At 38.7% G+C, this 106778-nt stretch overlaps 7 protein-coding genes across 7 annotated transcripts in view; 4 read left to right on the forward strand and 3 right to left on the reverse strand.

The window, feature by feature from the left end:
- Positions 1–2965, reverse strand: part of LOC147236613 (VPS10 domain-containing receptor SorCS1-like) — a 45932-nt gene extending 42967 nt beyond the window's left edge. Inside the window, exon 1 of the mRNA XM_086171549.1 lies at positions 2211–2965. Coding sequence (XP_086027675.1) covers positions 2211–2888 — 678 coding nt within the window. The 5' untranslated portion in view covers positions 2889–2965. The remainder of the gene's footprint in view (positions 1–2210) is intronic.
- A 36132-nt stretch (positions 2966–39097) lies between these two features.
- On the forward strand, positions 39098–55932 carry add3b (adducin 3 (gamma) b). Its single transcript, XM_086171561.1, has 15 exons — positions 39098–39237; positions 40047–40281; positions 41152–41296; positions 43095–43246; positions 43788–43868; positions 45240–45389; positions 45684–45827; positions 46826–46924; positions 48315–48488; positions 50230–50490; positions 50673–50789; positions 51196–51285; positions 51393–51516; positions 53846–53941; positions 54095–55932. Exons 2-15 carry the CDS (start codon positions 40090–40092, stop codon positions 54337–54339), a joined length of 2070 nt encoding a protein of 689 aa, XP_086027687.1. The 5' UTR covers positions 39098–39237; positions 40047–40089; the 3' UTR covers positions 54340–55932.
- A 2160-nt stretch (positions 55933–58092) lies between these two features.
- LOC147236615 (max-interacting protein 1-like) lies at positions 58093–69973 on the forward strand. Its single transcript, XM_086171572.1, has 6 exons — positions 58093–58514; positions 59652–59754; positions 59950–59979; positions 61549–61663; positions 67185–67356; positions 67916–69973. The coding sequence occupies exons 1-6, from the start codon at positions 58286–58288 to the stop codon at positions 68077–68079; spliced, it is 813 nt and encodes a 270-aa protein (XP_086027698.1). The 5' UTR covers positions 58093–58285; the 3' UTR covers positions 68080–69973.
- A 3876-nt stretch (positions 69974–73849) lies between these two features.
- smndc1 (survival motor neuron domain containing 1) lies at positions 73850–78285 on the reverse strand. Its single transcript, XM_086171582.1, has 6 exons — positions 78175–78285; positions 77679–77798; positions 76797–76939; positions 75017–75175; positions 74551–74704; positions 73850–74451 (listed from the first exon to the last, which is right to left on the reverse strand). The coding sequence occupies exons 2-6, from the start codon at positions 77796–77798 to the stop codon at positions 74314–74316; spliced, it is 714 nt and encodes a 237-aa protein (XP_086027708.1). The 5' UTR covers positions 78175–78285; the 3' UTR covers positions 73850–74313.
- A 4422-nt stretch (positions 78286–82707) lies between these two features.
- LOC147236617 (alpha-2A adrenergic receptor-like) lies at positions 82708–83953 on the forward strand. The gene has a single exon (XM_086162101.1). It carries the CDS (start codon positions 82757–82759, stop codon positions 83951–83953), a length of 1197 nt encoding a protein of 398 aa, XP_086018227.1. The 5' UTR covers positions 82708–82756.
- Positions 83954–90860: 6907 nt separating this feature from the next.
- On the forward strand, positions 90861–93956 carry bnip4 (BCL2 interacting protein 4). Its single transcript, XM_086171605.1, has 6 exons — positions 90861–91010; positions 91416–91587; positions 91726–91786; positions 92442–92548; positions 92837–92986; positions 93249–93956. The coding sequence occupies exons 1-6, from the start codon at positions 90968–90970 to the stop codon at positions 93289–93291; spliced, it is 576 nt and encodes a 191-aa protein (XP_086027731.1). The 5' UTR covers positions 90861–90967; the 3' UTR covers positions 93292–93956.
- Positions 93957–94110: 154 nt separating this feature from the next.
- On the reverse strand, positions 94111–99993 carry LOC147236619 (serine/threonine-protein phosphatase 2A 55 kDa regulatory subunit B delta isoform). The gene is made up of 10 exons (XM_086171591.1): positions 99849–99993; positions 99577–99651; positions 98985–99082; positions 98405–98570; positions 98197–98309; positions 97916–98093; positions 97632–97796; positions 97280–97449; positions 95802–95893; positions 94111–95692 (listed from the first exon to the last, which is right to left on the reverse strand). The coding sequence occupies exons 1-10, from the start codon at positions 99853–99855 to the stop codon at positions 95413–95415; spliced, it is 1344 nt and encodes a 447-aa protein (XP_086027717.1). The 5' UTR covers positions 99856–99993; the 3' UTR covers positions 94111–95412.
- Positions 99994–106778: the final 6785 nt, after the last annotated feature.

Consider the following 106778-nt stretch of genomic DNA (forward strand, 5'->3'; position numbering starts at 1 on the left):
GGACAAAAAAGGGGGGATTTTGCATGGTTCAAAGGTAGCAAATCCCACAATACACGTCCCACTTTATCGACGCAGCCCATCAACTGAAAATGGAGAAGACTACACATGGCAGAATTTATTCATTCATTGAACTGAATAAGCTGATCTGCTTCACTGCCACAAGATCTAGCTGTGGAACTATGGAAAACCAGTATTAGATGTGGATAAATATCTTAACACATATTTGTAACATCAGAAAAAACAAATGTATATATCCATGTTATTTTTTTAAATCATACTCCTCTATGCATTCTCACTGAACTTCAGTGCATCTGGCCTTGTCAGTCAGTGCAATATAGTCATTTTAATGATTTAGACGTGATAATTGGCATGATCTAGTGTTTTTTTCTACTTAACGTTTAAAGGGATACCTCAACATTTTTGTTGGATAATAATCTTCCTGGGTAGTTTAGGATAATGTATAATAACTGTATAATAATGCAATGATGTCATATACGTGTAGTGCAAATTTGCTTTTTTCCTGCAAATAGAAAACCAACCTACCATCACTTCGTATAAATGAAAACAAAAACTACAAAGCTGTTTTTGGTTAACTACAGAGATTGGATTTCTATATTTTCTTTCTGAATTATTTTTCCTTGGTGTGTGATCATTGTATATGAGGTCATGTTTTTTTTAGAAATGTATGTAGTTTTCTTTTTTAAACCTGGAATGGTAAAATGTAACACAACACACTCCCTATATTTATAATCGCGAAAGCATGCTGTTTTTCACCGCATGCAGCAGTTCTTATCATTGACCAATGAATTTCAAAGATGGCGTTTAAGTGACATTATTATTTAGAAGCTAATCACCATGGTAACTGCTAAACTCAGTGTAATCCTATCAACCGGCTGAGATCAGCTAATTAGACTGCTTGTCCTGTGTCACGGTGTTCCACTAATGTGCATTTATGTTAAACAAAATTCATAAGCACAACTGTATTTAATAGAAATATGAGTCATTTGAAAATAATCTTTGGCTTCAATTCCAAAAGGTGTATCTGACCAAACTGTAAGATACATGGGAAAATCTGAGATGTTTTTCACTCTTACCTTTGTTCAGTATGTTGGCAGCGTGTCAACTCACATGTCACTTATCAAACTAAATCACCAGCCATTTACAGAGTTGAACCCCTATGTCGCAGTATTATTTTTACACAACACTCCGATTCTATCTTTAGGCCCATGCTTGTCATTCATGAATATGGGGATGAAGCAGTATTTCCTAAGCCTACAAGATGTCCAAAATAAATTCATACATATTTAACAGACTGGATTATCCCACTGCCCTTTTTTTTACTGGTCTTGTTTTTAAAGTCTGTAAAAGGGGTTACTAGGCCTACTGCTACGCTCCTTTTCAAAGTAAAAAGACGAGAGGATATTAGTGAACCTGAACATGTGTTCCTGTTTCTTTCACCAATCCATTTCAAAGCCCCTTTTCTTGTATCAAAAAGCTCTGACGGCTTATTACAGCAGAATTCCCGCTGCTTGGTGCGCCTTATTGTTCACTTGGATGCTGCACAGTAGGAATATAGATGATCAAAACCTTGAGATATTGTTGACACCGCTGTAACTTCTGTATTGAACATTTCTTGCTTAATGCATTTGAATCCAACAACACTCATATACAGTTATTCAACCTCTCTATAGTTAATGACTTTTGGGGGGGGAGGGGGGTGCGGGGGTGACAATTTCTTTCAGCGTCAAACATCTGAGTGCAGGGTGTGTTCTTCCCCTGAGCACAGCCGGGGAAACAATGTGTTGTAATGGCCATAATTCCCAATCTCTGCAGGATCACCTTGATAAACACCTGAACGTCACCTGAACCCCGATGGTATCGTTCTGAAGAATCCCTATCCTGTAAACTACAAGGGGAATTCTAATTTGGATTCTTTTTTGGCTTATTTTTTCAAACTTGAGCCATCTATCTGCTAAGTCAGCTAATCAATATAACCTGTGCGTGTGTCAGAGAGGGGGGGGGACTCTGCAGCTTTCAGTTTAAGTCCAGTGTGTCTGGTCATTCTAAGTGGGTGGGGGGGGCTGACTCGAATGAGTGGCTCCATCCATGATTACGCGCACCGGGCGCACTGCGTCAAAAGACCCCACGCAGGGTTTTTTTGTTATTGTTGTTCTTGCGTGCAGTTTGACGCGTAGTTGGAGGCTACTCACGCTGCTGTTCTGTCCGGACCAGTGTACCATGGCCTGGTTGTGGGCCGTGTCTCCGATGAGGGCGAATGTCGAACTCGTCAACTCAAACTCCACCTGGTCTGTGAACGCCGCTTCCCTTGCGCCCTCGGTTCCGAAGTCCGGGAAAGTCTGCGCGCTGCGCGCACTTCTTCGCCAACCGACCACATGTTCGCGGTCTTCTTTGACGGTCACCTCTTCCCTCAGGCGGTTCCCCCCGGTTCGTCCGCGATCGGTGGTGCTTTTGGTGGAGTTAGTGCCGTCAGAAAGCGGATGGCAAAGTTTTGACGCGCCGTCGACGAGACAACTTGTACCGTTCCTTGAATGTTGTCGCGTTGTGGAGGAACTTTCTTCGCTCGTGTTAAATTCCGCAACGTCATTACCGGTTCCCGGTTTGGCCCCGGGTGACCCTTCGGTATATCCAGATGATGGTTCTCCAAACTTGGCCAAATCCTGCGCCGGGAGGTCCCCTTGAGAAGGTCCGGTATAAGACAGACGGCAGGAGGGTACACACATCACCTCCGCCTCCGATCCGCCCGGGATGGAAGTTAACGCGAAGAGACAAATCCACTCCGAGAAACCCAAGACGAGATGCCGGGCGAGACGCGTTTCCAGCACGATGCGAATTGCCGGTCGCCACGCGTGCTTCACAAAACGCGGCATCTCATCCGGAGCGGCTGTTCGTGTCAGTCAGAAATCCGTGGACGCGCTGCGGGGAGGAAACGCGTCGCGCGGTCAAGTGTTCCCCCAAGTACTGATGCAAAGTAAGGACGCATCAGAGGAGGAGCTGGAGGCTGAATCCTGCACAAGGAGGGAGAGCTGCTCATATACACCCCCCCACACACACTCCACCACCCCACCCCCTCCTCTGCATCCTCATATCAACCTGGGTTTGCCAAAGCACCTCATTGCATGTGCACTGAATACAGGTAAAGTTATGTGTGTGAGTGTGTGTGCAGACATGTGATCTCTTATGGGACTGGAGCTGATCAGACACTATGCAGTCTGTTCCGGTATTAAGTAATTTCTCATTAAGAAAAAAAGGATCCAGAAAAGCCTTCCCCGGGGAAAATCCTGCAAAATATTAGCCGCCTGCTGGCGGTCTTTTGGTTTTGAAAATGTTTGGTGACAGGTGATGTATGCGGGATGCGATTGAGCTCTGCCTTTCCATTAGCGCCGGTCTTTGTAATCAATTAGCAGGATTGTCTGTGTTCACTGTCAATTATCATGCAGGTAATGACTCTGCCTGGCGAACACCTTGGAAATTGTTGCACCGGTTTGCACTCATGCGCCATCCGTTTCACCAGCCAAAAAAATATAATACCCCCCCCAGACCACCACCACCACAACCCAAAACAAAGAAAAAATAAGCTTGCTTTTGTGTACCTTACACCAAGAATTGCTTTTGTCTGGGGAAAAAAAAATGAGAAAGATTGTTGTAATATTTTGTTTATTTACAACAACCTTTACTGGTCTATGCTTGTGTGTGTGTGTGTGTGTGTGTGTGTGTGTGTGTGTGTGTGTGTGTGTGTGTGAGTGTTTATGTTTGTCACACTGCCATAGAAATAATTGAGAATCCATTATTACCATGCAGTGTGGCTACACCGGAATATATTGTTATATTTCTTTGTACTTTGGGCTTTGTTCCAGGCAGGTAATGGTAAACCATTAGGAGAACTAGAGCCTTTCCAAACGCTGTGATTAGATTCTATTCCTGGACAACATTTAGTCAATAAGATGAGGATGCCGTTGACTAGTGACTGATGCCGGAGAGACTCCTGCATTGAGCTGTGTTGCCCCCCATCACTCTGAGCTGCGACGTGATCCTGTTCCACATACGGGTCAACTACACAGAGATGCCTTTCATTGGCAGCCATTAGTGATGCAGTGAGCAAGAGCTGTCTCAATCTGTTTCAGTTAGCCCCCACCAGACAAGGGAAACCAGTCTATAATGCAGATTGATGGCTAACTTAGAATTTCAATCATTGAGAACATTGGCTAAAAACCTCAAGTCTTGACTGTAATGCAAACCTAAACCCCCATTCAATTATTAGAATGCAGATGAATGTGCACAGAAAGTAATGTGGCAACAAAAACATTTTTTTTTTCATATTCTCTACTTGCTCTGGCTTTGTCAAGGAAACATCTGCAATGATACCGAAGAGTGGTCATAATGGATTTTTCTATGACTTGTCTGTTTTATTTAGACACGGATGGTTGAACACATGCCGCAGTTTGAGAATGATTTGTTTGGACTTGACTTTGCTTTTAATGTTTTAGAGATTAGAAAGATTACATTCTGTCATAAGTTAGTTATCATCATTATCATCGTGTCTACAGATCACTTTCTTGATTGGCCTGTGACTGATATTTCTGAGCATAGAGAATAGAATAAATGACGGCATCGTCAAATTACTTTTAGAAATTCAAAACAGAATATATTAGATAGGAGCGGTGAACAAACCCTATAAGAAGCTGAACATAGAAATTCCAATTGGTTTTTTATGATCGTAATTAAAATAGAGCCGATAGATAATGTATGAATGAATTAGTATAAACTAACTGATTCATTCATTATGTATGCCACCTATCCTGTAGTAAGGGGCACTGGGACCTGTCCCATTGAGCGAGAAGCGTGTTCACCTTAGACCGGTCGCCAGTCAATGGCAGCGCCTCATCTAGACACATACAACTGCTCACTCTCTCATTCACGTGTCCGGGCAATTTTATATGCTTTAGGCCTGTCGGAGGAAACCGGAGAACCGCGAGGAAACTCACGCAGAACCTGCAGACTCCCCACAGAATGAGTGCTGTTGGAATCTAACCTTCTTGCTGTTAGGCGATAGGGTGAACAATCCCACCATTTTTCCACTGTAGAAAATCCAATTGTTTTTATTCTGTCATAATTTTTGGATTAAAGTAAATGCAATTAAGTTTATATTTTTTTAAATTTGTATTTAACCCATCACATGATCAGCCGCTTCACTCCATTTCTGTGTTCACTTCTCTCAGAGGCTTCAGTCGGGGAGTGAAATTCACTAAATTATGTAAAATACAAGAGCAGATTACAATTTCCATCCAACATCTGTTTCGGATTTTAATAAATGTTTTTATGAGGATCAAGAATTTTGTTAGGTGCTTTGAAGCACCGGCTACATCTTCCCTAGATCCCTTTGTTAAAGTGTTCAATAGATAGTTTTGTTTGTTTGTTTTGCAGATTGCTGCAGCACTTTCAAATGCTAGAGTAGCATTTTAACCCCCAATCATGGCATTTTCCCCAAAACTGACCATCAGTCTTGGAGTCTAAACCTAAGCCATCTAAATTTGTGTGAAATCCAAGTAGCAGGGCTGTGAGCTGGAAACTGCAGTGTCAGACTCTGCGACAAGCTAAGTTTGGGGGCTGACACCGTCTTATGGTACTTGTACTTTTAGTTGTTTTGCTTTTTTTTTCTCCATAGAGTGTCTGGAATAAGTAACATACTATATATAACTTGTATAGAACTTGTTAAGTCCCCAACAATAGATGAGATGTCCTTATAAATACATGCTGACACACTGTTGTTTGATTGTTTGATTATAGCTCTTGGCAGCTCTGGTCGTTACCATGACTCAGCCCAAGGGCGGCACCTCTTTAAGGTAATGACCCAACTTAAACTGAAAATATATTCCCATTTTATTCATGTAGTTTTTCAATCATACGTTCTGATGACTCCGATTTAACAGATTAAATTTATGTATTCATCAGCCCTAGCTTCAAGTTATATTTGTTTTGTGTGGGAGTTTTTATTTTAATTTCATTTCCAAGGTCACAATTGACGTTGCCATTATCACTCAATCATTATCACTCAATAATAGCAACCTAGCTTTCTAAACTGGATGGCATAACAGATTAACACTGTGGCTATACAGTCAAATCTTGGTTTTAGGGTGCAGTGTTGTGACTTTGACTTGACTCAAAGAATTTATCATGTACTATAGCCTTTGTTAGGTCTGAAACTGATGCTTTCATATCCAACTTCTCATATCCTTACACAGAATATTGTCCCTCCAACAGGTTTTGGGAAGTGCAATATGCTTTTCTAATTAGCGATTTGAATTTAAATATGTTTTTAAGATGCATGCATCAATATCATGTGTGTTCAAATCAAATTTATTCTATGGTCATTTATCATATGGAACAAACCGCTCTAAAAGATTTTCACAGTGACTAATTTACTAGATATTTTACATATATTATTAGGAAAATACTGATATCCAATTGTGGGTTTTTATTTTATTTTTTTTGTCTCTCAAATTTCAGTATTGGAGTCACTCCCAAAAATCTGTATCAGCTTGGCACTATTTCAAACCTATCTAAACATCGCATTACCATAAAGAATATGAGCCCATCCAGAAAAAGGAGGAGGAATAAGTTGGTGTCGGGATGTGCAGAGTGTGCATTTAAGATCAAGTATGCAATGTGGATATTTTTACTTGTTCTAAATTTCCATTGGTAAAGTGATTTCAGGACTGATGTAGAAGGCCCGAGGCACATTTGTGTGCACAACATGGCCGCTGAGTGGAATCATTGTCTTTCGGCAGACAAGATTGCTGCTTCGCCGCTTGTCACACGGATTGAATACAAACGGTGTGGTGCTGCCTTCGCTCACTTTTGTGCAAGAGGCAGATAGTGTGAAAAATGCAAGGGTAACCAAAACACAGCTTTTTAGTGCTGTTCAGTTGTTTTGTTCAATTTTTAATGAAAAAGTATTCAAAGGAAGAAGAATATAATTTTCTTTATTTTTCAAAATTAGACCTTTTCAACTCTCAGGTCTGATTCACTTTCAAATTTGCTCTGATTATTGTGAGTCCTGTAACTATAAAGAAAGACCATTCGCTCTCAGGACATTAGTCATACACGGTACATTGTGCTCTTCGTGAAAAGTAATGTCTGCATTGTGGCTCAGCACGGCCTAATGTCTACCACAGACACCACACTTTGATGCTGTAATGCTTTTCAGAATTAATCTTTGCTTCTCTTAAAAAAGGAGACTTAATGAGCATAAACATTCTGCACACAACGTGTGACATTTCATGCAGATGTGCTAATGAACCATATGTGTAAAGTTAGGCTTTGAGATACCATAGCTCATTTTAATTATGGACACCTTTGACATCCAGTTCAATTAATTATGAACATACTTCTGGGATAGAAGCACCATTTCTCCTCACAATTTCATGTATATTATGAAGAGATTATTTCAAATACAATATTGCCCTCAGACCCCAGTGAGATCGCCCTAGCAGCATCCACTTGATACTGGAATCCCCAGGTTGCAACTCTGAATATGTGTGTCACGGTTTTAGTCATATTAAACCACTGAAAAACATCCAAGGCCATTACTGGCAGGTTTTGCCTGTAAAATAGATATTAATATCAGCGTATTGGTTTGACGAATCCCTCTCTGAGAGCAAAACAACTATTAAAATCATGCATTTTGTAATCTTCTCTTGTCGGTAAGTGGTCAGAGACAGCATATACGGCTTATATTTATTCTTTTTAAAGGTTATAACTAGGCTTTTCAGTGAAATGTGTAAGTCAAGTAATGAATTTAATCAGGTTGGAAGCTTCAAACGTTGTATTGTAATAGGTTTACGGTTCATATATGTTTCCAAATAGTTTAACACAGTGTTAATTCTTCTACTAGTTTCTAAAAAAATCACCTTACAATGCAACCCAAGCATGTCATCCGCGATGCAACCCAGAATCATCCAGTGTTAAAAGGTCTGGCTGGAATTTGACCTGCGTCCAAGTGTCAGCCCTCAACTGCCAATTCTTGGCTCTGTCCAGTGGCGACCTATCTGACTTCAGCATTGTTGTTACTTTTCTCCAGCATTGGCAGAAGTGATTGAGGTCTTTTACAAGCTGTTGCTGCTCATTGACTTTAGATCCTTGCTTTGATGACTAGCACCTTTTATTGGACCTGTGCATGGCGCCTCATGCTCCCTGTCATTCTGTCCTGGTGGATCCTTTGTAGGACTTTCTACACTATAAACTGTTTTTGGATGTGTTCTGCTCGGTAAGAAAAATACAAAACTGTCTATCCAGCATGAATGACTATCTTTTCAAATAAATATTTGTATTGCAAGCTGTAACAAAAGTTAGTAGTCATTGTTCCTTCTTCGCAATATTTATTATTCACAGCATAACCGCTGCCAATATGAAATATTATATTCATGTCGGTCAACACTGCCACCAAATTCTGTGACGTCACTCCAATTTTTATTAACTATGCTATATTCCAAACACACACTTGGAGAGTTTTATATATCTTTGCTTACTTTTTCTTTTCCTTTCGGCTATTCCCTGCAGGGGTTGCCACAGCGAATCAACCTCCTCCAACTAACCCTATTCTCTGTATCCCCTACTCTCACACCAAATAACTTAATGTTCTGTCACTACATCCAGAAATCTTCTCTTTAGTCTTCCTCAAGGCCTCTGCCTGGCAGTTCCATCCTCAGCATCCTTCTACCAAAGTATTCAGTACCCCTCATATATACATGACCAAACCCTCTCAGTCTGGTCTCTCTGATTTTATCTCCAAAGCACCTAATATGTGCTGTCCCTCTGATGGACGCATTTCTGTTCCTATCCAGCCACATCTCTCCCAAATATATTCATATATATGTGTGTGTGTGTGTGTGTGTGTGTGTGTGTGTGTGTGTGTGTGTGTGTGTGTGTGTGTGTGTGTGTGTGTGTGTGTGTGTGTGTGTGTGTATAGATATATAGATATATAGATATATAGATATATAGATATGACTCATGGTTTGTGTAAAAGTGTAGACATTATAGAGTGAAAGAATCCGCACTTGAGCTGACCATCTTCTCAAACGCTATTGCATCAGTCTGTGATTGGAGGTACCAGGAGGAAAACGGTTGGAGTGATCATTATCCAGTATGGTGTAAGATAAATATTTCATCATCACTGACCGCTGAGAATACGGGGTGGGAAATGAGCTTTTGAGAAAGCAAATCAGGAGACATTCCTGGGGGGAAGTGACGGGCTACTTAGTCAGTTGAACGGGCTGATGGATGTCGCATCACTTGACAGAAGAATAAAGAAAGACAGCAACAGCTGCATTAAAATCACTTCCAAAAATTATGACCAAGGCAAAGGAAAAAATGGAGGCCCTGGTGGAATGATAAGTGTATAGAGGCAGTGAAAGATAGAAATAATACTTTTAAATTCCTCAAAAAGACTTGGAATTTTTAACGTGATCCAATATAAGCAAGATCATGTGGCAGCACAGCAGACAATGCACACAGAAGGCAGAGTAAAGAGAAAGGAAGCAGAAAGTGCTGTGACTGAATTAGATGCACATCATCACACAAGTCTGTGAGGTTTAGGAAATGACAAAGGGTGGATTGGGATGGGAGTAGATTGAGCAATCTTGTGGTTCTCAATGGAGGAGAAAACATTAATGAATAAGGAAAAGACTTAGTAAATTGGAGAAAAGTTTTTAAGAAACACAGCTCCAACATTTTAACTGAGGAAGGAAAGGGAGCAAAAGAGTAATAAGGCTGAAAACGGGGAGATATGGAGGGGAAATGGCCGTAGCAACTGTGTTAATAATGACGAAATGACAGATAATAAATAATAAATACAATGAATTATGCAATAGCGTGATCAAACATCTAAGTGAAGGAAGCCAGGAGAGGCTGCTACTGCTTTCTTGTGAAAAAGTCCGGGAAGTGGCACGAATGTAAGGGTTCTGAAAGTAGGCAAAAATCATTCAAAGAAGGAGGCTGGAAGAAGACAACAGGAGGCCTGAAAATTATGGGCCAACTGCCTTGGGCTAAAACATTTGTAAATCAATTGTGAATAAGAGATTAAAACACTCTTTGGAATAAAAAAGAGATATAGAAAGATCCAGTATTGGAACCAGCAATTTAGATCCAGATACAGTATGTGTCGGGTGGATAAAATCTGCGAAGTCCAAGTAAACGGAGTCCATAGTTTTGGTGTTCTTTGATGGGAAGGAAGTTTATGACATTAAATGGAAGGGGGAGATTCAAGTGAATTCAAAAGAATTATGTCAAGTTGGCTTGTGACTTTTATGGATGGACTACTGTGGTTATGATCATCAGGACCACATAAAAAATAATACTACTCATGGGGAAGAGTCAGTCCTATGCTATTTCCATTGGAATATATAAATATACACATAAGTGTAAGAGTAGGATGAAAGTGTGAAATAAGTGGGTTATAGCCGTCGCCTCTCGGAGGCAAGAAGAAGCCACTCAGATGAGAGGTAAAACATCTTCAAGGGGAGAAACTCCAGTTGCAACAAGAGTTGATGACAGTTGTTGGATATGGGGTAACACAATGCAGGATGCATCTAAACGAGTGGAGAAGGTGGGAACAAAGGTAGGATTCAACTATTTGGTTTAAAGTCAAGACCGTCTACAGTACAACTGTATACTGTAGACCATCGTATTTTAAATTTGTAACTGATGAATGAAGAATGTGGTGAGAATTTGAAACCCCTGGAAGATAGGAGAAGAGAGCTTGTATTGTCTTTGAGGTAGTCAATAATTAAATCAAAAATAGACTATGTGAGTGTAGTGTATGCATCTGTAGCAAAATCTGCAGGGAAGATCTGAAGTCAGCCCTTAAGGTAACTGTCCCTGTAAACATTGGCCTCATTTTTTAAGTGGTTTCACACAACAAGACCTGTTATCTGAAGGACAGGTACAGTTATAATCTATTTTCATTTAAAGCCCAATGCTGTAGTGCTAAAACATTATGCATACACTTGTAATAATCAATTATAGATGTCCTCATGAAAAATGCCAGTTGAAACCACTCAGTACACCATCTGTCTATGAAGGCATCCCGGTTTTTGTCCAAAATAGAATGTGTCAACTTGGCAGTTAGTCAAGTCAATACACCAAATACAAATTCTAATGGACAAAAACAAAAACCACGGAAAATACTTTCAAAAGTAAGTTTAGAAATGGTTCAGCACTGATTTAAGTGTAATTCATTAGGTAAATTGAAAGGGCAATGTTACCCAAGATTAAGCAGAGCCCCAAGACTTCCCCCCAATTAAAAATATGGATTATCGGAGATTAAAACCACATCAAACAATGACGCGCACAATTGAATTATCAATACAACTCCAGTGCTGCCTTAAAGTCCTAAGATTTGCTGAGATAGATGTCTTTGTCTTTGTCATTGTCTTTGTCTTCGGTGGCATATCCCCCCAGAAGCCCCCAGTTCCACTCTTTGTCGCAGCCACTACTTTGACGTTCCTTTTCTGCTGGCAGATGAAGAAAGACAATGACTACCATCATAGATACCCTTGGTTAGTCCATTTGCCACCATTTACCCCCATTGCCCATCGTCGAGAGCCTAATTGTGTTATTTTTGTTGGTGTCAAAACAACAGACCGAGGCTTAATTGTCTCACCAAAAAGGTACAAACCACAGTACTGTTGCTAAGAGTTTGGTATGCACCTCCAAGCTCACTGTGTCCTCCTGGCTCCACTTTATGCTTTGTCCTTCAAGCTACCTGCATTTTACATTTGTTGCTCAGTTCTCTGATTGCAGCCTAAGTGCATTTGTCTTTTCAGGGCAAGCTTGGGAACACATATGCAAGTAATCAAACAAAAAATCAACTACCTGTGTGATATATATATTTATATAACACTAGTTACTACAACACACTGTAATGACATAGTCATTTAAATCAATAAAACAGCGAAACAACATTAGATCCTATGCAAGATAACATCAACATTGCACCTGTCATTTATACTTGCTTTAGATATTAAATATATTCTTTTCTGCAAGTATGTTTTCTCTGATTTTTTTGTATTTTCAGATGCCTCTCAGGGTCTGGGAACGATGAAAAAACTTAATTTTTGCAATATTGTTTTACAGATGTGTGCACTCTGATCGTGGTTCACATGCTATTCCAACAGAGGCTGACAACCAAAGTGCTTTGTGTTCCACCATTAAAGCAAAGGGACCAATATTAATGCATTCTGGGAATTATCTACACCTAAAGTGAACATCAGTGCCAACTTTAAAAGAGATACTTTAAAAGTTACACTAGAACTTGTCGAATTTCTCTCAAAAGTCAACAAAATATCAGGGTTTCTTGTGCTTTATGAGAACCTGATAAGCTGACCTGCGACATCCTTGACATTAAAAACAATAATAAAGATTGCTACAGTCAGTCTGTCAGTTCTCCCTGCCAGACATCATCTTGTACTCCTGTCTCTTGTTGCGTTATTATATTTTAATTTTTATTTTTACCTGTGTCTACTTTTTATGTCATTTTTCGGATCATTTCTGCCATTTTTTGGTCTGACCATTTAGCATTGCATTCAGGTCCATTTGCATTGATACATGTGACAGCCTACTTGATTTTTGTGGCAATACAGCAAGTGAGAAATCACAGGATTTTACATTTTAATTAGAGAGCACTAGGAATCCTGTTTGCTGGATTTTATTACCTTTGGGTCGAGCCAGCCCAGCTGTTTCATCCTGCTTCCTATCTTTATGCTGCGCTAAGCAATATGGCTGCGGGTAGCAGTTTGTGACCTCAAATTTTTGATTATTACTTTAAAATGCCCCATTGATAGCATGTGAGCCTTGGCATCAATATACTTTTTCATGCTTCTCATCTCATTTAAGTTCCTTCATGTAATTAGTCAGTTACAGACACTTGTGAGAAAAAGATGGCAATTTACGTGATTGAACAGCCACAGAGGTCCTTTAGAACACAGATTGCGAGATTCAACTACTAGACAGCTACCACTAATGAGGTCAGCATAGTCGCCCCTTGCTAGTCCAAAGGCCATGGCAAAGTTAAAAACACTGAACATTCCAAAATAACGAGAGTGCCAGGAGGGGGTCGGAACTCCCACACAGTGCATCAGTGATTCACAAAGTGAAATATTTCATCCTGCAGAAGACCCCTCTTATTTTCAGGAATGTCATTTTTGAGTCGTATGAAGGAGTTGGAGAGAGACATCCTTTCAGCCATCAATTATTAACCAAAGCTTATATCATAACCTCGTAGATCAAAACAGAAGCTTGTATCATACTAGAGGGCATCTCATATATTTAGTGCTGCCAGAGAAACACAAACGTAAGATGGAAAGTTTAGGCATTTGAAATCTGACGTGAGCTCTCAAGCCTCTGTAATTTCACTGACAGGTACACGATATGGCAGTCGAACACTGTAGGGTATGTGAGTCTATCTTTGTACTTTTCCGTCAGAGGCAGAGGATTTTGCACCACTACAGAATAGGGTTCCTGTGAAAATGAATATTTTATGACATTGCTACCAGGCTATGATTGGTAGCATAAGAGCAGATTTGCATTCCAAACTGCCTGTTGTGCAGAAAATTTATCGTTACCAAACTTGTGATGTTTAATATGCCTGGCAGTCCAAAAAGATTTAATGTGGTATCTACAGTTATCCTAAAAGAGGTTAAAAACCACATGGTGGGGTTAAAATATTTACCCAGGGTTAATAGTGCAGACTCATTAGAAATACATTTGGAAGTCCAGATTTCAGCAAATGCCCTGTTTCTTTCTACTGCTTTACATTAATAATGAGGGTTTTCATGTCCTCGTGAGTGAATTTACAATGATGAGCCACACTTGCAGTTGTATTTTTATCATACACCCCCCTAGCTGACGAAAAAAAAAAAACTGCTTTTGGATTCAGTCAATTTTATCAGGTGGTTCGGCAGCACCCTGAGGTAGAGTGGCATCTCATGAGTTAAGAGGGAGGTCTTCTTCTGCTTTAAGCACCGTTGCACATGAAGGCATTAGAGGTGTAATAAATAATGTAGAGTGAATCATCTTTCAGTAAGATGTTCGGACATTTGCCTCAAGGAGGTCTGCGGTTCAACAGGGTTGCCACAGAGGGCAGTTATGTAATATTTGTTAGTGTTTTAACTTCACTGAAAACATCTTAACTGTTGAAGAATGTGCAGTATGAGTTTGATGATGATGATGATCTTACTCCAGCACAACTGTAATTAATGGAAACTGCATTAACTTTGGCAAATCTGAACATGAAATACTTAATCAATACTTAATTTCAGTTAGGTGAGGTTTAAGGGAATCTAACATCCTTGTAGTTGCATTCATACTACTTTTCAGTGTTGCATCCATACTACTTTTCAGTCATTTCAAGAATCAGGGCATTAGCTTCTCTTCTTCACTTGTTACTAATAATCCATTATCTCGCCTTTTTTTAGCAAAACAAACCACAAGTGAGCAACTTGTCTAAATTTACAAGAAATCTCCGATATCCATTTGTATATCCATATCCATATTCCCCGAAAGAAGCTTTGCAAAATTATGTGTTAAACAACAACCAGTTGACACACATGCTTAAGTTGTAGCCAATGACTTGTGTCCGTCTGTCAAGTCTTGGAGCAAAATATTTTTTGGTCATTAATATTTATACAGCCATTTGCAGAATTGCCTATGCATGAACAATCTTGGTAACCATGTGAATCTCATTCCATTCTAAGATTTCTTATGACACATTCACAGATCTGATTTCACAAATTCTGCTCTTACATAGAAGTTAGACATTTGAAAACCAAGCAACAGATTAAAGACACTTCTGTTGCTGGAGGTAATGGGGTTCACCAACAAGTCTAGTACATAAAGGACCCTGGTTTGGTGCTGGTTGTTGCATTTGAGGTCTCCTTGAAAGAGTTTAGGGCTAACTTCTCTTGCCTTTCTTTCTTTCAGAAACCAAAAAAGCAGCACACTTTATTAAAAATATTGAACTAAACAGTGAATAATCTGCTGGTGCCCATCTGAACACGCCTAAAGCCATGATAATCCCTCAGTAGGTGGCTGCTCTTGCGTTCCATTTCTGTGTACCAACTCTGAATCTTTTAGTGGTAGAGAGTACCAAATCGACCTACTTTCACCCCTGGGGGAAACCATGATGATGACAATAAGATGGTGAGGTTCATGGGGGGAGCAGACCTTTTCATTTGAAAAAACTTTCAACACGTGTAATATTGTGCACTGTTAGGTACCCAACATATTTTTGTATGTATTCATAAAATATAATGAGTGCGCTGGCCAGAGACCAGGAAAAAATCTATGTTTTTGTGAGTCAAAAAAAGCAACTTTGCTGTCTCTGCATTCCATAGCCTACACCATCCAAAACCAAAGAAACTGTCACTCTTCACATAGTGACACAAACTGGAAGCACCTCAGTGCTCGATGCTGATTTGCATTTTGTATCAAGTTCCTTGGTCCAGTGCCAGCGCAAGCATAAAAAGCCGCTCTGTCCAGATATGGAGGGCCTGATTGATACAGTAGGCAGAGTGGAGGGTCTCTCTGTGTGCTGTCTTTATAGAGGGCTCATTAATTGGAGAGACCTGTGTGCATTGTTCCAAGTCTGCAGAGTCAGCGAGGGAGCCACTCATCACTCTGCACAATCCAGACCCTTGCACATCTGGTCTGGCAGCTTCAGGGTGACCTGCACAAAGACATACACATACACATGCAAATTTTAGCATTGAAGAAAACATAAAACATTCACCAGAGCACAGAGTACCCTGATACCAGGATGCACATAATCTCCTGGCTGATTATGCATGCAGCGTGTCAACTGAGCTCTCAAGATGAGCATCATTGAAATGTAAAAGATTGTACACATATTGTATTGCATACACACATCCACACCAGTGTGCATCGCCCGTGATTTACTGGCCATTTCAATGCAAGCTGAGGCGGCTACCTCCTGCACTGACCCCCGCTCTGTAGTTCAGGGACATAAGGTGCAGCTTTTGGCAACACTTCCCCAGGAATGTCCAAGCACAGACTACAAGTAAGCTGTCAATCTTCCCTTATGAAGGCTTTCCTTCGAAGTCTGAGGTTCCGAAATTCACACTTCTTGTCAAAGACAGCAGACCCTTCTTACAACTCCAGCAACTCAATTACATATACCCCTCTACCACACTGACAAAATTCAGTGGCGAACATGTGCTTATATTTAAAATGCTTTGGTAACAACATCTTGCAGGGGGGGACATCAGCTTTGTGCAGGTGACTGTCATGAATGACATATAAAGAAAGAGGAAATGAAACAAATCTATTCCACTGCGTGGCAGAGGGCAATCCTCTATTGGAAACTTGTCAGTGTGAATTCCACTGACAGCCCTGCTTTATCTGGCTGTGTCATTGCCAAGCATACCAAGCCGTAGAAGGAGTTTACGGAAAGCTATGAACAAGTGGTCCTCGTATTGATCAGCGTGGAAGACATGCTACGGCCACAGTTGCCATTTCAAAAGAAAGAACAAGCTCCATAGTTATTTCTCAAATAAAGCAGCCATTTCGGCTCATGGCCAGATAAATGCATTTCTTGTTTTCCTTCCTAGTTTTGTTTGTTGAGTGGCCTTGGATGAATGTAGAGATGAGCAGAATTTTTCAATTGCTTTTCCCTTATATATAAACACTGGCATTGAAAAAGAGACTTGAAAATGTAAAAACAATATTTTTGTGATGGATTACAACACTATTCGTGTGACCCATGAAATCTCCTATCTTTTCACACACTGAGTTTTCATTGACTCCTGATAAATCACAATAAGTTGCTATACATAGGTTTTGCTTTTCTGTCGTCACCAGTCCAAGATTTTAATCCTTCTCCCTGGTAAGTAGGACAGGGTCTCACACCAGCTTACAATTGGCAGGTGTGATTGGTGACTGGTCTACTTCATCTGGCAACATACAGCGATTTCAGAAAAGATGTGTGAGCAGCTTGGACAGACGTATGGTAAGGATTAGCTCACCCATGGTCCAGAAAATAACAATCATTATTGTCCTATATTGTTTTTTGGAATATTACCAAGCTTCATATTGTCTTTGTTAGACACTGACAATGACTTCAGATAAGCCTCAACAACTGTAAATTCTATTCCCTGACTGTCATAACACCTCTACAGAAATGTGCTAATTGGGAAGACGCAGCCAATTCTCACTAGCCGAGGAGAGAAAGAAAGAAAGGAAAGATGAAGAGAAGAGTGTGAGACTTTAGCATCCCAGACTTGACTGTCATAGCAAAATTTACTGCTGCTCCTCTGAGATTTGCCTCTGAGAAAAGCACAGACAAAGGCTTGCAGACTCCTCAGTTTGGTTTTATCGGAGGTGTGAGAAAAGAGACAGTTGTCAAGGCCACCAGAAATACATTCACAAACCTTATTTAGGTTCAAATTAATCAGTGTGAGCAGTCACGCGGTGACGTCAATACACTATTTATGGATGCATCAGTATTCTGTGTTTGGTTGATGACATTGATACTTGATTTAACTGCATGATCTCATCGTCGTACAGCTTCTCTGCTGTACTTTGTTGTGAAAAACTGAAATAAAAAATGATCAGAAATGAGGTGCTAGCATCTCACAGGGGACACTATCAGTGGCTGCTCAGAACATTTTTGATGTGACAGCATTGGATATATCACTGGCATCAAAGTAACAAATTTGGGTCCAAAGTGTTCATAATGAAGATTTTCAGGGTTATTATGCGGTACATTTCATGGATCATTCGCTTGTTGGCGATAAAGGGTAGACAGATTTTAAGCTTTTTGTCGGTCAATTTCACAGAGATACATCGATTTCCATTTGTGCCTCAATTCAAAGAGCTTTAATTCCAGCTGAAACACAAGAAAGGATCTTTAGAGACCTGTTCGCAGTTTTACAAAAGATGGAAGCACCAAAGACAGCATGTGACTTTGATACACTTAAAATGCAATGAGAGAAAATTCCAATTTCAGGACATTAAGTGAACATTGTCCAACTTTTAATGTGAAATGAAATAATTAAAGACAAATGTCGGAACTCTACATTCTGGAAGAAGGTGAAACTTTTATGAGCACCATCCGCATTTTTTTTTTAAGCCTGATGTAGGAAGCTGAGCCTTCTCTCTGACACACTTTTCAGACATTATAAATAAAATATGATGTTCACATGGGCGTGCTTAAGCAACAAAAAGAAAGGCTGTCTGGGTTGTTCTACAATGATTTCAAACGGTGCTTTGGTGAAGAAAAAAAAAGAAAGACAACAACACCAAAAGTCACTGTCTATTTTATAGTAACGCAGCTCTCGGATGATAAGAGCATCTCTGAGAGGAGTGCCCTGTTGTAAATAAATCAATCACAAACGTTTCTGAAGTCCTTATCACTTTTTAATATGATGTTTCAATTGGATTGTCTTGCAATCAAAGATATCCATTTGTATTCCAGACCTGGTATAGTTTTGATTAATTCATTTAAATCCTGGTAAAGCATTAATTCTGCTCATAAAAAGGATCAGTAGCAGCTGCTGTGTCTCATTGTATGTCATTAGAGATAATAGCAATGTTTATACGAAGCATATTCAATACCCATTAATGATCAATTTAGTAAGACATGTAATAACATTTATTTTAAATGTTTGGATACACAGCTCTGATCTGTGATCAGCACATGTTTTGTTACAGTGACTTCATCATTATCAGTAAGATTACTTTAGATTCATGTGTGACAGTGAGTGGCTTTCCTAATTGAAATATGACCATCTGCTTGTGCAAGATTAGGGGCGCACATGGGCTCTGTTTAGGCAAACAACAAGGCTAATACAGAAATGTACACATAAAAGAAAACAATGAAACACTTCTGCTAATTTGCAATCGTAAATATGATTTGAGAAGAAGTTAGGTAATGTGTTCTCTCGGGATGGTGTAGAACTCTGCAACAGGAGGAGAAAATGCATATTACAAAATTCAGAAGCATGTTTCTAATGGGTTTAAACGCTATAAAATTACCAAGGTATAAAAAAACTGTCTCTAATAAACATCCTCTGATGAGTTTACATCCACTTTAGTTTAAATGCTTCTGAAATGTTTCTGAATGCAGTAATAAAACAAATGGGACCCAGCTCATTGATCTGAACTTCGAAATATATATTACCTATAATTGGAAAAAAATATTCATCTGGCCATGTCCCTATGCTGTTAATTCATTTCTTGTTACTTTTTGTTTTTCCTTCGTTTTTCAGGATTTCGGGAATTATAAATCACTAATTTATTATTAAGATGATTATAAATGGTAGTAGTGGTAGCAGTAGTTGTTGGTGTTGTTGTCTAGTTGTACTTTTATTGTAAATAAGCAAAGAATTTTGACAATGATCTGTCTCTAGATGTGGCTTTTTATAATAATGATGATTACATTACATTACATTACATTACATTACATTACATCACAGTCATTTGGCAGACGCATTTAACTAAGGCGACTTACAAGAAGTGCAGTTCAGGCACCAAAGATCCAAAGTACCAGTCGTCAGAAGTTAGAAGTGCCCACTCAACCAAATAGCCATGATGATGACAACAACAACAACAACAACAGCAACAATAATAATGATAATAATAATAATAATAATAATAATAATAATAATAATAATAATAATAATAATAATAATAATAATAATAATAACTTTTGGTCCACTGAAAAACACTTTAAACAGAATAAAAGAATCAAAATTTCACACTTAAATTTTAAGTATGAAAAATATCATCTCACCCTGGGATATTTCCAGTCAAAAGCAATATTTGATCTGATGGAAGGAAGTATTCATGGTCAGCTCCCCTTTTAGGATTTATTAGATTCATTGTGGTGACAAACAGACAATATCTGCTCTTGAATTTAAATAAGAGAACAGTGGACAAAAGCTGACCTGGACAGTGGAGGACGATTATCTGAAAATGTGATCAAACACATATTCTTTTCCCAATTCCAATGGTTTGTTAGTTGCTGAAGTCACACAAATGCTCTACATCCAACACTGACTTACACAAATTAATTACCCTAGAATATTGTTCATATATACGTTCATTCATTCATTATCTATACCGCTTACTCTGCACTCAGGGTCGCAGGGGGGTTTATAGCCTATCCCAGCTGTCATTGAGTAAGAGTCGGGGTTCACCCTGGTCTGATCGCCAGTCGATTATGGGGCTTCATATAGAGATATACAATCATTTACATGTCAGGGGCAATTTGGAGTCTTCAGCTGACTTACTGCATGTGCTTAAACTAGGGGGAAACTGGAGAACCCAGAGGAAATCCACGCAGACATTTCAAACTCCACAAAGAAAGATCCTGTCGGCGCTCAACCAGTAACCTTCTTCTGGAGGCAGAAGTGGTAACCGCAGTGCCCGGAATATGTTTCTTCTGAAAATAATTTATGATAGATTGTAATGGTCAACATTTGTTTTGTCCTTATTGCCATGAGAAAAGAGCATTGTTTTAGGGATTTTTTTTCTTTTGTCTTCTTTTAATAGGCTCCCTTTATTCCTTACTTATCTGTGTTATGTTCAAACACCTCTAGGCTTTATAAGATATGTGTGACTCTTTTTGTTTTCTTTATTGTTTGTTTGAAGAAAGGTATCACCCTCATTAAAAGGGAACATATCAGTGAAGGGGGAAAAAATCAATAGTTACAACAATGGAATATATTTAGTTTGGACCATGAAGTGACATCAGGGACATCTCTGTCAGCTGAGCTATGATGTGCTCATTAAAGTGATTGAGGCTGGTCCTCAAAAATCCACAGTTCAAATCCCCTGACAGCGGAATAATATGAATCAACACCAAAATACTAAAGTTCTCGCCTTAATTCTTTCATTTAACTGTATTCCTCTCTGATAATGACATGATAACCAAGAGCTCTAGGTACAGCTCCCGACCCTGGGCTATATTAATTCAAGAGCCCAAAGGCCATCGATTAAATTCATTATTGTGAATTATGGAGAATATTCCCAATAGATTTTTTTCAGTTTGTCTGTATCATCCATGCTTTTCCCAGTCAGTGTAAACCCAAAAAGAAATGCAATAGAGGATCATCCAGCAAATGTACTAATATGTCAGTACATCTGTGCATCAGTGCTCATTTTAGAAGTAATTTTTAAATTGCATTTTGTCTGCCATAGGAATATAAAACAGTGATTTTCTGCTCATACATATCTATTAACAGCAGAACAAAGCAAGTTTTATACAAGAGAAAGACAAAGAAATAGACTTATTATATTCAGATATATGTATGAAAGCTGCAAGGGAAAGCATACATTTGCTGTAAGAATACCCTTTCACATTATTTGTAAAGAGAAGAAAACTAAATGAAAGTCTTGAAACTCAGATTGAAAGTTTGAGGCACTGAGCCCGATTTATGAAAAGATCATTTTATTTTCAGAGACCCAGGATATCAAAATCTGTTTTTTTGGCCAGCATGAAAAGTTTTGTTTTGTTTTGTTTTGTTTTGGTTTTTTTCTGCTTGAAAAGTATTTACTCCATCAGTCAGAAACCTTTCACTGACTCACCACCATCAAGGTCTTTAAACACTAGAAGTGTTTGCAGGATTGCTTTTCTGTAACTGTACCCCAAGCGCACAGTGTTGTACAATATATTCTAAAGACAGATATCTTCAACAGATCTCTACAGGCTCAAAACCTGTGTGAGGATATTTATTTAAGCATACATCATGACGAATTGCCTTGGAACTCTACCGATAAGACTTGCCATTATATGTTCATTTTCAGTTTCAACTGAGCAAGACATATTACTTAAAGCAGACACTAACGTTATCATTTCGCAACTTTAAGTCACGAAGGTATAGTTATTAATTATGTTTAGTTTAACAGATCATGACAAATATCCTAGCGGTCTTATATGTATTTCCACATTGTCTTTGATGAGAGTACAACACTGCATGTGGTAAAGAGCAGAAGGTCATTTAAATACAAAACATGCTTCACTAGAATATTGCCAGTCTTGTACATTTGCATACGTTCAGCAGCTTTCATATTTCATAATTATAAACTTTGCCCATCTAATGATCTAATTTTCTTCCCGTAAATACTTTCTCATGACTAAATGTAGATCTATTTTTAGACAAAAAAAACAAACATTTAACAAGATCCAGTACATTACTTGTAGGTTAAATTACAGTATACATATACATATATATATATATATATATGTGTGTGTGTGTGTGTGTGTGTGTGTGTGTGTGTGTGTGTATACATATATATATATGTATATATATATGTATATATATGTACACACACACACACACACACACACACACACACCAGATTCGGCTTTTCCCTTCAGGGGTCGCCACAGCGAATCAACTTTCTCCATCTAACTCTATTCTCTGTATCCTCCTCTCTCACGCCAACTACCTTCATATCCTCTCTCACTACATCCATAAATCTTCTCTTCGGTCTTCCTCGAGACCTCTTGCCTGGCAGCTCCAATTCCAGCATCCGTCTACCAATATATTCTCTATCCCTCCTTTGAACATGACTGAACCATCTCAGTCTGGCCTCGCTGACCTTCTCTCCAAAACATCTAACATGTGCTGCTCCTCTGATAGACTTATTCCTGATCCTATCCATCCTGGTCACTCCAAAGAGAACCTCAACATCTTCATCTCTGCAACCTCTAGTTCTGCCTCCTGTCTTTTCGTCATTGTAACTATTTCTAGGCCACACAGTATCGCTGGTCTCACCACTGTCTTGTACACCTTTCCTTTCATTATGGCCGATAGTCTTCTATCACATAGTACCCCCAACACCCAGTACCCCCTAACTTTCATTCCTCTTCTTTCCAGAGCATACCTCCACCTCTCTAGATTTTCCTCTACCTGTTTTCTGCTCTCACTACAGATCACAATGTCATCTGCAAACATCATAGTCCATGGAGATTCCTGTCTAACCTCATTAGTCAGCCTGTCCATCACCATTGCGAACCAGAAGGGGCTCAGAGCTGATCCCTGATGGAGTCCCACCTCCACCTTGAACTTCTCTGTTACTCCTACAGCACACCGTACCACTATCTCACAGATAGCATACATGTCCTGCACCAGTTTAACATACTTCTCTGCCACTCCAGACTTCCTCATACAATACCAGAGCTCCTCTCTTGGCACCCTGTCATATGCTTTTTCTAGGTCTACAAAAACACAATGCTTCTTTGTACTTCTCTATTAGCATTCTCAACGCAAATACTGCATCTGTAGTACTCTTTCTAGGCATGAAGCCATACTGCTGTTCACAAATGCTGACTTCTGCTCTCAGTCTAGTTTCCACTACTCTGTCCCATAACTTCATTGTATGGCTCATCAACTATATCCCTCTATAGTTGCCGCAATTCTTCGCATCCCCTTTATTCTTAAAAATGGGAACCATAACACTTCGTCTCCATTCTTCAGGGATCTTCTCACTCTCTACGATCCTGTTGAATAATCGAGTCAGAAAATCTACGGCTGCCTCTCCTAGACACTTCGACACCTCCACCGGTATATCATCAGGACCAACTGCTTTTCCACTCTTCATCCTCCTCAATGCCTTCCTCACTTCACTTTTACCAATTTGTGCTACTTTTTGGTCTACAATAGTCACCTCTTCTACCCTTGCTACTCTTTCATTTTCCCCATTCATCAGCTCTTCAAAGTAGTCTTTCCATCCTCCCATCACTCTTCTAGCATCTGTCAATACGTTTCCCTCTATCCTTCACCACCCGGGCCTGTTGTACATCCTTTCCATCATTATCACTGTATGGATCATTCTCACCCTCCTTTCTGTCCAACCGAGCGTACAAGTCATCATACGCCCTTTGTTTTGCCTTAGCTACCTCTATCTTTACCTTGCGCTGTATCACCCTGTACTCCTGTCTGTTCTCTTCAGTCCTCTCAGTATCCCACTTCTTCTTTGCTAACCGATTTCTCTGTATATACTCCTGCACTTCCTTATTCCACCACCAAGTCTCCTTATCTACTTTCCTTTCAGATGACACACCAAGTACTCTTCTACCTGTCTCCCTGATAACACGAGCTGTTGTTATCCAATCATCTGGAAGCTCACCCTGACCACCCAGACCCTTTCAGAACTCCTCCCTGAAAACCATACGACACTCCTCCCTTTTCAGCTTCCACCACTTTGTCCTCTGCTCTGTCTTTGTCCTCTTGATCTTCCTTGTCACCAGAGTCATCCTACAAACCACCATCCTATGCTGTTTGGCTACACTCTCACCTACAACTACTTTGCAGTCACTGATCTCTTTCATTTTACCTCATCTATACAAGATGTAGTCTACCTATGTGCTCCTACCTCCACTCTTATAAGTTACCCTATGTTCCTGGTTTTTTTTTTGGAAGAAGGTGTTCACTGCAGCCATTTCCATCCTTTTTTCAAAATCTACCACCATCTGTGCCACTGCACTCCTATCCTGTATACCAAATCTGCCCATCACTTCTTCTTTGTACCCGTCACTGTATTGCCTTCACCAACATGTCCATTGAAGTCTGCACCAACGACCACTCTCATTTCTGGGAATATTCTGCATCACTTTCCATTTACCTTTCCATCTTGTCTCCTGTACACACAGTATATATTCCTTCTCTGCATCATGTCGACCAACTCTACCTTTTCCAGTCATAGTCCCAATATTCTAAGTCCCTACTCTCAGTCCCAGGCTCTTTCCTTTCCTCCTCTCTCTCTGCTTCCGAACACGCCCTCCTCCTCCTCCTCCTCATCTTTTTCTTGTTTTTCGACCCACATTAGCCCAATTTCTACTGGTACCCTGTAGGTCATCAATACCAATGGCAGTCGTTGTTAACCGGTCCTTGAGTGATATGGTATGATATGGTTATGGTTGGCAAAAGTTTTACGCTGAATGCCCTTCCTGACGCAACCCTCTGCATTTAGCCAGGCTTGGGACCAGGTCAGGGAGACACTGCTCCGTGCCCCCCCCCAGGGCAGGCTTGGGGAGACACGGGCCAGTGCCGCCCTGAGGCTGCATTAGATATACACACACACACACACACACACACACACACACACACACACACACACACAGTCTGTCAAAAAAGTCATATTTATTTAAGGAAAAAAAACAAATACTACCTTGTCCGACCCTGTAACAAACTTCAGACGGCGCAAACCAAGAGATACACTGCACTACATGCTATTACATGCTATAGCGCAAATGATTGCAACCTATTAGGGTTGCAGTTTGGAGCTGTGCAAATAGTCAATTTTACAAAGTAGATGACTGGTTTAAAATAAACAAGTTCCATCTACTTTGATTATTATTTAGTAGACATAAATATAACGGAGGCAACATTTCTTAAAACACATTGGGAACCAAGACATGTAAAGAAAGGTGAAAGAGAGAGATTTGAATTCTATCTGCCTCTACTCAGCTGTTCAATGGAACCAACTATATTTCCCATCATTTACCAAAATATCTAACGCATCTAAAAAGACAAATCAACTCAGTGTGATGCCAAAACCCTCCTATTAGTAATAAAATCACATACATTTTCATTTACCTGTATTAAATCTATGTGTGAAATTTTGCTTTCAGTTTTTCAAGGGGAAAAGTCTATTTCCGCTATTTTATCTATCCATTTGTATATTGATTACTCTTGTTCATAAACTTGTTTCATAATGTTAAAGTTATGTGTACCTTATTAAATAGCAAGTGAATGTAATGTCTAATCGCACTCCTGATTTTAATTTAGTTGCTTTCCCTTTATGAACAAAGCTATTTGATAAAAAATCTGCAGTTGCCAAAACAAAATATTCATATTAGATGGCTTCTCACTTATTTTAACAATCCTCCTAACATAGCACAGAATTATTCAGTCTGCTCTTTGACTTCAGTGTGTTGACAGATATGAATTGTTATCTGTGTGTGTAACCTGTCAGCTGTGGCCAAACTTTAGTGAAGTTCGCATCCAGCAGACTGTGGTGAGCCTTCTAAATTCTGCTCTGATGGGCCTATCCGCTACCCTGTGTGACTCCCTCCCTGCTTTCATCTTTAAAGTTGTAGTGGCAACAGCCGTACACAAGTCAGACCGAATTTAATTATAAAGCCTGACTGTTCCTCTCTACCAGTGGAGCTCGTGGACCCAGCAGGAGAGCACATCAACTTGTTTCATATTTGTAGTATAACAACCTAAATCAGATCAGGCTGCAGTTTGATGACTGCACTGGAATGCTCTTGTGGATTGAGACTAGACCATTTCAAGAATTCACATAATTGTATGGATATCCATCATCTGTAGTATTTTCAGTACAGAGGATCACAAATAAACTCCCAACAATTATTTTCATTCTGAATAGCTTTTCATCAACAGTCATCATAGAGTAGACCTGTGCATCTTCTATAACAATTTAAAATACCAAAAAAGTAAGACAGAAAAGAGGATTTTTTTATTAAATTGATGAGTCAAATTTGTAGCTCCTGGAACATTTACATACTGTGACCTTAAAATTGTAATTTGTTTAAGATTTTCAGAAAACACAAATTTACTGAGCTACATGTCAACAAATTGATTTATTGATTTAACAAATTGATGTCAAAAAATTACTTAGGCAATTATTTTACGAAGGTGAAGATACTGTATCTAGTTTGGGGGGAGTAAAGGGGATGGAAGGTTCCTGTCGTCTTTTAACACTGTCTAAGAATTGGAACTGAAAAAAATATACATATAGTGAAATATTGAGAAGTAAGTTAAACATGAGATTTGGACACATGATGATGAAAATTAAATGTGAAAATGTAAGTGCAGTCCCCAAGGGTCACAGAAAACGAATAACCATTTTGTAGTAATTGTCACTTTTCAAGGAAATTATTGTTTATTTATTTATTTACAGCCAAGGTTGACATTATAACCTTGCTTGAAGCAATTCCTTCATAACACCCTTCTCTAAAACAATATAGCTGAGGATGTTATTTCTAAATCAACACGACCAGCTATGTTTTATAAATTGGAGACACATCTCAGTTCACTGCTCCTCTTGTTGTTTCTAAAATACCCTAATTATAAAACAAATATGTTTGTTTGTTGGGAACAAAAAACATGAAAAACAAATGAGAGAGTACTTGCAGCAGACAGCCCTGACAGTCTATTATCGCCCAATGTTCTTTTACATGAGAAAGTTTTGTATCACCCTTGCACCCAATTTATACACCATATCTGTGTTCCATTTCTCAGAGAGGGGATCGTTCACATTATCATCCCAGTCATTAAAAGTCAGCAAAAGCAACTTTTAATGACATCTTCCCATCTTGCACTACCCATAAAAGATAGAAGAACTATTTTAAAGCCCGATCTTCAAAAAACATTTCCTGACCCAAATAGAGGCTCTTGATATGTGATAAATACAATAGCAAGTTTTGAGTTTGCATTTTCATTATGTCCATCAGTCAAGCCAATATCTGATAATACCTCATTGGATTTTCATGTTTTTAACCTGACAAACCCTGAACCCAGAAACTGCTGTTGAAGATTTTCTTCATTAGACATTTCTTTGAAATTGTCAGTTACCATGATATTTAAGAACTCTTGAATTCAAATACCAGATGTATGTTTCTAGTTCAGAAAAGTCAGTTGAAATTTCTGAACAACAAAATATGATTTATGTCTTTTGAAAGTAATGGTTGGCAGACAGGGTTGATGAAGCTTTGCAGTCTTCAGACTAAGACTGATGCCTCATATTAAGCTGGACTTTGGCCACATTCACAGAGAGAGATCTGCTTTTAATTATTTTGATTTCTTGATCCCGATTTTTGCAAAAGATTGTGATTCAGTGGGATGTTTGTGGACAGGCTATCTCGGGATTTCCATCATTGTTTTTTTTCTCAGGTAATTAAGATTTGGGACACCTCTGAAGAAATTGTGGCTCCCATACTAGTTCCTCAATGTGCAGTGCCATGTGGAGGGTAATATATGTATGAGAGCGTGTGCGTGTGTGTTTGTGTGTTAGCATTCATTGCGAATGTCTCCTATTTAATGAGGGGAGTTTGAGGGTCATCCCTGAACTTAAGTGATGAAATAAAGCGCCTCAAAGTTCAACGTCAGCCGATACCAAAGTACTGGAGTGAGGAGAAGTGAGGAGTGAGGAGAAGTGTCCTGCAGAGTCAACATGTTTTACTACATTTGTATTGTTAGTTGTAACGAAACCATGATATTGGAGAAAAAAGATAAAGAAAAAGAGGCTATTTTTGTCTTTATTATAGAGCTACAGCAAGAAAAATTACACTTTATCGGCAACAGCCATTAGGTAACCAAACATCATCAACAATGATGCCTCTATACTGAAATTTGAATGGCATTGTACGGTCTGCTGAGAAGCATATTATCAGACCATACAGGGTAGTAATTTCTAATATATAAACTAATGGATTTTCTCATTTTAAGTATTGTTGCAAAAAATACAAATTGAGTAATTATAAACAAAAATAAGTTCTAATAAGACAGCAATTTCTCTTAGGTAATTATCCTGTGCTACAGATGGAGTAAGTCAAAGCATAGAGTCAAACCAAATTCCTCTGTCAAAACAGCCTTTTCAATATTGTGAGTGAGGCCAGCCGATCTGTAGTTGAGCTGAGAGTAATCCAGTCAGTCAAAGAGGAGATTCAAATTAACATTTTTTCCAATCTGTATGTTTCAGTCGGCACCTTCTGAGAACTAGTTGGTGTAAATGACCAAAACAAATGTCTTGGCAAGTGCTTGAGTGAAAAGAACACAAGGCAAGAATGGCATGCTGCAGAGACTCCTGAATACAAAGGCGATAGCCATGTAGCCCTGAGGGAGAAGCTTTGATTTATTTACAAACTGTTGGGCTCTGTGCGAAGAAACAGCAGCAGAGTCAAACAGTGGTGCTGTGTACTTGTGTTGCCGCCAAATGAAAGCTGCTCAGGGAAGGAACAGAACTCTCATCTTTAGGATTTCTTCCTGACAAGAGGCAGCTCATTTGTCCTATACCATTTCTGTCACTGCCATCATGTATTAGATGAACATCCTTCCGCTATAACATTAAGGCAGTGTTGTACATGTATCAAGTATATCGGGCTATGAAAAGTATACATGTGTAGCTTGTTACAAATTATGAAGGGTTGCTCAGATTTTGACACCAGTGCTTCTGACAAGCCTTTGTCACTTTTATTTTCTTCTTTAATATTCCATCATAAAAAGTGGTTCAAACCTGCGGGATTTTGTGATGTTTCTTTAGTTTGATAGTATGTTACACTGGCTCACTGCATATTGTCAGTTATTCACACCTCATTAAAGCACTTCTTACTCTTTTCAAAATGGCTAATGCTGATTTATGCATATTGCATGGAGGAAGAGGAATAAGCTGTACTGTATGTCTTGACTGGAAAGGGAATAACAAACGTAAATGATTCTTTCATCTCATCACAACTCATTTCAAGGTCATTCATGTGGCGTATATTTAAGTTCCACTTTATATCAGATAAAACCACAACAGAACTGTCTTGTCACTCTTATCATATCTCCTACATCTTCATACCAAGTATGATCCTTTATATGCAACAAAATGCTTTCCTGTAGTTATTTTGTTATCATGTCCCCACTTTTCTCTATGACTTGGAGAAGATCCTATCTATCTTTAACCCATGCTTTTATTTACATTAATGAATCCAATCTCTAAAGGTTGGAAGGGTAGAAATAAAATCTTTTTCTAACATTTTTCTGGTATTAAATAATGTTTAAAAAAAATAACATCTTTGGAAAGAGATGACTGCTGTTTCTGAAAAATAGTTCTGGCATGTATTGTGTCTTATTTGTACTATTTATCCTAGCAATCTGAAAGGATTAAAATAACAATTTAAAGTTTCATCCTGCCCTGGAAGATATCATTTGGAGAAAAAAAAACAGCAGATAATTACCATTCTCAATTTTTGAGAAAATACTATTAATTCATGAAAAAGAAATAAAGATTATCAATTTAAAAAATATTTCATAACTAAGTATTAAAATAAAAAATGAATACCACAAGTAATCACACTTTCAGCATAGTGACAGAACAAAGAGCCCAACTCAATGAAAAAACAAACCTCAATAAAACACAAATTTGTTTTGCGCAAATCAGAAACACAACATCTCAGGACTAGAACTACCAGTTCTGGAGGGGCATGCCCTTCCTCCACCACCCCCCACCCCCCAAGTTTCCTATTTATTTGATTTTCAAGACAGCCGCATCAGCCTGTCAAAAAAATGAAACTGAGAAAATGGGTGCATATGACAGAAGCTCAAACTGAGAGAAGAGGCAACATATAAGACTGTCATTATGTTTGAAGTCTTCACTAGATGGCAGTGTAGTGTAGGAATAATGTTTTAGCAGTCATAGCACAAAATGTGAGGCATCTGCCTGCTTAAGGACATGCACACATATGCATAAATGTGCATGCTTACATATGAATCCAATCTGTGCAAATCATCAAAGTTAGGATAAACGGTAATGTGTATTTTGATATCTTAATGGCATTCATTCGTGACCTTTGACCAGTTTGGGTGAGCTCCTTTACTAAAGACTTCCTGTGGGTGTGGTTTTTTGACTGCTGAAACTCAGGAAATTAATGTTTTATAACCCTGTGAAAGACAACAATAACAACAACAGCAGCATAGCAGAGGGGAAATGAGATATGTCTAAAATTAACTCATCAGTTGCTGCCAAATCAAATAAAAATGTCATTGACTTTCATTTTGGTGTTTCTCTCAAAATATAATTTTCATTAAAATCACAGTACTTTTATATAGTATGTATATATTATAACAACCACAAATACATCACACAAAACTGTTATCTCTAAGATGAGTCACTTCATTTAAACTTAACATTGCCCACTCGTTGCAGCTCCTCAGTTAGATTTAAGTGCAGGTCTACTTGTGTGTAAAAACTACATTTGATGACCACACGTGGCTTCATACCATATGTCAAAAATATACTGTTTCATCATTCATCACCATTGTGCATTTGGCTGCACACAATCATCATTTGTATTTTCTTGAAAGCCAGAAGCATTCCAGTAACACAGTAAAGAGAAAGCTGCATATCCTATTCATAAGAGAGAATGTGGGAGGAGGTGATAGCAGGCAAGCTCACTGTGTGTAATGTCCTCCTCGACAGCAAAATTTAGAACATAAGACATGATCAATATTCAGGGGAAAAATATGCCTGACAGAGCTGCTGGCAAGACACTTTTACTCCATTTATAGATACACAGTCCTAGATAGTCATTTGTGCTTAATAAAATATGAAGAACCTAAAACGGGGATACAATGATAGATAGATAGATAGATAGATAGATAGATAGATAGATAGATAGATAGATAGATAGATAGATAGATAGATAGATAGATAGATAGATAGATAGATAGATAGATAGATAGATAGATAGATAGATAGATAGATAGATAGATGGATAGATGGATGGATGGATGGATGGATGGATGGATGGATGGATGGATGGATGGATGGATGGATGGATGGATGGATGCATGGATGCATGGATGCATGGATGCATGGATGGATGCATGGATGGATGCATGGATGCATGGATGCATGGATCAGATGGGTTGGTATTTAGACCGGTAGGTACGTAGGTAGGTAGGTAGGCTGGTTAATTGAATGCTTAGTCCCTCCTGTGCTTGGCCCCATTCTTGGGGCCAAAGCCTGGTCTTCAGAACATTCACCACCTTGCTCTGAAAATATGCAGCCGCTGTCACAGAAGAGACAAGGGAGTCCAGAAAAGAGGCAAGGCAGCAATTGACTGACTCTTTGGGGAGACCAGATGACCCTCTTCAAAGTGATAATGTAAACACAGCTATCTAGTGACTGGTGGAACTGTGGGAGTTTGAAGTAAAACATGAAGAATTATCTAGATAAGTGTAAAACCCAACCAACACAGTAAGTTGTCTTGCTCTTTAATCCATTCAAGCAGCCATTCTGATAAAATCTAATACATGCTGGATATCCTGCTATTTTGTAATAAAAGGGCTTATTTTTTGGCAGTTAAGAGGTTATTTTGAGTTCAATAATATCAAATAAATGATGCTTTATGATATGCATGACAGAATTTCTGATTTTTAAATCATATATATATATATATATATATATATACGTAGGCCTAGGAAACTTTCAGTTGCAGTATGAGTTAAATGTAATCCATGTAAAAATTTGTCATGTATGGTTTTTAATATCAAAACTTGTGAAATGTTTTTAACAAAAAAGCTGTACCCAGACATTAAAAATCATTGCCAAATGCCATGGGTAAGTTAGCAATTAGACTTTAAAAAAAGATTATTTTGAATAGTAAAAAAATTGCGATAATCATCCCAAAAAAAATCACAAAGCAGTTTTTGTTGAAAAAAAGGTTTTTATTGCTGTGTTATTTATATGACATGAGTCTTATTATTCATATACTTTGATAGATACATTGTTTATGCTGAGTGTCTGATATAATTTTTGTACAAGATCACTCAGAGCCAATTCCAGTAAGACTTAATGTGCCGCCCCAGTGTTTTCTACATATAATGTTGCAGTAGGTCTTCATTGCTTAACTGGCCTCTTTGCAGCTGCACATCCACACCAGCTGCTGAAGCTTCAAACAGCTGGTTTCTATTAATGTCAGCCTCTAGAAACATAACTCTGAACAAGCATTTGTTGACTTTAGATGTGGGGTGGAGGCTGCAAAGATTTCATAATATGTGTGTTTGGTGACGTGAGTTGTAGAACACTGTTAAATAGAAAAGCCAGGTCATGACCTCAACATCTTCACCCATTTGAGAGATTCTTCCCAGTCTAGTTTCTACAGTTTTCAAGTCATACATTTTCTGTTAGATTAGATTTTATTGTCAACCAAGCATCATATCCTTGCCAGGTTATTTATGTAATAAATGGTATTAATTTAATGGTTTGGAGTTGAGGCTAAACAGCTGAATTTGGAGTCATCTGTTCGTGTTCAAAAGGTGCAATGTTTTATAGGAATTTCATTTTTACAAAATTAACCACCTCTTCATTTCCCATAGTCTATATTTTAAAGTGACAACATACCAGAGGTTTGTTAGCCAGTCATTTACCACAGTGTAATTAGAGTGAACCACACGCTAACCGCTACATCTCCAAAATGGAGGCCATCCAAACACATCCACAGCAGTCTGCAGCCAACTCCCCTGCTTAAGTAAATAAAGTCTGTCTCTTTCCACACCACTCCAGCGTGTGTGTGTGTGTGTGTGTGTGTGTGTGTGTGTGTGTGTGAGTGCAGTTCTACACACTCACTCTGAAGGCACAGATCCAACTGTAACAATGTAAATTGTTTCAGGTTCAAAGTGATCTGTGTTGTTGCCACCCACCCTGCTGTGGGAGTGAAGCAGAACCCATTTATAGCACGTTGTGGAGTGACTGAAACATTCCGTGTGAAGTTGTCAAAACAATGGTATTGTTTTGTTGTAAAAATAAAAAAAAAGTTTTGGGTAAAACTTTTTTAGTTATGCACCTTTCCCCAGTAGGTTATTGGGAATGCTTCGAGTGCATTTTTGGCTGAAAGTGAAGGTGTGTTTTACCTGTATTCTTGGAAAACTATTACAATCAAATTTTTTTAACCCTTTTTAACCCAAAGTGACCATTCCAAAGAGTTTCAAAAAATTAATACATTTAACACTTCTGCCAACTTAGACCTCACCAGGTCAAGAACATTTACATGCTGTGAAAGTTAAGCATTGAAAGTATGTGAACTATGGTCTAAAACTTTATGGTCCACGATCACATCCAGATTTTTTTCTGCAGCTGTTGATAGGTTTACTTAAAATAGTTAAATATTTTGACAGCTCGAACATATTACACAAAATTAAATGAAGGTCTCCTTGCTGATTTGGGTTGATCTCATGCCATTTCGCTTGCACTCAGGGTTAAGAGTCACAGAGTTGATTAAAAAGGTGCCCCTCAGTGGGCAGAGTATAATTACCAGGGATGGATGCTAGGAGGAGCTGGCAAAGTTCTGGAGGTAATTATGGGCAGTATTTCCACAAAGTCCTTACCAGGGGGACAACACTAACTTACATCTACTGCGAAACCAACATAGTAGCTTTGGATAATTAGGATATATGATGCCCTTTAACCTTGTGCTGAAAGAACACTCAATCATTACTTAATACTAAATTCACTCAGGTGTAGAGACACTATTTGCTGCAAAAGTGGATATTATCTGGCACCCTTTCTTAAGAATTATTTGTATATAAGAGACAGTATTAGCTGTCAGATGGTTTCCTTGGCAACTTCACTTAAGGGAAACAAAGCTGTTGTGTCTACCTACAAATTAATCATAACAAAAGGTAAAGCTTCAAGTCTGAAGGATTATGCCTGGTCTCAATATATCTTTTCTAACACTGTTTAGCAAACTTCACAGCAAACCATTTCTACATGTCCTTTAACATCATTTTTAGAGGGCAAAGGATCCCAGCACTTTTTTCTGTCGTGCTGAAAATAAAACAAATAGCAGAAAACATTTTTTGATGATGCTGAACCAAAACACAAAACCAGCATATTCCTCTGCATAACCGGCATAACACTGAAAATATGCTGAATTTTAACTAATTTATGAGCACTGAATCATAACACTTTTGAGAAACTGGTTATCCTATAATAAACAGTCTCCTTGCAGGAATCTGTGATGTTTCCTAGTTTACTCATATGGCAATACCAATGAACTCCAGAGTAAACCGTAGCAATATTTTGTATAATTCATTTATCCATGAAAGTAATGTCTAGCTATTGGACATGGAATGGAAAATATCTTCATGTCGATATTCTGAATAGTTGAAAAAAGAAAAAGATACAGGCGTCAATACTTTAGTAGGCTGTATTTATTTTTTTTCACAGATAAATTGTGTAAGGGAAATGTAAAAATCAGCAAAATGCAAATATGCTACACAATGACACACATCTATTTTTTCTAGATTCTCAGCCCTGCACTGAATTCCCTGATCATTTCTGACATTCCTGTTAATGACCTGATAATAAAACGGTTCACAACCTTCACAGAGTGGTTTGAGAAATGAGGCATGAAAAACAATGAAATGCTATGTGGGTTTTATATAGCGCCTCCCCATACAATCATGGAGCAGTATTTAAAGATCTAGTCAGTATTACTGACTACAGTTTGTTTCCATACATTTTCTGTACCACATACTTTCATATAGAATAATAACAATAGACCGATGGGTAATAATAGGGGAAAAAATATATTTTGCTGTTTAAAAAAGCTTCACTGTTAATTCATAGCGGTCAGATTACAAAATTGTTCCCTGTTGCAGTGCCAGAGGGCTTTGTTAACCTTCAACAAAGTGACCAAGGCATGGCAGTGGTCTGTTGAAGTCTTACTCAGACTCTCACCATGGACGAACCACTGGAATACCAGCATGCGGGCTGCCAACCCAGGGGCCTCCCTGACTTCTTACTTCAAAACTCTGCTGTCTATAAATGAAGCAGAATCCTTATAAACTAAGGATGTCCCTCTTATGCCTCGTTATTTTTGACAATATTTGGATTTTTGTCATTGTTATTTTCTTGTTTTCTCTGGTTTCTCTGGTTTGTTCATCGCTTTTTAAAGTAGTAAACCCAAATGGTTGATTTCAAAATTGTTAACGCTATGAAATAACACGTTTTTTCGAACTTGAAATAAGCAAATTGTTACATTAAAAGAATAAAAAATAAACTAAAAAATAATGTTTATTTTTCAGCTGACATCCCCAAACAAGAAAAATAGTGGGCAAATAAATAGAACTGATCCCACCATCTATGTAAAACCACAAACATGCATCACAAGAACTTTATAGCTAATGACATCACAGCATCTTGAATCATGTGCAGGACATGGAATTCATCATAAAACTGCCATCATGTGATCTGCTGCAGATTGAAAATCGAAAACAATTACTCCTTTTAGCAATCTAATTGCATCACATTTTGATAATTAATAAAGTCGCATGAACTGAAATGATCAAGACCATAAGTGTCTCAAAATAACATTTTCCAAAGCAAGACACAAAAGCATTCTGTTGCTAATGCTTTGATTTCTGAAGTGTTTGTTGCTCAGTTTCCACCACACAGTTGGTGGTTATCCAAATAGATTTACCAGCTTAAAGAGAATGTGCATAGTACTGATGTACCAGCAGGGAATATTTGAGCAGTAAACTCAACATGTTTCAACAAAGGGGAGATCTTACCCCTTCCATATCAATGAATGAAAGCTGATATGAACGTGATCGTGCAACATGATCATCATTTTCACGAGAATTAACAGAATTTCTTCACTCTAGGAGTCTGATGAGGAACATTACAGGTTTTGCCTGATCTCAAAATCTCTAGATCCATTCTATAATGGTTGAGGGGAGATATTTTTCCCAAACATACTTCTATTGTGAATACTTTTTTCACTGATTTATCCAGACAGCATTTGCATAGCTGCAGTTGAGAGGTTATTTGCTGTGGAGGAGCTGGTTTGTGACAAGACAAAGGTGTGATTTTATCTGCGGACATCAATATCCTCAGCATTAATCTATTTGAATGAGATGTCGACTAATAACAGTTGACATTTGGTCAATGCTTCTAAGATAGACGGCCTTCTGTGGAAACTTCAAATAGTCAGCAAGAATGCAGGGGCGGCAGGCTGGGAGGATGTTATACATCTGTGTGTGTGTGTGTGTGTGTGTGTGTGTGTGTGTGTGTGTGTGTGTGTGTGTGTGTGTGTGTGTGTGTGTGTGACATTCAAGCTCGTAGTTTCTGTGGGAAATCTGCCAAAAAGGGGGAGGCAAAGTATCTGGGTTTGAGGGGTCACACAGCCCTGGAGAGAGAAAGTTCTGCTTTTCATTACATCAACCCATATGTCCATGTTTCTGCTTCGCCTATCAGACTCCAGTCCGTTTCCTGAAATTGTTATGTCAGTCAGTGATCCAATTCTTCTCTCTCTTTCTCCTACAGTCTCCCCTCAAAATATGGATATATGTAAGCATGTCTGATTGTGTGTGATTAAAAGGGTAATAATTCAGCGGGGTGGCGGGGCCAGTGCCAATGAGAAAATTATATATTTCAGAGGAGCATTCACTAAATGTCCATTTGAATATTTCTCCATGAAGCATTGACTAGCAAAGCAGAAAAAAACTGAAAGGCTGCAGGAAGAGTGCAGGGCCAGCAAGATAAATCTTCTGAGCTTTGTGTTCACTTAAATTTGGTCTAATGTCTGATTTACACTTGGAGAGCCTATTGAATTAACTTGCAGAAAAGCAGCTTCCCACTGATTTCTCAAACTTACCAGTATGAGATTCAATCTGCTCTTTTTAGTATTACTGTATAATCCTTTGGCTGGACTTCTGAAATATGTTATTCTAAAGACTCCCTTAACACTTGCATTATGAAAATCAAATCTAACAAGCACTTAGATACTTATTTGACATTGTTTTAGTATAAAGAAAATAGATTACTACATTAGTGTAGGTTATACTACCTTTGTACTTAAGAACCAAGAGTAAATCCATATAGAAATATCCTTCTTTACTGTAAGGTCAATTCTTAGGGTGTGTGAAAAAGAGGCTGAAGGTTTCCACCCCATACATATTTATTCTGATTACTCTACCAGAAATAGTTTCCCAAAACGTCATGTCTCGCAAATGGTGGCTACTGTGCCACTCAAAATCACATTTTGCTTATAGAAAATAATCACTTTTGTCTAAGTATTTGCCTGCTTCCTAGTGTTAAACTCTATGTATTCTTCACCTGAGTGAAGTTTAAACATGCAGCTGTAACAGGGACTCCCTACCCCCAGGAGGGGGGGAAAAAAAGGGTGTAGAGGGCCAGCTCCACCCACGATACCCTGCTAATATAAGGTCACATCCTGATATTTTCAGATTTTATTTCATAGTGACTGTTGTTCTGCAAATGCATTTTTGTGTTGTTTTAGAAATACGCTTGCTTGCTCTCAAGACATTTCAAGAAGACTTTGCTGGTGTTATTTTCTCAGGACAAATTTGCTGATTCAGCGTGGTGGTGATTCAATAAGCATTCATTATTTATCTAAAAAGCAAATTAAAATGTCACGAGATGTTTGCTAAACAGCAGGGGGATGCATACCATTCCTGCTGTGGAAAAAAATCTACCTTTAGTCGTGAATACGACCAACGGATGGCCAAATGCTTGTTATTTTAAAGAGTTTTTTTTTAATTTCTGAGCCTTATGATGCAGCCTTGCAACAAAGTCTTATCGAGGGGTGCCTGCCTTTAGGAACTCCTACCCCACAGAAACATAACTGGGGAGGCCTTTGTTATACAAAGGGAATACCATTGCAGCGCGTTTGCCTTGAGAACAAAGAATCTGAAATACTTCGGTGCCTCGTCTAAGAGAGAACATCTGTGTCGCTCTGTTTTGTTTTTGGCTTTTTTTCTGGGGGCAAAACTTTTCTAGTGGGTCCACTCACAATTTAATGGAAGCACTTGTTAGGGCTTTCAAGTGTTCTGGCTGGTATGTCTGGGCTGCCTGGCTTTGATGGAGAGACTTCTGAGAGGCTGCGAAGACACAGCATTCTCGTTTTCTTCGTGAAATGAAGAGGCGGTGGTAAATGAAAATTAATACACATATAGAGAGAGGAGGGGGAGGGACAGAGAAAAAAATAATATAACCACCCAACAGAACTAGCATGATAACAAGTTCCGTCGACGGTCTTTAGCATGACACAACGCTTAGCTAACCTGCGGAGGAATTCGAGCGAGATGAGCGCCGACACTGGACCCCGGCGTACTCTTTTGTCCCGCCGAGTGCCGCTAACTCAAGGCCCAGTGGGTGGATAAGTGAAGTCACATGGTCACTTTTCCTTTTTCCCACACAAACACACCCACATCCTCCTCAACTCTCCAAACACACACACACTCACACGCCGCAGCGGGCAGTCGGCTCCGTCTTCACGCTGCTGCTGCACAAGTTGCTCCCTACTGGACTTTTTTACGGTTTCCCCCACAATGTATGCGAAGCGGGAATAATATCCGTCTGGTCTGCGTTTATCTTCACTTCTGGGGGCTTTACCCGGAGGAGGTGTTCGACTTCAGATCGTCTAAAAGGAATTGAATTCACCAAGTGAGTTCCTTTTAAGTAACCGTTTTGCTTTATTTTTATGAAGCACCGTTGTGAGCTTTAATCGTGTATCTTGACTCCTCGCTAAGTATCGAAATCCTCCTCCCGCGCAAAACGCGGGGTCATTGGGGTTATAAAAGTTTTAGTTTGCCGTGCTCTGCGTTTGAGACGGCTGGTCAAAACCAGCAAAGAACGCCGTGTTATGATTTGCTGTGTCGAAACCGTTTCATTTCTAGGGGCCTTTAATGTAATGTGGCACTGGTCAAAGCCGTGGTTGCTGGTGTTATTTCATGTGTCCCGTCACAAACCCCCTCCCCAGCATCCAGGTAACCGCGCCAAAGGTGCTAACTGCTATTCAAAAGGGGTGATTTACATGCCTGTCTGCCTTTTGTTTACTATTGACAATGTTTTACTGCTCTTGGCTCTGCAAGAGAAGTGGGGGAAACTTGCCGCTTTCATCCCACACTAGATGAGTCGGCCTCCATCTGTGTAGGGAGAGTGGGAGTTTGAGCTAAAACAAATGTTACATGTGTTAGGTGTGTTGTTTTTTTTGTGTGTGTGACGCTGTGTTATTAATTTGTATATATACTTGAAAAGTACTCTAGTATTGGAGCTGTGACTGAGACATTGCATTTCAACAGATTTGGATTTTAAAACAACTGTCATCAGTCGCATGCGAATGTGTCCCTTTCGTCTCCATCCCTGTAGTTCCATGACTCACCATTTTTCCTCAAATGTATTCTGTTAAACAACACAGCATTGCCTTGACAACCTGAATGTGAAATAAGCAGCTGAGATTTACATTTCGTCAGAATCAGGAACCCAGAGGCTGTGTGGTAAACGTGCTGCAGAAAGATGAGCCTGGTGGATGTGAGGCAGGCAGCGGGGTCTCTGACCCTTTGCCTTTCCAACAATGACTCCAAAGAGCGTCACTTGGCTGAGAGTGACCCAGAAAGCTTCAGGAGTAGAACCATGTCACCGGACCTGAGACAGGATTTCAACATGATGGAAGAGAAGAAGAGGGTTACCCAGATCCTGCAGAGTCCAGTATGTAGTGTTACCTCAATCATACAACCTTGTATAGTGTATTGGAAGTGGTTTTACAGCTAGCGAGACATACTTGACTGACTAACATGCATTCTTTATCCTTGACTATGTGAGGGCACTTTCATTAATCTGGATTTTGGAAAATGTGGAAAGAAAATGGCAGTGAAATACAAGAATAAATGGAATTTCCTAGTGGTGTTTAGACAGATTGAGGGCAGTTGTGGATTTTATAGTAGATCATGTATTTCATGTTTAGTGAGCTGTCATATCAGAATTATAACATTTTCTCTTTAATCAATAATTAAAAATCCATCACATATATCAAATAATAAGAAGAATTATACCTCTGCGGAAAATAATCCAGGGATACAAAGTCAGCAGTGCTGTCTAGTTATTTGGAGTACATGGAGGAGCCATGAACACATGCCAGTGAAGTGCATAGAAATAAGGAGAGCCCACACTCATCCGTGATTGCATAACAGGCCCAACAAGTGGAACTTATCTCATCACCATGGGAACGGGGGTTGGATGAAGCAGAATGCTGGAGCCAAGCTGCAACATTGAAAAATATAGTGCTCTTTCAAGAATCACGGGCTACTCCTGAAGGCACGAAATTGATAGTTAGGTTTAATACAATCCTCCCTGCCACATACTTACAAAGAGGTTTTTCACTGGCCTGTCTGATTTGTGATTTGCAAGAAGAAAAGTCTGAAAGCATATGCTGTGCTTCCTGACTCATCCAGGGGAGCTGTCTTAGAAAGATTTAAGTCACGCTGTGTACGTAAGAGTTGCCTGGTTAATAGAGCTTAATACACTCTTTGTGTCTTTTCGACCTTTAAATCTATCCGTCTTCATTTTTTTCGTATACAGGTATTTAAAGATGAATTAGAAGGTCTCATCCATGACCAGCTCACGAAAGGCAACAATCCCACAGGTCTCCTGGCTTTGAGACAAATAGCTGACCTGGTCATGGCCAGCACCATGGGAGGGGCTGGCCCCTTAACTTCACCTATCAGTGAGTGGTTGTCTGCGTCACTGTGTGCTTGAACCACAATCTATTCCCCTTTGGGCCTGTTTGTCATTCTGTGTGTATACCTCGTGTCTCTGCACTATACAAGCTCAATATAGTTATTGTCAGAGGCTGAATTCTCCAACTCTTGTGACACTGAACAACCCCAAAACAGCTGGAAAATCGTAGATTGTTGTCGACAGTATTCTTCAATGTCAGGTTTTTTTATTGAGTGGCCCTCATGACTAGCCTGTAATGAATTAGAGCAGTTTCTGTGGAGTTCACAGAGCATTCCAGAGCCGAACAGATCAGTTAAAAGTGTCAAAACATGTAAATGTTGGGAAAAAGTCATTTGAGGAAATGGCTGTAAAGTAACTAAGACAGACATGCTCTTTTGAAAAGCTGGGGCCACTGTCAAAAGATAAGGCCCAGTATCATTAAAGAACCATATATGGTATTATAATCCAAAAATATCTTCAGTTTCATGTTTGGAATTCTGAGAAAGCCTTTTTAACCTTTAAGCTGGGATATTTTAATGTTATTTGTGGTACAAGCAAACTAAATCCAACTATGCAAACATCCTTTGAAATGTTTGAAAAAGGTTAAATATCCCCTCTGGGCATTTATTAGGTATATGAGAAAAATATCCTAAAGTGTGGTTGACATGCCATTTGCAGGAAAAAAAGAGCATCATTTCCTCATAAAAATTCCAACCTCATTCAACTACTCCACCCTTGTAAAAAATAGAATATATGAATATGACAATATTTTTTCATTTCCTTAGCTGAATTGCCGGACATAATATGCCATCTTGACTATTAAGTCAAAGCTCAGTGTTTGTGACCTTGAGGCTTCTTGTTTTCACTCGTGTATTCTGAAATTTCAGAACAGGACTGGGTTCCTAAATATCTGTGATGTCACAAATCCCTCTAACACTGTCTTCATGTTTTTGATAACAAACACATTGTTTTCTTTTTCAGAGCCATAAAATTATTTTCAAAACATGTTTTAACATGGAAAACTCTCCAAGCAAGAACAAACCTTGAGAAAAAATATATACTCCATTCTTTTTTGCCTCTTATGTGAAATAACCATGGTTTTACATTTAGTGACTTTCAGTGGCTCCCACCTGATTTGTATTTAAGATGAGTGGCAACCGCATGCTGTGGTTGAAATGCATTTTGTTGCCATTTCTATAATTTCTACTGCACCTTGGCTGTGGTACACTGCTGATACATTATTTGGCTTTAGGACTTTGATGCTGTCATCAAAAAGATGTGTTTACATTTATTGGTGGGTAAATGTTTAGACACCGCCTAACCAACTGTAAAGGGTAGGTGGCTATGCATAACTATGCAGGAGTCTGTGATATCAATTTGACAAAAAGCTTCAGTCTGGGAATTCATGGTAAAACATTGGCAGCTATACCCACACTAGGGAGTCATAGACTTATGCTAATCATTTGCTGCTCTTAATCATTAGCAGTGCTTTTCCCCTCTTTAGTGCCTGTCTGTTAAAAGGTGTCCTTTAACACTGCTCTAAACAATATAATAGCAGAAACACAGATTTATGAAGAAAAAAAATAGTGACACAGATCATCTTAAAATCACCTTTTCAGTTAACTCAGAGAGAATTTGAAAGTGAAATAAGTTTTCTAGTGTCAGACTCATATAGACACATCATTTTACACAGTGAAGCTTGAACATTCAGCTGTGCAAGAAGGAAAAACACATTCTTGACTGGAGGGTGACTTTGATATATTCAGTGCATAACGAGTCACTGATGACATTATGTCTTGTGACAGGCTTTGGGATGGTGTCTCCAGTAAATGACTTGTACGGTATTGAGTCTCCATCGTTTGCCAAAGGGGAGAAACAGAGTCGCTGCAAGCTGGCCAGCCTCTACAGGCTCATTGACCTCTTCAGCTGGGCTCGCTTTACCAGCTCATACATCACCGTGAGTACAACTTCATGATCACGCCTCAGTGAACATTTGCTCCTGTGTGTCCTCATGTGCTGTTGTTCAGCCCCATGAAGGATAAAAAGGAAACTACTTTCAGATTGAGTGTATTGTGCTTTGGAAAGCTGAGTCCTGTGAATATGAGCAGGTATAATAGTTAGAGATAAGAAGTAAAACACAGTTCTCAGAAGACAAAGCCAAGAATTCGAAAAACTTGTTTTATCAACCTACAGACTGATTTCAGTGTTTTTTTTTTTAAAGGGAAGAAAGCTCCTCTGAGGCTCAGTGTTTCCTGTATCATTTAGCAAGCAAAAAGGGTCTCAAGTTTAACTCAAGAATAACCAGACCTCAAGAATGTCCCTCTTTTATGTGTACATATTTGCTTTTCTTCTGACTTTAAATGGACATTTTTTGATAAAAATTCAGATGTGAGAATTCTCACGGGGAAAATATATCTCACAGTTAAACAAAAACATTCTTTTCACTGGAGTTGATTGGAGAGTAATTTAATTTTCATAATACTCACCTTTTCTATCAGGTACGTGTGAATAAAGAGCAAGACCATGTTCTCATTTGTCCAAGAGGTCTATCATTTGCTGAGGTGACAGCAGCAAACTTGGTAAGTACAATATATCTTTGTCTAAATGTCTCCATGTATAGATGTAGGCGTTGTAGTCTTATCTCAACTGCACGGTCTTTTGCAGGATATTGTAAACACACAGGTTCTTTGACAATCCATCAAAGGAAAAAAAATACATTGTTTTTTCTATTTTTTTAAATTCATCACCTGTAAGTGAGAGGCAATAATTGCCAGCTGTACCTGCTGGTAACAAAGATAAATCATTGTGTGCTGTTTACTGTATTTTCTTTAGCATGTGAATATAGAGATGGGGGGTTACACTAATTTTGTGTTACAAGCAACAACCACTTCAACATGTACTGAAACACAGGATTCACTATTAATTTGCTTTGCAGCAAAATTTCATGATGCTGTCAATGGGCTGTCCTAGATAGGTCTTCTTTGTGCAACAGAAGTCACACATATTTTATGCTAGTTTGTCATTACCCTAAATGTTTTCGGCATTAAAGATATTTAAAATGGGCATATTTGAAAGGGAATGACAAAATTCTAACAATCTTTCTTCCAAATAATTCTTTTTACTCGTGCAAACACCAAGCAAGTTGTCTACTAATGATATTAGCAAAACTAGCTTTGATTCAGAAACCGTGAAATCCAATCCACTTAAATGTATTTTTATGTAATTTGTAAGAAAATGTTTGTATCTAATTGGCCCTGCCACACTTCTGTAACATCCTGTCCTTCTTATCCCTATTCTGTAACTCGATAGGTTTTGGGCTTAAACATTGTTAAAGTTATGATTTCACACATCTGTCCACGATGTTTGACTTTTCTTTGTGTCTCAGTCAACAAGTCTTCTACATTGATTTATTTTTTTGTGTCATGCATCACTGTCAACTGCCCTCTTTTGTTTTGGGCTGCTTTTATAAAAGTATTTTTTATATGGTTGTACTGTTAAATCAGTGCGGAGTACATTGATCCATGCAGCTCTCTCTTGCTCTTTCTGTCGTTGTCACTCTGACAATTAACTGTGCAGCTCCATTCTTGAAAAGTAGTTTACCCTACCCCATTGGTAGGTGGATATTGATGGATCCTCAGAAACAATACCGTTATCATTACTTTCATAAAGGCTCATTGCATCTAAATGTGATATCATAACACCAAACTCTTTCCATGCATGTAAAGTCTGGCACCATTTCTGGTCTGAATCCACACTTTTCTGTTAAATTAATTTCAACACGTTTGCTGACAACATCATCAACCCATTTTTTTAATGCAGTGTTTGAACATCAAAATGCTTTCATGTTTTCAGTATGTGTATTTTAACCTAATTTTCTCTATGTTTTCAATACAATGCTGAGGGTATCTGAAATAATATTGAGCATTACTATATTTATTCATTTTTTGTAGGTGAAAGTAAACATGATCGGTGATATTGTCGACCAAGGTTCTACTGACCTGAGTATTGACTACTTTGGATTCTCTCCTCATGCTGCCATTTACTCAATGCGTCCTGATGTGAGATGCATCATCCACACACATACCCCTGCAACAGCTGCTGTGAGTATGCTCCAGGCCAATGTTAAGGAAGCTGCATCTTAATTAAAGCATGAAAACTGCTGTTAACTGTTTATTTTTCACCAGAGGAAACAGCCGCTCCCTGCATGCTTGATTATTTTATAGACAGACCCCGTCTAATGCATTTTTACCATTTCCTTTCAAGCAAGGCAGTAAAATGCACAGCATGTGATGAGCAGTGCTGTATAAGGTTTATTTGTGTCTGACAGCATAACTGTGTCTCTGTTTAGATATTTGTGTGCCACAGTCTCATTTGCTTTTATCCCGTGTTAACAGGTGTCCTCGATGAAGTGTGGAATCCTGCCCATTTCCCAGGAGGCTTTGGTGCTGGGAGACGTGAGCTGCTTTAGTTACCATGGCAGCCTCGATAATAAAGAGGAGAAGGTGGAGTTTCAGAAAGCTCTGGGCCCCACTGCCAAGGTACTGTCAAACCAAACCAACTCATTTAGTGGCAGGTCAATTTCACAAAATATAACATTAGCCCATGGGAAAAACAAATCTGTACTTGTTTATTTATGCATTGTCTCATATATCAGGTGTGTTGGTAATTATTTTTCGGTAATAAGTAAATCATAAAATGTGGAGAACATTGAGGGTCCATTGTAGGAGTAGAAACTACAAAGGTAAAGAACCTTTGTTGCTAACTTGTTTGATATTTTTGAATTCTAACAACTTTTTCATGCAGACAGTGGAATAAAAGACTATATTATGTTACTCATAGAAAGATTTAGGATCCAGGGTTTTTGCCGCTTCAAGAATACTAGAGATAGTGAGAAATCTGATTTTATTTTGTTCAACAGTGAAGATCAGCAGTTCTGCATCACACAGGATGCCTACAGAATATCTCAAACATCCACTGATGTATCAGCTCTTACCTCAAAAATTGCTTTTCATGAAACATAATTAAACATGAGTTTTTTGTCGAAAGACAGTGTCAGGCAAGATATAACATAGAATGCTTCAGAATGGGAATATAATTCGAGGGCAGGTCTCCTGTGAACAACTATTCAGCTCTTGATGCTCATATTTTGGGGAGACAAATGATATATATATATGTGTGTGTGTGTGTGTGTGTGTGTGTGTGTGTGTTACTGAAAGGACATTAATGCCTTGTTTTACTTTACTCAAAAGTATTTTTAGGGGCCTCTCATACTACAAAGAGAATCCAAAATGCTTAAGGTCCAAAATTCTTTATCAACTGTTTACATATTATGCATTTTTATGAAGATAGGCAATTATAGGCTTTGAGCGGCGTACATTAAACATTGTATTTATCAAGTACATTTGCTGTTTGATGCACACAAGTATTTTCTTGATATACTAATGCATGTGCTGAGCTGGATTTATCAATTGTGTCCTATTGAATTTGGTGTGCCATTAACCAGTTTTTTTTTTTTTTTTTTTTTTGTTTTTTTTAGGTGATGATTTTGAGGAACCATGGCCTGCTTGCTCTGGGAGAAACAGTTGAAGAAGCTTTTCACTACGTGTATCATTCTCAGCAGGCTTGTGAAATCCAGGTAGAAAAATCTGTTGTTGTTTTCTGCACTTTTGCTTTGCCTGGTAATTACTCATCTCATTATATATTTAGTTGAATACATTAATGGGTTGATGATAAGTGATACCATTTTTTTTTAATCTTCATTGATAGCAGTCGTAGCTTCCTGTTTTTTGTTTGGTTGTTTTCTGTTTTTCACAAGTTAGTTACACCTGGTTGCAAAAAGCATCACATTTGAACTGGAGAAAAGCATATGTATTATGCCTTGAATTTATGGACAAAATGTTTTGCAGCTTATACTCAAGGTATAAACAAATACTGTTTGAGTCCTCTGCAGTTTACATTTTGGGACACTTACAGAGTTGTGTTATACAGTCTTGTTTACTTTGAATCTTGCAATATCAAATCCTTTCAGACGAACACACTTCTCTCTGAATATTAGACTACTACTAGCCTAGACCAGGGGTCAGCAACTCATGGCCGTATGAGGTTCTTGCATCCCTCTGCTGCAGCTCCCTATGCCTTTGGAAAATAAATGATATGTATTTAAATTTATTTTATTTTATTACATTATTTGTTTTAATTTGAATCTAAATTTGAAGATTATGGTAATCTTGTTACATAAGATAAAACATTTTTAATTTCTTGTCACTCAAAGTGTGCGCCACAACCGGCAATGCAATATATTGAGCTTTTTAAGCCCTGACATGCAGATGCTGTGCGCTGAGGTTTAAGAAAAACAATCACATTAAACAGATGAAATTAATATTTCATTTGCAAATATATATTCGTATGCATATGATTAAGTGGTCCTTTTTTGACATGTGATTTAACAATGACGGCAAACAGGAGCAGATGGCATTTTTGTTTTTTGCTGCAGGGTGATAATTTGAGTTCAGCCTTTTACTTGATAAATATGAGAAGGACTCAAAACAACACTGAGTATCTTATTTGAATATTATCTTAAACGCAGCATTCAAAACGTTTTTGTTGTTTGCAAAATCTGAATCCTCTTTTTTTTCCTGTAGCATTACATTGATTTCATAACTGTAACACAGCAGTCTTTTTCATACATAGCATAAAGGGAAAAATGTTACATACAGCATTATCTCCATTTTAGATCTCAAAAGGGTTTTGTGACTCCCGGTGATTTCTTTTCTGTGGGAAATGGGTCCAAATGGCTCTTTGAGTGTTGAAGGTTGCCAACCCCTGGTCTAGACTATGTTTAGCAGCAGGATTTTCTGTCAGCTCTTGCTAAATTATCTACTAAATTTGTAGATTAACCACAAGTGAAAATACAAACTAAATGAACCCGCACTTGTAGTGTTTTAAAATATAACGAAATCATGTAGAAAATGTAGGTGACGTTGTAATAATCTCAGATACATTTGCTATTCAATTTGTTTGTTTAGGTGAATTGTTTGAGATGTTCAGGTGGTGTCGACAACCTTGTGCTCCTGGACAGAGATAAGTTTAAACCACTGATCCAAGGAGTGGCTGCTTCAGGGATGGCAGTGGACAATGATTTCAAGTGGAAAGTGGGCGAAGCAGAGTTCGAGTCCCTTATGAGGATGCTGGACAACCTAGTAAGTGACCCTTGACCTGTGTCCTCAAGCACAGTGCTCAGTGCTCTGGGTTTCCTCATTCAGGCACTACCTCGGGAAGTCTGAGAGAAAATAATTTTTTTGATAATATTCTTGCCTCTCTGGTTGTGATATTTACTTATCTATGGAGGTTGTCCGTCATCAAGGTCAATTCTGGTTGACATCTCTTTGCAGCAACGGGCCTTGAGTTTCTTCTCAGAGGAAGTTAAAGTCCAATTGCCATGACAAGATTTCGACCAGAATTATTTATGTCATTTCATTGTGTTTTATGATAAATGCCTCTTTTGACTTTTCATTTCAATCCCTTAAGTAGAAAGTCACATTACCATATTAAGCACTTGACAACTTATGAAAAGTGGTTTGCTTTTTGTCTAAGGTTCGTATGCTGTTCTCAGGTATAATTTTTATTCCCAAATACTTTTTTTCAACTGGGTAGACATGCCGCACAACGAACAGTCAGGGCTTGACTTGCTCTGTGGACACAGAGATGTCAGATTCTATCACTGTGATTTGTTTAACAACTGTGGCTTGAGTGGGCTACAGCTGTTTTAGCTTTGTGTGACTATGGCTTGGCTACCCTGTCAGTCATAGCTACTAGAGGAAGGCATGTTGTGGGCATTTAAAGCCACACCAACCACATGACCATTTAGGTACACTGCTTTGACATGGGATTGGGTTTTTTCTCAAAGACTGTTGAATATGATGCTGAGAGCAAATGGTAGTTGTGGTGAACATCAACGAGTTCGCTGGATGCACTTATGGTCACAGATAATGGTATGGCAGAAAGATGATTTAGACACAGAGTTGCTCAGTTGTTTACAGGACTGAAAATATTAAATATGAAAAATATACTGAAACAGTTTTTTGTTTGCAAGAAACAGACAAGTATAGAAATTGTGTCTGACAGTTTGTGGATCTTACAAATGTAATCACTATTTGAAAGTCATCTTCTACTCATCAACTTACTTTGCTGGCAGAGTAATCAATAATTAACTTTAATCAAGAGCATTTACTATACAGCTATAAAATGAACATTAAAAATCTTTGTTTATCTACAACCAACTCGTAACCTGGAAAAGGAGAAATTGTGTATCTGATATATTCAGTTATATATATAATGTTATTCTGGATACATTATTGTACATGGATTAACTGTGTTATAAGACTAAAGTTGTTCTCTAAAAGTACATGGAAAAGATAATCCTAAGCTTTTCACATGACAGTGACAACCAAATATTGATTTTTGGAGAGGTGTTGATATTTTTTTTCTCTAAATAGTCTAGTTTTCCTACAATTGCATAATGAATTCCCTAAACTGGGAGTATTTTGGCAACAAACTTCTTAAACTGGCTATGAGACTGACAGAACTGATTGTACTGTCGGACTCCCCATAATCGCACAAGAACTCCATCTGTAAGTGCCTGTCAGAGGTTTCGTTGTTGTATTGTTAAAACATTTCTTCATACTAAGATTATATCTCCCCCTCCCCCGAAATTGTGCTTGGGAGAAAAAAATTGTATTGTATGAGAGCACATAAATATGGAAAAAAAAAGAACCCTGATCCTTGGTGGCTGTGTGTCCTTTAAACTTTTTTATCTTTTACAGCTGATATCAGTTATATAGAAAGGATTGTGGTGGAATGCTGAATAACACTGTAGAACATTTTTAACTGGTGAAGGATAACCATCCTAGAATAATGTCTCCTCTGTGTGTGACCTTACAGGGATACAGAACAGGCTACTCTTACAGAAACCCCATTGTCCGTGAAAAACCTCGATCCAAGAACGATGTGGAGATTCCTGCCACGGTGTCCACTGTTCCGTCAGAGGACATTGAGCTGGGCCTGCGTAGTCCCTTCAAGTTTATGGTGCAGAAACAGCAGAGAGAGAGGACCCGGTGGCTTAACTCACCCAATAGCTACTTGAGGGTCAATGTACCTGAACAGTCACCAAGCGGGGATGTCAGCCCCAGGACCAAGACAATGGTGCGATGAATTTCTGTAGCCTTGTAAATTAAATTTAATCGGCTAACCCTCTTGACTACAAAAATAAAGGGAATGACTCATGTAGCAAATCCTTTGTATAAGTCTGCCCTCTTGTGGTCATTTTTAAAAACAGGTTAAAATTCTCAAGTTATTCTCACTTGCGCTTTTCTTTCTATCATTAGTGGATGAAGTCTTCACAGCCTGGCAACAACATTGGTACACCAATAAAAATTGAGGACCCTAACCAGTTTGTACCACTTAACACTGATCCCACTGAGGTGTTGGATAAGAGGAACAGGGTAAATAGCACATATTACAACACTGGCAGAAAGAATGTGTTTCACAGTAAACATCCTTATTCTTGTTAGTCCTGTTGTTGAAGTCATCATACAGAATTCTAAGGATGGCCAGAAATTACATTTACTACAATTGCATTTGTTACTACATCAAAGAAATTGGTTCACAAATTATTTTCCAGTTAATTTATACATGCTTGAGCCCATAATATGCGTTAACAAAGCACTGGTGGCTGTAATTCATACAGAATTATTTATGAACCAGAGAGATGACTATATTGGAGAACATTTTTTTTTATCCTACTGTGTAATGTAGGGATATATATATTCTAAGGGAATGTATTAATATGTGATAAGTCTCTTACAATGCTGCAGTTTTCAATATTTTGCTGAATGAATCCTCCAACAGATAAAAGAACAGCACAGAGGGGACCTAATGACTGCAGGACCAAAGTCGCATTTACTGGCAGGCATTGTTGTGGACACCATACCAGGACCAGTGAGTAACCAACAATCAAACAACCTCCAACCATTATGAATTTGTTAAGAACATGCTCAGTCTTTTCTTTCAATTAACATCTCTATCCATCTATCTTCCTGTATCAGGCTTTCATCATTGAAGATGAAGAGCAGGCTCGTTCTCTTCCCCCAAACCCATTCAATCAACTTACAGAGAAGGAACTCCAGGAGTACAAGAATATAGTAGAACGAAAGCAACAAGGCCTTGACGGTATTCTTTTCTACCTTTTGTAGTGTCATCTTCTTTAAATGTATTATTACAAGGAATTTCAATCTGATATTGTCCTTTTGAGGTACAGAAAGTTTCAGTTTAACCTATTCTGAACTTTGACCAAATTCTGTAAGATATGGTCCCGTCTATCAAAATAGTAATGATAATGATATATTTTATTAAGTTCTGCCTTACTCAACACTCAAGGAAATTCGTATTTTAAAGTTAATTCTCCCAATATAAAATGAGATGCAGAAACAAAGATGATTGATGTAAAAAAGGATCCATAAGGTCCTCCACAAAGCCAACATGGAAACAGACATTGATGTTAATGGTTCATTAAATAGTTTGAATCAGAAAACTGAGGTTTTCCAATCACCGGTAATGTTAGGGCAACATTAGATATTGATATTTCTCTTTCACCGGACATTTTTTAAAGTTTTCCTGGTCTGACAGAATTTGGTAGAAAGCACACTTAAATTGCCCTCCTTCTCGTGGCCAGAAGGGGGCGCATCCCTCAGTGGTCAAAAAGATTTTAGAGAAGTATAGGAGAGGGATTTACTTCTCACTCGGATTATTTACTCTCCAAGGATGCAATGTGTTTGATATGGCTTGTTATCTTTCCATAGAATTATTCAGCTCTTCATGACATTATATCAGTAATGTGTACTTTCCCATAATTAGTATCCAGTTCCTAGGGCACACCTAGTCATTTTTTTTAAACTTTTTCATACACTTGATAAAAACTGGCTTTGGTCTCTGCAGAAGTTCTTCTCGAATGCATTCCCTAATTAATTCAGTAAAAATGTTTACGTTACTATAGAGTAAATAAGGAATGTCTTATTTAATACAGCATGTGTTCCTTTCTTGACAATTTATGTAGATCCGAACAAGGGGGCGTTGGACCAGCGATATCTCAATGACCTAAATGGTCAATTCCAATGGTCAAAATTTGGAATTGACAAGCCAGTAGAGCAAAATTCATTCATTTAATACGATCTTTTTTTTTTTTTATCCCAAACTAGGTCAGTTGCCCTGGGGCGTAGGCCCTCTGGGACTCACTTATGGCAAATTAATTTGAATTGCAAATTAACCTGCACGAAACAATCAAGAGTTTTCCAAGGTATATAAGTAAACAGGATAATTAAAGAAGAAGAGTACCTGGAAGAGGGCCACAGAGCTGACACAAAGTGGTTACACAGTTTTATATTCATCCAACTAAAAAAATGTTGACCAGCATCCAGCTGTTTCTATGGTCAATGCCTTGTACCTGGGAGTCATAGAAAGTGTTAAGTGACATTCCACCATCATCTAAAAATGATATCTGTTGTGCTGTCAGCCAGTGAGGCCATATTAAAGTTAAAAACATTAGCTTCCGAAAAGAGTCATTGGAAACGGCTCTGATGCATGGTTTTCATTAATATGAAATATGCTGTCTTGGAGACTTAAGGATAAAATCAGGGACTGACGTCTCTAAATATATTGACATCAACCATGTCAGAAGCAACAGCAAGATGCAGGATATAAAGGTAGACTTTTTCAGAATCTATGCATTTATTGATATCCCCCTAAAACTGTTAAATTTGTATCACTTCTGCAGTTGGACTTAAAACTGGAGGGGCTAGTTCCTAGTTGGTTTTTTTTTTGCCAAAAATTGGCAAACCTTTCATAGTGTTCTTACTATAAGATGCCAGGTTTGATATGAGCCTGTTGTCATTAAGCGCTGATGGATACCGATTCCCTAAAAAAAAATTAAAAAAGGCCTCATTGTTTGTTTTTAAAGGCATTTGGGTAACTCCTTAGGGGACTAAATCGTTGACTGTCGAGACCATCTGTTGCCTGGCAACTAAAAATGTTAAAGAAATCCAAAAGCTACAGATTAAGGCAGCAAATGAAGGGGTTGGAGATGAGACTCTCAGGTCTTAGGGTTGTGAGGTTCATGCCATTGAAATAAGCCAGTTGGTATAGTTAATAGCTGAGGTGTGCCCTTTAACTAGTAGGAAATGCATGTTATTGCGTGATCCTTCCACTCTTTCAGTGAAAACATGAGTGAGGTCACGGAAGAACTCAATCAGTCTATGCCAATATACATGTAATACAAATGTCAGTAATAAGGATCGTTTTGGTTCTTATAGCTCACAATAACCTCCTTATTTAAATATTAGAAACACAAGATCTAGCCTTACTGTCCCCACTATGTGAGTCATTGGTTTTAGTTTTGATTTTGAAAAAAACAGACTTGCAATGTTGCACTCCATCTCGTTTATGTTTATGCAAGGTAAAAAGTTTTAGATTGCTATATAACAATAAGGTTTACATCTTTTTCCAGAAGACGAAGATGCCACCGATGCGGATGAGATGACAACATTTGACGGCTCTACTATCTCACTTTCCCTCTCTCCAATTATGACACCACTTAAAAAAGGTAATGAGGTAGAATTTTGCAATCATCATCTGTGAAAGGAGATATCAGCTCATATTATGAATAAAATATCATGTTTAATCACAGATATGTGATCATATGACTAGCTCGTACAGGATATACGTCCCATTCTGACTCAGTTTTATCTGTTGACAGACACAATACCCAATGGGAAAGACCATTCTGAGGATACAGAGGAGGATCTGAGCATCGAGGTCTCCAAGCTGAGCATGAGCACATCAGAATCAGTGGAAATCTCCATAACAACGAAGGAGAAGACAGGGGATGCTCAAACCCCAGAGAGCCAAACCAAGTCTCTGAAGAAAAAGAAAACGAAGTTCCGCACACCATCATTCTTGAAAAAGAGCAAGAAGAAGGAGAAGGAAAAAACAGAGGCCTAAGTAAATTAACTCTTAAAAACAGTAAATATCACGCTTCTAGTCTTCGTGTCAGCTTGTTGGAGGAAAATTGCTGTAAGAGCACGGACTGTCATTTATTTCGTAATTTAGTGCAACTATTACAGTTTTTTTCCATGTTGTGTGATTAGATGGAAAAGTTGATGTCTTATTTTGGAAGTTTGTGACTTTAGGGCTCAGACAAACTAAGTCAAACAGGAGGTAATTGAAAAAAATATGTATTTGCAGTTGTTTGACCCATATTTTAATGGGATTTAAAGTAATATAACATACACAGTTTTGGAGTTAAATCACCACATTAGACTGACTATTACTTAGGATATGAAGGTAGTTGGTGTGAGAGAGGATGATACGGAGAATAGGGTTAGAGAGAGAGGGTTGATCCGCTGTGGCGACCCCTGAGGGGAAAAGCCAAAAGGAGAAGGAGAGGACTGACTATTATTTGTGATTTTATTTTGTTTTTGCACAGATTCATTTTTGAATGTATACTGAAAGATTAAACTGTCACACCAGTCATGGATGAATATTACCAAGCTTTTCGAGTCTAGGCTTTTAAGAAGTACGATTTGTAACGTAACATATTCACAGTTATCCTATCTTGTAATTATATGTTGATTTATTTTATAGGTATCACATTGTCGTGTTAGTTAATCAATTTTTTGTAGTATTAACATATTATCATTATAACTGATATTTAACATGCTGTGACTGATAATATAGTAATAATTCATTTGTTTTAACACCTGTTAGGGGTTTTGTTTCCATGTTTGCTGCTTTATTGAAACAAAGAGTGGACTGTGACTAATAGATTGAGTTCAGCAAGACATGACATGTGCTTTATAAATTATCCAAACAGGAAGGTTTGACAGAAATGACAGGAAAATAACTGTCTGGATGTGATTTGACAAGGAATGAGTTTACTGTAAGTGGTGTTTTGTCCAAAAATGCAGTTGGTGGAAACAAGCAGTGGACAGCATATAGCCACATAGTGATAAAGTGTCTTCGAGAGCCACATAATTGGATCCCAGTCAGTAATGTGAATGTTTTTTGTTTTTTTTTTGTCTACCCAAAGGGAGTGAATTCTTTGTCTTTTTGTAAGATAGTAAGTTTTTGTGAAAATATTTACAACGCGCAACCAAATCTTAGAGAATAGAAGGTGACAGTACAATCTATTAACAAGTTAACCTTTTTTATTCACCTTAATTAAGCTCCTTATTAACTGAACTGGCGTTTGTGCCTTGTGTTTACAAATTGTATTACTTGTCAGTTGTGTGCCTTTTCCTTGTATTTCTACTATTGTTTACATTGCTTTTTGTACCTCCTGTCAGTAGGGTTTCACATCACATTTCTGAAGCGAAGCTGGTTTTTTTAGTACTCCCTTCCACCTCGCGTAATAATAGGGATATGGGATGTGTTTCCAGAAGTTTGATACTGTCTTTGTTTGTCAGCTGAGACATGTTTCTTAAAACATGGGATTTTTGATGTATGCATTTGTATTCCATGGATTTCATATTGTGTGAAGGTCCACGTCTAACCAACTAACCCCTTGAGTATGAAATAAAGCTTTCTCCAAAACTATTTATACAGCTTCTCTCTTGAAAATAAAAGGCAGCAGCGTCACCCTAAAACAATGCACTCTGTTCAGTGATAATTGACCATGTGAAGCTGTATAATCAGTCTTCAGCCATGATATGAATGGGTGTTGTCATGGTAATCCACTGAGTGGGGCTGCAGACACAAAGAGGGGATTTGGTGTCTCCAACAGGTGTTCATGTTGGGGGAGTGACTAGATCTATACCTATACCGCCCAAAACACCTATATTATGGGATGACAAGAGGGAAGCACATCAGGTCAAAAATCCATAGTAAAGCGTATTGATTCAATTAAATTGGCATTTTGATAATTCAAGAAAATAAAACAATAAATACGTTTAATGTTATCCTGTTATTGTCTGATATTTTTTCCTCAATTTTTCTGTCACTTGAAAAAGAAATGCATTATTGGGCTCCAAACTTCTTATCTGCACTATCCCTTAAAATGTGGAAGACAATGGCTTAGTGCTGAGCTCTTCCACGTACTGACAGTGCTAAAGAGAGTAAGAGCAGGTGACACACGTCTGGCCTGCTAGAGTGTGACCTTAGGGCAAAGTGCAGCTTTTATTTTAAAACAATAGGGAGGAAGGGGGGGTGCTCTTAATTGCTGGAAAGATGGATAAATAGATAGACTAATAGATACAAACATAAAGAACACATGTGACCTAGAGTCAGACATTTGGTGCATTCACATCATAGCCATGTGCACGCATGCACACTCACACACACACACACATACACATTATGACTTTGCCTCCTCTATGACAGCCGAGCCACTGGTGTAATCCTCAGGCTTTTCAGATTACTCCAGTTGGGGTCACATTCTACACCAACCTACAGTGGGTCAGCTTTCCACCCTGGCACTATCAGCAGACAGCACACAGTCGGTCATTTTGCACAGATGAGCCTTTTCCTGATGAAGTGCTGTCAGTTTCCATTCCCTGCTATACATGTCAAACACTTTATTTGCCTGTTAGAGCACGAAAAGGAGACGATCTCCGAGTTGACATAAAGACTGTCCTTTGATATGTGGCAGATGCACCTGTTACAGGCACCTTAAAAGAAAAATGCTTTCGAGAAAAGAAACAAGCTCTTCGACAAAGACAACGTCTGGTCATGTCTGTCTGATGAAATACACGTTTGTGTTCACATCAGGACAGTCTGTGTGTCAGACCTTGCCAGGCGGTTTGTAACAGACTCCATGGGAGGGTGTATTCTCTCACAGGCGTCCGTTACAGGCCTGGCCACATCTGCAGCAGGCCAGCCATCTGCACCCATTGTCTCAGAGGCACAACACAGTCCTGCATGCATGGCTGGTCTTGTAAAGGCAGGCCCTTTCCCCTCTGTGCTCCTACATCCCACGGTCTGGAGGAAAAAATGACTTCTTAATCAGTGAAATAGACAACAGAGGTGGAACAGCAAACTATGAGTGAATTTCAATTTCAACATTAGCAAGACAATTCTAGGGGCTTAACAAACTGGGATCACTTTCACTGTCATGTATGTTTTATTAGCTGAAGACTGGCTATGCCTCTCACTTGGTCGTGACATTGGAATTATCTTTTTAGGTTTTGTGATATCGAATGCAGTAGCAGTAAGTGGATCAACTTAGTTGTTTTTTTTTTTGATTTAACAAATATCTTTAGAAGAAGCTTGAGAAATATATACAGATACAAATCATCATTGAAATGGGACATGGTAGTTTCACAGCTGCAAGTGTGTGAGTTTTATATTATGCTCTGGGAAAAATATATCTGCGACTCCATAGCAACACACAAGCCAAGAGTGATTACATATTTATAACGTAGACCATCCCTGGCATCTGCCCCTAATATCCAGCTTGCTGTATTGATCGGACCTGATACTGTCTGCTGCCATGTGCTTTTTAATGACATCACTTTCAAAGTCTGCCCATACACCGAGGGTGGCCTGTCTGGGCTCAGATGATAGCAGCCTCTTGCTTGCCACAAAATGATTCATTTCCGGAATAAAGGAACCCTGTTTGGATAAAAAATAAAAAATAAAAAAATTTTAAAAAAGCAGGCGTTATTTTGGAATGTCACAGGATATAAATGTGCTGTTTGTTTATGTCCCGCAGTATTGATAATGAGGATTTATTATGGCACAGTTGACAATGAATGCAATGTGCATGCGTTAGTGGGAGGGATTATCCACCAAGTAGGGCAAGTGGCTGAAGCTAAGGACTGCAATTCCATCCAGCCTAGTTCATTTCAGTCATCCGCTCAGTGCATAGACGGGGAAAACAATCTCGGCGCCGCTTATTTGTCATAACCCCTTTCAAAAAAAAAAAAAGAAAAAAGAAAAGCTTTTGTCCAGAATGGTAAAGTACATGCGGCAGCACAGCGAGCTGAAACCCGAAGAGGTCCTGTCGGAGTCGGATGCGTCCATGGACCAGCAGGATTTCGCAGAGATGTCCGACTATTCTTTCAGCGACGTTTTATACTCCAAATGTTCCGCAATGGACCATATCGGCACTTTTATGAAGAACGTACAAGTGCTGCTCGATGCGGCAAATTATATTGAAAATGTCGAGAAGAACAACGGAAGTAAGTAAACACGGTCTGTTGGGGATTTTAAAACGTAATGCGCCGAGCAGACAACAATAGAGGCGAAGGCGACGTGCAGCGGACACACGAACTGCAGCCGGGGAATTTCACCTGACTGGGGGAAGAAGTAATAAAAGGCATAGGCCCGAAACTTAAAAATACCACAGTTGGAAGAAAGCAGTGAAAATACTTTGCATTTTGGAATAGGGAAGCAATCGCAAGAGTTTTTTTTTTTTTTTTATTTTTTGCAATAGCCAGCATCAAATGGTCTCTTCCCACAAAACTACACCCTCTAGCAGATACTTAATGCATTTTATCGGAACTGCAGTCGTGCATATTTAGGTTAGAGATCCTTTTATGGCATTGAACTTCAATTATCACCCATGATCTCAAATAGTTATCCATCAGTTTTTGGGGGGGATTTCACGCCCAATGTAGATGCCACATAATATTCAGTTTGTATACACAAAGTTGCGCTTATTTATTTATATACGAATGTAAATGTCCTGTACAAAGCCCAACTCTCTTGTTTCAGGAACAGCTGAGCTTCCTTGTATGTGTTATTCGCAGATTCACATGGTTTCCACATGGAACAAATTGCAAAGTTTTCATTGGTCACGCCGCCGGAGTTACAGCAGTTAGCCAGTCACACACGAGTTCAGCAGTGACGTCATATGTTACTGGGAGAGTGGATTCATGGGACTTGTAGGCCTTTATTCACCATCAGTAACGCTTCAAGCTAGAATCTGTTGAACAGGATAACATACGTATCTGATAACGTATTTTACACACACAAGCACGCGCACACACACACACATATATATATGTATATATATATATCATATATATCATGTGGGCATTTGTGAATAACATTCCAGTGGCAGATTCAAACAAAAAATATACAAATAAGTGCCTGGATTTCATATTAGATAATTCATATGATGGTTTTAATAGTAGTATAATTCTGTAAAATTCCCTTTTCCCTGTATTTTCTAAAGCAGACTTCATCGATATGTTGCTACCACTTCAAATGTGATTTAGCTTTCAGGTCAAATGAGGCCAGATCAACCTCAAGCCTTCTTGAAGCTTTATTTACCAGCAGCACATTTGTAATCTTTGTACATTTTCATCTCACAGAATGCGAGCATGGTTATGCTTCATCGTACCCTGTTACCCAGACAGCACATCCACAGAAACAGCGTAAATTCAAGAACAGGAAAATGGATAATATTCACAATAGGTATGTATCAGTATAATCCTTACCCTTGTTGTCCACATACAAAAGTATATTTTAATTATATTTGTCTTAATAGATATATTGTATAGGCATATCATATGTGCATACACTTTTTTGCATTAGTTCAAGAAATTATTTGGTGAATTACATTCACATAGTCGTTCATGCATTTTCTTCATGTTTATACTATCTCACCAGGTCGGCGCACAATGAACTGGAAAAAAATAGGTGAGTACTAGAGGAAAAGCAAGAAAGCCCTTTAATTTGTCACATTCAGTTACACAAATAGGACAACCATGATTTAACCAATCATGGATGAACCATGACCAGCGAGCAGCCACTTAGCAGCACCCGGGGAGCAACTATTGGTTATGCGTCTTGCTCAACAACACTTGGACAGGCCGGTTGGAGATTTGGAATCGAACCAGTTTGCTTCAGAGACGACCACGCTTAACCACCTGAGCTATACCGCCCCCTTTGGGGTCCACATAACCAAGTTGTGATGAGTCACAACTTGTATTTAAATGCACGGAGTACGATCAAGCTCTCCCCTTGATGAAATATCATCGATGTTTTGAAAAATGTAATGATTTACTTAAGGACATGTAGCTTGATTATCATACCATCCTGAGACAGCAGTAAATGAGGATTTTGTGGAAAGTAACATACTTTCTCATGGGGACATTCATGCAATAAGAAATAAGGAAACTTGCATGTGTGTGCATCAGCATGACATGGAGAAAAAGAGAATTTCCCCCATCTTTGCTGTCGCCAATGAGTTACACAGCAATTTTATCTCAAGAACCAGCCATCTATCTCAAAATGGAGCTTCGAGCTGATAAAATACAAGGATTCCATTTTCTGTCTTGCATAATGCAGTCTTGTGCTGAATATGATGACCATACTATTTGCAAACGCAATACACTATGGGGTTGTAAATCAGCTCACCATCATCAGTGGAATTAAAAAGTCCCTTTTTTAAATCAACAACTGTCAGCTATTGTGAAGGAGATCAGTGTGCATTTTGCAAGGCAAAACAAATTAATGTGTAATGAAGCCTCAGCAGCAGCAGCAGAAGCAGCACTCCTGGAGGACACACAGACATTTCCCCAGTCAGCAAATGTAAACCGTCTGTTTCCAGTCATCAGGGCTCTTCCTGAAAGATCGTCAGCTGCAAATCTCAACAGCTCCTTTGAATTGATCGATCTATGTAGCTATCAGGCTATCTATATATGGTAAAATTAGTAAGGCATGAGTCAGAGATTTTAGAGTGTGATAAAAATGGGATCTTCATGAGAAGCAGTTACTTCATAGGGCAGTTTTTGTCAAAATTGAGGCCAATGCAGAGATAAGAGATGACATCATAACTTGACCTACATTTTACTGCATTATTTGAAAGGACAGTAAGTGTCCTTTGCCAGTTTCTGCAGTCACTCAGACCATAGAACCAGAGGGCTGGTAGGATCAGGGCTGAGCTGACCAGCCAGCCTCTATCCCATCCTTACATGCAGATTTTAAATCTTGGGTAAGACACATAGGTATTTTATTGCAAAGGAGAGTGTGTTGATGGTATTTCTGACTAGTTTCATTCTAAGGGTAGAGAATTGATCAGGATTGGCCAGTAGTTGTTTATCTGAACCAATACAGTGCTATTCAAAGTGGATGGGTAAGAAATGTAATCAGACTCTTTCAGGGTACAAGAGTCAACTGGTCTGGGATTGCATCTTTCAGTTTTGTTTGCTGTGGTTTAGTGAGGTCAGTAAAAAAGAAATGACTTCTTATTGCTTCCTCCCTTAGACGAGCACATCTCCGCCTGTGTTTGGAAAGGTTGAAGTCCCTCATCCCTCTAGGGCCAGACTGCAGTCGGCATACCACGTTGGGACTTCTCAACAAGGCCAAAGCACATATCAAGGTGTGGTAGTCTAAATTAGCCCCTGAAGTGTGGCATCATCATGGGAGTGAAGGATGTAATCTGCTTAGTTTTGTGCTTAATGTTCTGTAAAATGTTTTATGTGTGGGCTTTTCTTATTATATCATATCAAAATGTCATCAATGAAGAGAGACTATCGGCTATGCCGAGATTTGATTCAGATTAGTTTGAAACTAAAATACGAAGCTCATAGGAAAACATATCAGTTGATAAGCTGATATAGATATCTTTTGTAAAGAGATGCCTGGTGATTCCCTCAATGAAAAACAGGAATTATAGATTTTTCAACATAAGATTTGCTGAAGATTGCTTTCAAAATATGGTGTAAGAAGGTAGACCTCTTCGTTCAATTTCAGTGTGAGATCTGATATGATTTGATTAGGAGGGAGAGGGGGGGCTTTCAGTCCCATTTTATCATTTTAAACATCTCCCACACGGTTGCCCACAGGCCCACTTTCTCCCCAAAGCTGTGAAACTGTATTGTCAATCAGGACTTTAGCCTTGAGATCTATTTGAGCCTTATAATCCCATTGAACTATGGGCTGGAAAGGAGGTATCAATGCATAACATTTTCTCATAGCTGCTTCAAGACTGATAGTCATCGCTGAAACAGTATAAACAACAAGTATGTGTTGCAGCCTAAAATAGTTTGTACAAAAAGACAGAAATAAATACACACATCCTTTATGTTAGATTTCTTTTTTAACCACGATTTAATCGCCGTGTACTTTGCCATCGCAGCAGCGTTATCACCAATGGAACAATATGCATGCAATTAGAAAACAGCTCAGTGATAGAATCACATAAGCTATTACTTGTGTCAGACTGAAGCTCCAAAGTCTAATCAAAGTGAAATAGGAAATGGTGTGACTTGAAATGCAAAGCAAAGAAGCACATTAATGTGCAGAGTTCAAGTGTGCCACAAAGCCACAAAGGGAGAGCAGGAGAATAACACTTCAAAATAGTGGAATGTATGACTTCATGTCTTCCCTTGTTAAGGTCTGCTTAAAGAGTCAAGACTGTCATCACACACCGCCCTGTCGTATTGTAATAATTGCTCACCCAGCCATCAGATACACAGACTATAATGTGAAAAAATAGGCCTCTGTAAAACTCTACTCTTACCATAAAATTGTATATTCATATATTCATTTGTATATTTGAAACAGCAAAGCCTATTGTAAAAATAAAATTGATATTAATAGTATGTAATTATAAAGCAAAATGTAAATGAGATAAGACAATTTTTAGAACAGAATGGAAATGTAATGTTAATTAAAAACCCACAGCTTTTCCCAATTGTTAGTAGACTGATTTGGATCATTTAAACCCCATTATCAAAAGCTCTAAGGGTTTTATTTGGCTTTTAAGATATGAAAAACAATCAAAGGTATGATTTTACTAAGCTCTATGGATGACTAAAAGGACACTGCAATAAATTCTAAAAGCAAAAGGGAACCAGTGCACTTCAGCCGAAATGGCTGAGTAGTGCTGTGTATCATTTAAAGGTCGCTGCAAAATTCTGTCCTAGCTCCAGAAATCTTGATAACCATTAAGTAATAAAAGCAGTAATTACTCCGTATCTTGTCCTGAATTTAATGGCTGTACTTGAACAGCATTTCTCCGTTGGAAATAAGCTGTCTAAGTCGCATTACTAAAATGGGTTTCAAAGGCTAAATGTGAATCTGTGCTGGGACTTGGATTGGTCAATTTTTGAAGTTTTGGCACATTTCCATGTATAATGTTTAGATAAATAAACACTACATACTCATATTTTACAGCAAATTGCAAACAATCTGACCCTGGATTGCCCCATCTGAGAGGGGGCTTGATGATTATCATGTACAGCAAAGACTGATTCCCATGACCCTCCATACCCTTTCTTTTCGGTGAGCAATTAGATGAAGTGCATCTTGAGCAATTTTGGCCGAGGTAAACAGAAATTATTGCAGCTGCGTAGATATTCTAGCTCGTGTTTTCCTTTGATCAAATCTTTTGTTTGCTGTTGTCATCTAGACTGTTTGCAAGTATTGCAGCGCCATGGGGCTTTAAGGCTTTGCATCGCTCATAACTCAGGATATTCTGAATTGTGACCACGGGTCTTAGGAGAACCAAATCAGATTGTGAGAGCAGCTTGTCTGAACATACCATTAAGTTTGTGGGAACAGCAGATGGAACATTGATACAGTACTGACTTGCATGGCGATAACCGGTGTCTGAACTGTGCTCCTCTTTTCTTTTGTGTTATACACAAACTGGTCTGGAACGACCAGTGGATATGACTATGCTTTTTTGCATATATATGGATCCATCAATGACAAAATGCTGCCTTAGAAAAATGTTGCTGAAATTACCTCGAACAGCCACCTCTTTTAGGTCCAACGTTGGCCCCTGATAGTAGAAAAATTATACATGAAAAAGTTACATTTCAAGGAGTATGTCCCCTGATTTGAATATAATGCCACAGGAGACATTTCAGGATATGAACCCTTCAAGAGCAGTTGATTGATTATGTCATTGTTTTAAAAAAGATTATTAAAAGGAAAAGAGTGATTCCCATACTCATGCTATTGTTTTCATCATATGCCTCAGTCATTTGGTGATGATGGTGTGAAGATATTTAATCTTTTTATGATTATTGAGGTTGACAGGGCATCTGTGCCTATCAGTTACGTGCGGCGAGGTCCATGGCTGTTGAGGCACTGACGTCATCAGTCAGATTTACAAACATATGAACCCTACGGAGTAGCTTATTCACAATTTTATTGACAGTAGTCAACGTCTTTTGTTTAAAATATCATATCAACATTCTTTACATATACAAAGTGTAGCATAGAAAAAAACACATAAAAAACGTTATTATCTCTTACCTTTACTTATAAATGCAGTCCATGCGGCGCTGAGCGGTTTTCCTTTACCTTAGCATTGTGGATGTTGATGTTGAGTCTTTGCTGTTCATTCAAAGACAAATCTATCCTGGACATCCAATGTTTTTAGTGCGATTTGACTTTGAAAGTGAGTGGCCGACCGCTCATGTTTGATTGTCAGAAGTTGAGAAAAGAATGCAGGAAAAGCAGAAAAGGCGCTCTCTTGCTGGACATCCACACAGCCAGCCTTTTCGTGTATACCACTCCGTCTGAAGCAAATCCGTAAGCACCTGCGTCGGTCTTCCCTTACTTATTATCTCCTGCTTCGACTGAAAGTCCAGTTTAGAAAATTCTTTCAGTTTAGCTATGTAATCCTCCATTTTGGAAATAAAGCCGAGCAAGAGGAAAAAATACCTGGACGGTTGCACTTCACTTTCTTTAGCCCAGTGTTTCCCAATCATTGTGCCGCGGCATATTAGTGTGCCGTGACAGATCATCAGGTGTGCCGTGGAAAAATGGCCACTTTCATCTGATTGGTCCGAAAATAATTTATTCAACGGAAATAATGTGTCTTCCAATGTCTATGTGGGCAGCGTGTCCATTCGATGGCAACGGGTAGTGAATTAACCTGTGCATCTGTGTATCAGAGTGATTAGTGACGCTTTGCGTGATACATTTTGCTGTAATGTAAAATGCCTGTAAACAAACAGGCAGCATTGTTGAAAACTACCAAGACGAGTGAGAAAGCAGTGAAAGCTTGCTTCAAAGTTGATGAACTCCTCTCTAAATCCAAACGGCCACACACCTTAGCAAAACATTAATACCACCTGCTGGAAAAATCATTGTAGAATAAATGCTCGGCTCTGGCGTTGATAAAGAAATAGCCCGAATTCTCTCAAATAATATCATTTTCAGACATATTGATGACATGTCTTCAGACATCGAAAAAAGTGTTCTGGAAAAGTTGCACATCAGTGGAAAAATGGATAGCAACTTGATGAATCTACAGATATTAGATATATTAGATTTCACACTAAGTAAATTGAGACTACGGTTTCATTCTAATTTGTTGAAATATGTTTTTGACATATTTATTTGGTGGTTTGCCGTGTGATTTTTCTAATGTAAAATATGTGTTGTGGCTCAAAAAAGGTCGGGAAACACTGCTTTAGCCGAGTGGTAAAAAGGACCCCTGGGATCACCAGTGCCCCCTACCATGAGGCCCCGTCCCTGCGTGCCTCACTTAGTGTGTCTTCGCTGCGGCTTTACGATCGCTCGGGACGAGAAACACGTTACAGTTTTTGATGAAAAAAATTCTACACAGCAACCAAAGTATGGGAATTAAGTTCATATATTAGTGCTTGAAGTGTTTGAAAATTATAGTGACATCCACAGAGACAGCAATACGATCTCAGCAGCATAGCATGGAAGCGCAGTTATTGCGCAATCCATAGTGAGCTCCGCTAGCTGCCGCGTCACCGCACGGCTCTTCTTCATATTTAAACACCAAATGTGATTTTTTTTCAGCAATTTTGAAAAAAAAAATGTTGAGGTTAGGTAGAAAATAACTATAGTACAAATCACTGAATAAATAGAACCATTCAAATTATTTTTCATTTTACATTTTTTTCTTTCCATGATGCCAGGTGAGGCCCGGCCTCACCTGCCTCTACTGACTGCACATCACTGGTGCTTATCAATACCTTAAATAGTTTTTTGTTTATATGATGAGTAGGCAGACTGATTATACCAATGCACGGTGTGATAGAATGGAGGGAAATTTAAATATTACAAACTTCTGGATGGACGTGAACACAAAAACGCTGTTCTTTGTGCTTTATGCGGGAAGGAATTTCACAGGAGCTGCAGAAGAAAGCGGAAAACTGCAAATACGAGCAAGCGGCGTGTCGCAGAACACTAACCCTCATGTTTGGGCCTAAATTCAGACACAATATGCGTAAGTCCCCAATGGATAAATTGACCAAGTCACCGGTGAGGAGGATAGCTGTGGACTGAAGACCACTCATTTCACTAGTAGAAGATAAGGGCCTGCAGAGGCACTACAGCTGATGAGAATTAGAAATTGGCTATAAGAAAGACAATATTAAAACAAATCTGCAGCTGTATGAGGATAGAAGAGAAGCAGTACAACAGGTCAGAAAACAGGTTTTCTTCATCCATTCATTGGTCTGTGTCTTAGACCGATGGGAAAATAACAAATCATTACCGGTATTTACTCATTCATAAAACAAACCTAAATTTAGTTTTTCCCATGTAATATTAAAATGTGATTAATTTTGATTAATTCAGTACAAAGCCTCTAATTAACTAGATACTATTTTTAAATCAAGTCCCACCCTTAATAATAACCTAAAATCCAAAAGAAGTCACAGAAGAGTGACTTCTTTTGGATTTTACAAAAACTTACAAAAAATGGCCCACATATAATAGAAACCTTAAAACTGCAAAATATCATAAAGAACCCAGATATATTCAGTATGTTTAGATTTTTGAAGATATTTGTGTATGTTTGAGTCCACACCAGGAATCAATTGTCACTTTTGAGAAAACAGTGGGAAACAAATTAAAGAAAAAAAAACAAAACTGTAAACTTTTACACCTCTCTCCCATTACAGAAACTTGAAGAGATGGACCGAAGGAGTCAGCATCAACTGGACACTCTGGAGAGGGAGCAGAGGCATCTGCAGAGGCAGCTAGCCCAGCTGCAGACTCTCGGCGAGCGAGACAGGGTCCGCATGGACAGTTTCGGCTCCCGGATGGACTCCGACCGCTCGGAGTCTGACACAGGTCAGATCACGGTTTTATGGATGTTTTTTTCCATAAAATGTGTCATAGCTTGCGTTTTTTCAAAACAAATTTTCCAAATGTAGCAAAAGAAAATACAAATCTCTTTTATATATCTAACTCCCATCCGCTGTGGTATGCGCCAAGTTTCTATCTTACAGAGCAAAGATAAGATATTTTATCTCCTCATTCACCCAGTCCAGTAAAAGCTCGTATCGAAGTTTATGAACGGGTGGAGTCACTTCTAGCAGCAGCAGTTTTGCCCTCACATAAAAATATTACACGAGACCGTTCAGGTCACCCTCGTTTTTTTCCCCACAACTGAAAGTAGGTGAGATTATCACACGGTCTGATTGTGTACATAAAGAAGTCTTTCCATCTCCCTTAAAATTACATTCACCTTCCTCCTTGGAAAAAAGTCAAAAGCTAACTGTTAAGTCATGAAATGGCTATTAGATATTTTACGATCGTGAAATTGTCACCTCTTAAAATCCCCTGGATGGGATGCATGAGAAAGGAACAGTATGTCTTCATTGGTATTGTCTTGTTTGTGTTTGAACAGAGGAGATTGAAGTTGATGTGGAAACCACTGAGTTCTCCCATGGAGAAATGGACAGTGTAAGCACCAGTGGTGCGAGTGACCTGGATGACCACAGCAGCCGGCAGAGCTCAACCAGCGACGAGGGCTATTCCACTTGCAGTCTAAAACTGGCCTTCTCCGCTTAAAGCACCAGCCTATACTTTCACTTCAGCTGCAGTCTTTATGGCTTTAACTTTTCAAAGTACCAGCCTACAGCTCCATTTCCCTCGCAGTTAAGGTAAACTGTCCTCTAAACAGAAGAACCAGCCTCAGTTCCGTCTTTACCCGACAAATGTCGTGTCAACTGCGCACCCCAAGAAACAGTCCTAAAACATATATGCCAACATTTTGGGATAGTCACCTATTTGCCAATTGAAAGATGTGAGGATTTGACGCTCTTTTCTTCTCTTCTCTTCTTGATACCTGCAGTCAGAAGTTAGAAACCCACCACTAGCTGGTAGCGCGGGTGCTGGCTTAGTAGCCTACATATCAATAGTCTGTCAGGTGAAACTATCAATAAGATAATTAGGTGTTAGGTTTAGGTACTTACTATAGAAGAGTTACTTTCTTGTTGTCTTATGTACGGACGGCTCCAGACTAAAACTACAAGTCACGTTTTGCAAACTTTTATGGAGGCAATGGGACTAAATTAATATTGAGGCCTGCCAGTGTGGTCAATACCATTGCTCACTGCTGAAAGACATCGCTGCACCTTTCTGTGGATGCTGCTGCTCCTTGTCAACAGTTCAACAGTGACTCAAACCAACTTTAGATGCTGACAGTCAGGGCAAGTCTGCTAACAGACAGTCCATGTTTAAACATATTTGAAATCCCCGGGGCGTATGGTAATCCATACCTCTTCCCTTCAGGTTCTCCAACACATTTCCAATGAGATTGATTGAGACAATTTTGCCACAAGATAAATGTTTTTAATCAGTCAGTGTTATTTGTAAGCATGTGTTATTTTACACACATTGCTCACGCAGTGGTGAATATAACTTTATAATAAATAACCGGGGGTTAACACCCAGGGCTCCCTGATCTGCAGATCATTACCACCAGTTATGAATGATCAGTCTACAGTCAACCTGCGCTTACCATGGCATCCTTGTGAATAATATTAATGACTAAAATATGTGGCTGATAGCTTGGACATGTCCGGTGCATTGAGTGTATTGAGTCTGTAAGTATTTTCAGAATATGATGTTAACTAAATTAGGACAGAGAGAAGGGAGTCACACAAAGCTACATATGCATCACCATGAAAATATTATAATTAAATCACAAACAGTAAGTCTGGCCCGTCGTGGTGATGAAGCTCAAGCAGGATTAGAAACTTAATACCAACCTATTACACTCTGTTTTCTGCCATCCCTTATCTCATTACATTTACAGATGTCTGGTTTTAGTAGTCTTTGCATTGATCTTGATGTGATGCAGTTATAATAGATAAAAATATTTGAATATATTCCATTACATCTCAATTTGTGCAGTATACAGAAACCTTTCAGTCAGGAGCACCATTACTAATTGTGACTACAGTTGGTCTAGAGCCCTGGTACACATGTGACAAGCAAGAATTGATACTTCCTAACAGTTTGCTTCAAAATGTGGTATCCTGGTTGTAATATTGATATATTTATTGCAATTAAATGCCCTTTTTAGATGACTTTTTTTCCTACCACAGAAAATCAGATCCAGTCAGATTGTCAGATGATCTAAGTGAGCGTTTCGAATCCTAATGGCAAACCGGAGAAATCTGAAAACGTTGGCATGTCCCTTACAAGTTCAACTCTGACTACTTTCATATGATCCCAGCTTCCAAAAATGCCCCTGGCAATATACCGAAAGATAATCAACCTAAACCAATAACCCAAATGTCCCCGTCCTGTTACCAGCCGGAATCAACCACACCTGCACTTAATACTGATCCTAACTAGAATCGTAAGACGACCCACAATCACACCAGTGTCCCGCCCTGGGGGGGGGCAAATCTACCTTTAATGATGATGATCCTTTGAAACCAGCAAAAAAAAGACATATATACACACCCACACACACACAGACACACACAGACACACACAGACACACACACACACACACACACACACACACACACACACACACACACACACACACACACACACACACAACACCAGCTTGAAGCTCACCATTGGTAAAGTTTCCTCCATTTGCCTTGTAAAAACATTGCCCTTCTTTGGATAACATGAAAATATCCAGACGACACTTCTTGTCAGTGTGCAAGCCAGTGGAAAGGGCTATAATGTCTGCATTCCAAAACATTTATTACACTTCTAGAACCTCTGCTTTAGGACCCACAATCATCAATCCACGTGGCGTCCCTCTTTTTGACTGAAAGACAGTCGTATCCAAACGGGTGGTGTAGTCCACCTTTGTTATTCTAATTTATTTTGCATATGATTATAGTATTTATTTTTGGTATATTTAATTGTACTGTTGCTAGTTTTGGTCATGCTTGAATGAAATAATAAACCTTTGCTGTTAAATTTTTTTTTCATTGTTTTTTTACAATATGTCGAACAAAATTACTTGATATAATCTTATTCCCCGCTGAAGCATATGCAGTGCAGTTTTTAATGCACTACCAAATTTATTCTTTTTTTTTTTAGACAAACATCTTGTCACTCCGTGTGCAACTTCATTTTTATTTAGACAATACGCTAACCCGCACTTGTTAAAGCACAAGGCTGAAGCAATAAATCATCTTGTTTTTATCATATCTTTTAATGTCAGCTGTTTTGGCACACTGTTATGTCCGTCCAACACCAAATTGCAGTCAGCTAGTTTTCCACTTGCTACAGTAGAGGTTTGAATTATCAAAAATGAGCAGTAAAATGATTGTAATTGATTTTTTTTAAAGCTCTGGTGCATGTGTATTGAATGTAGCCTTTCCAATCATGTTGTAATGTGCTTTGGATCGACAAGTCTGAAAAATGTCTGTAGCATGAACAAGATTAAAACTTCAGTACAAATTTTGGTTAATACTTCAGTGTTTAATGTCTATTTTGTAATGTTGTAGAAAATGCTAGAACCCTTGAAATTTGGAGACTCCATTAGTAAATTGTCTGTTTGACACATAAGCATTGCACTGCTGACCTATCCTAAACCATGACACCAAATTAGATCTCAACAATGACCATTGATCTGCATTTTTCTGGTACTGAGTAAATCACCACCAAATCGTGTCTTAACATGGTTATATGGCTCTTGCACAAGTTCCTTGTCTCCCTCCCCCGCCCCCAAACATGTTTGGGAAATGATAAAATGCACTATGAAATAAAATTTGTAAAAGTAGTATGTCAAAGCACATCCCAGAACCTTTTTTTTTTCTCTTATAATCAGGCATCTGAGTTGACTTTTTGCAAAACATGTGCTGCTGGTGCCCTGCTAATACTTTGTTACTATTCCTGATAACTGTCCCTGAAATCTTAATAAACCTGTATCATTGAAACCTAAAGAACCAATGTCTTTTTTTATCATTATTGTAGAATTACAGTTCAGCCACAGTAAACTGATAAAAGCTTTTTCTGGTTATTACATCTTGTGATGCAGAATCTTGGACACATCATCGATGATAGTACCTGACGTCATGGGGGGGTTGGGCCTTTCAACATCATCCAGGCGAACCGACTTGGAGTGATCAGCTCCCAGCCTGTGTCCAAGAAGCGCTCATCCACTCCTTGTTCCTCTGTATTCACAGCCATCGTGAGGCTCGCTCAGCAGCCTCTGAAGCTGAGTTGATGGCTCTCCTCTTGCATGTACCAATGATGCCCAGGAGACTGAAGGCCTTGCAGAGTGACTTCCCTGTGAAGCCTCTTCCCCCGACCTCAACGGGCAGGCATCATGCACGCAACCCCTGTCTGCGGCATTCCTTCACCGGCGCTGCATACTTCTCCCTCTTTCTCCTGCTGGCTTCCTCCATTCTCTCCTCCCAGGGCACTGTCAGCTCCAACATGATGACTTGCTTGGATGATTCAGAGTGCAGGACGATGTCTGGCCTAAGGCTGGTTTCCATGATGTTTTCAGGGAACTTCAGTTGTTTCCCCAGGTCCACCCTTAGCTGCCAGTCTTTTGCTGTTCCCAGGAGACCTGTTTGGGCCTTTGGTTGGGGAGGAGGTTGTTCTCCAGCTCTTATGAATATTATTCCACGCCTCAGTGGTTGCAAATGCTTGCTATCGTCGATGGCAGTATTGATGGACTCAGAAATTCTTTTCAGCACCCGGTCGTGGCGCCAGCAATAGTGGCCATCTCCAAGCGCTTTAGGACAGGTGCTGAGGATGTGCTGAGTGTGCAGAGTTCCTCTCTCTTGGTACAAGGAGATGCTGGGGTTTCGACCTTGTCTCAAAGGAAGAGGTTTGATGGGCTGGGTAGGACATCATAGACGGACTGGATGAGAAATCTGATATGGAGGAGTTTAGCTCTCCACAGCTCAGGCCATGAGATCTTCCTATCCATGGCTTCTTCCCATCTGGTCCAAACGCCTTGTTGCCTCAACACCCCTCTTCTCCCAGCTTGCACGCTGCTCTTCAACTCCAGCCCTCAATTTGAATTGGATCTGGTTCTGCCTCTCCTTGCCCTTGAGCCTGCCAAGGTGGGTTGTTGGAATGGTTCCCAGTCCTGTTCAACTGATCGCCATAGATCCCATAAGCTCTTTGTGGGACAGCCGTGCTTCTATCTGGACCACAACCTCCTGCGCCCTCCACCTTCTGCCAGTCCTCACCACGATGCCTGCTAGAGCAACTTTTGGGTCGTTGGATTCCCTATACTGGAGAACCTCCCCCGCTCTGGCAACCATGAACTCCTCTGTTAGGGTATTGATTGATAGTCAGCTTGTTGTTGTTGCTGTCGAGGGCGATGCTGCTTAGACTTCTGGGTAGCCCCAACCAGGATCAGAGGCAGCCGCTGACCCTCCTCTTAAACCCTTCCACAGTGGAGATGGGAAATTCATACACCAGCAATGGCCACAGTATCCTGGGAAGGATTCCATGCTGGTACATCCATGCCTTGAATTTCCCCGGGAGACCTGACTCTAGAACACCAGATTTTGTGATTATGACGACAGTTGTTGATAATTTCAAAACCTAATGTTTGTCCTAGTTTTCACCCCTGACACACTTCAAACTGGTAACATTTAAATTTTATATTCATTTGAAATTAGTTTTAACTCACTATTCAACAGTCACTTTTTTCAAATGACTTCAGACATAATTTGTCATTCCTTGATGAATCTGTGAAACTGGAAGGTACCATGTGCATAAGCACGATTATAAAGTGAAGAATATGATGGAGGCAGTGCTGCACTTTCAGAGTAGTACATACTGTGAATACTGCGATGTTGTGGTTGGTATTTTAATAACGGAAAAGGGGCAGCATGGTGGTGCAATGGTTAGAGCTTTGGCCTCACAGCACAAAGGACCCTGGTCTGATTTCGACAGGGGAGCTTTCCGTGTGGCATTTGCATGTTGTTTGCATGGGTTTCCTCCCACAGCCCAAAAAAATGCAGCAGGTTAATTGGAAAAAAATGTGCGGATGATAAAGTGAATGGTTGTCTGTCTGTTTATGTGGCCCTTCAACTGACTGGAGACCAGTCCAGGGTGTACCTTGCCTCTTGCCTGATGACAGCTGACAGGCTGCAGCATCCCCCGCGACCCTGAGTATGATAAGTGATAGACAATGGGTGGATGGAATATCAGAAAAGGCTCTCGACATTCCCATCAGTCCAACCCTACTTATCATCTTAGGCTCTGAGGGGGGACAAGATAGGAGATATTACTGGCTTGAAAGTCTTTTGATGACACAGTAGTATTTGCCGCCACCTAGAGGACCTGAGCAGCATTTTTTTATTTTTTATTTTAAACCAGCACCCAATTATTTATAAAACTCAAAACAATGTTTATTCCATGGTTTTATATATGTACATAGAAACTAAAATGTAATTTCGACCATCTCAAATCAACACAGTTATTAATGTTTCTTCTTCTTTACCCAGCCTTTGAAATACAGCCTCACATATACATACCAACTGTGCAGTACACAATATTACACAATTTAGGAGGTACTTGGCCTCGGTGGAATCTGGACACAAACGGTAAATTTAATAGCTTAGCAACGATCACTTCCTGCTCATACAGTATGTAACAGGTGATCTAGTTTCAATGCAGGGCAAAATCCCGTTCATCTACCTTAAGAATATATAGGAAAACTACATCTTGAACAATATTGTGCTGCAATTCCTCTCGAATCATTCTTAACGCAACAAACTTGAATCATGTATAAACACAATCAAAAACACTGATACAGCTAGTATACAGTTGTTATTATATACAGAATATATTGGGTCACTGTGGCATTAAATGTCTGACATTGTATTTTGATGTGTCATGGTACTGAGTCATAGGTTTGTCTGCGATGCCACATGTTCCCACTCCAACTTTTCCATTTACACTTTCTGGAGAGGCAAATATGCTCCTTTTGACCTGTTTAAAAAAAGAAAGAAAAATGGAGTGATATACAGTAACAAGGATTGTCCCAGGATACTCAAAAATGCCTGATTAAAAAATAAAATAGGAACATACCTGTCCTTTTTTGTTCTTTGAATACGCCTTGTTGTTGAACTGCTGCCACTTGGACTTCTGTTCCTCCCTCTCTTGTTCCAGTTCCTTCATTCTCTGAACCTTCTTCTGAGCTTTCTTCTTCTTATATTCTCGCTGCTCTGCTATCTGCTCTTTCCTTGAGACCATCAAGACAGAGAACAATGTTTCTTTCTACAATATAGTCATCGTTGGAAATGGCAGTAACATTAAATTAAAAAACAAAACACTGCAACATGAATATCCACGGTGCGGCTATGAATACAATATAAATAAAAATAAAAAATCATTCCAATCTCTAACACAATGTATTTTACAGCTCCATAGTGTCATTGTTGCCATTTCGGCAAGGCTGTGATAAAATATTTACAGTGAGAAGCCATTCATTTGGGCAAACAGGCATTAGAAAATGAATAAAATGACCATCAAATTATGTTTTTTTCTCCAATACCTTGATTTGGCCTTAATACAATCATCTTCAGGGCGCTTCCCCTCCTCTACTACTTTGAGGTTCAGCAAAGGGATGATTTCAGCATTTCCATAGCCGGTGAAGGTCACGGCTGCAGTGCCGTTCTCTTGGTCTATCTCCTCAATTTCAGCATCGTACACCCTGCAAAAGAATCACGCCTGTAAGCGGGTGAGTATGAGTCAAAGACTCAAGCTCTACTTCTAAGCTTTACATTATACAGTAATATACATGAAAAGTAATTCAAATTATTGTCATTTTTACTTATTTCAAATATCTTTATATCTTTAAAGGATAAATTGTCATTATGTGATATGGTTTAATCTTGAAAAAAAATTTGTAACCTATTCATTGTCCATTTGTTTTATTTATCATTTGGCATCAAAGACTCATGTTTCATTTTAGCCAGAAATAATTTCAAGCGTTATCTGCAGAGTCTCTCTGTCTGATTTTCTTCATTCCACTTTTGATGACTCAAGAGATGATGTGGGACATTCAACTCAAAAATTGCCAGTGGTTTTCAACTCAAAACACCAAAAAATAACAAGATGCAATTTCACACTCTGCTGCTCAACTTACTACACAATTGTTGCTATTTTTCAGTAGGACTTCCTTTTAAAAACACTGACAATACATTACAAATATTCCAAGCATGGTAAAACTTTTAATTATGCACGAGAATCACTTAAATAGTATAAGACTAGAATGAGTCATGGCTTATTTTAAGGGGACATGATATCTTTTTAGACCAACAGAAGTATATTAATTTAGAAAAAACTGGTTTTGTGATACGAGCAGCCATATACTTGAACTGCACTCTCATCTTGTTTTGCAATCTGCCATTGAACAAACTCATCAGTTATGTTACAAAAAACACATTTACCAAAAAATACAGCACTTGTTCAAGTGTTTTCATTAAAAATTGTTGACACAAGGATGTTGTTTTCTCAATCAAATTGGTTTTAAGTATCCAATAATGATAATAAAGCCTTGGTTAAGGACGCTCTGGTTAGATCTTTTGTTTAGGGGGTGAATCATAGTTGAAAAAAAACATGGCAGACAAAGAAAAGGAACCGTAAAAAGCTTATAAATTCAGTGTAATAGCTTTTGTCTATTGAGACAACATTGTACAAAAGTGGAAGGAAACTGACCTGCTGATAGCATTTGAGCATGCTAATGCTGACATGAAGCAAAAGCAATATCAAAAAAAGGACATACAACAATGCTCATATTGACAATCTACCTAACCTTGTTTGGAAGTTGCCACTGCTCAATAAGAACAATAAATTTCTTTCATTGCCACTTTAAGGGATATTTTATGATATAATCTAGTGTAGACATTTTTTTAACATATATTTGACTTGCTCCTATGTTGGTTTAGCAAATTGGACCCTTTTTATTCAATGTAGATTCATCATTTGTTCAGAGAACCAGATCGTAGAAGAAAATTACATTCACAATGTTTATCAGGTTCTACTCTGATGGCTCAGTTGTCCACATCAATTCACAGTGAAAATTACACATTACTCACAGCATTACAGCAAAATTCAGTTTGTCAATGTACCAAAAACATTCACACAGAAGTATTTAGAAACACTGCATATTTGTGCCTCATTGCAATAACATAGACCCATTGCATGCAATAAACAATGCTAAACAAAATCCATAAATCCTCAACTGTAAAGAAAAACTGAAAACCCGGATGAAACTTATTATTAAGTATGCTTTAGCAGATAATGTTTTCATTGAGATTGGTGACACTCACTGTCCATCCTGACTCCACACTGCCATACACCTGTCTCCAACTTTCCAGATGTGCTTGACAGGTAGTGTGGTAGTGCCATTGGCAGTTGAGGCACCCTCAGTGGGTTGAGAGCTCAACAGATCTTTTGTCAAATCAATGACTTCCTGCAGGAAACAAAGAACGCAATGTAAGGTTTTTATTTTGATTTTTATTATTTTAGAGATGGAGCAATAGCTCGTTCAGTGTAATGTCTGTTTCAATTGATGGGTTAGTTTTTTTCTTATTTTGCAAAATGGGCAGTTTCAGATGAGGGCATGGTCAAAATTACATTACAACAATCCAGCATTTGACAATAATGATATAATGAAACTACAGGTATGCGTCCTTGTTTTACTTTTATGAGACAATAAATTATCATCCAGATGTTATGTTAGCTTTTGAGTGCCACTCGGAGGGAGGGCAGAATGGATTCAACAGTCAGAGGCCTTTTGGTTCTTTTAAAATAGTAACAGCTTTAATATCATAGGTGCTACAATTTCACACGTTTAATGTCGATGACTTTCCAATTTCAGATAAGGGAACAGTTCGTTTACATATTGTACATCAATTGTTGAATGTGTAAAATTTGACAAAAATTACAAGAAGTTAAATAACATGATAATATCATTTTTATGTATAAATAACTAGTATACTAACCCTTTACTTTCCACTCGAGGCCCTGACATGGATTGGAACACAGCATTTTTCTTCAGTATGATGAATAGCTTTCACGGCTGTATCCAGCTTACAGTAATATTTGTTTTTGTTAGCAATACGTTGGTCACATCAATTAAATCAAGAGAATGGCGCTCTTCTGGAGCACCCAAGCTATTATAGGTCGTTACCTCATTCTTGAACACACACCTGCAAGTCTTTTTGTAGCTTTAGGAGGTCTTCATTGTCTGGGTCGGTGGACAAAGCAACATCTACTTGCTGTAGCTGAGCTTTGTAGCTGCTTAGTTGTTTCACCAAGTCTTCTGACATCTGCGGAAAAATCATGGACACGGCGATTTTCTGGAAAGTTGGCTAAGAGAAGTAGCAGATGCTAGATAAACAGAATGTGATTCTTGTTAAACCACTTGCTCTTGTTTGTTTTGCAGCATACACTCTCATAAAACGGAGACGTCCCGTGAAGGTTAAATTAAAGATATCACAAGAAGAGCCAGTGGACCGAAATTAGAGATGTGATATATGAGGTTACGATGTCAGCGTTAGCTTATGACGGTTAGCTACATCCTCGGGCCCTCTTTCGTCGACGTAACTTAAATACAAAACAACCTAAAGCCGTTACTTAGAGGTCCAAGAATTACAATAAACACGAATAAACACTTTGATTATGTCATGATTCATATCAGCTTACCTTGCTATAAATAGGGTTGACCAACAACTACCCTTTGCATTCAATTTGTTACTCGATAATAAGCTACAGCACGACCGCTTTGAAGAGCAACAAAAACGTCACAACACCGTACTTCCCGTACTGTCGAAGAAACTCTCGCGATGATACAACAACAACAATCACGTTCCAACTCGCGAGCACTCCAAGCGGCCAATCTTCCACCAACCCGTTGTCATTTGTCCACATTGCGAGACCATGTGTATTCTCCTTTCTGCTTCGTTCTTGTCCCGTTTTAAACTTGAAATACACTTATCTGTGTAGTTTTTAATATTTTAACATTTATTCACAAGATTGTTGAACTCATTTCCAAAATGCTGATTGTAATCGAATTTAAATATTTACCAGTATATGGTGTTTGTTGAAAACCCCTTTGGAGTTTCTTGAAATACCAGCAACATACGGTATGATGATGTTCTTTCATTTGTTGTTGTCTTCCTCCTGTTCTACATTCCTGCATCTGGTGGTTTCTGATTTGGCAAAGGTCCAATTAGGGTAGCCACAGGTTCTCTAGGTTTTCCAAACACGTTGTACCTCGGTCTTGCTTCCTTCAGCAGTCGATGGGATGTTCTTGGCACGGTGGTGTAGAGTTCTGATTACCCACACTTTGTGCTCAAGGGGGTGGTTTGAGTCAAAAACTCACAAAAGTAGATACTGGTCAGTGTCTGTTGTTCCCCTGTAAATGTTGATGCCCAGGCCTCTGTCCTGTTGGATGCGAACACAACAGTCCAAGAAGGGGAGTTGGTCAGCAGTGATGTCCTCCCTTGTAAATTTGATGTGGATGTTGATCATTTTGAGGTGAACAGTGAACGCTTCGACCTCATTCTTCTTGATCTTGACCCATGTATCATCTCCATACCTAAACCAGTGGATTGGCTGTGTTCCCCTGAATGAAGCTAACCCTAACCCTTGCTCTCAACTGCCTTCATGTATAGGTTCGCCACTGTGGGGGATACAAGGAAATAGGTGGTCTATAGACACAGGTCCGGTAGGGTGTAGATGGTATCCGTGGAGAGTTTTGTTCTGTTTATTAAGGTGTTGTCCTTAAAAAGGCGTTACCTCACTGCTGTGATTGGATCCGATGTGGGGATACATGTGAACAGTGAGGTAACATCTTACGATACCATGGTTTCATCCGGGTTCAGCCTGATCTGCTTGACCTTACTGGAAAAGTTCTACAAATTCTGGATATGGTATGTGGTGGTTCCAACTATAGGGGACGAAATCTTTGCCATGTGTTTGGCGATGTTGTATGTGACAGAGTTGATGCTTCTGACAATGTTTCTGAGAGGAGCTCCCTCCTTGTGAGTCTTCGGAAGTCCAGATGCAGCCTTGTTTCTCCTGGGTACAGTCGATAATAATAATAAAGTTGTTCATCTATGGCCACATCCTTTTTCTAGATGCTGTAGATAACTGAAGACTTTCTTCTTGTATGTGTTGGTCGGGTCCTGTTTCAGGGTTCCATACGTTGTTGTGTCCCAAAGGAGATTGTCCATCTTTGCTTTGTAATCCTTTTTTATCCAGAACCGCTTGGAGGATGGTGATGCTCTTGTCTTTCTGGAGCGAGGACTGTTTTCTTTTCAGGTGTCAGATTGGACGGGGGTGGTTTGGCACTGGAGACTGCTGCTGAGACTTTGAGTTGGATTTACTCCGACTCCTGGTAGTTATATCGGAAACTCCCATAGATCATTAGAACTGAAGAGGCCTCTCGGATGAGGGGTGACACGTCTTCACGTGATGAAATTCAAGTCCAGTTGCTGAGACAAGGCAAGATTTTGACAAGGATTCACTATGATCTGGATGACTGAGAACCTCCACAGACAATAGGACTTTGATTTGGTGTAATATATAATTTCAAATAGCAACTGTAGATAATGCAACCAATATTACTGCAGCATTTGCGAGAGCATTGCCTTTTAAAGAGAATTAGTGAGTGCCATACATTTCATTACTGCCTCTTGAGTTATTTCCAAATGCTTTGACAGGGGCATGTCTGAGAGGGCCTTCTAAAGATGGCACGGATGCAGAGAGCGTCGATGTACCACCATTATTATGAATGTATAGAATACACATGGTGAATCAATGTACATAAACTATGTTTTTCAACTAGAGTGCTCAACGTGAAGCTGCTGAATTCTTCAATGTACAGACAAGAAGGCAAATCACAATCTGGACACACCAAAGCTAGTGGTGGTGAAAGAACATATTTCATATCTCTGAGTGCAACTGTTGTCTCTCCATTTAATGAGTAATACCCATACATTCAGTGCCTGGAATAATTATCAATTCCAAAGAAAGAGCGCATTTCTGCTTTGATGAATGGTTGTAGCATTCCATCAATTCTGGAGAAAGGAGGTGGTGGCCATCTTCTAGGTTGTAGTATGTATGAAATACTGCAGGTTTGCAAAACTGCAGCAAAACATGCAATGTGCTTCTAAACTCTACAAAATGAGGATAGAGTGTCTCCTGCTGGGCTGAGAGAAGCTGGTATTACAATAACGTTAATTGTTCTCATGTCCTAAACAAAGAAATATCATCTTTGTTAACTGGGAAATGGGAAGATGGGTGTGTTGTCAGAACATGTGGCTGGAGGCACAACACCCTGTCCAGGAAGAGATCAAATAGACAAGTGTTTAACGCCTTTAATAACCTCTGGCTGAAGATAATATGATGCTTTACTGTGAGCAAGTTTTCATAATAGAAGTATAATGAGCAATCTTTCTCAAGCGTGATTATTCAAGCCCTCATTGTAGTTTAGTTTAGTTTAGTAACTGCTACTACTAAAGCAAAATGAAATTTCACTTTTAGTTTATAAAAGAAAAAAAACATTTCAGAAAAATACAGCTATACCTGTTGCACTGAAAAAAAGCAAACACACCCAAATAAATAAATAAATATACAAATAATAAAACAGCTGCAAAAGAAAAAAACATTTTCAGAGTACCTTTAGAAGTTTTCCAGTTTCTTTTTGTCAAATAATGCATTTTCTCACTTATGTAAAGCCAATTGTTAATTTGATTTGGTCTCCTCACTTCCAAACATATCAAATTATCATTTCAGACATTTATTAACTTCTTTTTCCTACTTTCAGTCTCAGCTACAGTTTTTCACTTACATTACAACTATTAAGATTCAAATACATGTAAAACAAATAATGATCGAAATATTTAGGTAACAACCTTCTTCCCAAACATTTTATTTTCTTTTTTAAATTTCCACTTACTTTGAGGATGATACACTGCTCTTTACAGCGCTGAGGTTTTGGTTGACGATGGTCAGTCCCCATTAGTCCAACCTTTTGGATTTCTTCTCCCCTTTTTTAATCCTAACTTTCCATTGTTTTGGGATTTCTCTCATATATTTTAGACTTGGAAGTGTGATCCTCTTTTCCGGGGGATTGCAGGTTATCAGAGACAGACAGCAATCAAAACGCAAACATGGGGAATAGGCAACCTTTAGAATGTAGTCACATGAAGCTGCGAGGAAAGTCAAAACAGTATTAACAGCTCATGAAATATTGACTTATTCTAGTGCAACAGAGATCCCAGTGACTTTGGTTAAATATATGATGTGACATTCTTTTCAGGTAGCATTTTTAACCCCTAATTTCCCTTGAAATGATTGAGGAAGTTCACCCTTCTAACATTCCCTAAGTGCCCTATCCCCCCTCAGGTAACAGGTAAACAGGTGTTTACCTGTTGCCTAAGGTCATCCAAAGAAAAACAAACAAACAAAAATTTGCATCAAAATGCAAAATGCACTCACATGAAGAGGCACTATTTGTTTAGCTTGAGTCTGTTGTCTTATCTTTCAGATAACCATGGACCCATGACTTTTGGTTATCTAGTCAGGTTAACAAAAGGCCAGCAAGTCACATTTGTTATATCAATTTCTACAGAGGTTGTTTCTCTCTTTGGCCATATTTTGTTCATAACATTTGATTACAAAACAATATGCCAAAGGATGTAATTTAATCTGCCATATATTGAGAGAGGAGACATAGTATTTCCATAAAGCTCAATTTTTTTAAATGTTAATAACAGGTTTTGTGGTATAAATGACACACAAATCTCTGGCAGCAGAAGTCTCCTCCCATTCTTACTGCATGCAACCGGCGTCGTCACACACAGCCCATATAAAAGATACTCTCCACTTGAAACACAACAGCCGAAAAGCTCTGCCTGAACCAGCTTTGTCTGCAATGCAAGTCAGTTTTTTTCTTTTGGAATGCATTTTACAGGATTTAACTTTATTCCAAAAGGTTAGTAGCTGAAGAACTGTTTGATGTACTGTTTAATGTGTTACTGTATAATGTAACATTGGATGTAGTTTTTTCAAAATTTTTATCACTTTTTATTATGGTTGTTGAGACAAAAGAAACAGATTTCTTACAGCAAAATGTCATGCTGAGCAAAATCAAGAGACTGATTGTACTGATGACATCTGGTCCTATTGGTGCATTTGATAAATAGACTGAAGACACAACATCCATGCTGGGTGACAGACTACTGTTCATGCAATACCATTAACACCAAAGCTAATCCTGATGGGTTGTCTTAATTACACCAGTGGAGGTGAGAAAGGCAGCCAGCCATACACCGTACTGACCTCTGTGCCTCTAACCATCCTGGTGGGTATTCTCATCATACTGACTGTCTTCGGAAACGTCATGGTAGTAATATCCGTGATCACAAGCCGTGCCCTGAGAGCACCTCAGAACTTGTTTTTAGTCTCTCTGGCAAGTGCAGATATACTGGTTGCCACTCTAGTGATGCCGTTCTCTTTGGCAAATGAACTGATGGGTTACTGGTACTTTGGGAAAGTATGGTGTGAAATCTACCTCGCTTTGGATGTGCTGTTTTGCACTTCATCCATCGTTCACTTATGTGCCATAAGCCTGGACAGGTATTGGTCCATCACTCAAGCTATTGAGTACAACCTCAGAAGGACGCCGCAGAGGATTAAATGCACAATCTTCATGGTTTGGGTTTTGGCTGCCATCATTTCTTTCCCCCCTCTCATCACTATAAAAAAGGAGGAAGGTAAAGAGGACAGGCCCAAGTGTGAAATAAATGAGGAAAAATGGTACATTGTATTCTCCAGCACTGCCTCCTTCTTTGCACCCTGTGTCATTATGATCATGGTGTATGCCAGAATCTACCAGATTGCCAAGAAGAGATCAAGAGCCCCACCATGCAAGAGGGAAAGAGAGAATGGAAACATGGAAGGCACAAAATATGTTTTGGACCTCCTGGGGAGAGATGACAAAGAAGGAAGAGTGTTGGAAGGGGATGTTGGTAGAGGGGCCAATGGGGAAGATGTGGATGAAGAACCCTCTTCGTCTGATGGAAATGAAATCACACTTTGTTCCCTGAAAAAGAGAAGAGCTATGCGAACTACAAAAGTGACTCAGGTAAAGCCTGGGGAGACCTCCCCAAAATCCAGAGCGCAGCCTCCTGCAAAAGTAAGCAGGTGGAAAGGGAGGCAGTACCGAGAGAGGCGGTTCACGTTTGTTCTGGCTGTGGTCATAGGAGTGTTTGTTCTGTGCTGGTTCCCCTTTTTCTTTACATACACACTCAGTGCTGTTTGTACATGCTGTGTCCCGGAGACTCTATTCAAAATGTTTTTTTGGTTTGGTTATTGTAATAGCTCACTAAATCCTGTTATTTACACCATATTCAATAATGACTTCAGGAGATCTTTTAAAAAGATTCTTTGTAAAAAGGATAGAAGAGGTGTATAAATAGTATTTGTAATTATTCAAGGCTACCTTTAAATGTAATGAATATTAAAACATATCACATATTATTTATTATAAACTTGAAACATGTGAAGTGTAGAATTATTCGTATGTGTGTTCTGTACTTCAAAAATGGTAACTATGAATATTGAATAATACTGAAACTTTTTTTTTCAGTTTGTTTTACTACCTGTGCAGACTTACAAATTTATGAGGTTTTACATTGTAAAAGAGTGACAAATGGATTATAAAGTTTCTATGTGTGCTCATCTTGTCATCCATTGGGTTCATCAACTGTCGTTATTTGAATAGAAGCACTGTAGACCCATACATCACAATGAAAAGACAGATAAGAATTTGAAAACAGATGCAAACACACACACACACACACACACACACACACACACACACACACACACACACACACACACACACACACACACACACATATATATATGAAAAAGAGTGAGATCATTGATGAAATTAAGAAATGATGCCCAAATGTAAAAAACTATGCATGCTACAAAGGAAAATACAGAGTGTAATATTGAAAAGGCAAATGCAATAATGTGAGCTTCAAAAAGCAATTTGTCTGGACATAACTATAAACCATACAGAAAATTTGCAACAAACATTACCCTGTTAGCTTTTCTCATAACAAGCACAAGGGCAAGATCATTATATGAAAAGAAAATTATGTCTATGGAGGTGTGGGTGGAACAGTAGTGCAGTTAATCATGAATTATAGTCTTTCATATCAGGAAATCATTATATCCTCCCCTGGAGTCATACAGGAATCATGAAGTCATAGACAATGAGTGGCTGCCACAAATTACACAATGAGTTTAATATCCAAACAAGCTCATCAGAGGATCTTGTTCTTGTCTCTTCTCTTTTTTGTTGTCGCATCACCACAATCCCCTTTCTACTGTATTTCCTTTAACAATACAATTTAATACGGCTTGTGTTAATAGACAAAAAATATCAAGCAACCACCTCTTGGCGAACAAGATGATTCCCATGGCTTTTGCTGTAGTAGTCTGCTCTTTTGAGATTCCTGTGGTACTACATATTTGGGTTAAACCATTATCTCAGAGTCTTAAAATACAACTGCTGTTACTTCCCACAAATTGTCAACTACTAGTGATGTAGTTCCCATGAATAATCTGACATGAGAAACCTTAAAAAACTGAAGATCACATATGATATCAATATGTTTCGGGGAAGTGGATGGACTATGCAGTGACAGCACTTGCAAACACTGATTGCTGCAATAATAGATAAAAGGAAATTCTTGTAGTTCTTCAAATATTTAAGTAGAAGGATCATCTAATGTTGTGTAACCTTTGGAGCCACAGGATATTATAAGGCAATCCTTTAAATATTCCAACTTAGCTCTGATCCACAGCCCATCAATATGTTTTGAATGCTTAATGTGCAGTTATTTCCATCTGAACGCATTATTCAATCAAAATATAATGGCGTATACTTACGCTACAGCTCACAGTGCATGCATTACAATTTTAAAGCACATCAAGTAATAGAAAGATTAAAAAGAGATATATTCATTACATTACAAAGAACATATGTCATAAGTCATATGTTTTACCAAATGCTTTCATAAGCAGTATATTTTGTCACACCAGTAGTTATGGTTTGTGGCTAAATAGAAGCAGATGTGTTCTTAACAACTGCAAATTCACATTTACTTTCACTGTCCAAGACTGATACAATGATTTATTTCACCCCCCCGAGAGACCGTTTTAGATCAGGGGGATTTATACCTGCCACACTAAAGCTTATAAAACGTCTCTTTATAAGCCGCTTCTGGCAGTCATTCCCACAACTTTCACACAGCTCCCTATTCCGTTGTGTCCATTTTCCTCCAATTTCTCTGACAGCTCAATGGGAGCCCTCTAAAGCTGCTCGTCATGTATCTGAGAAAGCTCAAAGAGGACAGACGGTATCCCAGACATGCTGAGGTCATTATGTCAGAGCTACAGAGAGTCAAATGGAAGCAGCCAGACCATACTAATAGGTTTAAACCATACTTGATGAATATAGTGATTTTAATTGAATGTTGGGTCATTAATTATGGATTGGGAACAATGTATCATGCACACAGGGGTATATGATATTTCCTCCCTGCAGAATGGACAAGGATGCAAGATAATCAAATCATAGTGTAAGCAGAGGGAAGATCCAGTTTAATTTGACTCATTTGGTCTCACTCTGTTATGCTCTTCGATCTTCTTGACATGGCAGTCGCTCTGAAAAATATTTTGCAACATGATGAATAATCAAAGTTTGCTGCTGTTTTGTGCAAAACATGGAACTATAGAAATAAAATAACACATCAGCAAGTAGACACTGTGTTCCTCACATTGCAAATCTTCCTTGTATGTTAACACCAGACCTACATGACAACAACTAGATCTAAGACGACTGTGAAATTGTGTTGTTTAAAAAAAAAAAAAAAACAAGAACATAGAGGTAATAAATTACAAAAAAAAACAAAACAGGTAGTTTTCTTTTTCTTCTTTCTTTGATTGTTCTCGCCTGTCAAAAAACCCACAACATGCACTTCTGAAAAGGGCTCAGGGACCCAGGGGAATGAGGACCTCCCAAAGGAATTAAAGAACCAAAGTGCATGGATGATGTGGAATTTACCAAAGATAACAAATGTATCAAAAAATGGAATTCTATTCTCCAGAGAGAGAGAGAGGCGGCAGTGTCTCTACCCATTCATTCCCCCCCTTTAATTATATCTTGGATATCCCTGTTTTTTTCATACAAGAGAATACGATTGTTTAATTATTCATTACACATTCCTCTCTGCAAGCTAATTTATGATAGGAAAAATATTACTTAAAACAATAATCAGAATAAGTTAATATTTGTGTATTTCACAGTGCCTATTGAAAAAGCCCAATATATTATAAATTCATCCCTGGCTCCAATTTACTGCAGATTCTCTCATATAAACCTGGACCCCATTTGAATACTAATAATTGTATCAATCTGAAATAACCCAAAAAAAATAGAAAAGAAACAAAGAGTATCTGTTCTTGTAAATTTTATTTAACCGTGGTACCGAACGCACAATAGCTCATCAGCATTACTTCTTTAGCAGGGGTAAAATTTCACAGTTATTTAACATTTCATTTTTAAAGATGTGAAAGAATAAATCAAGTAAAACAAGGTCTTTAACCGAAACTAAAAATGATATTGAATGTTTCAGCTCTCTGAGTATCCATCCAGACACAGATAGCTGTCTAGTGACAATCACTATGATTTGTTATTTATTACATTTTTTGGGGGGGTTGGGGGCTGCCTGTATGCTAATTGCTACAGCAACCAGCTTCTACTGCTTGGAAATGAGTTGTGATTGATTTCAAATTTAATTTTGGTGAGTCTCTTGCTCTGGGGAACATCTTTTTCCTGCCAGCCCCTCCCCCAATGACCACCGACCCCCATTCCAACTGTATGCTACACAGTGACATCAGCTTCATAACAACAGGCATATAAAGTGAATACCATCTTATCCCATAAAAGGCAAACAATAATAGCACCTGTTTCCTCCACATACAATCTTTTGTTACGCTCTATGGTGCCACATCGACACTCATTTCAGAAAATTGTGATCGACATTCCAAGTGCATCTGACTATTTTTGGACTTTTTTTTCCTTTTACTACCATCACAGAAAACCTGTTTTTTTGAGATGCTATTTTTGCCTTAGGATTCTATCCAGATAGATAGATAGATAGATAGATAGATAGATAGATAGATAGATAGATAGATAGATAGATAGATAGATAGATAGATAGATAGATAGATAGATAGATAGATAGATAGATAGATAGATAGAGTGCCAAGGTAAAACTAACATGGCATTTTGGTTTCACCTTGGTTTTCTGTAATGATATTAAAAGCCGAACATACATCGCAAAGAGACAGAAGCACTTAATTCAGAACGGAAAATGTAAATGTACACAGTGCAGGATCGGTGAAACCATTTGGTCTTTCTCACTGCAGACATTTTGACATAGCAGGGTCAGTGCAAGTGTCACTGATTAAATTAAATCTGGTCTTCTTCTATTTAGTGTCATAACCATTTCACTGAAATGAAACAGGGTGCTGGTGGTTGTGCCTTATGTAACATGGAACACAGTGATATGGTATGTTTGCTGTATCATCAACTGCCATAACTGTTCTCATGACGACCATGGGAAACTGCTGATACAGTGTGATTTTTTTTCCACTTTTCAGTTTGACAGCAAAACAATAGAACACAGGTCAGTGAGATCAAATATAGAAGAGCTTCACAGTAAATGTATCTCATGTTTCTTGAAATCCAAAACACTTATATCTTGTGGAGTTTAGGGTCACAATAATCTGGGAGCCTGATGGAAATAATCAGAGGAGTATAAGTCTTCTGTGGGAAAGGATGTATAGATGGTCCCCATGATGGACCAAATCCCTTTGGATATCCACTGCCCCCCAAAAAAGGGAACACTAAAATGACACATCCTAGATCTGAATGAATTAAATATTCTTATTAAATACTTTGTTCTTTACATAGAATTCACTGACAACAAAATCACACAAAAAATGTCAATGGAAATCAAATTTATTAACCCATTGAGGTCTAGATTTGGAGTCATACTCAAGATTTAAGTGGAAAAACACACTCCAGGCTGATCCAACTTTGATGTAACGAGTCAAAATGAATCAGTGTTGCTTCCTAAGTGGTCAGGTTGATTTCACAGAAATGAAATTAACTTAGAGTTACACTGTGTTGGTTAAGTGTTGCCTTTATTTTTTGAGCAGTATATATATCCCACTTGGGGGGGGGGGGGTCCTAGGAGCTAATGCAAGGGCTGGAAAACAACATTTATAACAGGAAGGAGGAAAAAAATATGACTATTGTCTCCACTCTAAATTCTGACTTTATATGAGATCATAAATGTATGAAATGACAAAATAAAATGTCTTATTGATTGTCGTTTCATGAAGTCAGAGAAATATTGTTTATTGATCAGCATCAGTGACTGTATGTTTTGCAACACTGATTCGTAAATACTTAATATTGTAGTGAGTCACGAATGTTGGGGTTTATGTTGATGCTTGTTTTCTGTGTGATTTGGGGGTTGCTGGGAATGATGTGGGTGCGGTATGGGGTGCAAAGAATTGAGTGTGATTTGAGTGACATGCACACATTCATTAGTATAGATAACACATGCTAGTGTAGACTTCACTGTAAACTGTGACTTATTATTGAATCTAACAGAAAAAGTATTCGAAATACACAAACATGACCCTAATGGGAATTATATATCTATTTCTCAGTTGTGGAAATGTATATTTTAGTGAGTAGGTAAACTGCAATGACACCAATGGGTTCCAGGAAGGAAAACATCTCAGAATAATTTAATTTTGTAAGAATCATCAGTCATGTTAATCTCTGTGATAGAGAACATTATTGAATTTGCAAGCCTTAAATTTGGAGTTAACTCTTCAAGAAAGCTTATGTACTGTATAGATGCTTTGAGTTTTTAAAACATCTGTACTGTATAATTAAGTCATCCACTCTTGTGATTAAAAAAGCACGAGCAGAAAAAATTCTCCTTTTATAAACCACCTGCCGTGATGAAAACAACTATTTAATTTATTTGTGCATAGCAACGTTCCCTTCTAACCTTAAAAGTACACAACAATGACTGTGGTATAACTGCTAATATACATGATTAAAATAAAGTTTAACACTCTCATCATTGAGTAGATGCACAATTTGATATTTTCCCATTTTATTTTTATTGTAACATCACTATTTTGCATTATTCCTCATGTGAATCTTACATAAATAGTATTCCAAACCCAACCAGGCCCACATACAGTCTATACACACTAATACTCAGGGAATGGGGGGACAGATGAGTTTCACATAACAACATGTTGTGGTGTTTGGCTGAGAAAAGATGGTGGAGGCGTGGAGGAGTTTAATACTTTAGGAAAGAAATACCAACAAACAACACTAAACTTGAACAGCCAGGATCGCCTATATATACCTGGCATAACTACGCCCCCCAACCCTTAATACGGTGGGTGAGAGGCCACACCCTTTAGTGTCCGCCACTACATTGGTGAAACAAAACCTTATGTGTAAAGAGCATATAATTCATGGCTGAAATTGAATTGACACACTTCTAAACAGAATTGTAGTACAAATACAAATTTGCGTCTGTGGAGGTTCTCAATCATCCAGGTCATGGTCAATTCTCGTTCATGGGAAGAAAATCAAATCCAAGTGCTACGATAAGAACATTTTGACACGAATTCAAATGACAATACCAACACAGAAATAAATCCCAAGTGATTGAGATGAATGCCTGTCAAGGCCTCCAAGGCTTAGGATTGTGTGCAGATTAATAAAATATATAGTAAACTGTTGGTAAGGTAGTGTGAGCTAATGCTGTTTCTGGAGCATTATCTGCAGTGGTGTACTCAAACACCTTTCCATTACAGTGTTCCACATAAGTGACAGAAAAAGCTAATCACAATTAAACAAAATTCAACAGCGGATTTAGTCATATATACGACTGTGTATTCCTATTAACTTTTCAACAACTGAGGGATAGGGTTGTGTGCTTGGATTGCCACCTGCAGACAAATGTGAGGAACTGTCTCAATTGAATAAATTAATCAGTCAGTCAAATCATATCGTATAAATTACAGAAAATGTTTTTTTATGCAAGTATTACGATTTGATAGTATAGCACTTTTAGCTATGACGCCCACTGCAGGACTATGAAGTCTGTGGGTTCTCTTGGATGTGACAAAGCGGATCTGGGCATGCGCACTACGCAGCCGAGCGTGTCCACGGTTCGCGGCCAATCGCACACTGGATAAACACATAATTGCGTCATTGTTATTGTTGCAGTTTGAGCTCCAGCTGCTTGTGAGGATTTCGCCACCAGTTCTCTTACATTGGGCCCGCGGATATTTCTCAAGCGCCATGTCGCTTCCAAAGAGCGAGTCATCAGACGAATACTTACAAGGTAAAATATTCAAATAACCTCTACCCGAGCCAGCAATGCTAGGCGATAATTTAGGTATCATGGGGTATCTGGCAAGAATTGCCTAATTCAGAGCTTTGGAGAAGGGGGGCCGTTAGCTAAATAGAACCTACCAGCTTGCGGTTCCTGTTCATAAGTTTTTGTTTGCCTAAACTGACATTTCCACATTGTGGTACGATTAAAGACGCATAATGTTCTATTATGAAGAAAACAAAGCTTGACCACAAATATTTCAGCATACCTTCAAGCTAGGGAGAAGTCCATATGTGTTGTTGTTCGCTCTCCTACACAGACATGAGACAGAGAGGGGGGACTCTTGGTCTCTTTTTGAGACATATAACAATATATTTCATATTCTTTCATATTCTATAACTTGTGTTGTCGAAGATTCCTGGGTTGAACTACACTTCAGCGGCACTGGCTCTCAAACGTCCAGTCTTCATGGGAGCCAGGAGCTGGTCCCGTCCACCGGTCACGAGAACGACATGGAGAAAATCCTGCTGGAGGCGCAGCGCGAGTCAGGAAGGAACAGCTCCATAGGAAGCTCGCAGTGTGACAGGTCAGTGTGTGTGTGTGTGTGTGTGTGTGTGTGTGTGTGTGTGTGTGTGTGTGTGTGTGTGTGTGTGTGTGTGTTATTGCGAAATCCACATCTCAGTTGTTTACCATAATGTTAACGACTCGTTGTTCCTCATGATAGCCCACTGAGACCACAGACTCCCGTTCTTGTGTGGAGGGGCTCAGAGGGAAACAGCTCACAGGTACAGTTCTGAATCACAGACTGGCCTCATACCCTCCCTCCCCCCCAACCACACAGTCAAACATGTGTTTTACCTCAAGTTCCTTCCACTGAATATTTGAGCTTTGCACAAGAACTCTGCATTCACTGTCAATGATTAAAAAAAAAGTGTGTTCTCTTTGCAATTTTTGAAAATGTGATAAGTTAAGATGATCCTTTATTACTCCCAACAGTACAGAAATTTTAAGAGGATTTGGAGACAAAACGTATGGAACCCAAGCCTTGGCCGATATTAGGAAGAAATTGAAAGGCTCCAGATCTCAAACACTGGGCATATATTGTGAAGAGGAGACATTATGTATCGCTAAACCCAAATGAAAACTAATTTTTTATGTGAATGAGAGGGTAGAAAATTGACAGATTTAATTTAGTTAATCCATCAGCCTGTGAAAAACATGTCAGAAACATTAGTATTTGGTAGCCATAAAACAAAATTGTTCTTCATAGTGTATTTTAATGTTTGATACACGTTTAAAGAGGATCATGTAATGGGGATTTTGTATTGGAATCTACATTTGTATAGGATATTTATATATGCAGTATTTTTGAATCTCAATCAGTGATAAACAGGACATTGCATGGTTCTGACATTTATGCTCTTATCATTCTTTTTGCAGTCAGATGAAGAATTCCAAGAAAGAAAACATGACATTGACCTCATGATGAAGAAAAATGCAGACTGGATATGGGACTGGTCCAGCCGGCCTGAGAACAACCCACCAAAGTATGTTGCTGCCATTAATTTTTTTAACTCATTTGGCAGGACCTGGAATTTATCTTAAGGAAAGTATTTATATTTTTATACATATATATTTTTTTTATATTTTATTTTTTTAGCAATTTATATTTCAAATCTTTTTCCAAGTTTAATTAACTATTCTACGTTGTTAACATTTTTGTAAGACTTACCATGTGCCATGTGAGCCATTGTGTCATTCAGCTAGACATTGGACTTGCTCTCATTAATTTAATGTGTTCAGAATGATAACAATTTTAATGTGCACCTCTGTAGGGAACTCCTGCTGAAGCACCCTAAGCGCTCAACCTCTCTGAGCATCAGAAGAACCAGCGTCATGAAGAAGGGAGGAATTCTCTCCCCTGAATTTCCAAAGCTTTTCTTTCCCTCATTAATCGTTTCACTCATACTTGGCATTGGTTTAGGGTAAGTATTGTGATTTCATGCCTGACTTTGGCAGATTACCGGTATTATTATATTTCTGCAGTATTTCAAAAATTAAGAGCATGTATAGCAAATTCTTGATACTGATAGATCCTCAAAGAGCAAATCCACACTTTCTCAAATAGGAATACAAATTATTTTTGGACCATTTTCCTTCCTACTGTTTTTTTTAAACATCACCGTTATTTAACAGACTATATTCAAGGTTCAGTGATATTTAGCCCAGATATTGATTTCTTCATAGGATCTACATTGGGAAGCGACAGAATACCCACCACACCTACTAAGGAGGATGGGAGTGTCATTTTGTCGTGACCATCTCAGCATGCCTTAAAATGTGACTATGAAGATCCAGGAACATGTGAACAGGGGTCTCAGCTCAACTCCACTGAGTGACTGAAATGACATCATGGAGTGATATCAATCATTATTGTTTCTTTTGGTATTGTGGAACACAACAGGGATCCATCCTATGTGATGTAGGACATCACTATCGTGCTGCTCTCAGCTCCTTAAATCTGCATGTTGTGGAACTGATTTTTTTAGGCCTTTATGGAATAACATCTGGGTTAAAAGATGAGATGAGATGAGAACAACTTTATTAATCCCGAAGGAAATTGTTGTGCCAGAGTTTCAAGTACAAAAACATAACAGTAATAGATAAAAGTAGAAAGGAGGAAGAATAAGAAATATAATGAAATATGAATTGTCTAACTGTTAGCAGTAACTACAAAGACTACTGCTGAATGAGTTGATTTCAATGTTATTTTCTTTTAGACATACTTTTAGTTGTTTTCAACTCATATGTTTTGTTTGCCAAGGGATCATTGTACTGCTGCTTTAGAAGAAGGAGAAAGATTTGCTCAGTCTATTAAATTGTGATGATATTGTGCAGTGTTAGCTTGATATGGTCCATTTTGTTAATTGTACATCAAATAAAAGTTTGAAAATATATGGCCTCAGTATTTACTTGTAAAAAGCATACACTCTAGAGGTAAAGGACCAAATGCTGATGAACACAATTCAGATTTTATTGAACTTTGGTCAAAATAATAAACAAGTGAATACATTGCCACCATGTTAGGAATGAATGGACAAAGACAATGCATTATGTGTTTGTTTTAATGTCATCAGTATGCTTTGTGTAGTCAACCTTCATTTCTGCATTCACAACTACGGAGATGAGATCCACATTTGCAATAGGTGGTTTAAATTCGGGTATCACCCCTAATAAATTAATAAGGGCACATGTATGAGGCCTGTCTGAGTTTCCTACTGATTACATGATTTGGAGGCACTCTATTACATAAACTGTATGGTGTGCAATTTTCCTCCTTAAATGTGTTTTCATAGACAGCCACGTATAGCAGCAGTATGTGAGGACATAATTCTATAAAATAGGATTTACAAATAATGCACATGAGGTTTGTAGAACGTTTGGGGACATAACTTGTAGCTGTCACTGATAGAAGTAGGTATTAAGGCTGCAGATTCCCTTTTGTCCTGGGCCGCATCTTGTGCCATGTGGTTTCCAGCCTGCATTCTAAAACACGGTCAAAAGCTAAGACCTTCTAGTCTTGACACAAACACATTATTGGTTATCTCCAACGGTGATTCTGGAACTGGTAGCCCCAAATAGTATTTCAATAAACAAGTTCATTTGAGATCTGCTCAAAAGACAGTGGTGTGACTGGACATTTTCCACCTCTCGACAACATAAAAACATGCAAAGCAATAAACATGTTTTAATACATACTTCTAAATTTAAAAACACATCTGTAGTTTTAGTTTTTTTATTATGTGGATGACAAGGTGTATTTGAGTAGATACAGTCAGTGAAATTATTGTCACCGTATTGACTGGGATAAAGTAACAGAAGGGAGGGGAATAAAAGAAACAAGTCCACTTTCCCAATTCATGGCCTCCTCCACCAGTAGTTTGGCCTGAATACATGGCCGACAGGGGAATGTTACAGTTAGGATTTTTGGCCATTAATCCACGTTTCAGAGGGCCCAAAATCTTTCAAATGGTGTACAACTTTAACAAGACGTCATTTTTGGGGCTTCGGAGAGTTCTGCCGTTAAATCATGAAATGAAGGCTTAAATGTCAACACAAACACCAACGTTCAAGAGTTTGACCTCTAGGGAGTGCCATTCCGTCAATAAGACCCTTTCTGGGTCAGAGGGGCATGTTGATTGCCCTGATGCCCAAGGCAAAAACAACCTAAGCTCAGACTCAAAATAAAACAGGCCATGGATCAACCTCCTGCGGCAAAAAAAGTAGACACGTGCTTTCGAAATTCTTCACCAGGAGGACAACAAGGCTGTTTCTTCTTATACAGATAGACAAGTAGTAGGCTTAACTACACGGGTACGGTAAAAGCCCTATCCTCTGGAGCCCCAATCTTCTAGTTGATTTTGTCCTGGAAAATATACAAGTTGTTGGTGGCTGCCACAGCGATCACGTTATCTTTGGGGTGCCAGGCAGTGTGGAGGATCTTCTTGTTGAAGTCCAGGCTGTCCACGCTGATTTCATCCTTCTTCCGTTTGCCGCCAGTGGATACTTTGCGCGGTTTGAGGGTGGCCCGTGGTTTGCTGCTCTCCCGGGATGCCTCGAGTGTGATGTCCCGCCTGGTGTTGCGGTCGAACATTCGGAAGAAGTTGTTGTAGGAGCCGGTCATGATGGCACTGAAGGAGAAGGATGCGTTAAATATATGAATGGGCTGAACACAATTCCTCTGAATAAATTAAATTCAATGTAAATGCTTCACAGTGCCAGAGCGCTTTACAGCCTTACCTGTCAGTGCCATTCCAACAGCACTCGAACTTGTCAAAGATGCAGTCATTTTCATACAAAGAGCAAAGTTTGCTGCGAAGGTATTCATGGACCTGAAACAGATTATATTCCTTCACATACACAATATATAAGTCTTCAGATATTTCCATCGTTACTGGCTTTAAATAATGAGACTCAAGGGCAAAAGAGCTAATTCAGCCAACGATACTTGGACTTATTGTTAGAGTTACATGGAAAAATTACAAAGCAGTTCAAGTCATGGGATTCCTACGTTTCTGATACATGGAGATTTCACACTACTTTGTCAAGGTTTTCTGCCGTGTGTTCATTACATACATGACTATTTTATCACATTGCAGAAAGAATTCGGGCTGCACTTTTTTCATAAAAACTTTGATCGCAGCTAAGAATAAGAATAAGAATAAGAACAACTTTATTAATCCCGAAGGAAATTGCAGTGCCAGAGTTACAGAATATAAAACAGTAATAAATAAGAAAAGAAGGCAGAATTAGAAATAAAAATAAACTATAAACTATAAAGTGTTTCAGTGAAACTATAAAGTGTCTTAGTTAGCAGTGATAAACCTATAAGTGTCTTAACATTATAATGTAGCAGTTATGAGATGAGATGAAATATTGCTCAGTGTAGCTGTTATGAGATGAAATAATGCACAGTTCCGAATGGCTAATATATTAGCTGTAGAAGTATACTTTTATTTTAAATCATCGATTTTGAAAGGTGACTATAGCGACATAATGACAATCAAGGTTGCTTCATAAATCTGCATAATTGCTTTTTTGTTCAAATAGAGCGGGAAGACGGGCCATGGGACATTGACAGCTTTTTGTTACCACCTTCAAGTGGTGATGATTCAAGACATATGAATATATCCATCTTTGTGTGAAAGCTTCTTTTCCCCTTCATATTGACTTTTGCACATGACAGAGTATAAAAGAGCATTTTTCTTTGACAGAACATAACAGAATCATTGATTAATGCAAGGGAATTCAATCATTTTTCCTTCATATTATGTTTTGGATAAGGTAAACATGGCAGATTACTTTTCAACAAGACTTTCACTGATGCCCTTTAACAAGTGAACAGAACTTTCACATGTTTACCAAATTTTAGGGAACACATAATTTGCACAGCTCCTCCGGGTTAACCTTTATAGAGCATTAACTTAAAACAATGTCAAAATCAAGCACAGCAGATTTTCCTTTTCTAGCTAGACCTGTAATGTTTTCTTCACCACTTATAATAGCTAGCACCTTTCTCTGCTTAGCTGCCTGTTTAACCAGCAGACTGACACAGGATGGCACCAAAGCTGATATAAAGTATCCACTTCAGTTTGATAGAGAGAGACAACCTGTTTGCAACAGTAACTTTGCAAAACTTGGTGATTTTTTTCAAAACTATTTTGTTCTCATCAGTGCTGTTTGGACAACCTGAAGTTGCTAGATAATCAATTATGCACCTGATACGTCTCCACTGGCCTGTTCTCCATATTGAGGTCCCAAACTTTGACAGAGAGGTAGTCACGTGTCATCATATAGCGCCCGCTGTGACTGAACTTCACGTCTGAGATGGAGGAGATGATCTCAGAGAAAAAGGATCGACTGCTTGGATCCTCTGGCTCCTCAAAAACTACAAAAGAAAGATTTACAGAATTGTTGAGACTTCAAACTGAATGCCTTAACATTTTTTATGTCTTGTGAAACATCAAATCAAATTAGAGAGAACTAGTGAGTGGACAGTCAAACAACATAACATAAATAAATCTAGCAGGCTAATTCCCATGCCAATGCATCACAGCTGGTGGTACTTACACTTTGAGTGCCTATCGCAGAGTGCCGCTGCACGCATGTCACACAGGCGGATAGTGCCTTTGCTACTGCTGTACACAAATACATTGCATTGGTGTGGATGGCACTCTGCAGCTGTGATTACTTCTGTCAGTTCCTCCATGTTGGCAGGCTTGATGTCTACAATATCTGGAGACACAGTGTTAAGGAACAAGCAGACATGTTTCACTGCGATGTGGTGAAGCCTCTTTTCCTCCCATTTTTTGTTGATTAATCACACAGCTTATCCAGGTGAAGAAAAAGGATACTAAAACTTCTGTCTGTGATTTCCAAGTGCCATAGATTTATTCTTAGATCATCTGCAGAGAGGTACGTTTCATGATCACTATTTACAGAAATGGAATTAATGTGATAGGTGTGTGCATTTGCAAAGATCCTCCGTGGGCTTGCTTCTACCATGAGATCCATTGGCATCAGTACTGGTACCTGTGACACACAATGTGCATCATTAATGTGACATAAAAAAAAAAAAATCTTGAAAACCGTCACAAAAAAAAAATCATAGCGCTTAAAAAAATGTTCACTTTACCCGTAAAGAAGTGATTCTAAAGGGGTCTCTGAGTCGTCCATCTTCATCTTTAAGGTTGTAGCCTTCTGCTCGTTTATCTCTTTCACTTATTTTCCACAATTTGATAGTTTTATCTGACCAGGAAGAGGTCAAAAATGGAATTGAGATGACAATAAAATAAATCTGAGGTTGTAGGAGTCTCTTAAATGACTTGAAAATTATTACTTACCATTTGTTGAAAGTAAAAAGTGAGCAGCATTTTGTTGCGGTAGCCATCTTATTTTATTAATTTTTTCCTCAATTTCTAAACTCTTCAAATAGTCAAATTCTGGCTCATGACTCTGAAAAGTGCTATAGACATTGTACTCCCCACGTAGGTGTGGACGATTCTTAGACTAAAAAAAACAGAACAAGCAAACACAGAAAATGATAAACCGTAACACAAACATGACATGTCACTGATCCATCTGGAACTGCACAGCAAATTAAAATGCGTGTCTCTCACTTTTGAGCAGAGCAATATATTTGGAAAAAAAACCCTCAGCTGTAAAGCACAGAGAAGTTCTCATTACAATTTATAGAAATTAAAAAGCAGTGACGAGAAAATGACCAAGGCAGCATTGGAAAAATTAAGATGCAAAACATTTGTTCACTATCACACAACTGACATCTCATTCACAGAATGTAAGTTAAGCGGTCATTACGGGTTTCTTCCACTGACTGCACTAGAAAAACAGTTTTCTGTCTATTATAATGCTCATTTCCTCTACATGGACATCCTGGCCACAATGAGTCAATTTTATTCTTACCTCCTGTTCATGTTGAAATATCACTACTCTGCCTCCTTTATCACCTGTTGCAAGTAGTTCTCCAGAATAGTTGAATTCAACTGTTGAGATTATGTCAGCTGAAAACAGATAAAGCAATGAATAATCTTGTCCTTTCAATTTAGCTTTGCCATGATAGATTTGACAACAGCTACTAACACGACGAACCACAATAAGAACGCGATCTGAAGCGGAGCACACTGTTCTTGGGTAAAGCATCTGCTACCATGCCAGCAATACGAGCAAAACAGTGTTATTTGAATGAATGAAAACAAGCATGATGTCACAGGACAATTTATGGGCGCAGCACATTGACGTCATGGACATAGTCGCTCCCCTTTAATAGCCTAGCCACCGTTTAGCGTACAACTAGCTAGCAACAAAGAATGATTATTTACCAATAGGACGCTGAAGATAATGATCCACTGATATCCACGCGGTAGTTGTGCTAGCTGTGCCACGCCGAACCCGCTGCACTCCTCTAACTAACGCGCATCTCACGTGAAGCCCAGAGAGCATCATCATTGCTACCCACCGCTATAGCCTATCGGCCAAGCTAACGTTAGCTACATACCTTCCGCAACATCTTCATCTATCGCTCCTTTCACTTGAGAGAAACACCACTGGAAATCATTTCCTCCTGCAACTCCTGTGACAAAAAACACAGCGTCAGTTCGTTTTTTATATGCATTTAGCCCGCTGCTAAAATGACCTGACAGTGACACAGTTTGACAACTAGCAGTTTAGCTTGGCAGCGCTACTGCTGGCAAGCTAACTTACAGATTCAGGCCATCACACACAAACCAAGTGAGGTGGATCCTTTTCCTCCCTTCAAAAGTAGCTTACCCGCCATTGCTTCATTTAGCAGCTCTTGCTGTACACAGCTTCCAGAACCTAATCAACAAATGCGGCTTGCTCGGAGAAATAGATAACATCCACAATCAGTGTGAAGACTCGGGTCCGGATCTGTCAAGACCACGGAAATTATCCGTGATTTTTTTTTCTTCCAAAATGGCGCACAGTACATGGAGAAATGACGTCATGCACACATGCCACACTCGGACTCCATCCGTCTCCCCGGGCATCAACATCACAACTTTGCATTTCATATGCATTTTATGCGGCGTGTCGTGATATTACATATTAATGACCGCTGACTGCGTCAGTGAAACGCAATTATCGGGGACATGTAACTCTTGGCCACTGAGATAAGTGACTACATAATGAAATAGTAGAGCCCCTGACACAGATTACGTTACAACATTGTACTTTTGTATTTCAAGAATACGTGTGGTTTTTGCATGTGAAAAACCTGCAAAAAAGTTCTCACTGTGAAAACGCAAGAGACATTCATTGCTCCCCTTAAACAATTTAATTTACGACGTGCATTATTCATGTTGGATTAGGAGAAATTATTCATACCCCCCCCATCTATTTTTCAATGTTTCTATTGCTTATCAATTTATTTGTAAATAAACGTTGGGGCTTTGCGAGAATCAGTGCTCAGATTGTATGGTCATTGGGTGACATCTAGTGGAGAAATTGTGAAACTCCGTTAAAACTCCACTTTTATGCCTCCAACTGAGAATTATCTGCGTTCTCAAAAACTCTTTGATGTTGATGTGTGAATTAAAGACATCGACATCCCAGAATACAACTTAAGTAATCCAAAGTCTCTTGTTCCATTTAAACAGAATTTAAAACGAATGCATTTAAAATAAGCACTTAGCACACACACGTTCATTCAAATTTGGGTTTTCAAAAAACATATCCGCAAACTAATGATTTTAATAATATTTGTATCAAACAACATTAGACACCAATCTTAAAACTATGACTATTCCCAAAGAGATGCTGGGCAAAATAGCAACAATCATTCTTAAAGATTACCATTCTGTTTTTAATGTAGCATGACGTTCCTATTCATACATACATTGCTTGTGTGTCACAATCGTATGTATAGCTGTAAGTTTATATAGGATAATAAGTCACATTTGGTACCCAACGGTTCCCTCTGGTTTTCAGAAAAAGGCACAAGGGTACAACTGCAGACATAATTTTGAATCCCAAATGTGTCTTCAGTTTGCAAAATATTGTTCTTAACAGCTGCCAACACCATTTGGCTTACAATCTGACCCAATTGGGGTAAATATTTGTTTTGGTGTCTCAGCTGTTAAGATTTATGTCATATTGTTTGTCACAAATCGCATGCGTGTGTGTTTATCTGCTTGTGTGTGTGTTTGTTTGCGCATGTCACCCCTATTTTTCTGCTTAATGTTACCCTCATTGTGCTGAACTGCAAATGTGCACTTTGACAATAAAATCATATAAATATTTATCATTGTTGTACACAAATTGATTCTATGTGTGTCCTAACTATGGTTGTAATTCATGCCATGAAAAACTGCTTTGGGAAGTATTCCAAGTCTATAAGTATGATGTGGAAACTCAGACCTCCAGCACACAAAAGGCAAGCATGGAGTTTGAATGAGAGACAGGAAGACATCAAGACAAGAAAAGTTCAAGGAGCTGGTAACACTTTCATAAAAATAATCACATGAAATTCAAATATGCTTGAGCTCAGCTTGTTACTATGTTAAAATAACAAAAATATATGTGTCTTTGAATGTTCTAGTAAATTTAAAAGATTTACTTGTGTAAATATTTCACTTGGGGAATAAAAGTCTCAAATGTTTGGTTCAAAAACAGTTGTGAAAAGTGCTGTGTTGAAGCTTTTGTTATTATATGCTCAGAACTGCAGTGCTTAATATAGATTAACAGAAATATATATCTCGTGGTTTTGCTTATTTTTGTGTAAACAGTGCATTCTAAAGAGGAAGAGCTGCCAAGTTATGGGGGGAAAACCCATTGGGGCTGATTGTGCTGCAAAACAGATACATTTCCCGAAATAAGGCAATATCTGATGAAGTGTGGGAATATTCAATATCTAGGCCATATTTTATGGGATACTGTCCTGATACATATTCAATTCATTATTTCAACGCTAAACTTATCATCGCTGATTTTAAAGAAGTGCTGGCTGAAATATAATCACTCAATTAATCAGACATTGACCAAACAAATGCATAGTAATAGTACAGTGTCCATGATTACAGTGTGAGTCCACACTTCAGCAGAGAAGTGAATAAATAGGAAAGTACCCCAATTGATCTGGATCAAATCCCACCAAAATCTTCTTCGTACTCCACATCCAGCTCATCACTCACACTATATCCTTTGGGGGGAAAAAAGCTGCAAAATGAGGCCTGGAGGTTAGTGCCTGCACATGTGTGTGCGTTTGAGTGTGTCTATGTGTGTGTGTGTGTGTGTGTGTGTGTGTGTGTGCGCGCACCAATGTACCAGGTGCCCCTTATTTTTGGGTACAAAAATTGTTCTCTCAGTCTCACTGTTGTGCTTTGTAAGCCCTTTAGGATGTGAAAAAACATGCATGAAGTGAGTCAATGAATATTAGGATGAAACTTAAAGCAAGACCAACGTTGGGGTGAAATTCGGGCAAGTCCTTTTGTCTATATTCGTACCTTTAGAAAGAAAAACTAAACTTGCACCATCAAAAGGAATTTGCTAATTATTTACATACACTTGAACTCTTGACACAGGGTGTAATGGTGTGAGAAAACTTTGGTTTGGCGTATTTTGATTTGAAGTTGACAACTTTTTGACAGGAATCATAATTCATAACGTGGCCTAATTGGAAGTGTTACTTTGTCCTCGTTTGTGTAGCTTTGTCTGTTTTACACTCCAACTTCTGAAAATAACCCAAACAGACTAAAATACAGAGTGCACCTTTTAATTTATGTTTTCATTGAGATGAAAAGCCTTCAGTATATCTTTCACTAAAGCAAATAATACTCTTCTTTTATTGGAGATTCCATTTATTAGTCCATGTGTCGAAAACAGTTTCCTTGACCAACGGGGTCACATTAAAAAACAAAAGAACCTGTTTGTATTCATCACAGACTGGAGGAGAAACATTTGATTTAGACCTAATTTGTGATTTAATGAACAGTACAAATTAATTGCTGTGTATATTGGATTTTTCACATTTTTACAACTTCAGTGTGTGTGTATGTGTGTGTGTGTGTGTGTGTTTGCGTGCGCATGCACTGGTGCTGCACCGTAGCTTCATCAGGTATAAGGAGAGGTGTTGACTTTATTCCGAGCCTCCAGTAACACCACTGACTCTGATAGTTCCCCATCCCTGTGGGAATTCATTATAAGACAGCTAGAGGCTGCTTGTGGATGGTTACTGTGCTGCCCGTATGTTAACTTGTCGCTATCGCGCAAGGCAAACATGTGGTGCAGCTGCTTTCTCTGGCTGTGGGCAACCTGGAGAGATTGATTGGTGAGCCTTCTGTTTTATCCAGGATCAGGGCCACATTCAGTAGACATGGTGCCTCCGGAGAAGCAGCCATTTTCCTCAGAAAATATGGCTCATTACCAGCACAGACAAAATGAAGGTTTATTGACTTTTTAACATCTTACAATACACCTATTCCTAAGCCATCTAACAACATGGGGTTGTTTTCCCTTTTAATTTTATTCTCATGTAACCAAATACAAACACAAGGCAGATTTTATGCTCGTGTTTTGAGTTTATTGGAACGAATCAAACTGTCCTCATCCACTCCGGTGTGAATTGATACATAAATACCCATACATACGCATCCTTTTTCAGACCTGCATGTACAAACACACCCTTCCCCCACATTTGCTCTTTCAGACCATTTTAACACTAACCATTGGGCAGTGGATGTAGCTGCTCTGCTCAGGGGCATAAGCTCTGTCCAGATCCTCACTCTTAGCTCTCTCACACACTCACACACACAAACAGCAAAGACAAACACAATCAATTATTCAAGGCTCTTGTTTGGCTCATGTGTTTTTTTTCTTTTTTCTTTTTTCCCTTCTTATTATTTTCTTTTCTGTTGTTTCTATAGCATCCTCTGGCAAGTTAACAGCCAGCAGGCTTGATGAGTTGGATATGATGACTTCAGATCTGTATGTATCTTTGAAATTTACATGGCACGGAGTGATTTGCATGAACAGCCCTGACTGTGTTTTTGATGAGAGGAGGACCTCAAGAACGTTATTGTTTGCAGCCGAGTTCCAGGCATCTCCTTAAATCGTTTTCTACACATTTCTTTTCCTGCTAGAGGGTGTCTGTCATGTCAGTTGTCTTGAATTTCAGACGCACAAACATTGTTTTCGCTGGTCTTCAAACATTGTTTTTTTTTTTAAATTCAAATCTCCGTCTGTTCTTCTTTGTTACACATGTATGGATGTATATATGCGTGTATATACATATACACACATACATGCATTAAGTTTGTGGCATCTATTGCAGTGACAGTCGTTCGTCAGTGTGAAATTTTGTGCACTAGATGGCACTATGGCACTTATTATTCAGTGTCTGGATAATTTCCTCTTTGGAGGATAAGTATGCAATGCTGACAAAAGTGACGATCACAAACTGCCTGTTTTATCCACACTCAACCTCTGTTGTGGTTTTATGAGGAATTCTATAATTACAAAAATTTACAAACTGTTTGTGTCTATAATAAAGTGATTCTGATACAGTTAAAAGTGCATACAATTACTGTATTTAACTTGTTTTGTAAGTCAGTGCATGGAGCCCTAGAGAGACTTGGGGGCAGAAGAGAAACGGCCTAAATTAACATCCAACAAAATATATGCTCCCAAATCAATGAATAAAATAAAAAAATAAAATGAAATTAAAAAAAACAAAAAAAAACAATCTTACCGAGAACAAAATATTAGATGGGAATCCTTGGCAGCGATGATGTCCTTGTAAGAGATCATATTGTAAATAAGATGGGTTAAATTGCACTTGTAGCTTCCCTTCAACAGTCAGGCTATTCTCCTGGGGGGACAAGAGAGTGCTGCAGACTCTTCCTCTAATAACGCTAGACAATGAGATCCTAGCTCATAACATAGGCCTCCACTATATAGAACAAGTATTGGGGGCTTAGCAGCTAATAAAGTGGCAAGTCTTCAAATCCATGTCAGAAGAGCAGAGTGCCATAGGGACCTTTCATAACACTTGTATGTGCAGGTTCAACTGCAGTGTAAAGGTTACACATCCACATTGTACTGATCTAACCTGATGAGTTGCCTTAAGCCCCGCAAATTTCAAGGCTGTGTTTCTTATTTACCGAAGCAGAACTGAATAATTCTGCCATTTCCTAACGGATGACAGGTGAAGACAGGAGGGTGGAATTAATGTTTTAGGCGCGATACAAAATTGACTGTTTATCCTTCTCTATATTGGGCGTGATTTAATAAGACCAAATTAAAATTTATCTGTTGACGTACACTGAATTTTGTTCATTTCCTTGACTGGGTGTTTCAAGACAATTTGAGAAAAAAACTATTCCTTTTTTTTCCCGTAACAAAATTACGATCCACATCAATTTATTTAATAGAGTCGTGTTGCCCTTTGCGTTCACAAAACAGACTCAGTAATTAGCCTTGATTACCTGGTCTGTGTTTCGTAAATGGTCTCTCCCGCTTTCTCTCTGGTGAACCTGTCCTTCACTTGAGCACAGACACTCCTCCAGCATTTCCACCCACTTTGTTTGTGTATCTTTGATCCACGGTATTTCAGTTAAAGTTACACCCATGTGCTGCAAGTTGAAACTTTCAGCATTGTTGCCCAGGGGAACCTTATACCCGTGGCGCCTTCTGCTTTTGTCCTTCCCTTTAGCAACAGAAATCTCCTACGGTCCCGGACAAAAGACTGCTCACGACACCATTTTATGATCTCTATGATGATACCGTTTCCTTCTCCTGCTCATATGTTACCTTGGTCTGCTCATCTAATTCAAAAGGTGGAAAAAAAAAAACATCATTCAAGGGACTCTCTCTTGAGAAGTGTCGAGTCGGAGCACAAGACGATTAAGTAAGAAATTACATGTCATTTATCCCGGAATGCATTTTAACTGCAATTTAAGGAAGCCTAATTTAAATCGGCTCTTGTGTGTTTTTTCTGCATGCCGAACAGTGACATAAAGCATACAGGAGGATGCCACCAAGATAATAAGCCAACAATAAAGGAACAATTCTAATTTGTGTGCCTCCTCTCTGCCGTATTAAGCTGGACCACATGTACAATATTCTTTATGTATAACAGATAACTGTGCGACTCAAAGAACGCGGGATGTGCATGTGCATGTCCATATAAATTCGCCTGCGTGTGTATATGTGACACATTACGCATGTTGCATCTAATTGAAGCAACACTAAAAATAATTTTCTGCAGCAATATAATCTAGTGTGTAAAACACTTAAAGGCAAGAACAACAAATACAGTGTAAAGTGCTGCGGTGTCTTGCCTCCCCAGTCATTCTAATCACTACGTGAGTGAAACATTCATGGTACACTAGATCGGTTCAATATTTAATTTCTCAACAAAGACTACATGATGGAACAGATGCTCAAACTTTTTATGTTTCTCAAGAGAGTAAAAACTCACTTTCAAGGAAGCTATTGAGTGTGGAGCGCCTTATTGTGTGCAAGATTTGTGTTGACTTCTTTGGGCTCTTCACCTATGCACTAACTGAACAGTCATAGATAAGAAGATGTTCAAACATACAGTGTGTTCATAGTGAGTCAGTGCTCAAAGCATGGACTGAATACATCAATTGTTTACATCCAGAGGCACTGAAAACTCAAGCGTGGAACTGTATTAGTGATCCACCAAGGCTGCCCTTTGCCTCCATGTCACATTTCAAGTGA

This window comes from Fistularia commersonii, chromosome 2 (assembly GCF_037954325.1).
Source record: "Fistularia commersonii isolate RoL2024-O1a breed Wild chromosome 2, RoL_Fcom_v1.0, whole genome shotgun sequence".
In the NCBI taxonomy this organism is placed as follows: domain Eukaryota; kingdom Metazoa; phylum Chordata; class Actinopteri; order Syngnathiformes; family Fistulariidae; genus Fistularia; species Fistularia commersonii.

What these genes read in the sequence shown, in the direction of transcription:
- bnip4 (XM_086171605.1), top strand. Translation starts at nt 90,968, where the DNA reads ATGTCGCTTCCAAAGAGCGAGTCATCAGACGAATACTTACAAG. An exon ending in GGAAGCTCGCAGTGTGACAG is followed by an intron (nt 91,588 to 91,725) that starts GTCAGTGTGTGT and finishes TCCTCATGATAG; the next exon opens with CCCACTGAGACCACAGACTC. An exon ending in CCTGAGAACAACCCACCAAA is followed by an intron (nt 92,549 to 92,836) that starts GTATGTTGCTGC and finishes GCACCTCTGTAG; the next exon opens with GGAACTCCTGCTGAAGCACC.
- LOC147236619 (XM_086171591.1), bottom strand. An exon ending in TATTTCAACATGAACAGGAG is followed by an intron (nt 98,571 to 98,984) that starts GTAAGAATAAAA and finishes TGTTTTTTTTAG; the next exon opens with TCTAAGAATCGTCCACACCT. An exon ending in GGCCAGTGGAGACGTATCAG is followed by an intron (nt 95,894 to 97,279) that starts GTGCATAATTGA and finishes AATCTGTTTCAG; the next exon opens with GTCCATGAATACCTTCGCAG.
- LOC147236615 (XM_086171572.1), top strand. Translation starts at nt 58,286, where the DNA reads ATGGTAAAGTACATGCGGCAGCACAGCGAGCTGAAACCCGAAGAGGTC. An exon ending in TGTCGAGAAGAACAACGGAA is followed by an intron (nt 58,515 to 59,651) that starts GTAAGTAAACAC and finishes TTCATCTCACAG; the next exon opens with AATGCGAGCATGGTTATGCT. An exon ending in CCGCTCGGAGTCTGACACAG is followed by an intron (nt 67,357 to 67,915) that starts GTCAGATCACGG and finishes GTGTTTGAACAG; the next exon opens with AGGAGATTGAAGTTGATGTG.
- smndc1 (XM_086171582.1), bottom strand. Translation starts at nt 77,798, where the DNA reads ATGTCAGAAGACTTGGTGAAACAACTAAGCAGCTACAAAGCTCAGCTA. An exon ending in GTGTGGAGTCAGGATGGACA is followed by an intron (nt 75,176 to 76,796) that starts GTGAGTGTCACC and finishes ATTCTTTTGCAG; the next exon opens with GGTGTACGATGCTGAAATTG. An exon ending in TGTATTAAGGCCAAATCAAG is followed by an intron (nt 74,705 to 75,016) that starts GTATTGGAGAAA and finishes GATGGTCTCAAG; the next exon opens with GAAAGAGCAGATAGCAGAGC.
- LOC147236617 (XM_086162101.1), top strand. Translation starts at nt 82,757, where the DNA reads ATGGGTTGTCTTAATTACACCAGTGGAGGTGAGAAAGGCAGCCAGCCA.
- add3b (XM_086171561.1), top strand. Translation starts at nt 40,090, where the DNA reads ATGAGCCTGGTGGATGTGAGGCAGGCAGCGGGGTCTCTGACCCTTTGC. An exon ending in TGTTGGATAAGAGGAACAGG is followed by an intron (nt 50,790 to 51,195) that starts GTAAATAGCACA and finishes ATCCTCCAACAG; the next exon opens with ATAAAAGAACAGCACAGAGG. An exon ending in TATGACACCACTTAAAAAAG is followed by an intron (nt 53,942 to 54,094) that starts GTAATGAGGTAG and finishes ATCTGTTGACAG; the next exon opens with ACACAATACCCAATGGGAAA.